At 36.1% G+C, this 107485-nt stretch overlaps 5 protein-coding genes across 19 annotated transcripts; 2 read left to right on the plus strand and 3 right to left on the minus strand.

Annotated features, from left to right (window-relative positions):
- Window positions 1-11152: 11152 nt before the first annotated feature.
- On the plus strand, window positions 11153-11995 carry LOC104881045 (uncharacterized). Its single transcript, XM_010659675.3, has one exon. It carries the CDS (start codon window positions 11340-11342, stop codon window positions 11829-11831), a length of 492 nt encoding a protein of 163 aa, XP_010657977.1. The 5' UTR covers window positions 11153-11339; the 3' UTR covers window positions 11832-11995.
- Window positions 11996-19049: 7054 nt separating this feature from the next.
- Window positions 19050-21722, plus strand: LOC100257434 (uncharacterized). 4 transcript variants are annotated; one of them, XR_787086.3, is made up of 4 exons: window positions 19050-19340; window positions 19414-19666; window positions 20608-21458; window positions 21536-21722. XR_787086.3 is itself a non-coding variant. In XM_010659670.3 (3 exons), exons 2-3 carry the CDS (start codon window positions 19435-19437, stop codon window positions 21387-21389), a joined length of 1014 nt encoding a protein of 337 aa, XP_010657972.1. In that variant the 5' UTR covers window positions 19050-19340; window positions 19414-19434; the 3' UTR covers window positions 21390-21722. The 4 variants fall into 4 exon arrangements, 2 of the variants coding, with proteins under 2 accessions (XP_010657972.1, XP_002263275.2); XR_009467142.1 differs by having other exon boundaries at window positions 19433-19666; XM_010659670.3 differs by having other exon boundaries at window positions 20608-21722.
- Window positions 21723-22124: 402 nt separating this feature from the next.
- LOC100252299 (shaggy-related protein kinase kappa) lies at window positions 22125-49662 on the minus strand. Of its 3 annotated transcripts, none has more exons than XM_010659673.3 (13): window positions 49340-49662; window positions 43625-43865; window positions 43347-43439; window positions 43161-43220; window positions 42794-43066; window positions 33178-33252; window positions 31722-31778; window positions 31492-31632; window positions 31341-31391; window positions 30544-30639; window positions 30134-30217; window positions 29929-30031; window positions 22125-22636 (listed from the first exon to the last, which is right to left on the minus strand). In XM_010659673.3, the coding sequence occupies exons 2-13, from the start codon at window positions 43769-43771 to the stop codon at window positions 22548-22550; spliced, it is 1269 nt and encodes a 422-aa protein (XP_010657975.1). In that variant the 5' UTR covers window positions 43772-43865; window positions 49340-49662; the 3' UTR covers window positions 22125-22547. The 3 variants fall into 3 exon arrangements, with proteins under 3 accessions (XP_010657975.1, XP_002263398.1, XP_010657976.1); XM_002263362.5 differs by having other exon boundaries at window positions 43625-43869; XM_010659674.3 differs by having other exon boundaries at window positions 43625-43888.
- A 5582-nt stretch (window positions 49663-55244) lies between these two features.
- On the minus strand, window positions 55245-60509 carry LOC100262553 (prolycopene isomerase, chloroplastic). 2 transcript variants are annotated; one of them, XM_010659668.3, is made up of 9 exons: window positions 60107-60509; window positions 59265-59488; window positions 58862-58972; window positions 58396-58449; window positions 57955-58242; window positions 57069-57260; window positions 56825-56983; window positions 56046-56282; window positions 55245-55731 (listed from the first exon to the last, which is right to left on the minus strand). In XM_010659668.3, exons 1-9 carry the CDS (start codon window positions 60237-60239, stop codon window positions 55417-55419), a joined length of 1713 nt encoding a protein of 570 aa, XP_010657970.1. In that variant the 5' UTR covers window positions 60240-60509; the 3' UTR covers window positions 55245-55416. The 2 variants fall into 2 exon arrangements, with proteins under 2 accessions (XP_010657970.1, XP_010657971.1); XM_010659669.3 differs by lacking the exon at window positions 60107-60509 and adding an exon at window positions 59583-60084.
- Window positions 60510-61111: 602 nt separating this feature from the next.
- LOC100852735 (regulator of nonsense transcripts UPF3) lies at window positions 61112-107120 on the minus strand. Of its 9 annotated transcripts, none has more exons than XR_009467165.1 (14): window positions 106632-107108; window positions 103841-103947; window positions 103497-103592; window positions 103292-103390; window positions 102995-103074; window positions 99380-99493; window positions 82807-82954; window positions 67924-67997; window positions 66488-66911; window positions 66118-66216; window positions 65896-66020; window positions 65737-65788; window positions 61838-61932; window positions 61112-61756 (listed from the first exon to the last, which is right to left on the minus strand). XR_009467165.1 is itself a non-coding variant. In XM_059741332.1 (13 exons), exons 1-12 carry the CDS (start codon window positions 106769-106771, stop codon window positions 65750-65752), a joined length of 1545 nt encoding a protein of 514 aa, XP_059597315.1. In that variant the 5' UTR covers window positions 106772-107120; the 3' UTR covers window positions 61112-61932; window positions 65737-65749. The 9 variants fall into 9 exon arrangements, 6 of the variants coding, with proteins under 6 accessions (XP_059597315.1, XP_059597314.1, XP_010657967.1 ...); XR_009467164.1 differs by having other exon boundaries at window positions 66488-66914; XR_009467163.1 differs by having other exon boundaries at window positions 66488-66926.
- Window positions 107121-107485: the final 365 nt, after the last annotated feature.

A 107485-nucleotide genomic window follows, 5' to 3' on the forward strand; every position in this document is an offset into this window, starting at 1 on the left:
ATACAAAAACTAAAAATGGCATATAAAAAATTATTCAATGATATGTATATGGTAAAATTAATTATTTTAAGTAATAATTAAAAAGATGAAAAATATTTAAAAAGCTTTTTTATTGTATGTAAATATTTTAGAACAAATGGAAAAAAATAGTGCATATGTTTGAATTTTTAAATAAAATTTAACTTTTGAAAATGATTTTAAAAAAAAATTCAAAAACTTTCCTCAATGGAAAAAACTAAAGTACCAAAGAGACAACCATTGAACTCCCAATCTCTAGTGTTGAAAATGCAGAAAAAATTTAGACCATTAGATGAAGATATAAACAATGGAATAAAGGTTCAAAAAATGAAAGTAAGTACAAAGAATGAATTTAAGATATAAATGATTTGGAGCAAGATAAAAATCAAAGGAAATAAAAAATTAACATCAAAATGTACATATGATACGATATGATTAGTCAAATTTTTCGACCGATACTTCTTGCACACTCTAGCAAGATTTGTTTTAACAAAAGCTTTTTAAAATATTGTTATAAAACGTAGAAGCATCTTTTTTCCCGCTCTATAATCATGCATTTGTGTTAGGTGACCGTCCCACGAAACAACACAAAAACTTATTAGGGTCTATTAAAGTTGACCAATGTACCTTTTGTCTCGTAAAGGTTTTGTCTCATGTGGCCCGCGATTTTGATTGAACCATATTCTCCTATATTCTAAAGTGTCATTAACATTGAGTCAATTCAATCATCCTAAACATTTTTTCACTTTCAAATAAAGAAACAAATTCCGACAAAATATACAATATAGATATTGTTATCTTATTCAATCTTTTTCAATATATAATTATTGGTACGAAATATCATGTGATAAAATACAACGACAGATAGTGTAAATATTCACTTTTCAATAAAATAAAATAATGGAAAAAAAAATGAAGCTTCTTTAATACTTGTTTGCTTGTGATTAAGAATGAAGAAATTATTTTATAGTCGCATATGTGAAGATACTATAAATCTTTGATCATAGTTTTTCCTTTATCATACATGTGAAGATATCAAAACTTCAATGTTAAAAAAACAAATTAAAAAAATAAAAAATAAAAATTAACAATGTTGATCGTTTCAATGATTAATCACCCGAATATGTCTCCATTGAGGTGGGTTGATCAACCTTTTTTCTCTATCTTTCTTTATTTCGAGAATGTCTATCATTTCAATAACTATCAAATATATATATATATATATTTAAATATATATATAAATACTAAATAATTCTTCCAAAAAACATTTTGAGTTAAAGTACTATCAATAAAAATATTGCAGATTAAATACATTTTCATTAATCACTCTCAAATGAATCCTTATAATAGTCTCAACTAATCGTGACGGTAACAATTCAATTGTTATTGTAAGTCGTTGACCATGATCCAACCAGCTCAATCATCATTGCAATTGCTTAACTATGTTAGTGACTAAAATATATGGTTGAAAATATAATAACTTTTAAAAAATATTTTAAAAATTAAGATATAAAAAAACGTTTATTTCCTAATGTACTTGTTATATAAATAATATTATGTTATATATAAAAATTATTTATTATTTTATGTTTTTTTTTTTAAAAAGAAGAAAAAATGCATCCAAACAAGCACTTAACAAATCATTTTAATCATGATATTGACATCTTCAATTTCTTTCGAATCATAATCAAAGCTTTCAAATCATCTAAATTTGGTAAAAATTAAAACAAATTTGAATGTTATTTATATTTTCCAACATCATGCATAAAAAAGTTCAAGAGCTATTTTCAAAGAATGAAATGTATTTTATAAATTAGATTATAATTTTCGTAATTAAATTGAATCGAGGCAAGTGTAATATTGTGCCAGGCCCAAAGTCCCAAGAACCCAGGCCCAGCCAAAAACTGGGCCTGGCCCAGCATAGTACCAACGGGCCATATCGACGACGAGCCCAAACCCACTTTTCCCATTACCAAAACGACGTCGTTTAATTCAAGTGTTCAAAGCTCCCTTCAGCCTTCACTATTCTTGCTGGCCTTTCTACCCCTCTGTTTGGCATCCGAGAAAATCAAGGAAAACGAAAGAGAAGTAAAGAAATAAGCTCAAAAACTTTCGACAATTCTTTTCTTTTCCTTGCCTTGTCCCAACAACCAAATAAAGTTATCCTCTTCCAAAATAAATAAAGACAAAAATAAAGAAAATGTTTTTAGATAACATTTTTAATTGTTTTAGTTATTGTTGTTGTTGTTTTTTTTTTCCGAGGGTTAGTTTAAAAAATAATTTATAAATATAAATAATGATGAAAAACTAAAATACTATATGGGTGCTTGATAAATCAATTTAATAATTTAAATTATTAAATAAATTAAGTATGTTTGGTAAAATAATTTAATGATATGATTTAAAATAAAAAATAACTTTAAATAATAAGTAAAACAATTAAATTATTCTTAAGTCAACATCTTTATTTTACATTTTTATCTCATTTGTCCTAATTACTTCTATGGTCTCTTTTATTATTCTACCACATCTATTATTATTTGACATTTTTTGTCCTATTTATAATTTATGAGACTAAATATATTAATTTGATGATTTAAAATAAATTTTAAATTAATTTTATTAAAAATAAAAATTTAAATAATAAATTTTTAAATCAATAATTTAAATATATTTTAACTTAAAATTAATTTAAATCATTAAATTATAAATACAATTATTTTTAAAATATATTTAAAAATAGAATTTTTACTTTACAAAACATTATCAAAACCTAACCTCAAAAACCGTTTTTTTTTATAACATTTCCCAAACAAAGCCTTAGTGTCCCACGAGACCCGATAAATATAGGAATCCGACACTTGTAGTCGACTCCACGTGGCATACATCTACAAATTTATCCTACCATTGGACTTTGTGCTTGGAGTTTATAAATCATTGAGCTTTATGGGATGGCTGGGCTTGCTGATACTTACAAATTACAATTCATAAGGGTAGTGTGTGAGCATCATGTGTTTGAATGGGGGAAGGAGGACTTGAGTTTTGTAGTTGCTCCGAAGAACTTGACCATAGTCCGTTTGATAATAATTTTAAAAAGCACTTTTAATATTTTTAATATTTAAAATTTTTTATCATTAAGTATTAAAAATACTAAAAATATTTTCTAAAATCGCTCTCAACGCACTCTTAACTGCTTAGTATGATTTTTTGCTAATTCGAAGGAAAGAGATAGTGCTCAAGGCAATAATATAACATTGGATTGGAGCTCGAATTTGGAAGTGTTGTAAAAGTTTTAGAGCCTCTAAGAAGATGTTTGTATTGTTGTGGTCTAAGTTTTATGGAATTGGGACCTTGGGTTAAATTACAGTAATTGTGTTACTCTCTAAAAATCGGAGTCTTAGGATTTGTTTGGGAACAATTTTTGAGAATAATTTTTTATTCTTTATTATAAATTAAAAACAAGAAAACACATTTAATAATTAGAAACTATTTTTTTTTGTTCTTAAAAAATAATTATGTTATTAAGTTGGTTTTAGAAAATAATTTAAATATTTTTTTTATTTCTGTTTTTAATCATTCTATTATCTTCATTTATGTTTTTATAGCTATTTTTGAAAATAATTATGCAAATATATAGAATAATTAAAAATACAACAAGAGATATAAAAATTATTTTAAAAATATTAAAGATAAAAAGGTTTCAAACAAATTTTTATTCTACAAAACAATAGAGAACAACTTTTAAAAACTATTTTTAAAAACTATTTTTTTATAATTGTTTTCAAAAACTATTTTTTTATAAGTATTTTCAAAAACAATTATCAAACACGGTCTTAATATGTTTGAATATATTCATTTTGTTCATTTTTTCTAATTTCAGATTCCTTGTTCTTTATTTTAAAAAGACAACATAGTTGGAAAATGAGTCAAAGAGAAGAAAAATAACATTGGTTAAACATGTTTTTAAAATTTATAACATTGGATTTTTGTTGTTTCAGAATAAAAAATATTTTTATAAAGAGTTCACAAAAAGGTTTAAAATGTGTTCGAGAGTGATTCTATTAAAATGCTTTTAGTGAAAGTATTTTTTAAAGAATCACTCATTAAACAATCTTTAAAAAACACTATAAATGATTTTTCAAATTTTTTAAAAATATTTTCTAAATTTTACAAAACACTTATTTTTCTTCAAAATAGTTTTTTATGCTTGAAGTACTTTTTAAAAGCACTACTAAATAAATTCTTATTGCACTCAAACTTTTTTTTTCCACCTTCCTTCCCTTTTGAGTTATCATCATAATTATTTTTTAAAATACTTTTCTAGATTTTGTTAAACATCTTATTTTTTATTAAAAACGTTTTGTATATTAGAAGTGTTTTCTAAAATTGCTTTCAAATAGAATCTTATACTTCTTACTGCAAACACATTTGGTCAAAGGTGGGGTTTGTAGTGGTTGGTCTGGGCCAACTTCCCTTGAATAACCTTGCTCCACCACATGCATGCCTTACACTACATATTTCTTGCTACTTCAAACTGAGATTTTGTCTTTTATTTTATTTTTCAACATTGCCCAAAACATGCCAACAAAGTAAAATGATCAAGAAATCAGTTTTCTCATATAAGGGCAGACTCAAGTCTCCTTTTACGACAGACTTTGGTTTTTCTAGTTGACAATGTGGACTCTTTTCCAATCTCCATAATTCAGCCCATAGAAAGCTGGTAATGCTCTTCAAAACCATCCTATTTGATGTAGATTATTTTGACAGGATAAGATAGGATAGTATATAAGCGCTTTCTAACCAGACAAGCTGGTCAAGATTCTTTGAAACGTGATCACAGCGTTTATATATATATTTTTTATATAAAAAATTTAGATCAACTTAGAATGCGTTTTTCAGTATTTTTACTTAAAATGTTTTTAGTAAAAATATTTTTAAAAAAAATTTAGGAGAATCACTTATCAAGTGTTTTTTTGAAAATAACTATTATTAATTTATTTTTAACCTTTTAAAAGTATTTTTAAATTTTTCCAAATACTTAATTTTTTTTTAAAAAACATTTTTATTTTAAAAGTATTCTCTAAAAGCACTGTCCAACGGTCTCTTATTTGTTGTTAACATTGACTACAGAGGAGCTATGTGGATCAATATTAGATTTAGCTCAAAGGTAATTGGATTTTCATGTATCGTCTTTTCTCGTAATGGCTTACCCATGATCAATAAAAACTATTGATTTGGTAACAAGTTTGTAGTGACATTGTATAGAAACTTTGATGTTGTTGTATTCTTAAGTCAAATTTCATGATAAGAATGATGACTCCTTCCTTTGGTTTCCTAGGGGAAATCTTCTAAGTTATTCAATGATTTTTTTAAATACCTAGAGGAGTTTGTAAACCCTTACTAGATATACTTCAAAGACAGGTTGGAGAAGAGTTATTAGTTCATCCTTGAATGCTTCTCATAGTTAAAAGCTTAATTTTGGAAGATCCATTTATGCCTATTTCCAAGTAAATCTTTGGGTAACCCAAATGTCTATGAAACATGGGCTTTTGTTTATCATGGATGTCAAGTGAACTCTCCTTCTCTATGTATTTGTAAAGGTGACATCATGTGCATCAAAGTGGTGTCATCTAAAAGACCTCATATTTTCTTCAAAATAGTTGTTTAAATAATTTCTTATATTTCCTTTCATTTTTGAAGATGACATCCTTGATATTTATGTTGCATTGGTTTAGATGTGAGTATTAGATACGGTATGTATTCAGATGTTTGATCCTTCATAACTCAAATTTTAATATATGGGGACTCAATTAAAAAAGGTAAAAAAAGAAAGAGACCTGACACTAGGATGCAACAAAATAAAAGAATAATTAATTAAAAATAAATGGAAGTAAAAAAATATCATTTTTAAAAGTTCTCATTTTTGTAATTTTTTTTCTTCCTTCTAAATATTTTTACAAAAATTTACCTTTCAACTAACTCTTCTTGTTTAATGTAATTATTATTAATAAAATTGAAAGAATAACATGATATAAATGAAAGAATCAAACAATCACACCCAAAAAGTAAATTTGGAATGTCTAACAAGGATATCATACCATTACTCATGTCATGTCGTTGTGTTGATATGGATATATTGGGTGAAATTTAAAGATTCAGAATAATCACTTGATATACCATGTTAATACTAATACTTTTGAAATTATGGAAATATAAATCATAGCCCTAAATCTTTGAGCAACTTAAGAATCTATGAAACAACTCTACCAAAAGAATTACAATATATGTAGGTAAATAGAACTCCCCCGTTAAGAAAGGTCTTTGTCTTGGACCTTGAAATTGAATAATAATATATTGAAAGGACACCTAATATTAGAGTTATTGCAAAATCACTTACGCTATGTTTGTTTAGTAGGATGGGTACGATAAGATTTAAAATTCCTATTCCCGCATTTGGATATAGATAGAATGGGAGAAAGGGTTGGAGAAGCCTCTTGACCAATGTTTCTAATCCCCCTTTAATAGGTTTTAAAAATCTCACTTGAACTAGTGGAATATACATATCCATGGGATTGCGATATCCAAATTCAAATCATCAAAGGTTTAAGGAATGAAATATGTTTTATAATCATACTTGAAAAATAATGTCCGATCTAGACTTCTTATCCAACATGTCAAACATGGCCTTAAAAACGATCCGGAGGAAGTAAATAGTAATCAAAAGTGGGATAATGCAACCTACATGAGATGGGATTAAAAAATCAAGTAGAGGAAGATGGAGACTCAAAATGGATCAATCAAAGGTCACTAGAAACTTAGAATTGTAGAGCAACACAACATGTCCTAATGGAGATTGATTGAAATAAGAGTGGGTTGGAGCTTTTGGAAGCATAGGCTAGCTGTCTCCTTGAAAGGCTAATTATATACTCCAACTAGAAGATTTTGGTAAAGAGATATGAAAATGAGCTCCTTGGTTATGTTTGGGCCATGTTACAAATCTTGAAGGGGCAGGAGATCTGAGCAAAATAATGTTGAAAAGGAGAGATGAGGGGGGGTGTTCTGAATGTGACATCAACATCTAAGTATGAACTGAACCTGCAGGACAGTGATGTTGCAGCCACTGGCATAGTGGAATTTCAATTTCTGTAGGACCAAAGCTGCTTCAGATGGGATACCAAATAGATCAGCAGAGTTCAATTGTGTCCTAGATGTGCCTACTCCTTTGTCTTCTATCTCACCTCTCTTTTTTCCTTGGCACCCCCTTTGAAAAGTGATCTTTGCAAGTTGCTTTGTTTCTTTATTTCATGTGTTGTGGGCAGCAAAATCTTCATAATTGTGGGCATGAGAGTTTCTTACCCCCATTTGCTTTATAGGTATAATTAGTGATATCTTGAAGGTTCGGAAAAAAAAAATGTTAAAGGAAAATTATTTTATGTATTTGATTTTATTATGAAAAATCTCAAAGAAAATTAAATATAATTCAAATTCATGTATTTTCAAATTATTTAATTTTTATATAAAAAAAATTAAAATAAATAAAATGAGTTTAAAATAGAATTAAGGTTAGTTTTTTTTTAATTTAAAATCTATTTTTATTTTTCTTTACTTTTTTTTTCACCTATTTTCTTTCTCTTGTATTTTCCTTTAATTTTTTTTATAATCCAACATGGCGAAGGAGATTTGGTTTTTCTATTAGGGTTTTTTTTTTTTTTTTAACTTGAAATCTTAAAAGCAGCTTATTTTAAGATTAAAAGGAAGACATTTTCTTTAACTTTATCACTTTTTTTTTAAAGTACTTTTATCTTAATGGAAAAAGTCACTTTTTCTCATTTCTCTTTTCTTAACCTTTAACTTTGTTATAATACTCAAATCTAATTTTTCACAAAACAATAAAACTATATTTATTTTTGAAAATTATAATAACTTTTAAAGAGTGTTTAGTAAAACTTAGGTGGTGTTTGTTTTTTTTGCTTTTTGTGAAAGCAATTTAGTTTTAGAATTTAGGTTGTTTGTTTTTCTATTTTTTCATGATTTATTATAAACTTTTTACTAAATAGAAAAAGCTAAAATATGTAACTTTTTCTAAATAGAAAAAATAACATATTGGTTTTTTTATTTTTTAATACTTAATAGAAATAAAATACTACAAAAACAAACAACCTAATATTTAACACTATTAAGCATTAATGTTCTATTTAGAATTAAGTAAAAAAACAAATACCACTTTAATGTTTGTTACTTAATAACTTAAGTTGACTTTAAGTTAAATTATGCCTAAGTAGTTGATTTATAACTTATTACTTAATTTTTATTTTAATTATTAAAGTTGTTTAATAAAATTAACTTAAAATTTATTCTAAATTATCATGTTGACATATTTATTCTCATAAATTTTGACTAGGGTAAAGGAGGTCAAGTAACAATAGAGGTCATGGAATAACAAAAAGGCTAGTAAAGGTAACTAGAGCAAATGAAGATAAAAATGTAAAATGAAGATATGAACTTAAAAATAAGTTGATTGTTTTAATTTATCTATAAAATTAAATTATATGTATTTTAAAAAATCCTTCATTCAAAAATAAAAATAAATGTTACTAAAAACGGTAAATTTTTATATTATAATTTTTTTTTTAAATTTAGCTTGTTACATACCATATAATAAAAACAAAATAAATTAATAATCATCATTCAAATGAAATTTTTTAATTAAAACTCTAAAACATAATTCAAATTCATCTAAATATCTGCTAAAATCAATAATTCAAATTAATTTAAAAGAATAAGAAGTTAATATCTTATACTTTTTCCCAAATTAAAAATCCAAAAATTAATGAATTAATCTTAACAATGGAGCATATATTTCAATTATAAACCCATAATTAAAATTTATGCATGGTTGCTAAAATAAATCCATATAATTAAAATTTTTAGTTATTATCTAATTATCAATTTTCTATTGATTACATAATTAATCATTATAAAAATTTTATTATGGTAATAAATTATGATATTTTAGGATATTTGAAAATATATTAAAATACTTTTTTTTTTCAAATTCTTAGTTCTTAAATTAAAATATGAAGAAATGTAAAAATTAATTTTATATATTTTTAATTTATAAAAATAAATAAATTTAACACTTCACAATATTCCGATATTAATAAAAATAAAAAAATTAATATTGGACAATATTCAAATATTAATAAAAACCAAATAGCCTAAATAATTAATGATATTTGGCTCTATCTAAATTTAAGTCAAATTCAGATTTATTTATATTTGATGGATATAAATTAAAAAAAAAAATTGTTTCAAAAGTATATTGATAATAAAATTTATGGCAAAAAAGTGATTCAAATTCTGTTTAACAATGTTTTTAGAAAATACTTTTAACGTAAAAAGTACTTTTGAAGAAAATTCACATATATAGTAAAATTTTAAAAATACTTGTAAAAAGTTCAAGATTCATTCATAGTGCTTTATAGAAAAGCTAACGAATCTTTCAAAAACACTTTTAGAAAAAAGTATTTCAAATAAAAATACTTTAAAATATACTTCAAATGATATCGAAAATTTTACCATCTAATTATTGCGCTGAATATGCTTCCAAGAATTACAAAACACTTTAATATATTAAAGAATCATTTCCAAACACAAGTTTATTCGAGTTCAAAAGCTTGAAATTACGTGGTTTCTCTCTCTCTCTTATTTCATATCTTTTATATCAATTCATACTCCTACAAAAATTTTATTAGATTGTGACTCAAGTGGGCATAGGTGGATGTTGGTCTCTATGCCTTGTATGACTTTGGTTTCCACCTCTAATTCCTTATCACATCCCTCTCAATAATGCACATGCAAATTCCCTCTTTGATCACTTTCAGCAATACACACAATTCTCATAGCATATCCATCAAATTTTGTTGTTTTTTATAATGTTTTCTTCTCTTCATGTCTCATTCATTGAATTAAAGTCCTTCCCCATCAAGCCATTAATGGGTTCTCCTCCTCCACAAACTTATATTCATTTTCAAGAGAAAATGAATGCTTGTGTGTGATGTTTTTCATGTTTGGACATTCGTAATCATGTCATTTGTTGTATATGCATGGCTAAATATCATGTGGTCACTTTTGATTATTTTTTAAGCTCCGTTTGGTTGATGGGAAATATGAAAAATATCAAATATAATGATTAATTTTTAAATTCTTTATTCCTTATTTAAAATGATAACAAAAGAAAAATAAATTTAGAAAAGAGGTAAGAAAAATTTATGGAATTCATTTTTTTTTTTTTATCCTTATCTTATATTAAATTTGTCGAGATCCAAAAAAAAATGGCACCATGATATAATCCCTAATTGTTTCTTAGTCAATACACTTTAGACTAAACCAGGAATTAAGGGCTCGTCTCTTCTATCATAAGCCACCAAGAAATAAATAAATGGAAGAAAACAAAAAAATCCATGATACAATGACCTCCACAGTTTGTTTACCAAAAGCTTTGAATGCCCTTTCTTTTCTTTTCTTCTTCTTTTTTTTTTTATTTTTGCTATATTTGTTACTCCCACTCCCACATATTTACTTCATCCAAATCTCTTTTAAAATTTTAGTTGCATCTCATTCAAAGCCAATTTCCAGATCACATTGTCACTATACTTTAGTCAAAGAAGATTCTTCAATAAGTTATTAAAAATAGGTAGCATTTGACACTTGTTCTAAATTAGTATATGTCACATAATTTAAAAAGCCTTGTCCATTTTCTTGTCTTATTTTAGATATATACTTCTTTAAATTTATTTTATTTATTTTAATTTTAGATATAAAGATTAAATAATTTAAAAATACATAAATTTTTAACTAATTTTAATTATATTTAAAAAATTTATATTTTTCATATTACAATCAAATATTAAAAAAAAAAATCATTTCTCTTAATTTTTTTTCTATTCTTAGTAATTCCCTTGACCAAACAAAACTTAAATTTTATATCAACTAAATTAAGAAAATATGTTAATATGAAGAGGCCAAAGAGTTACAAATCAAATAACAATTACCCACCAAAAGAGTCCATGTAGCAACTTTACAATCTCTCTCTCTCTCTCTCTAGTGACATTCCCAAAATTAACATTCATTCCACCTTTTTATCTTGTCTCCACACCTCCAAATCTACCCTTCAATTACTACAACTCTCATCCACATCTGTGCCCCATCCTTGGCTTTCATCACTTAGGCCCCATTACACAGCCTCCACTGTCTTGACATATATATTAACCTCTACCTCCTCTCCAACTCCTCTATACTCAAAGACCCACCTCCAAAAAATGAATGGGTATCCAAAGATGAAGTTCCTTAGATGTAGAAGCACCAAATCAAGATCCATGGATTTTGCAGATCTCCTGTCTTTCCCTCAAACCCCAAAAAATACCCAAAACCCCACCTCCAAAACCCCATATGCTAACAAACCCACCACTGCCCATGACTCAGTTTCTGACCCAGATGATGAAGATGGGATAAAGGGTGGGAGCTTTGGTGGGGTTTTGAGGAGAAACAGCTCTGTTACTTCTGCTGCTTCACTTCAGTCTGCTGTGAAAAGGGCCTTCTCTATGAGAAGATCTTCATCAGTCTCTGAAAGGTATTGTAGGATCCATGACCAGTCTGCAACTGCCTTCTTACAATCACCTCCCAATAATATTGATGATGAAGAATCCATGGATGGTGGTACAATGAAGACAAGATCCATGGAGAAGAAGATGAAGAAGAAGCAGAAGAATGGTAAGATCTTCAAAGCCTGTAAGCGCCTTTTTGGACTTTGAGGACCTATGTTTTTCTTTTCTTTTCTTTTCTTTTTTAATGTTTTTCTTTTTTTAACATGGAGTGAATGAAATGAATCTACTTTTGCTCTTTTTCTTCAAATTAAAAAGAGGAAAAAGTCAGCTGCTTTGTACTGTTTTCTTTTCATTTTTACACACTTCTACTATTGGGTGTGTTTGATCCTCTGTCAGCCGTAATATTATATATGACTTGCCTTTCAAGAATAGGATTAAATTAAATTAAATTAATATGATTAATATGTTTAATACCCCGAGAATGGGAATAAGATCGATGAGAATGAAGATAAATCATAATATCATAGAAAAATAAAGAATCTTTATAATGATGAAGTAAATTTTAGTTTTTGTTGATAAGATTTAAACATTACTAGTCTTATTCTAAAAAAATTCTATAGATTTCTCATTCTCATTTCTTATTTTATAGTTCAAAGCATACTCTTAATTCAAATAAAATCTTTTCCCATTCATTTATTTTGATGGGATGGGTTTAAAATGAAATAGAGTGATTATTTGTAATAATCAATCAACCATGATGGTTGATTGATATTTCCTCGGGACATGACATTCCTAGGTACATGGCACCTATGTAGCTATGGTGGGTGAGTGAGTTTCGCTTTTTCTTTTGACAACATGATTGCCTTTGAGTTACTTTCTATCATTCATCTTCTTTGTTTCTATCATGGAATTTAGGGTTTTAATTTGTGAGGAATGACTTCACACCTAATCCAATTTTAATCTAATTATTTGATGTGTTTAATGCAAAGTTTGTATTCATTAATGATGAGCTATTAGAATTAAATTCGGCTTAAATGGATTTAATCATCCTTAAATACTTGAAAATTTTTGTGTTTTCGTATAGCTGAGATTTGAAAATTTATTCGATGATAAAGTTTTTTGATCATGATATGTCCCCAAATAATTGAAACGAGGATGTGACTCATGCCGGTTTCGTTGAATTTACTTTATTGTAATTGTAGCATGCTATTTTACACATGTAAAGGAAAAAAAACCCTAATTTATTTGTTTAATTTATACTCGTGTTTGGCATTCGAGAAAAACCAAAAGGAAAAAAAAAAAAACAGTTTTCATATCATTGTGATCTATTGAATGCTTAGCGATCAGGGATATCGAAATATGGATGTTAGAAATAGGGGTGCAAAAATATCTAGTTGTGATGAATAATAAAAACAAATGAAAATGCCATGTAAATTAGATGATAAATTTGTTTGTTTTTGAGCTAGGTGTTTTTGTTTAGAAAATTATTTTATTTAGAAAAATAAATGGAGTAAAGGAAAAATAAGTTGTTAAATTTGCATTTCAATTTTTTTTTCTAACTCTTTTATGATTTATTTTGATCTTGTGATCCCAAAAAAAATAAAATGGAAGCACCATAAAAAGTTTACATAAATGAGAAGAACTAATGATATTTGATAAAGACAAAGAGGCTAATTTTAGGGTTTTGATTGTTTAATCTTCAATCATTTGGAAGGTATTGATTCACTGATTTAGCAACCAAAACTAAACCCTAGTTCCTCATCTACCCAACACACTTTTGCAAGCATGATGTGAAAATCAAGTAGCATGGGGCCAAACCAAAGATGAAAATGGAATGAATCCATGAACCCACCAACAGCCTAAGCTGATAAAAAATTTGGGGCAAAGCACCCCTATGGTCCACACTTTCTACACATCACTCATGAGTCATGACTCATTATAAGTATTTTTGAAAGAGAGGCATGTCCCATCACTTTTGTTATGAGTGATTCATTTCCCATGGACATGATAGGTTCTTTGATATGAGGTTTTAAGATTTATGTTAAAAATGAATTACTTTTCAAGTAAAAAAAAATGAGAGGCTAATGGAATGAACCCTAGATCCTCATTTACCCAACACACTTTTGTAAGCGTGTCAGTGAAAATCAAGTAGCATAGGGTCAAACCAAAGATGAAAATGGAATGAACCCATGAACCCACCAACAATCTAAGCTTATTAAAAATTTAGGGCAAAGAGCCACTACAGTCCACACTCTCTAACACATAGCTCATGAGTCATGACTCATTATGAGTATTCCATAAAAAAGAGGCATGTTTCACCACTTTTGTTGTGAGTGGTTCATTTCCCATGGACATGGTAAGCTCTTTGATACAGGGTTTTGGGATTTACATCAAATATGAATTATTTTTCAAGCAAAATATGAAAAAGTTTAAATTTACAAATTTTAGGATTATTTTATCATTTTTAACCAATTAACTCTTAAAAATTTAGGGAAAAGGGTCACTATGGTACATATTCTTCATACATGACTCAAAAATAAGTATTCCATGAGAGGAAGTTGGTCTGACTTTGTCATTTTAGACATTTTCCACCGTTTTTGTTATGAACTTTTGAGTGGTTCACTTCCCATGTTCATGGTAGGCTCCTTGAGATAAGGTTTTGAAATTTATCCAATCAGTGACCTCTTGGGGAAGGGGGATAGAACATGATGGAAATATATAATATATAGTGAAAAAAATGGCCAGTTCTAAGGTATATGATAATAACAAGTGATAATAAGTGTTGGTCCAAAAAAATGGTATACCTTGGCCTTCTACTTTAAGAAGGGTTTCGTCGCCTTTCATGTTGGGCTAATGATTTTAGTCAAGTTAGGTTTTTGGGCACATGCATAAAGGTCTTTGTGACATCCTACATTACCTAGAAAGTAAAAGTTTTGAGCAAGAGGAGTAATGCTTCTAAATTGTACGGAAGCATTTTAAAACTATATGAATTTTGGACTCAAGATAGTTATCATATGACAAGTAGTATCAGAATCAATTTTTAATCAAAAGTACATGAACTTAAGCATCTTTTGAGTTGTGGGTCCCCGAGAACATTGGATACACATGTAAAGGTAAGTTATGATATCCTAAAAGAAGTTCATGAAATTAATACTCAAGAACCATGTAAATTATGAATTGATGAAAACATCATACCTATATAAGAGGATGAATTGTAATATCTAATATAACTAAAATGGGAGAAGTTTTTGGCATTAAAATATGGGTGATACCTTTGAATTATTCGAAGAAAATTTGAATTACCCTATTTAGCTTTCCTTAGACATGACATAATGGATTTTCAAAATCAACCTTTAATTTTTCATGAATTTAATGTTGAAAATATATTTTTTACTTTGAATTTAATTTTTTTGGCACTTAATAACCATCAAAAAATAAATTCCCCCTTGCATTAGCATAAAATATTATAAATTTTATTTTAAAAAATAATAAAATATGATATATTTTTTATAAAAAATATTTATATAATTTAATGTTATCTATTCAAGAACTTAATCAATTAATATGGATTTAATTTCCCACCCAAAAGGTTAAAAAAATATTAAAATTGTTCATAAAACCCCAACAAAATTTTGAAAAAAATAAAAATAAAAATAAAAATAAGATTAAGATTAAAGAATAATAATAAAAGTCATCCATTGGCTGTGATTTAATACGTGCGTCCATGATGAAGAGCATGGTGCCATACGCAGAGGATCCGCGCCGCCACAATGACAATGACAGCTCGCATAGCTGCTGCGGGGCCCACCCAGAGATCCCAACAAATCCGCCGAATTTGTTATCCTGCGACTTCTGTACCACGTCACCAGAAACCAAGGGCCACTTAGGTGGCAAAGAGGATGCCACCTCACCCCGTAGGGCCCAGTAGATGTGAGCTGCAAAATGCCGTCGCCATCTCAAGATTGACACGTGGCAAGCTTCGATATAAATACAAGGGAGAATTGGGCTTTAGAACCATTTGGTTTTGATAATTAATAAAGAGTCCATCAAACACCCATAATTGATCATAAGGAAATGAGATGGGAATAGACAAAAATACCCACTTGACTCATTTTTGTCTTTATTCTACCACCCTTCACATGCCACTATTCTTTCTTATTTAACCATTTTTAGATTTTTCATTATTTTTTTAAACTCTTTTATAAATAATTGAAAAATCAATATTATTTTTTTATTTTTAAATTATAAATAAACAAAAATTATATTAAAGATTCAAAGACTATTTTGGAAAATACTTTCTAAAAAAATATTAATTTAAATAAATAAAAATTACATTTTACATTTATTTTTATCTTTTATATTTTAGAAGTAAATAATTTAATGATTAAAATACTATTTAAAATAAATATATTCACTATTTTATTTTTTTTATATTAAAAATTATTTTAAAGTTTTTTTTTTTACTATTATAAAATAAAAAGTTTAATTTTTTTAATCTTCTTTCTTCCTTATTTTAATAACTTTTAGAACTTGACTTTTAGTAATAAGTTATATGAAATGTTACAAATTTATTTATTAAGGATTTATTTTAATGATTTGAATTAATTGAAAATTTATTAAAATAAGAAAAAGAAAAAGAAAGAAAGAAAGAGAATGGATGAAAAGTTTTTATTTTAAGTACTCAATTAAAATGTTTTCATATGACCTAATTTTAGAAGTGGATTATATCAATACATAATAGAGATTGAATTTTTCTTATATAAAATGGTTGAAAGGTATATTTACTTATTTTAGATGAAAACAAGTAGTTCAAAATTATATAGATTATATTTGAGTTTGGTTTTAAAATATTTTTCTAGTTTTTATTTTTTATTTTTAAAAATAATTTTTATTTTCTATATTGTCTCTTTTTGAAAATATTTTTAATTAAAAAATAAAAAGTATTTTTTAAAATGAAAATTGAAAACCTTGTTTAGTACTATTTATTTATATGAAAATAAAAAAATAATAAATTTTATTTATTCATTTATTGCGTCACTGTACAATTGTATTGCACTAACTGTACAAGGGAAATATACTAAGTGTACAAAGGTGTACAAGGCTACCATTTATGAAATATTATAATCGATTATGAGTCATTCCTTTATTTTTTTTTATCACTCACAAATTGTACACATATGTCATGCATTTTATTTAATTCCCCTCATGGAAATTCCAATATTTTTCCTAATAATAATATTTGGAGAAAAAAAATTTTGACCTTAAATCATCTACCATTTTCTCAACTAAATCATTGAAAATATGGTTAAACACTTCTACGTGGACACATAACTTATGAGGGATATAAAATTTGTGTTATTGTACAAGGGTATTACACTAACTGTACAAGGGAAATGTACTAATTGTACAAAGGTGTACAATATTACCCTTTGTGAATTATTTTAATCAATCCTAAACCACTTTTTTATTTTTCTTGTCACCCAAGGATTGTACGCCTATGTCATGCATTTTATTTAACTCTCATATGAAAATTTTAATATTTTCCCTAATAATGATATTTGGGGAAAAAAAAATTGATCATAAGTCATCCATCATTTTCTTAACCAAACCATTGAAAATATTATTAATACACCTACATGAACATATAACTTATGAGAAATATGAAATTTGTGTCATTGTACAAGGGTATTACACTAACTGTACAAGGGAAATGTGCTAAGTGTACAAGGATGTACAAGACTCCTAATAGGTTTTGTACAATTTTTAAATAACTTGAATTTGACAATAAGACGATTATTGATAGTTTTTTTTTCTTTTTTTACTAAACTATGTCATTAAAATATTCCCTACAAAAATTAATACATAGGAAATAAAATTAAAATCAATCATGTTTGAATTGTTCATTATAAGTAAACTAAATGAAATATATATTTTTAATATTTTGCCTTTATAAACATAATTTCATTGTTATCAATAGAGATTAAAAAAAATCATATTTAAATGGAATTATAAATAAATAAAAATTATTTTTATAACATTTTTATTTTTTTAAATCATTAATTTAAATTATGAAATTAGTTTTAAAATTAAAAATATTTGTTGTAATTATAGTTTTGAAGATTTCATGATTTTTATCATATTACTTTGAAAAAATTGCTTTAATAAGAAAGTATTTATTTAATGGTTTTAAATATTTAAATCTTTATTAAAAAATATTTAGGATCAGTGTGGAGAGCAATTAGGTAATTTTGGAATGGAGAAATTTTGAATATTTTTGAAGACTTTAATTCGGCCAATTACCCTATTTACACTTTCAAAATTATTGGAAGGTTGGTAAATTAGTCTTAAAAATATTGTCTTCTTGATTAATATTATATATATGCATGAGTGTTTACATAATTTTTGAAAAAATAATAAACACCATGTGTCTAATTTGCAAGTTAGAAAAAAAAAATTAATAATATTTTATGAGGTATTTAAAAAGTATTTATTATATGTTCTATAAATTTTAAAAAATATAATATTTGATGATATCTAATTTATAAGTTGGAGTAAACAAATAATACTAATATTTTATGAGGTGTTTAAAAATTATTTAATATATATGAGAAATAATATAAGTTTGAAATAAAGAATGATATTTACTATATATTATGTAAGTTTTCAATATATTTAAAAAATATTTATTATATATTATGTAAGTTTGAAAAAAAAAAAATTTGATGAGGTATTTAAAAGTTATTCACTTCAAAAATATATTTGATAATAATAATTTTTAACCATCTTTCATATTTGAGGAAGAAAAATAATTCAAGTTGGTTCCACTATTAAATTGGTGAGAGAAGGGCAAAAGAGTCAAAGAGAGAATGAAAAAGGTGAGGTGAGTGGTTACTTTTTTCATTTAATAGTCAAGGGCGTTTTAGGGATTTTTTAAAGACAATATCCTCACTCTCAATTTTCACTCTTTCATTGGGTGTTGGGCTTAAATATGAAACTTATATGGACCATACATTAATTTTTGGGCCCAGCTGGGCCCAAAACACAATTTTCCCTAAATACAAAGCCCCAATTCATGGTGGGCGTCGAACCGAGGGTGGCCATTGACGTGTAAAGTTCAATTTTTTTTACTATTTTTGGCATACAATCAAGTTTACTGAAATACCCTTTCCTAATTTTTTTCAATTAGTTATTTGAAACGCTTTAAAAATACTAAAAATAGAAAAAAAATTTATTTCTTAAGAAAAAAGATAGGAATGCTGTAAATAATGTTCAAGTAGAAATTAGTTATTTTCCAAAAATAAATACAAAATACCAATTAAAATTTGTAGCCATTTTGTGATAGGCAAAAAAAGGGTAAAATGGTAATTTGGAATATTGGGTGGGGGTTGCCTCTGTTTTTTAAGGATGGTTTCTGTCGCCTCATATTTATAGCCAAAAACAAAACAAAACCCAAAAACCAGAGGAGGGATTGGAACCTGTGGTTGGCGGTGGCGGGTGGTGGTGCTGCGTCCAAAAAAAAACCCCCCCGAGAAAAAAAAAAAAAAAAAAAAAAACGGAAGAAACCCAAAAGAGTGAAAGGAAAAGCCATTTGGGTTCACTCCAAAGAAAACTCAAAAAAAGTAGAAAAATATTGAAAAAAAAAAAAAAGAAGCGGTTCTTCTTCTTCTTCTTCTTCTTCTTCTTCAATCTTCGCTTCATCACCTCATTCTTCCATTCGTAAGTTTTGTTTTTTTTTTTCGCTCTTTTGCGTGTTTGAATTCACAGGGGTTTTATTCTTTTAAAATTCTAGTTTGTTTGGTTGTCAGCAGTGATGGCGGCGGAAGGTGCTGGTGGTGGTGGAAGTGACGGCGGCGGATGCGGCGGAGGAAGAGGAGGAGGAGGAGGAGGGGGGAATGAGATGGCGGGGACGTCGCCGAAGAACAGGGTGAAGCTGCTCTGCAGCCACGGCGGGAAGATTCTGCCGCGGGCGACGGACGGCGTCCTCAAGTACGTCGGCGGCGAGACCAGAGTTGTCGCATTTTCTCGCGACATCAATTTCTCAGGTGATTTCTCTTTTTTTTTTCTTTTTCTTTTTCAAAACGCTGCGTTTTGATGGGCAAACACTTGTGCGCTAGCATTTTCAATAACATTGTATGATGTTTACCAAATTTCTATTATCAATACATAGCTTAAATTCATTCTCTTATATTATATTTGATTCCGGAAAGCACTAACGAAAGAAAAAAATACGATGAAAAATAATATTTAATTATAATATGCAAAAGGTTAAAGAAAATAATATATAATTAAAATTAATTAAAATTTTATGCACTTTTAAAATATTTAATATCTATTTTTCTTCTCTATTTTCTCTTTTTTCCATTTTCTTTTAAATTTTCCAAAGCCAAACATAGCCCTTAAGCGATAGAGTGCTAGAATTCAAAACCCTGATTAAAAATTTGAAATACAAACTCTTAAACAATTCAATTTCATGCATTTTTCTTACTTAAACTTCTTCTCCTTTTCCCATTTTTTTTCTTTTCCGCAAATATTGTTTGGTTCTTAAAATTATATTTAATTCCCATAAAATATTAAGAAAATAAATAAAAAATAACTTTAAATATCAAATAAAATCAAATATAATTAAAACTTATTAAAATCTTATATATTTTTAAATATTTAATCTTTATATTAAATGTATTTAAATATATTTTATATTTATTTCTTTTTATCCTCTTTAATTTTTTTTCTTACATTTTTTTTCCAATTTTTGTAGAAAATGGTTTAATTCCAAAAAAGTATATATATTAAAAAAATAATTTGTTTATGTTTGACTTACCATTATAACTAAAACTAATTAAATATTTATAAGTTTTAAAATTATTTAATCTTAAAATTGAGTGAAATAAAATTAAATCCATATTTCTTTTCCTTTCACTTTTTCTTTCCTACCAAACAATGGGTAAGGGAATGTTACGAACTAGTCTTTTATGGTTATTTGCAGAGCTCAAGCAAAAAGTTACTTCTCTATTTGATGGGGATTTGGTCCTCAAGTATCAGCTTAGCCCTGAAGATCTCGATGCCCTGGTGTCTGTAAAATCCGATGAAGATCTCCGCCATATGCTCGATGAATATGACCGACAGGAGGGCGAAGGAACCCCTAGGCTCCGAGCCTTCCTCTTCCCCTCCGCCCCCGTCGTTCTCGACGTCCAAATCACCTCCACAGACCCCCATGCGCTTGAGCAGCGCTATATTGACGCCATCAATGGAATCGTCCGGATCCGTCCCACCCTCAAAATCATTCCCCCGAAACCATCCCTCGCATCGTTTACCATTTCCTCCGCCTGCTCCTCCCCTAATTCCCTCTCCCCTGACCCTTTCTCCCATGATTCGACCACCAGCCATGAAAGCGTGGTCCCTAGAGGAGCTCTCATGCATAAGGTCCGAAGCTCTCCCAGTTTATACAGCCCGGACCAGCAGACGGCCGATACCCATCTTAGCAGCCCCTTGGTCTACCAGCACCCAAACCATTACCACCAGAACTACCAGCAGTACCACCACCCGGGCTTCCAATCCGCCAGGCCACCACAGGATCCCAGCAAGGGAGCTGCAGGGGAAAGATCGACTTCAGGTCTGTCAAAGGGCAGGACGGATTCTGGGAGAGGTCTTATGGGAAGCGGGCCGAGCTCCTACTACTCATCAGCAAGACAACACAAGGGTTTTGGGAGCAGCAACAAGTATGTTCACTTGGAGGAGGGGAGTAGCCATGGAGGTCAAAAGGCTTGACAGGGCAGATACGCTTCCCCGGAACCTGCAGCCGGCCATCTGGGAGTGAAGCCATGTGGAAGATATAGGGTGAGTTTTCATCATCTATTCTCATACAGAATCTCTTGGTCATGGTTTTTTGTAATAAGTTTGTGGCTGTTTGGAAGGGTGGAAAACGAGTGTGCCTGTTTCTGTTTGGAGCGTTGGAAAAGGTGTCTTGCGAATGAATCCTATACAAGTTTATACAAATAATATTTACGTAAGTGTATGAATGTTAATCTTAAGATCCTATTAGAGCGTGTAAAAATCAATCTCAATTATAATATTTCAATCATATGATTAGTTTTAGAAATACATAGAAATGCTCATGATTCGCTCGGTGACACTCCAGAGACTAGTGTTTAGTAGGACTCAATACACTCAAAGACACTACTTGGGTCGTATTCCACAGACTAGTGTTAGTATTCCACGACACCACTGGAAATGCTCAATCATATTCCACAGACTGCTTTGTCAGTAGCCTCAATACGCTCAACGACATGTCATAAGCTCAAAAATGAGTATTTTTTTGTCAAAAGGAAAGGAAAAACCAAAAGCCAAGACAAATATAACCAAGACTGATGTGATAGTTGCAGTGGTTTGTGAGTTAAACATGGTAACTAGTGTGAAGAACGGGGTAGTAGGCTTTACGACTGCCACTACCAGACACATCTGTGGCAACAGAGATGCATTTACCTCTTACACTACAGCAGGGGATGGTGAAGAACATGGATTCATACATTCAATACAGGATGTTTAAAAAAAAAAAAAATACATACATTCTCGCATCCTCGTATTTTTTTGGCACCGGGAACTGCCCCTGTGATAGGGTCGGGGTAAATATACATCATAGATTCTGGTTTCTGGTTCCCTTTCAGATTCGGAAACAACAACTGCAAAATGGGGGAGGGAAGGAAAAGGAAGAAAAGAACGATAACAGTATCTTCACCAATATTTCAAACTCAAAGCCTCAGCTCTCCCAAATTGTCCTAGGAACCACATTTGCAACACAATCTCACACTAAACAAGAGACAATAATTAAGAAGGGGAGCACAGGAACTTTACAGATATTGATGCAAGACAGGCCCAAGTGGTGTGTTGTGATAATTGCCAGAGGAGGGGAGAAACACAGGATTTTGCTTAGGTGTGCAGAGCCATGAATAAGTTTTGCTTTCGTGCATGTTCTGGAATAAGCCGTGTGCGGATATCAGATGGGATGCCAGAGAGCTCTGTTAGAAACAAGAAGAAAAAGAACATCAGATGGCATGAAAACTCAGGGTAAAGCCAGATTATAACAGTTTTGAGTGATGATGACAGTCAAATATTTGTCAAATGCTTGTATATCACCAAACATAATTCAGTTTATAGAAAGATCCATCGAACATTCTTTTTCCATGAATATACATATACACAAGGCATGCTTGGTAGGCAAGGCACCAAAGCTGGGGAATTGCATGCCTTGGCCATGAGTGCGCCTATGTCAAAGATCCTTAAGTATTTGTTCCTACAAACACTTAGCCCTGGGCTTGATCATTGTGTGAATCACTAGATTTTGAAGGATTACCACGACAATCCCAAATAATCATCAGCCTCTCAGGTTAAAGCCTGCATTACCTTTAAAACAACTATGCTAGTTTAGGTTAACTAATTGCCTAACACCGAAAACCAGCCAGATAATTACAGAGCCTGAAGGTGCTGAACTCACTCCAGCCCCTATATGAATGGCATATATAATGATAAATTGTCCAAGTCACTTGACATGAATTAGTACCATCCATGCAGAGCTTGGCGTGAATACATTTCATATAGTTTCTGTCCTCCATCATTTACCTATATTCAGCATATTTTATTAAGCCTCAATTTCATCATTTCACCAAGGTTTGGCTTTTACCAATGAAGTTTATATGGCAGAAGTTAGTTTGTTATATCATCTTTTAATCAATTAGATCCCATTGTATGGTGATGTAGGACAACCCTAGGATGGTTGTCTACACTCAAGGGTAGGTGGGCTAGGGTTTTATTTTTAGGATGTAAGGAGAGGAAAAAGGAATAAACTTTATGGTAGAGAAAATTATAAGATAAGAAATAGAGAGAAAGAAGAAACAATGAAGAAAAGATGGAAAACCTTAGAGTCTCACTAACGCCTTTTAGGAGTCTCACCTAGAAGAAAATCAATGGAGTCTCACCATTGAGGGTTGCAACCTTGCAATGAAAGAAAGTATAATATTATTCATCAAAATTCATCCCTTTGATTTACATTGATTAGCCTATTTATAGGCTTCTCTAAGAAATTCAAAGTCTACTAGGACTCTAATAACCTATTCTACTAGGACTCTAATAACCTAGTCTACTAGGACTCTAATAACCTATTCTACTAGGACTTTAATAACCTATCATGACTCAAATTCTAATTATATTAATCCTACTTAAAGTTTACTTAGGTCTTCCCTTTCTTCCTTGAATAAACTTTAAAAGGCTTTTCCCCATCAATTCTCCCCGGCTTGAAAGAACTCGACTCCGACGAGTTAGATGCTTGATACAATTCATAGAGATCGGGGTTAATCTTCTGAAAATCCGTTGTCGTAATCCATGTATTCTCGGAATGTGGTTTGCCTCGCCATTTCACCAAAAATTTTTGGTATCCACCTTGTCGAGTAGACACAAGTTGATCATCAAGAACATACTCGATCTCAGGACGTGGGCTAAGAGTAGGTGGTAATTGAAGATCCAACTCTTCACTTACATCGTTGTGATGGCCATGGTAGATATGTAAATCTTCCACATTAAATATTGGACTAAAATGCAAGTTTGAAGGGAGCTCTAACAAATAAGCATTCTCACCCAACCGCTTTAGTACCCGAAATGGACCCGCTTTCTTAGCTTGAAGCTTTTGATATGTGCTCGGATGAAATCTTTCTGGTCGTAAACGAACCATCACTAGATCACCTTCTTGAAACTGAATATATCTTCGATGTGCATCTGCTGCCTCTTTATAGTTCTCATTGCTGATTTTGATTTTTTCTCGTACCTTTTCATGTATATCTCGTATATGACGTGCAAATGCATCACCATCTTGGCTGGTGCGGACAGAAGTAGGTAATGGTATAAGATCAACAGGTTGCTTAGGTTTTAGCCCATATGCCACTTCAAAAGGTGAGTACCCAGTAGTACGATTAGTGGAGCTATTGAAAGCAAATTCGGCTTGTGGTAAGACATTATCCCACTTTCTCAACTGATCTCTCACAATGCATCTCAACAGATTACCAAGACTGCGATTGACAACTTCTGTTTGTCCATCAGTTTGAGGATGGAAAGAACTTGAAAATTTTAATTGAGTACCTAGCTTGGCCCACAAGGTTTTCCAAAAATAGCTCATAAACTTGACATCGCGATCAGAGACAATGGATTGTGGTAATCCATGCAATCGAACTACTTCTTTAAAGAATAAGGCAGCAACATAAGAAGCATCCGAAGCCTTCTTACATGGGATAAAATGTGCCATTTTGGAAAATCTATCAACCACAACAAATATAGAATCAAAGCCCCGTTGTGTCCTTGGTAATCCAAGTACAAAATCCATGCTCAAGTCTTCCCAAGGTTTGGAAGGAACTGGTAATGGCGTATATAACCCCGTATTTTGCTTTGAACCTTTTCCTACTTGACATGCTCGACATTGTTTGATAACCTTCCAAACATCCTTCTTTAAACTAGGCCAAAAGAAGCGATCTTCCACCAAAGCAATGGTCTTATCTCGTCCAAAATGTCCGCCCATTCCGCCTCCATGAAGTTCCCATATGACATGATCACGTAGAGAAGTCCTTGGTAAGCATAAACGATTTTTATAAAACAAGTACCCTTCTAAAATCTGGAAATCAATACATGTTACTTTTGAACCACTCAAAAGAGAGGAATAAACATCTCCAAAATCAGCATCATTGTCATAGCAATGCTTTAATTCTTCAAATCCAATTGTAGTGGTTGACATGTTTACTAAGAGAAGGGTCTTCCTGCTAAGGGCATCAGCTACTTTATTTTCAATCCCTGCACAATGCCTTAAATTAAAGGTAAACAGTTGAAGAAAACTACTCCATTTTGCATGTCGAGAGTTAAGCTTCTTTTGAGAATTAAGATATCGCAAGGCTTCATGATCTGAATACAAAACAAATTCCTTGTAACTGAGATAATGTTGCCAATGCCTAATTGCTTGCACCACTGCATAGAATTCAAGATCATATGTGGAGTATTTTTTCTTTGCCCCATTGAGCTTCTCACTAAAGAAAGCCACAGGATGTCCCTCTTGGCTAAGGACTGCTCCAATTCCCACATGGGAAGCATCACAGGCCACCTCAAATACTTTCTCAAAGTCTGGTAGGCGTAGGATAGGAGGGTTCACCATCTTGGATTTGATTTCTTCAAATGCCTTGTTGGCCGCCTTGGTCCAAATAAATAAACCAGGTTTCATGCATTCAGTAATTGGGGCCATAATAGAGCTGAAATTTCGAATAAATCGTCGATAGAATGTAGCCATTCCATGGAAGCTTCGCACCTCATGGATATTTGTTGGTACTGGCCAATCAACAATAGCTTTGATCTTCTCCGGATCTGTTTCAACACCCTTAGAAGAGACAACAAAGCCAAGAAATACAACACTAGGGCTCATGAAAGTACATTTTTTCAAATTAATGTAAAACTTTTCAGCCCTAAGAGTGCGCATTACTTGCTTCAAGTGTTCCTCATGATCTTCACAAGATCGACTATAGATAAGAATATCATCAAAATAGACAACAACAAACCGTCCAATAAAAGGTTTTAATACCTGCGTCATAATCCGCATGAAGGTACTTGGAGCATTGGTTAGTCCAAACGGCATGACTAACCACTCATACAATCCATCCTTAGTTTTGAAAGATGTCTTCCATTCATCCCCTGGTCTAATACGTATTTGATGATATCCACTTCTTAGATCAATCTTTGAGAAGATTACTGATCCAACCATCATATCTAGCATGTCATCAAGTCTTGGAATTGAAAATCGATACTTGATTGTGATTTTGTTGATTGCACGACTATCCACACACATCCGCCATGATCCATCCTTCTTTGGTGTTAGTAGGGCAGGAACTCCACAAGGACTTAGGCTTTCACGAATAAAGTCTTTAGTAAGTAATTCATCAACTTGCCTTTTCAATTTAGCATGCTCTGTTGGATTCATTCTGTAGGCTGGTAAATTTGGTAATGATGCACCGGGAATCAAATCAATGGCATGTTGTATGTCACGCATAGGAGGGAGTTCATTAGGTAACTCTGCAGGCCATAAGTCAGAAAAGTCATCAAGGATTTTACGTGCGTTTGCTGGATATTCCTTATCTTGTTCTTTAAATTCTTCCACTTTCCGAGCCATTAAAGCAAAAATAACTTTAGTTTCCTTGCTCTCATTTTCAAATTGACACATAGTAAGTACCTTTTTTGGTTGTGCATTCTCATCCGACTTCTTAATTGGAGGGACTTCTTTCATTGGACGAAGGATCTTCTTACGTCCGTTGTGTATGAGAGCATATGTATTTTCATAGCCATCATGTTGAACTTTTCTATCAAAGAGCCAAGGTCTTCCAAGTAAAATATGACTTACTTTAATGGGTAAGACCTCACACCATACAGACTCTTCAAAGTCCTTACCAAAAAGGAATGTTACTAAACAACGAAAACTTACCGGGATAGAGGTGTCATTAACCCATGCTACTCTGAATGGATTTGGATGTCTCTCTGTTTTAAGGTTTAGCTTCTCAACAAGTTCTTGTGAAGCTATGTTCAAACTGCTACCTCCATCAATGATCATGGTGCATAATCTCCCTTGGCAAGAAATACGTGTTTGGAAAATGCTAGTACGTCGCCAATCTTCTTCTCCTTTTACTTTTGGAACGGTTAATAAAGGTCGTACTACAAGACTATATCCTTCCGTCATACCATCATAGTAGTCACATTCTTCACTAACTTCATCTTCATTGTAGGTCTCTTCTTCCTTTGGGTAACTTTCCAATTCAGATTCTGGTTCTTCAACACAAAAGTGTAAACTTTTGGTTGGGCATACAACAGCATAATGACCATGCCCACCACACTTAAAGCATAAAGGAGTCACGTCTACTTTTCTATCTCCATTACTCATTGAATTTTTACCCTTATTACCATTCTTATAAGCCACATTCGAAGTTTGTTGAGTGTTGTCCCCACCATTCACATGATTAGGAGTTCTGAAGTTTGACGTGCTTAAAGGTTTGCTTGCTGTCCTGTTGGAGAAAGTGCTCCCAATTTGTGAACTTGGACGCCTGGAAACCCGGAATTTGAGGCCTTCTTCTATTTTGAGGGCTAGTTGATAAACGTCATCTACGGTATAAGTGTGTGCAGCTATCATCTCAAGTTGAATCTCCATTCGAAGTCCAGCTTTGTAGCGGGCTGCAAGTTGAGCATCACTTTCCCGCACTTGATTTCGAATGCTCAATTCATGGAATTCTTCTGTATATTCTTCAACAGACTTGGTACCTTGTTTAAGGGAAAACAATTTTGTATACATAAGTTGTTCATAATCAGTTGGGAGAAAGTGCTCCTTCATCTTCAACTTCATCTCGTCCCATGTGTCAATAGGCGGTTGGCCAGTTCTATGAGCTTGATTCTCGATATTATGCCACCATAGACGTGCTGCTCCTTTCAACTTTGCCTTCACAAAACGAACTTTTCTATTTTCGGGCATTGCATACCAATCAAAGTAATCTTCCATTGACATAATCCAATCAAGAAAAGCTGTTGGATTTAGTTTTCCATAAAATTCAGCAACTTCAAGACGTACCTTTTTTGTCACATCATCATCTAGCTCAAAAAGTTTGGCCCTTCTTTGATTCCCCATCATAAAATTGTCTTGTTCTTCGCGTGATCGATTTGGCGATTGTCTAAATCGATGACTTGCGATCTCCTCTTCAATTGGTCGTTTTTCTTGACTCTTTTCTAATAACTTCATGATCTCATCAAGTTTGCTATTTAGTTGTATTATAGCATCTTGATGGGATTGTTGTGTGGCTGAAATTTCCTCCAAGCGTATTGTATCGGCATCTTGATTGCTAGAAGTTTTTTTGGAACTCATGCTTGCATAAGTTGCTCCGCTCCTTAATTGCATATGCCTTCAAGCCAAGAATTTTGGCTCTGATACCAAAATTGATGTAGGACAACCCTAGGATGGTTGTCTACACTCAAGGGTAGGTGGGCTAGGGTTTTATTTTTAGGATGTAAGGAGAGGAAAAAGGAATAAACTTTATGGTAGAGAAAATTATAAGATAAGAAATAGAGAGAAAGAAGAAACAATGAAGAAAAGATGGAAAACCTTAGAGTCTCACTAAGGCCTTTTAGGAGTCTCACCTAGAAGAAAATCAATGGAGTCTCACCATTGAGGGTTGCAACCTTGGAATGAAAGAAAGTATAATATTATTCATCAAAATTCATCCCTTTGATTTACATTGATTAGCCTATTTATAGGCTTCTCTAAGAAATTCAAAGTCTACTAGGACTCTAATAACCTATTCTACTAGGACTCTAATAACCTAGTCTACTAGGACTCTAATAACCTATTCTACTAGGACTTTAATAACCTATCATGACTCAAATTCTAATTATATTAATCCTACTTAAAGTTTACTTAGGTCTTCCCTTTCTTCCTTGAATAAACTTTAAAAGGCTTTTCCCCATCTTAAGCCTCAATTTCATCATTTCACCAAGGTTTGGCTTTTACCAATGAAGTTTATATGGCAGAAGTTAGTTTGTTATATCATCTTTTAATCAATTAGATCCCATTGTATGGTTTCGACTACATAAAACTATTGCACAAAGAATATAAGTATAAAACCACTTGTATAAGGAAAAAGGATTATTATACAAAATGCATAAAGGCAAAGAATTCCTTTCGTTATGATCCAATGTACTGCAACTTGTGATCGCCTATTTCCTTATTGTCTAACTCAGACTGGACAATAGCCAGTTGCAACTCATGCCCATAATAGTTATAACCTGAAGCCTTTATCTTGGTGGACCGCCTAAAGTAGATTGGCGATCACAGATTATATTAGCCAATGCATAAAAGTTGGAATAAATGTTGAATTGCATAGTTCTATAGGAATTTAAAAAAAAAAATTCCATTGAAATTGTGTCTAATTTTCAAACTTCCATTATTGTAAATGACATTGTATTTACTCTTTATCCAAGTTATTTTCCACCTTCTTTTCAGGTATTTGCAGCTTCAAGGCTTATAGCTTATACTGTGATGCAAAGACTCAACTAAAATTTCTCCTTTTGAAAGTTAGGTTACCACATCACAACCAAGCCCCCTTTTGAAGCTCAATATCAATAGTTTCTTTTAAGTAAGAAATTCCAACAAAACTATCATAAAATTACTAAATTTCTGAAAATCATCATCACCTAAAGGACAATATTATTGTTCCTCAAAAGTAGATAAGGTGGATACAGATCAGATCAAACTTACCTTGAGGTTTGAAATTAAAGAGGGGAGGAAGAGGACGGCCATTAGGAAGACGAGTGCTAGGGTCCCTCAACTCATCAAAGAAAGGGTGGATGCAAGCTTCCAACTGCAATATCAATAGAGAAATGATCATTCATGCTTTACCATTAGATCACCTCCACTCAGGCAAATTTGTGAGAAGGAATGCTTAAAAAAGTATTAAACTTACAGCTGTGCATCGCAGATTGGGGGAGTACTGGAAAAACCTACAAACTAAATCCACAGCTTCTGGAGGTAAACGTTTTTGGAAGACCTGGTACACCAGAATAAGTTCATGATGAATCTCCTATGTAAAAGAATATCTTATCTAACCTCAAATGCTAATTGATACGAGTCAAAAACCAAGTCATATGCATAATCATTGATAGATATAATTTAAAGAATCTTTTACATTTGAAGTTCTGGTTTGAATGCATAGGAAAAAAAAAATTCATTTAATTTGAACATCTTCATATGAGCACTCGGGGGAGAGGAGGGGGGGTGGGTGGAGGGAGAGGGAGAGGGAGAGGGAGAAAGAGAGCACAAACATTGACAGATACATTTGAACTTATGGTTTCAAAGGAAAGGGAAAGAGCATACCTTGTGCCATGGATGAGGCTTTATTTGTGGGAATTTAAATTCGGTGTAGTTTGGATTCATACATTTTATCTCCTCCCTGGTAGGTGTTCCCAAGACCTGCACAGCAATTTAAACACATGGAATCTTATTCTGAGGCTTCCTTTGGGTTTAAATGACAGATTTGAGCTTTCAAAAATTCTGTAAATAGAAGTAGCATGTGATGGTGTATGAGAAGGACAAGAATTCTATTGAAATTGCAGGCTTAAGCCCTACCTTTTTCCCAATAAATCTCAAATCATTTCTTACATTCCAGTTTTCTTATTTTTGGTTTTAAAAACAGCATGCAATTTCAAGCTGAGATCCCAAAACTAAATGTTACTGCACAAGATCCAGATGTAATTTCTCTTTGAGAAAAGCACCTTATCCAAAGAATATAATAAACATCAGAAATCAATTTCATTTCAGAATTATGAAAGCTCAACAAAAATTCAAGTCTCGAATCTGATACCAAAACTTGGTTTCAGTTTCAAACTACTCCAGAATTTCACTGATTTTTTTTTTTTTTTAATAGATAAAGAAAAGTTGTATATAAAGAAAAGAGGAGACACTAAAAACAGCGCCCTCAGAGTATACAGAAAGTATACAAAGGAAGCCAAAAGGCTCAAACCAGAGGGGGAGGAATCAGAACTTCACTGATCATTTCCACTTCCAATAATAATCCAAAGTTCAACCCCATGTCCAACCAATACATTGAAACAGGATGAGTTTTTGTATAAGATATTTTTCAAGAATGTGCAATCATTGATAGATAATATCACCTTGATGATCTCAACTAGTTGATCAACTCCGCTTTCTCCAGGAAACAAAGGCTGTACCAGAAGATGGTTAGATAAAAGCCTAAATAACAGGACTTGGAAATGATGAAAAGCGAAGGCAAGTCAACTACATCTGAAATTAACAGTGTACTACCTGTCCCAGAAGCAATTCAGCCATCACACAGCCAGTAGACCAAATATCTATAGCAGTCGTATATTCAGTGGCACCAAATATGAGTTCTGGGGCACGGTAATATCTTGAGCAGATATAAGAAACATTGGGTTCTCCTTTTACCTGATAAAACGGAAAGCTGACCAACATCAAGCAATGAAACAAGATGACTTCATGACACCATTAATAACCAGTGCTGGATGAAAATTTACCAAAACTTTCGCACTCCCAAAATCACAAAGTTTCAGCTGATGCGTGTGTGGGTTCACCTGAACATAACAATTTAACAAATCAGTCTTACAAAGTAAGATAACAAGATCAAAATTTAAAAGTCGTCACCATGGAGTTAGCCTGATAAGTCTGTCCAAACACTCAATAAACAAAATAATAAACTCATTAATTCTGGTAACAAGGAACAACCCTAATTCTTTTAACCCATGGCAAACATTAAAGACAGTGGTCATCCAAGTTCTACTGAAAGTTACCAAGTTTAAACAAGAAGTTCAAATTGTTGTGCAAATATTCCAAGGTTTCATGATCATAAATGAGACCTTCAGTGGAAATGTTCTCAATTTTCTAAAGGAATTTTGATATCTAACTATAAGGGCCTGCAGGAACCCTGGAATGCAAGAAAGTCAAGTTAAAAACTGATGCAGCTAGCTGGTTTATGTTGAGCAATTTGATCTCATTTCCTTTCCCTACATAAGCTATTTATGTAAAATTAAATCACACACAACAGTTTCACAAGGTCCTCTGGTTAGTAGGAAAATCACATTACAAGTACAAGAAAGCGAGCAAAAAGTACAAATAATCCCAACAGAAAAACCCTTGACCCCACTCTTCTAATTATCGTCAGAGCAAGACCCCTACCACAATAATAAAATACAAAGGTGAAGGAGAAACCTTCAAAATGAAACAAGTGGATACTCATTAACACAGCACGAGAAACATGGATTTATAGCGAAAACCTTCAGGACTCAACAAGTGCACACCATTGATAAAAGAGAAAACAAGGGACATATAGCACTTATTGATGATTGGTTCCCATGGAACTCTCAGAAATGTAATTGCTTAAATTGTTTAGAAATGTGCAGTAAGCATAATAACAAATTCAATTCAACATCATAGGAATAAGCACATCATGCTAGATTATCATTTTAGAGCCAAAAAACTCAAGGCGTGGCATTTAGGCAATACTTTGCTGAAGTCATCCATTAAAGAAATTGTCAAGTCTTTCTTCCATGATATCTTGGGCAGATTGGGCATGAGTAAAATGATGTGCCAGCTCAAAGAGGGGTTGGAGAGCTCAGAAGTGAGTTTGGTTGGAAAAATACTCAATATTGTTGTCCCAGCATGGACAAATAAATAAATAAATAAATGTTACCTATCAAAACAATACTCAATATTATGAATAGACATTCTTGGAATATCTTGAAACCTTTTTCATAAAACAAATTTTAGGGCACAATATATGCAAATTTGGAACAAACTCCCTTCTTTCCTTTCGTTCATCCTTCATTCTCTTTCCTTTTTTTTTTGACATTCACACATCACAACCCTAGAACCGTTGGCAAAAAAATGGATACAACATGAATTCATGACCATAGAGTTACACTGAAAAGGTATGTAAGTAACAAATCCTCAACTCGTAAGAAGGGAGAATCTTACAAGTAAGTTCTGAGGCTTGATGTCACGGTGACAAATACCAATGCAATTATGTATATACGCAAGCGCTCTGCAGATCTACAACCAGAGTAAGAGAATAATTAGTAATGCATGATAAATCAATTATCAACTCCAGTACATAACCCTTACAGTGATAAAATAAGCTACATATGTTTTTTTTTTTTTTTTTTTGATAGACAAAGAGAACCAATAGATTAAAAAAACGCCAGAAAACAGGGGGCGCTCCCTAAGTACACAGGTTGTATACAAAGAAGGCCCAAAAACAAGGCAACAAGGGAAAAATAAAGACTAAAAAGGATTAGCTAAGCAACAACCCTATCACCCATCAAATTCCGAAAAGATAGATAGTCCAAGTCCAAGTCCACAAATTGTTGAGACCATTCAAGCAGGGACCGAAGAAAAAGTTTCCTCAAGTTCGTGTTTGTCATCTCTTCCTCTAGGAAGGTTCTTCGATTTCGCTCTCCCCAAATACACCAAAACAGACAAATAGGCGCCATTTTCCAAACTACACTCCTTTTCTTCCCCATGCCCTTCATTTTCCACTCAAGAAGCAAATTTCTTACGGAATCCGGGAGCACCCACACCACCCCAAACAAAGAAAACAATAAGTTCCAAAGATCCCTTGTCTTACCACAATGAATTAGGATGTGGTTTGCCGTTTCCTCATTTTCTTTGCACAGGTTGCATCTATTAGCCATAGACCAACCCCTCCTCATCAGCATATCTATAGTGGAAATTTTACCCCAAACTGCTTCCCAAGCAAAAAAACGAGTTCTTAAAGGGGCATACGAACCCCAAACCTCCTTTACTGGAAATAAAGGGCTATTGTCTTCCTTCAAAGACCTATAATAAGAGTTTACCTTAAACGTTCCTTTTCTCTCAATTTTCCAAACCAGAAAATCCTCCCCTTCTTGCACCCTTACTGCAGAAATGTAACTCAAAAAGCGGTTCACCTCCTCTAACTCCCAATCTTGAAAGGGTCTTCTAAAGTGCACCTCCCAACCCCCATCTCCACCTTCTTGTCTTCCCCACAGATCAGCCACTATTGCAGAATTATTAGCTGCAATTCTAAACAGCAAAGGGAAGAGATCCTTTAGCTTAGAATCTCCTACCCACATGTCCCACCAAAATCTGGTACGTCTCCCATTTCCAATATGAATCCTAGTTCTGAGAAAGAATTCCTCCCAGCCCTTCCTAATGTCTTTCCAAAGGCCCGTCCCATAAGACTCTCTCACCTCTCTAGTGGTCCACCCACCTTGTACCTCCCCAAATTTACCAACAATGACTTTTCTCCACAAACTCTCCCTTTCTATAGGAAATCTCCATAGCCATTTCCCGAGCAAAGCATGATTGAAATCCTTCAAATACCTTAACCCCAACCCTCCATGCCTCATATCTTTACAAGTAACCTCCCATCTCACCAAGTGGATCTTCCTTCTTTCCTCCATATCTCCCCACAAGAACTCCCTTTGAATTTTTTCCAATCTAAGTCTCACTTTCCTTGGGATGACAAAAAGCGACATGAAGTAGATAGGGAGATTTGAGAGTGTGCTCTTTATGAGGGTAAGACGACCTCCCTTAGAGAGATATTGTTTTTTCCACATAGCCAACTTTCTCTTGAATCTTTCTTCTACCCCATCCCAAACTCTACACGACTTGTGGGATGCTCCAAGAGGTAGGCCTAGATAATTCGTAGGGAGATTCCCCACTTTACACCTGAAAACTGCAGCAGCTCTATCCACCTCTTCCACTCCCCCAATTGGAATAATTTCGCTTTTCTGCAAATTAATTTTAAGACCTGAAACTACTTCAAAGCAGATAACAACCCACTTCCAAAAAATCAGCTGATCCCTATCATCCTCACAAAAAAGGAGAGTATCATCAGCAAACAATAGGTGGGAGACTGACACCCCTTCTCCCCGTCTTCCCGTTGCCTTGAAGCCCCTAATAAAACCATTCTCTTCAGCTCTTGAAATTAAACTACTGAGCGCTTGCATGATCAGCACAAACAAATAAGGTGAGAGTGGATCACCTTGCCTTAGGCCCCTAAACGTTGAGAAGAAATCTGTGGGAGTACCATTCACTAACACTGCCATTCTCACAGTGGATATGCAACAAAAAATCCATTTACGCCATTTTGGACCAAAACCCATCTTCTCCAAGACTGACATGAGGAACCTCCAGTTTACGTGGTCATAAGCCTTCTCAATGTCCAGTTTGCACACTAAGCCTGTCCCAACACTTCTCTTCCTTGAGTCTATCGCCTCATTAGCCACCAAAACAGCGTCTAAAATCTACCTCCCTTCTACAAAAGCATTCTGACTATTCGAAACCAATTTTCCCATTACTCCTTTCAATCTATTTGCTAGAACTTTAGCAATAATTTTATAAAGACTCCCCACTAGACTGATTGGTCTATAATCCTGCACATCACTAGCCCCCTCTTTCTTCGGGATCAGCACTAAGAAAGTTGCATTATGGCTTCGAAAAATCACATTCTGCGAGTGGAGCTCCTCAAAGACCTGCATCACTTCCCCCCCAACAACAGGCCAGCAAGTTTTCCAGAAAGCCAGTGTAAAGCCATCCGGCCCTGGCGCCTTGTCTCCCCCCAGATCAGAGAGAGCTCTGAGCACCTCCTCGTTCGAGAATTGCCTCTCCAAAATATCATTATCCAAGGAATCAAGAGTATTAAATAGACCAGACTCCACTTCTGGTCTTCTCACTATGGGGTCCTCAAACATTGACTTAAAGTAAGACCCAATCCCTTCTTTAAGCTCCTCCTCTTTATTCAGCCTAATACCCCTAACTGTTAGGCTACTGATAAAGTTTCCCCTTCTCCTAGCATTAGCCATCCGGTGGAAAAACTTGGTGTTGCTATCTCCCTCCTTCAGCCAAAGGACCCTTGACTTCTGCCTCCAAGAGATTTCTTCGAGGATGGCACAGTGATTAAATTCATCTCTGGCTGCCCCTTGACTCCTCCTATCTTCCTCAGAGAGAGAGCCAAGACTTTCTAAATTGTCCCAATATTTTAACTTCTCCCAGGCTGCATTCTTCTTAACTGACACATCGCCAAGGGATTCTTTATTCCACAACTTCAGGTCTTGTTTCAGAGCCTGAAGCTTCTTCGCTATCACAAAGCTTGGACTCCCCCTAAAAATGTAAGACTGCCACCACTCTTTAACCTTATCCGTAAATCCTTCCACCCTTAGCCACATGTTCTCAAACCTAAACGGGCTTTTACCTTTTCTCACCCCTCCACAGTCCAACAGAATTGGACAATGGTCAGAAACAGGTCTAGTTATAAGACATTGCATTGCCCCGGTCACTCGTTCCTCCCAGTCTCCTGAGAACAAAAAACGATCTAAACGAGCCTTAAGGGCCCCTCCTTCCCCTCCTATCCAAGTGAAAGCTCCACCCCCCAGAGGTGGGTCAACTAGTTCAAACTCATCGATAAAGCTTGAAAACTCTCTCATCGCAGTTGACATCTGCCTTCCATTGCTCGTTTCAGCTGGGAACCGCACCACATTAAAATCCCCTGCAATGCACCAGGGATCATTCCACAGCCCCTTGATTGCGGCTAACTCCTCCCACAACTCCCTCCTCTCCCTTCCTTTGCTCGGACCATATAACCCAGAGAAGACCCACACAAAGCCCTCTTCACAATTTCTAAAACGACAAGAGATAGAAAAAGACCCCACTTCGAACTCCAACCCTTCCAAAACTCTTTTATCCCACATTACTAGCACCCCACCTGCAGCACCCCTCGCATCTAAAGACACCCAACCTAAATTCCTCCCAATTCCCACACTCTTGACAACCCTATCAGACATTTCCTTCATCTTTGTCTCCTGAAGACAAACCAGATCTGGCTTGTGTTTTCTCACCATCGACTTGATGACCATCCTTTTATCTGGGTCATGCATGCCTCTAACATTCCAGGACAATACTCTAAGCTTCATAAGGAACCACGGTCATTTGCCTTCTCAGCTCCCCTTCCTCTGTCTCTCTTCCAGCCACTCCATCATAGTTAATGGTACTGACGAGCTTCTTCAGCTCTCTTTCCTTCCTTGAATCCGACAAGGTGCCTCTTTTTTTCTCATTAAACTTCCTGATGAAGCATCTCCTATTCTCAATCTCCTTGAGAATTCTCAAAATATCCTCCTCAAAACCTTCAATCGAGACCCCCACCGACTTGCAGAAGCCTAGGAATTTCTTATTTATCCAAGGGGATTTATCGTTTTCCTTTTCTCCTACTCCAATGATCTGAAGATGTGACGTCTGGACCTCACCTTCTTGAGACCGAGGGGATACCGCCCCTATCCCTCCCTCTTGGCAACTAGCCCCTTCATTATCTGGCAGAGAGAAGGAACGTCCATCCTTGAGGATCATGCAAAGCGGCAGTTCGGTCTCCAAGGGGTCTTCAATCGTCTCCTCAAGCTGCCTTGACTGCGAGATCCCTATGGTATCCCCCATCTCGGGAGGAGAAGGAGAAGAAGAAGAAGGGCCAGACGATTCCCCTGAGACCCCCCCAAGAATAGTCGAGATGGGGTACATACCTGATGTACAGCTCTTCCACGGCGGGGCGTTTCGATCTTGACCCAGCGCCGACGCCTCCTGCATCGAGAAATCCCTGGTACACCTTGGCAGCGTCGGGAGCTCCTCCTTGTTCTCCCCAGCAGCAGAGGAAGGGAGCCCTAGGACTGATACCTGGGCTGACCCTTTTATACCTTCTTTTGATCTATTGGGCCTAGTTGACCCAGCCCATCTCCCCTCCTTATTAAAGCAGCCCATACCCATTCTCTTAAAAAGACTTTGGGCCCTGTGGGTGCTGGGCTCCCAAGAACTATTGGGCTTAAATGACCCAGCCCATCTCCCCTCCCTTTTAAGGCGGCCCAAGACCACTTTCTTCAAAGGATTTTTGGCCCTGTGGGAGCTGGGCAACCTAGAGCAGGCAGGCCCTCCCAGCTGGTTCTCCAATTCAGCCCGATTGGAGCTTGGCCCATCCTTTCCAGCCTTTCCTGCCACAACAGCTCTACCTTTTTCAAAAAGCTTCATTTTGTCCTTCCTAATCACTTCAGCCGCCCCACCTTTTGCTGCGTCAGGCGCCTCCTTCACCAGCCCGGTCACCTCTTGCAGGGAAACAAGACCTCCCCCTTCTTTTTTCCCAGCTTTATCCTCGGGAATCTGGATCTCCCAGCCTGTCACTCTATCGCCAACACCAGCAGCGGGATTTCCTCCTCCATAGTGCATCTCATTCACTCGCTCCTTAGAACGTGGGTCACACCCTCCTTCTCCCTGTTCAGATGGATCGATACTCGTCTTGCTCACTGGTTCATCTGCACCCTGAAGTGCCGAGAACCAAACCGAGTCCTCCCACCACAACGGAATAGAGAATGAGGCGAGTCCAGCTATCACCTCTAATCTTCCAGGCACCTCCTTCCCATTGTTTTTAACTAAAATTCTAGCACCCCTTCTGTAGCAAGACTTTTTGGTCTCCTCATCCACATCAACAAAACCCCCACAGGCATCCCCCACTCTTCTGAAGAACTCCATGCACCAAAACTGAAGAGGCAGCCCTGGGATTCTCACCCAGGAAACATCCCTCTGAAACTCCACTCTTGAACACCCCATAGTTGGAACCCACCAGTCTAGGGATAAACGAACCCCTTTGAGCAGGCGACTCCCCTCCTGTAGCACTCTTTGAGCATCACCCCTATTGGAAAATTCAAAAAGGAACAATGCATCTCTTAATGCAGCTACCCTCACTTTACCACAGAAGCTCCACTGGGTGTTAGCCCAAATCTCCACCACTCTTAATTCGGGTCCCTTCTCATCCTCCGCATCCCATCTTCCCACCAAAAAACGGCTGAGATCTTTCAGCTTCGAGGTATAGGCCTCATTTCCAACTTCAATCCACACTTCTTCACTCCTGTTTCTTTCCCCTGTTGCCAATCTCTTAGTTGCATTCACATAGCTTAAATCAGGTCTAACAAGAGAAAGTGCATGCCCTCCATACCCTCCTCCCAAAGGCCGAGAAGCCTCTGTTTCATTCTTAGAGACCTCACCAATTTTAGCTAACTTCTTCAACTTACATCTCATGAATTCCCAACCCAACAGGTCAAAACCCTCTGGAATAAAAATGAAGTATCTCCTATCATCCTCTGAAAGAACAGAGAGCATAAGGAAACGACCAGCTTCATTTTGACGCATTTCTATCTTGTATCTCCTCCCTCGGTCAATCGCATCTTCCTTGAACGGCTTCTTCCCCCTCCAATTGCAGCATACTTCCAACGCCTTCAGAAACCATACCACTACCCCCCTCCTCGCTTTGATCCATCTCCGAAAGCCTCTGCCTTTCTCTACTATCTGAACCTCACCCCCATCCTTTGTCCAATCAATCCTCAACTCAAAGGACTTGGAATCAATGCGGAAGAAGCATAAGCTATCCCCCATTTGGGTTGCAAAAGTTAAGCTACATATGTTAAAACAAATCATATTAACATCTCAAAATTTATAGAGAATGCCTCTATCTTGCACGGGAAAAGACACAAGAAGCTGGAAAGGAGCATCAGAATATGTTTGTCACTATGCATAGGACTAACATGACAGCTTCTAGCGTGACAAACACACTATGGTGTGCTAACATGTTAGCATCTTTGAGCATATAAGTCACAATATCTGCACAAAGTTCAACTTCCTTATTTGCCCACGTCACTTTCAAAATTTCACCAATTCTCCTGAATCCTGACAAAAAAACACCATATATCCTCGAATAAAAAGAACCATGACATACCCCTAATTAAATCGAAATTTAATTGTGAATATGCTTTCAACTTAAGCATAGCTATGAGAACTGAAATATATTGTTTGAACCTTTTTTTTTCTGATGGGCATATTGGTCGAACAGGGAATAAACTAGACATTTTTTTTGATAGGTAAGAAAAGATCTATTAAAAAGAGCGCCAAAAGAGCGACTCAAGGTATACAATACCTATACACCCACCGCCAAACCGGCCAAAAAAGTACAAATAAACAAGCACCCAGCTGGGCCAAAAAACAACCTTAGCTAGAGCCCAATCAATCAATAAAACTAACTAAAGTTAGAGGGCGATCAGCTATAAACAACTTGACCTCTGACCAAAGGGAAAAAAACAAAAAACTATTTGAGTCTCTAGATTGACAGCACATCATCATTAAAGGTCAATTTATTTCTCACCTTCCAAACCATCCAAAATATGTAAAGAGGAGCTACTCTCCACACCTTCTTGCGCTTTTTGCCCACAAATGAACCATGTCAACTAAGGAGAGTCTTTCTAACTAAAGAAGGCAGCACCCATGACACCCCAAACAAAGAAAAGAGCAAATCTCATAAGACCCTTGTTGTCCGATGAAGAAGAAGATGGTCTATAGTCTCTTCCTTCTCATGGCACAAAAAAAAAATCTATTTTCCAAGGCCCATCCTCTTTTTGAATTAAATCCAAGGTTAAAGCTTTGCCTCACATAGCCTCCCAAGCAAAGAAGCTAATCTTGGGCTGCACCCACACATTCCAAATACAACTTGAAAAAAAATAAGGGTTGTCGCCTTTAGAGCATAGTAGAGGGATTTGACCGAGAACTTTCCACTCTTTGTTTCGGTCCAAAGCACCATGTCTTCCACATCTCTGCGCACTCTCTTCCCATGCAGTTGCTCCAAGAAGCTTTCCGCCTTCTCCACCTCTCAATCATTGAAGGCTCTTGAGAAACAAGGGTTCCACCCCCACCAACCCCCCTTAGCCAAGGGGTCCCAAATATCCACCACCCATCCTGCCTTATCATCAATTAAAGCAATCAAGGAAGGGAAGGACACACACAAAGGAGAATCCCTGCACCACCTGTCCCTCCAAAATCTCACCCTCCGCCCGTTACCTACAAGGAAGAAAATCCTAGAACCCACAAAGTCCCAGTCCATCCTTATTCCTTTCCATAGCCTAACACCATGCGCCTCCCTCACTTCCCGAGAACACCATCCCCCTCCTTCTTCCCCGTACTTCCCTCTAATCACTTGATTCCACAAGGCCTCTCTCTCATTTGCGAAACACCAATTCCATTTACAAAGAAGAGCCTTATTGAGATGGAAAAGACATTTGACCCCCAAACCCCCTTTCTTCTTACTTAAGCACACCAACCCCCATCTTACTAAATGAGGTTTTTGCTCCATATTTCCATCTCCCCAAAGGAAATCCCTTTCAATTTGCTCTAGTCTCTGTCTAATTGAGCTTGGCATGTGCAGCAAGAACATGAAATAAATGGGTAAATTCGATAATGTGCTTCGAATTAGGGTCACCCTCCCTCCTTTGGATATGTATTGTCTCTTCCACATAGCCAACCTTCTATGAAACCGCTCTTCCACTCCATCCCAAACTGTCACTGACTTAAATGGTGCACCCAAAGGAAGGCCCAACTAAGTGAACGGTAGATTACCCACTCTACAACCAAAATCCATAGCAAGATCATCAATATCCTCCACCCTACCTACTAGAATTAGTTCACTCTTTTCCAAGTTTATTCTCAACCCCGACACGACCTCAAACCATATAAGCAACTACTAGAACAAATAAGTCAAAAACCACTAGAAGAAAACCTTCCAACATTACATACGTCAGATAGACAAGCATCAAACCACAAAGCATAGTTGTCAACAGCATAAATAAATGCCACAAAGAATACACCATACATAGTATTGTTGCATTATCATCACCTAATTGGTAACTGGTAAATGGTATTGTGTTTCTAAGAGCTTCATCTTTTTTATGTAAAGGGAAAATATATTTAGGTGCCCATAAACGGCGAATGAGTTCCCGCAAAAGAGCCAAAACCGTGTTTATTGTGATAATCTTTGTATTCATGATTAAATCCCCAACAGGAGTACACTAGTTCAACCAAGAACTATAATTTAGAAGATTATCACTTAATAAAAAGGAGGATTTTTATGATAATATTTGAGAATCGTTCAACATTACCTCAAGCTAAGCAACTTGAGGGAAAATTAAGGTGTTTAAAGTGTGGAATAGTTTTTTTTTTTTTTTGTTTTCTGATAAGTAAAGAAATTTACAGTGTGGAATAGTTGTACCCTTTTCTATTACTATTTTCTTGATCTTTAATGATTGGGCAGCATGGGGTACTTCTGTCATTTGAATTCCTTTTAATACAAATCTAAGTTGGAGGAAGAACCTAATCTCTCTTAACCTTCTCTTCCTCTTCTCTCTTCCAGACTATTTCACAAGAAAACCTGACAGACTCAACTTTACCAACTCCCAGTCCAAGTTACTTCATCACTAACCCAGAGTTAAACTAACACGGTGCTCTAATGATTAGTAAAGCAGTCACTTCACTTGGAAGTGGAGAAGTTACTTCTCTCCAAGCTAATTCATATAACATGTTCTCTTAGGAGGCAAATTTACACCAGACAAAAGTTGTCTTTCTTTAGTATACCAGCCAGAATTGACGAAGACCCTTTGCTTTCTCTTTTAATAAGGACAATGGAACTGTAATTTGTGTTAATTTTCAAATCAAAAGGACTGATGAAAAAAGGTAGCATAGAGGAAAAACTTTTACAAACCTGATAGGTATAGAGTTTCACATATATTAAGGGCATTCGCTGGTTGATCCTGCTGTAGTTCCTTGCAATACGATTAACAGTCTCCGGAACAAATTCAAGTACAAGATTCAGGTACAGCTCTTCCTTGTCGGTTGTAGAAAAGAAACAATGCTTAAGGGCAACAATATTAGGATGGTCCAACATTTGCATAATCTGTAACTCCCTATTCTTGTAGCGCTTGTCTTGGAGAACCTTCTTGATGGCGACAATCTCTCCAGTCTCTCTACATTTTGCCTGAACAAAGCAGTTAAAAACTATCTCACTGTAAAATAACTGCAAAAGGTTTAGAAAGTAAATTCAAAAGAAAAACCAAAGAAGTTCTGCTTACTTGGAAAACAACACCAAAAGAACCAGTTCCAACCACATGTTCTGCTATGTAACTAACAGTCTGCAAATCCAAACATGACATGTTCCAAAATATATATATTCTTATGTAAGATGTTTACCTTGACATTAATGATTTATGTTAATTGACGTCAAATATTGTAATCTTACAAACTAATTTGCTTCCTACCTGCTTAGATTGACCATTTCGACCACCAAAAGTTGTTCTTATTACATGACCTGCTTCAGCACCCACACCATCAATAATATCAGGTTCGCTATCCTGCAAGGGTTATATAGGAAGAATTACCATTATGTTTGCCGAAATTCAGAAAGCTTCCATGGTTCTGTCCAAGCTTATAAATTCAACCAAATGCTTGCCAATTGGGCCAAGAGCCCATATATAGCTCCAGAACCACAAGAAGTTCAACCAACAAACATACAGAAATTTCAGATGCAGCAGCTTACTCTGTCATCATCTTGGTCCACCCTGTCTCTCAATCTCATCTCAAGCATCTCTCTCCCCAGCCAGTCAACTGAACTTGATGACCCCTTAAAGCCATTTGCAGTCCTGGAACTGCCTACTCCCCCATGTCCTAGGCTGGCAGATGCCATGTGTAAGTTCCTGATGAGTATAATAGACACTAATATTTGCAACCCTCTTTATAACTGTTTGTGATTCTGCCTTCCATCCCATCCAAGCACCTATCTTCCTGATAGAACAACAAAATCCTTAAGCCAAAAACAGAGTACAAAAGTAAGCAAGAGACATAAAGAAACAACTTGTCTTTGTCTGTCTTACATGTGAAGGAAATGAGTATCATGATGATTACAAATAAAGAAGATGAAAGCAAAAGAAGGGGAAAAAAAAAGGATCAATTATGAATGAGCAAATACAAGTGCTAGCAAAAAGGACAACAGAGTACACACAAAGTAAACAAAAAATGCTAAAAGGCTAGCAAGAGAGGAAAGGGAGAAGCGAAAACCAACCATCCGAACAACAACCAAACCACAACCCCCTAAAATCAGGGCTCTCCTTGGCAGGAAAGACCAGAGCACAAACAAAACCAACACTAAAGGACAAAACTAAAGCATAGTAAGGAGTAGACACCACTCCTGAGCCCTTTTAAAATCAAACACCCCCAACCAAACTAGGAGTGAATAAAGCGATCTCAAATTAAGGGAGCTGAAACCCCAAACCTCTGCCCCTCCCCCTTCCCCTGACTAAGAGATGAGCCTAATTGTAATTGACCAAGCTTTCTAATTTTTGAATTCCCATCTCCAACCAAGTACATAAGAAGGTTTTCCTCTTTCCCCCTGAGACCTTAACACTACGTCCTTTTCTTGACACCATCTTCCTCAAAAGGGAACTAATTTCTTTTTTCAAAACCCACCATAGGCAATCCTAAAAAGCTACTGAAAGTGACTTACTAGGAAGACTAACAAAACCAAGCTCCTCCCCCTCTGAAACACAACAATCCTCCAAGGCTTTAATGACCTCCACCTCTTCAGCCCTAACCACCAACCCTTACCCGAAGAGCCCTTCATTGCACTCTCCATAAGATCCATGATCCTCCCATCTTGGAGCAACATTCTTAGTGGTTGAAAAATAGAACCCAGAGTCCTTAAGGGAGGCCCCACCCTTGCCTAACATACTGGCCCAATGTGGATATGACGGGTGAACCATCCGAAAAAGGAGAAAGGGAGGAGGATAACCTACCTTCAAACCTACTGCTTCTACCACGACGACTTCATCGACTCCTAACACCCACTCCATTGGACCTTGAGACATCACTTTTATGAGGGGGTCAATGAAATGCTCCAAGAGTTTGTCAAAAAACTCCTTTGACAAGAGGTCTCAAAAGCCCTTCTTGGGCATTCTCAACCACGGGCCCATGGCCAATGGGTTGGCTCATTAACGTACTCAAGAGACACAATCCAAAGTTGGGAAGCCCACTCTAGCTCCCTCCAAGCAGGCTTAAGGAATAGACTAAGGGCTAGCCCAAGGAGTTGTAAGGGCTCCCTTCACCCCAAGCCTTGTCTTTTGAAGACCTACGGCCCAACATCACATAAGGGGGCCTAAAAAGCTCCCCATCTAAGCTACTAACAATGCCTCGTGATGTTGCTTGCAACAAAAGACTAGGCTCAAGTTCCAAAGCCTGCAAACTTTCAAACTCAAGTCTACCTTTGTCCCCTTCCACTATCCTTGTCACACATGGGCCTCTCTCCCTTCCATCTCTAACTTCTGGTCTTCTGAAACTCTCCTTAGAAGTCACCCTCAACAACTATGGTGGAACTTCTCGCCACAATTATGGCAAAGACATCTTTTCTATCCACAACAAGAAACCAGCACGATGAATTTCTCCCATTAGATTTAATGAGTAATCTAGCCCATTTCAGGTGACACCTCTCCTCAGTCTTTACATCCATAGTCACATAACCTCCACAGGCATCGCCCAACCTCTTAAAAAATTCTTTTCCCCACAGATGCATCGGTAAACCCAGCACCCTCACCCACACTCCCCGCCACGAGCTTCTTCCCTGAAGGAACCAACATCTATCCCTCACCAATCCAACTGCAATCTTCTTCCCTCCAACAAACTAGGCCTAAGAAGCAAATCCCTGTTGGTCTCAAAAACATCTTCAAACTCAAATAAAATGAGAGTCTCCCAACAAAAGCAAATTCAAATCACCCTTCACACCCCACAAATGTTGAGCCCAAGATTTCAGCACATCCAAAATTGGCAAATGGTTTGAAGGACCATCCCATCTCCCCACCAAACACTTCTTGAGAAACACCAAGTTGTTTACAACCTCCTCCGTCTAACTCTCGACCCACACAACATCGCCTAAAACCCTCTTGCTTTTGTTCAACACCTTTGCATAGGAAGCATGCTTTAACAAATGGCCACCTCCCTTTTCTTCCCATCGCCTAACCAGCTCCTTAAACTCCTCTAAAGGCCTAGACTCAGGGACAACCTCAATGCTCCTAAGTTTGGAGGCAAGGATCTACCAACCCCCTTAGGAAACTTTTCCCTCTAGGAAAACCCAAGAGAACCTTTTTTCTTCTATGCACACTGTTGAACACGGCAGAAATCTTCAAGCTTTGTTGTTGTGCAACAGCATCTTGTAGCCCCTTCCACCTTCGTTCCACACACTTCTAAAAGGCTCCCTAAACTTCCCTACAATGCAATCTTCCATCCCCTCAAGGAGCCAAGCAAGACTTCTCTCCCCAAATCTGATCCACAAGGAACACCCCCGACCCCTTTCTGCAATCTTCCCTGCCACCTTACCATTCACCGACTCCAACAAAAGTTCAAAAGATTTTGATTCCACTCCAAACCAGCATCTACCACCAGGAGAGATCTTCTTTACCTTTGCTTCTTCCATCACATTCAAGGAAGCACATGCTTTTCCTCCATCCTAGATCTAACCTTTTCTCTCAAATAAGAGACACTTGCAAGGAGACGATCCAACCCCAAATGCAATTTAATTGCAAGTGTTGCGAGACATATTCTTGTAACCCCTAAAGTTTGAGCCTAGGTGCTCTTAAAGCGCGTCTTTTAAAACTATGTACAAGCATACTGCCTATGTACATAGGTCAGGCCCCACTTTCTTGCACCTCTATATATTTCCTTCTACCTATGCAAAAGAAAGTTAAAGGAAGAAAACTTAAAAGAACAAATTACTATTTTAGACAATTTATTAGACAAAGGTACTTTTGTAAGTTGATTTACCTACACCTACGCTAAAAGTACTTCATCATCATCTTCCGGATGTTAACCTTGAAAATTCAACCATTAAGTAACATCATTTAAAAAATTATGTAGACTCGCAGCCTTTTATATCATAAATTAAATGAAAAGAATATTGTGGCTTAGTGCTTTGTACCATACACTAGTGATGAGATTCCATGAGCCTAAGGTCAAACAACTCAACCTACCTTCTTTCCTCTTTCTCTTTCTTTGTCTTATCTTATACCATCGTAAATTAGACTAACTGCAAATGATTGTCAGTTTCAATGCTAATGCCTATTCCAAACAAAATATAAAGTTTGAACAAAGAAGCAATGAAGAAATTCTTCATAATAGAGTAATTTTCACATCTACATCCATCAATTATACAACCATACCTCCTCCATGAGTTCTAAACTTCTTAATGTTTCTTTCCTCTTTTTATTTTTTATTTAGTATACGGGAAGAATATAGAGATAGGAGGGGATCTTTTCATTATTTTAATTCTCATTATAGAGAGAGGACTGTGCACCTCTACCACACATCCTGGCATTCATCCTAACCAACTAGGCACCAGATGGGCTTTGGAACAAGTATTACACATTTCCTTCCACCATCACCAACCCTTATGTTCTATCTCCAATAAATTAAAATTCCAAAATTTTTCTAGAATAATATGATTACTTGACAAGCTAGTATTCAATCTGAAAGAAAGTGCTAGACCACTTTCTTAACATCAATGTTTAAACTAATAGTAGAACGTTCATTTTACTTTGCTCCATGTGCTCTAGGTTATAGCCTTTTTATGAGGAATAAAAATAAAAATAAAATCAAGCTTTACATATGTAATCTAAATTACATGAATTAATGGATAGTTCCAACTACCGAGACAGAACCTATGTCAGATATAACAGAAAAAATTTCATATACGACACAAAAAGTATGGGGCTAGGATGTGTGTTTGACGCCTTTCCCAATAGGTGTGTCTAACAAAGAACGTGAACAGAGTATTTCTAATTCAACAACGGTTCCTTGGAATTCTCATATGGTTCATTTATTATATTATTATTTAAAATGAAGACAGCATGTTAGATAAACAATTCATTTTACCCTAGGGTACAAAAGTAGAAACAAGACACATGAAATGAAACACTCCCATGTTTCAGTTTCCTAAGATTTGCATTAGATGACTCCACATCTGGATAAAACACTTGTTCCCAACACAATTATTTGAGTCCATGTGACACAGAATTTGACTAAATATTTTATGAATAACACGTAGTTATTATCTACTTGCAAACTACATATATAGAGTCTTGGGTCTTATCCAGTACAAGAAAACAACAAAAGTGCTTACATAGTCATCGATACCCATGATTTTTTTGTTAACTTCTGTCAAACATCAACTTGCAACATTGTTGTTTTTTGGTGCATACATGGATTTTAGTCAGGTTCATCCAAGCTACAGATTCAGTACCTCTCATTCAAAATATAATTTTAAAAATAAAAAGAAAGAAACAAAGGAAGAAATGTGGGTAGATTATGACAGGGTGGTCGAATTTTTTATACCATCTCCAATATGTGGGTCAATTAGGCAGCATTTGATATGATCAAAAATCAAGTACTGCAAATCTTTAGTGCTAAAATTGCTGTTCAGAAAAACTTAAGCTGCAGAAAGTATGGGGATGATAAAAACTAAAACAATTTCTTTTACTTTGATTGGATAAGTTAATATTGCATACTGGAAGTGTATTCGATGTTCATCAATAACCTAAATTCTCAATCCTAAATTCAGGGGAAAAATTGAAATCTCATGGATTGCTATAACAAGTTATGAAATGCATTTACGACAGAGAAGTTCAGTGAATCAATCTTTTGAACATCACATAAATATCCAAAGAACCAGAGGAATTTCAGAAAGGATTTATAACAACTCCAGTTCTTCCACATATGGTAGATTTAAAATAGAACATCATGCTTTTCTTCTTGTAAAATTTATAAGACCAATAGGTTATCCCATTTCTATTCTTCCTCCAAGATAGTGTTTTATATCTCTGCTTTACCAATTTAACTTCCAAACAAATAAAATAAAATAAATAAATTAAGGAGAAAAAAAAATTTCTTAAAGAAATTAAAACAACACCGGAAACAAAAATAACAAAAAATCCAAATCGTAATTTTCAAAACTTCATTTTCTTTTCTTTTCCTCAGTTTTCTCCGCAACCAAACAGAGCCTACTCCCGATCAAAATCACATAATCAGATCAGATCCAAGTTTCCGCAAAAAAGCTCTCCAAAATCCCAAAACCCGCAAACCCTAAAATTTCCCATTCGAATCGCATCAAACAAAGACCATACGTTCCAACCCCAAAAAACAAAACCCGCCACTCCAACTTCAAAAAATGATCCCACAAACCCTAGAAACCCCAAACATCACCAAACCGACTCACCTCGAAGCGTTTCAACGCCGATTCGAAGCAGAGTTTGCGCATCTGTACGCTGAGCTTAATCCTCCAAATTTTGTATCGGTTTCACTCCAGATGTTTGCGTATATGCGATGAGACTCGACTTATAGACCGATGGAAGAGATTCTCAATCGTCGAATTTGAGCAATTTCTTCAGATTCCTCTGGTTTTTCCCTTTTTTTTCTGGGTTTTTTATTTTTTTTTCCCTTCGATATTTGAGTTTTGTTTTCTCGGTTTTTGGAGTGTGGAGTGTTTTGGGTGTGTAGCTCCAAGAAATTCTGATGCTGCTTTGGTTACCCGCGGGTGATGCATTAACCGATCGCATTCTCCCTCTAGTCTTCTAAAAACCATTTGAGTTTGATTTGGTCACCCGCAGGTGATGGATTAACCAATCGAGTTCTGCCTCTGGTCTTCTAAAACCATTGGAGCTTGCTTTGTCCACCCGCGGGTGATGGATTAACCAATCGAGTTCTGCCCATGGTCTTCTAAAACCATTTGAGTTTGCTTTGTTCACCCGCGGGTGATGGATTAACCAATCGAGTTCTTATGGTATCACTTAATTAACAATGCATTTTCGATAAATATCTAAAATTATCATTTTCTTTAGTCAAAATATTTTTTATGAATTTCCCTTCAAAATATTCATAGTTGTAAGAGAGGTAAAATTTTGATAAAATTTATTGTTGAAAACTTCTTTATAACACTTTGAAACCTAATCTAATCTCACTTCGACACGTGTAAATAAATATCACTATCACGTTAAAAACCCGATCAAATATAAATAATGTAATTAAAATACGAGAAAAATATAGTTAATATATGAAAAATGTGATCGAGATATAACACAACAATGAGATATCGAATTTTTCAAATAATTTTATATGACTTAACTTACCATTTTGCAGTGTTTTTAAAAAATATTTTTAAACTAAAAAAAAAATTTGTGTTTTGTAAAAATGATCAATAGTATTTTTTTTTTTTTTTTTTGAAGAAACACTTTATTGATAATTATTGAAGCACTTTAAGATAAAATACTTCTAAATATATATTCAGAATTATTAAGAGTATTTTAGAATCTCGTAGTAAATATATTAATGGTAAAAAAAAATGTTGAACTTGGTGGTAAAATGAGAATTAATTTTTATATAAAAAATGTAAAAATAAATAAATTAAATTAAAACATAATTGTACTAAAATTGTTTTTGAAGGTGGTGCTTATGATAATTTTCCAAAAATATAATCAATTTAACAACGAAATTGCTTCAAAAGGAAACATTCTAATCATTTTTTCTTTGAAATAATGCAATCATTTCAAAAGCAATTATTATTTAAATTCTATTTAGAAAAAAAAGTCAATAACAAGATTTATTTTTATTTTCATTTTTATTTTTTTTTGGCTTTAAGCCTAATTTGGAAACTAACTGAGATATAAAGAACATGAAATTATAAGAATTTGAAAAGAAAAAAAAAGAATTTTTTTTTGCCCATGTATTATATAATATTTTTTTCCAAATATAAAAAATCAAAATTAAAATAATACTCTACCAACCCATAAAAATTTGGAAAAGAGGGAATCTATGCAATTTTTTTTTTAATATTATAAATAAAAATTTATGGATTTAATTGAATTTTATATTCAATATTTAGAGAGAAAAAAACACAAGAAATTATTTAAAAAATTATGAAATTATGGAAAATGTACATTCATTGATTAATTAGGTCTACCAACTTTGGGAATTAAGTGAAATTATTGAGTGTGGGCTACTACTATGTACATTGAATCAAATATCATCAATCATCCTATTGGGGTCCAATTCAATAGATTAAAAAAAAAAAGAATATTAATCATTAAAAAAAGAGAGTTTAAAGTGAAGACTATATAATAAAATTGATTAAAAAAATTATTTTGACAATATTTGATAAGTAACATCGATAAAAAAATATTATCGAGTTACGAATTATTTGAATTATATCATATAAAAAAAATTTGAATTATTAAAATTAAGCATTTATTTTCGATTGTTTACCAAATACTTTATAAAAAATACCTTAAAATTATTCTAAAAAATATTCTATTTTTATAACATTTTCTAAAAAAAATTAAGTCAAAGGTTTATTAAGTATATTTTTATAAGTTGGAAAAATCTATCTATTCTAATTTTCTTTCTTCATGCTAAGGAAAAGTTTGGTACCATGGAAAACCCTAAAGAAAAATTGGATGTGGAAATGATTGAGAAGAAGAAGATAAGGAGAGAGAGGGGTAAGATTCAACTGCTTTCTCCTAACTTGTGTTCTCTTTTGTCCACTCTCCTCTCCCCACCTGTCACCTAATGAATCACTTTCTTAGGAATCAAACACTACATAAAACACTTTTTTATTAATATTTTTAATAAAAAATTGTTATTTTCAACTTTTTGCAATTTATGTTGAAAACCCATATTTTAAAAGCATTTTTATTAAATAATAATGATAATAATAATTTTAAAATTTTGTAATTAAAAATTATATATTTAATAAAAATAAATATAAATTAATCCCGATGAAAAGATTGATTTTATGATAATATGTTGTATACCATAAATCTTTTTAATTTTTAATTAATTTATTTTTATGATTTATCCTTAACACGTGGCAGCTAAATACTATTGCCGGAGCACGCCAGTGGGTCCCAGGGGACTAGATTCGTTAGACTAAGGTCAGCATCAAAATGATGTGGAGATCTTGGACCACACAATTTGTTGACTTTTTTGTCACCTTTGTTTTTTTGTAAAGAAGATCTCACTCTCACCATAAATCTTTTGCTTTTTTTTTTTTTTTTTCCTAAACCTACACTTTGGCATCATTATTATCCAAGAGGAATATCTATTTTCACTTCTTTTATAAAAATTATTTTATTTTTTAATATAAAAAATATTTATTTTTGAATTTTATTTTTAAATCCACATCACATGCAAGTAAAAAGCATTTTTCATCTTGAAAAATCATTCATATTATTTAGATTATATAAAAAATAAGAGAATATATATATATATATGATATAAAGACATCTTATAGGAAACATTTGATTCGTCAAAATAGCATAGTTGATTAAGATGAATACTAAAAAGTATGATGGTAATAAGTGACATATAGTGCTGAGTATGAATATCGTAATTGATAATACCCTAAATTTACTCTGTTGTGAGGTGATCAGTATCATGAGGTTTTGGTCCCATAGAAAGAGTCTTTAGGTCATAAAAAATATAAAAAGGAAAATTACAAGAGTCATTTGAGAGGGTTAAAAGTTATTTCTAATAATTTAAAAAAAAAATCAAATCACTTAAAAATTTATATATTTTCAAATGATTTAATTTTCATATATTACAAGAAAAATAAATAAAATGAATTTTAAAAAATATATAAAATATAACTTATTTACTTTAAATCTATTTTTATTTTTTTCTTGGTTTTTCTTTTCTTATATATATATATATATATATATATATACCTCTTATCTCTCCTCAATGAAAGCATTATTGACAAAAGTATAATAGACTAAAAACAATTTTATTAAAATCACTCTTAAATTAGCTTTATAAAATTTAAAAGATAAGTTTCAAATATTTTCTAAGTAATAGATTCATCTTAGTTATAGTTATTTAGAATATACTTAACAATGATTTTAAGAAACGTTACTAGTAATTTTAATACTTGAAAAGTAAAATTTTTCAAATTTTAAAAATAGTAGAAATACTTTCTAAAATTATTGTTAAACATACTTTTAGACACATTTTAAATCTATATGATATTAGACCTAAAACAGATAATATCCATAGATTGAGATATAATTCGATAATAGTATTTAATACGATGTTTGTGAATCGATGTTGAATTTGTTACATGATGACTATATGTCCTAGGGTTAGGGGGGTTCTCCACAAAAAGGGCCATCAATTTTGAGTTTGATGAATTGCACCATGTAGTAGGGTAGTGGCTACAAATGTGGGCAAATACATTGGTGGTCCAAAGAAAAAAATATGAATTGAAAGCCCTAAAAGTGAGATGTGTGACACATTGAAAAACTTCACCTAATGCCACTACATGTAGAGGGCCTCCTCCTTTTTTCCTTTGGATGGTGACATGTTAATTGTTGTGTGACACCCTTTTGAGATGACTTTTCCATTTATTTATTTTTATTAAATTAAGTATTGTTTTAAAATAAAGTTTTTAATATGTACTACAATCATAGTTTAAACCACAATTTTAAGATGTGACTTCAAATTAATTTTTCTTTATAAAAAATTTAAAAGATAAGTACAATAGAAAATAGAAAAAAAACTATTTTGAAAAATTATTATAAAATGGAAAAAAGGACCAATTAGTAACCTACCATTGTCAATACTCATTGTTAGTGATTGAAGTTCTAATGTAGGGTAGAAGGAAGTGATTTTTTGGGTCATAAAAATCAAACCCATGATGAGAAAAATGGTCAAATGAGAATTATTTGGATACCCAAAAAGGAAAAAAGAAAAGGAAAAGAAAAAAAGACCATTTCCATGTGCCAATTATTGAACAGCCTCTTCCCCACTCCACCAACCCAATTGACAAAAGGGGAAACAAAATGGCCACTTGTTCAACAAAATTGAATAAATACCCATCATCAAGTGCAAGTGGCCATCTCACTCAATCAAGTTCTATGAAAACCCTAATTTCAAAATACCATTATGAAAAATTCAATTTTGTAAATTTTGTACTTGATCATATCGTTCGTATTTGATCACATTCTTTTGTATCTAATCACTTTTTTCATCTATACGATAACCATCTTATCACATTCTTTTGTATCCAATCACTTTTGTCATCTATACAATAACTATTTTTTTCTTACCTTCTTCATATTTTTCGTACGTCTGATTATATTCTTCATACACATGATTATATTTTTAGAACCTAATTGTGACTAAGCTTAGTATTAGAAAAGAATCTTTCGTTTAGTTTTAAGTTTTAACCTCAGGATATAAGATGTGATGATCAAGAGGCAATTAGGGTTAAGAGTAAGCAATGTGTTATTAAAAGAAATGGACCTAGAACTTGTACAAAAGGGAAACAGGAAAAAGCACTTCCTGGGAGTACCTATCATCCTGAACAATTCCATTACCTTTTTGTCTACATATTTTGTTTATGAGTCAAACATCATTTCTGGTTCTTGTCTTCATAACCAGCACCTGAGTTTCAAGAAAATTCAAACTGAATTTTTGGGTTATCGATCATATTTCACTAGGACCTTTCTCAAACAACTCTAATAGTATCTAAAGTACAACTATAACCATGATTTTGGCAATGGAAAGCCACCTAGAAACTGTTATCATAATCAGACAACATCCCCCTCAAGTATTTTCTTCTAAATGACAACCTGTCCTTGCATAGAAACCCATCATACTTGTTAGAACATGATATACATTATGGATCTAAATCCTAACAGGTTAAGCTTCTAAGATCATTGATAACTAAACCACGCAAGCTTTTACTCTGCCTAAGAAGAGTCAAGCCGCCAGTGCCCACCACCAGAAATAGGTGAACTCATCTCTCCTGGATCAGTTTGGCAGCTTGTAAGACCCTATCTACATCTATCGATCACTAAAGCCCCACTCTTTCAGAAAAACCGAAGGGGGAAACAAGACACATGCAATATCAATAATGAAGCAGCACACATTATTACCCAAAAAATACGCATATAATTTATATTGTATTCATAAATCATTAAATAATACAGATTAGTCTGTTGATGACCCAAAAAAAGGACATGCTTCAAGAACAAACAAGTAGACGAGTGTCTTGATCAATAGAGACAACGGGAAAGGGTTGTGGGAATGTTCTAGTATGGCTTCAGGGGACAATGGTAGAAAGAATTGCAACCAAATACTCTCATCAAACATGTAATGTTATGATTTACATTATCTGATGCTATACAATTGTTGTACATGGAAAGAATCCAAAGTTTGAGAGGGTATGCTAAAAGCCGGAGAAAGTAACCAACATGAATGAATATTCCAGAAAAAGATAAACTGAACTCACCAGGGCAGTCAAATTCCAATGGCATCAAGAAGCTGGGAATGTTGAGAGACAGAAACCAGGGAGTTAGCAACGATGGCACCGCTGGCAGCTACTGCAGGGACTCCAATTCCGGGAAATGTAGAATCTCCACAGCAATAGAGATGTGAGATTGGAGTTGAATGTCCTGGGAAGGTGTCTTTGCCAGCTTGCATGGCTGGCCCATAGGTTCCCCTGTTCCTTCGGAGAAACCTTTGATGTGTTAATGGCGTTCCTACCAACTTCACTTCACACTTCTCCTGTTTAAAACCTGGACCAAGTACACGCTCCACCGCTCTCCACATTACCTGGTTTACATACAAATCACATAAACACTCCACTTAACAAAAATTAGCTATCTGATATACTTTGTCTTCTCATTAAAACATGTCAAGTTGCTCAAGTTAACATAACCAGGGCCGCTCTTTTCAGTCAGCTCAGTAAGGTTCAAAGAAATCTAAGTGAATAGCTCCATTTTCTTGTTCTTCTAAATCCACTTGTATGATTATCATGTGTTGAATCGGATCAATTCTTTTAAGTTTTTGAATTATGAGTTGTCATAAATTGTTAACAGTATGAGAAAAACCAACAACAATTAAAGCCAGTAAATTCTTTTAATCACCTCTGATCTTTCAGCTTTGAGCTTTCTGTATTCACCACTTCTACGATCAAGTCCTTCCCAGAGTTCAAATGGTTCAGTTCCTGGTGTATAAGCATGCAACACATGTTTCCCAGGAGGTGCAAGATTGGGACTAAGTACGCTAGGTACAGATATCAAAACAACATTCTGATCAGCGTCAACTCCTCTATCCCAATTGTTTACGACTATATGATGAATTCCCAAGTCCTCTGGTATGCCCTGGTTAATAAGACAAACATTGGAACAAAGTTATTTAGATGTGGGGAGTTTCTATCCAAAGCAGAGGCCTGTAAGAGCTTGTCATGAAGCTACCTAACAATAAGAAAAATCTTCATACCACAGAGGAAGAAGATTGCATGGCGTATTCCATCGAACAGTGATATCATACACATAATACAAAATACGATTCATGTACCACGTAACACACACATACACATCCATGTGCATGTTTTTTTGGTGTTTATCAATGCACATGAATATTATAAATATAGACCCTAAAGATGTTCCTGGAGGAGATGCTCTGATATTAGAAGTGTCTCTGATATGGATGAATATGTGCTTTAGTATCCTGTACAGGCATTTGTGCCCATGCTTTGTAGATTTGAATTCATGCAGGAAACATTTGGCATGAACACAGATCTTCCACAAGTTTAGAGTTGCCCACCAATAGATTTGACAAGAACATCCAATAGTAGGAGTGATAAAATGAAGATTTTCTTTAAATGAATAATTAACCAGTTTTGGCTGCTGTGACCGCTCACCTCTGCATCAAAACCCAAATGGAGATGCATGAATGACTCACATTGAGGGGTTGTCTTAATCCTGTCTTGATATGATTTAGGAACTACTTCCTTAGGTAACAGATTCAAAGTGTCCCACATAGATGCATTGCTGACAACAGCCTTCTTAGCACGTATGAACTGCAACATAGATTAGTTTTTAATTATGACAAGATAAGTAACGTAGAATTAAACATAGATCAGTTCTAGGTTCTTGATTTATTACCTGACCACTTCTTAGCTTCACTCCTATGGCTTGATCATTTTCAACAACAATTTTTTCAACATGGCTTTCAAGAGATAGCCGCCCTCCAAACTTCTGCATCCCCCGGACAAGTGCATCAACCACTGCCCCGGTTCCTTGAAGAGGATACTCAAGAGTGCAACCTGGCTTGTACCATTCTGCAAACATGTAAACCTGAAAATATTGCAGAATAAAGATATCATATCACCAGTTAGATCCATAGCAAGAGTTGTTTAATACGATCTTACTTAAAAAAAAAAATCAAACTCATGTGTAATAACAGGGAAATGTAAAGTAGAAGTGCATGAAATGAGATTAGGTCATGAAATTTAAGTGGCAATGCATGAACTATATTACTTTGTGATATGAAGATGGAGACATAAAAATAAAAAATGTCCTGCATCAGTTTCTGAAGTTTAATTCAACAGACCAGGTAAGGACACCAAACCTATTTAGCAGCATAGATTTGCATTTAATAGTAAGACTTATCTCTCAAATGTGAAACCAAACGTGCATAGATTAATAATTATAACTAAATATTTAATCCTCGATGCAATCAAGTATTGACATGTTTACTGATGCACAGTTACAATTTTCACGAGAAAAGCGCTAATATATCTCTTAACAAGACCATGAGAATGAGTGGTTAAAGCATCATATAAGTGAACGTCCAGCAAGTAACCTTACATGGTAAAGTATGTTGTTCTACATATTGTGTATGCCAAAAACTCACGTACAAGAATTTCAGTAATTAATTAGCACTTTCTTTTCCGTTTGCACATGTAATTAGTTCTAGATTAAAATGCAAAACTCAAAACAAACCAGAGGAACAGATGCTAAGAGTGTATATTATAGTCATAATAGTTACCATCTCTGCTGAGAGTATACCATTAGATTTCACCCCTGCTAGCAGGAAAGCCAGGAGATCCACCCAGTTTCGTATAAAGGGGTCTTTCAGGTCCAGTGAATCCATGATTTCCGAGAAGGGTCTGAGAAGTTTAGTAGCACCAAGAGCTCCCTGAGGTCCCATTTGAACAAATGATTTCAAGAGCGAGGGGGCATATCTAGTTGCAGCAGTGGAAATAACGCCCAAATCACCCCGGATTGATAGAGGAGGCAGAGCCATTGCAGCTGCAGACATCGGAAGTACTGCATCCTATGGAAGAATTGCAGTTCTTATTCAAGAGATAAAGAGGCAACAGAAGAGAAACATGAAAGCAAAAACTTGTTTTACGAATTATCAAGAGATTCCACAATCCTATCTGCTAATTAATTTTTTGAACTTCCAAAAACGTTTCTTGGAACTTACAAGAAGTTTTTGCCATTCTCGCACAGCATCCCGACTTGCATACTTCTCAAGATCCTGAGTAATCACAAAAAAGGGGGCAAATAGACAAAGAAAAAGCAGTTAGGAACAACCTAAACTTCAGAGCCCAAAACAATATAATGAAAGCAATCACATTGAAACAATATGATCATATTGAAGAGGTTAGAAGGTACTATGTTGAACACTATGCAAGTTGATATGCTCAAATGCAAGTCGTTAGATTTCACAGTTTCTTTACTGTTCTTTGTCACTCAAGTATCTATATATCCTTGAGGTTTATTTTCTTTTTCTTTCTTTTCTTTTGTTAAATATGTTTAAGAATGATGAGATTGACCGCATAACGTTCCAATGAATTTAGAACTCTGCCCTACGAAAAACATCCCAAATTAGTTCTTATGCTAACAATATGGATCAAAAACAAGAAAAAGAAAGAACAATGAGAATCCACCTTGAAAAATTCTGTGGCGCCAATGCGAGATAAGAATTCACCTTCAGGTATGTAAACCATCCATGAATCGTAGTTGGCACATGGAACTGACTCACCTAATGCATCAAGAACCTGCAAATCATACAAACATGGTGATTTGAGTCATCAGATATAGATCCACAAGTAAAATTTTCTAAGACCTTTAATTTGTAGCACTGTCTAATTATAACAATTCTGTGAAATGTCCTTCTAGGGTAAACAATGGACCAATACTATTACAAGTTAGACAAAGATATAGTTCGATACAAGTAGCATACTGCTTTCTTACCCTTTTTCTTTCCTTCTATTTTTCTTCTTTATTTTCTTTCTCTCAAAAACTTTTCAGAACCAAACATAGTGGAAAAACTGGAATGGAACAAATTACTTGTGCTAGGGGATTGGCCTGAGGGCCTCTTGACTGGAACCCAGAGAATAGAGATGGACCCGAGTCGAATTCATAGTCTCTGATCTTAAAGGAATGAGCAGCACCTCCAGGTCGATCATGGCTTTCTAACACCAAAACATCTTGCTGGTACCTAGCTAAAAGACCCGCGCAACACAGTCCACCTATACCGCTCCCAATCACAACAACATCGGCCTCTGGCTTACCTGCACATCAATCACGATTGGATTATCATGTCTCCTTTCAATCTAACCTAAAATTTAGGAACACCAGCTATCTAATTGTTGTAAAGTATACAACCTTGCTTCTGTTTCATTCCCAAGTGCTTCAAAAACCCTAATTTTCTTTCCCTTTTGAGAAATTTGGGGTGATGGAAGAAAAATCCTTGAATTTCACGCAATAGAATCCATTTTCTGTCTTCTAGAGATGGTTATGTTTCTAGGAATCAAATAAAAACTGATCCATCGACCCCATAGACGATGAATTCATAGCTTCAAATAGCTGCTAAGCTGCATTTTTAGGGTTATGCAGAATCTGCCATCTTCTCCAGGCATTATTCATCATCATCTAGCAAAACTAAATTTGTGGTTTGAAACTGAGCAGACATTTCTTATCCCAAGAAAAATTAAGTTGTCCCATTTTTGCTTGAATTCTGCAGAAACTAAAACTCATTCTAAGATCTGCCGTCAACAAAATTGAAACCCCTGCTCACATATTCAATGTTTTAATTCTGAAAATACTAGCTTTCAATCCGACAGCCAAACAAAGAACAAAACCCAACATTGTATTCTAAAAACCCATATGCATATGAGAGAGAGAGAGACCTTGAAAGGGTTTGTATTGTTTGGGAGATGGAGAGGCAGTCGCGGGGACTGAGCCGTTGGAAATTCGCGCCAAAATGGGTTTGGTGTTGGATTTCAAATTGATACTGAAATTTGGGAAAATGGGCAAAGCCATAGAAGATTAAAGAGGTGAAAACAATTCTAAAATATACACATTTGTATGATTTCACAGAGAGAGAGAGAGAGAGAGAGAGAGAGATTGGAAGGCAAAGATGGGTCTGAGGGAGGGACTTGGATGTGGGTTTTGTAGTTTGAAATTAGCCACGTTACTTCACACTTCCACTCACATTAGTCATCCATGTGTATGGATTGGACTCTTCGGTCCGTTTGGTTGCTGAGAAACTAGAAAGAACCAAGATCAGCCTTATTTTGACAATTCTTTATTGCTGCTTTTCCTTCGAAAAAATGTGATTTAAAATGCACATAATTCTTCCCTTTTAGCTTTTCACTTCAAACAAGATTTTGAAACTGAGAATGTTGGGCCAAAACAGGACCCGGATCATCCGGTTCAATCATCAAATAACCGGTTTAATTTGGATGACGGCCCAAACGGGTCCATACGATCAGCTGGTTCAACCTGCGAATAACTGGTTTAATTGGGATAGCATCTGGTTGGAATCCACTAGTCCGGTTTTTAAAACATTAGTAGGGTTTTCAAAACATTGGTCAAAAGTCCCAAAATAAGCCTTATTTTGCCAATTTTTAGATTTCTTTTTCTTCAAATAAATGGGGATTAAATGCAAGTAGTTCTCCCCTCCACCAATTCATTAGGGTTTAGGGTTTATGATTTAACATAGTTCAATCTAAAGCCAAAGCAGAACCTTTCTTCTGTTATCTGTTACAGTTGGGGCAAAGGATAAACCATACTGCATCCAAGCTTCTCACATGACAAACCAAATAAGCAGGCTAGCGTGGAAAAATCTAACCATAAACTAAATGAAATAAGCCACATATCTACAAAGGGAGAGATTTAGTGTAGCACAACTATTGATAAATGCAGCACCATGAGAAGGGTTACAGGTTATATATAGCATTAAAGCAGAGTCTGCAATGTCTCATTCCATCCAAAAACACCATAAAGCACACACCCAAAAGTTAAAAGATACCAATGAGATTCTTTTGGTGCCCTAACATTTTCCTCCAAGCCTCTCCTAAAGTCACTGCACCGTGATCAGTCAAAAACATTCAAAGAAAAACATACTGACAACTTCCAGCTTTCCTCCTCAACACAGGCATAATTACAGAGGAGCGCTAATATTTACCCGAGGCTATAGACAAAATGCACTCCAAACCCAAATGGCAGCCTGCTCAACAAGACAGCATATAGGGACTAAAAGAAACCAAGCAGTACATATCTCTCTGGTATCATATTTACAGTTTTAACTAAAGGAAGAAACCCATCTATAAACCCAGAGTTTTGTGATACCCAGCTGAGTCATGGCAAGATTGAGGACACCCATAGCTCCTTTGGCAAGCAGAACCCAATCAAAGGGACACCCTGATGAAAATTGAGGGTTATATATCATTATAACAATGATCTTTTTCTTTCTTTTTTTTTTTCCTTCCTATTCCGAGCCATCCTTGATGAACACCAGAGTTTCTTCAATCAGCATGTAGTAGATACATCAATATCTGCATCATCCAGAACAACTTAATTTTCCTCTAGGGTTTTCCAAGAGGAACCTCTTACCCTGCCGTTGAAAATTTGCTTACATTTGATCATCTGCCTAGCAAAAAGAGAGTCTCCACTCACTAGCAGATGCATGCTCCAAAACGGTAAAGGACCCAAGTATTTCACTGCATAGAAACTGATAAGACAAGAAACCAAAATCAATTATTTCCACAAAAAGCCATACAGGATTAGTCAGGAACATTGGCCAAGTCAGCAAAAAGATACGGAGGGCATGAGTGAAACAGCATAGTAGAAAGCCTCAATTATCATGACAGAGCTCCAGTAATTTTATCATGCAGCAGTTCCAGTGAAATTATTTCTAAAATTCTGGAAGGAATGAAACTTTGCTTGTAAATTGATATCAGCATAGGAACCCCACACCCTTGGCTGATGACCGTCAGCATAGTTTTGGAATAGCCTTTTTTTCTTGCTTGTCCATATTAGAATCCTAGGAAGCCAATAAGCTCACCAAGATGGAACAGTATAAGGTATACCTCCAATTGTTTGGGGATCATCCTCCTCCTTTGAGTTCATTGTGCCATAATTTTGCTAAGTGCATTGTTTTTGGTGGGTTTTTTTATTTCTTTTCTCTTTTTTCTGTCTCTGTTTTGAAGGATCCCTTGTCCCTTTTTGCAATTCTTCTCTTCTATACACAATACTTTCTTGTTTCTTAACAAAATAAAAGAAAGAAAAAGAAGAAGAAAGCCCAAAAAAAGACATTTCCTAATACAAGTCACCAACCCATTTATCATTGTATGGTATTAAAAAAAAAAATTGCGTTCTCATCAGAAAAAAAATAAAAAATAAAAAATGCATTGATAATAAAAGATATTTTGTTTAATGCTATTAACTTGAACATCCAAACAAAAGTCTCCTTTGCGGAAAAAAGAGTTTGGAGGCAAATTATATTGATAAAGAGTCAAAACACAGCATGTGGCTTCATATGCGAAGTATCAAGTCCCTTCTTCACTTTCACTAAATGCAATGCTCTTTTCTCTGTGAAAACCCATACAACAATCCAAAAAATCTAAGGTTCAAAAATTTCAATTTCCTTTTCATGCATTTCTCACAACAACCAAACAAGATAATAAGGAACTTTCTTGCAGATTTCCACTTTAATGGTGGCTATTTCCTCTGATGATGGCATTTTCCACTACAACAGTACTCTTTTACGAGAAGGAAGGCATTGCACTGACCAAGGAACACAAAAAGGACATGGAGCAATGTAGTGAAACATATGAATGCATAAATTTGAAAAAGAAAAGGATGATGCTGAAATTAAATTGAACAAAATTCATCTAACTAACCCAAAACAGCTTGATCTCTCTCTTGAGATGATCCTTCAATATATTTCAAATTCCTACTAGTCTGTCCCCCTTCTCTTGCTTATTCCTTTGCATATCATCTCTACAATATAAGCCCCTGTTTCATCCATACAATGCAGGATCACTTGGCTCCTAAAGACCTTATGGAGAAACTGATTCTGAGTATTAGCCACCAGGCCCCCAGTCTCGGCCAATCAACTAGGCACAGAGCTTCCAATTTGAAAATGTTTGGTCAGTTCATAAGGAGAGGACTAAAGTTTAATAGGACTAAGTCACAGGCTGAGGCGATAGAAAGTTGTGTATGGTGACTACTAGTTGCATTTGTTTCTATGTTGTTCTCTCAGATTTTCAGAGAGAGGGAACTGGGAAATTGTTAGTTTGTGTCAATTTGATGTCTCTTTACACCCAGCTTGGATCCTGTTGTCTTCATGTATACTCTTATTTTTGATAAGTTTGTCTTCATGTCTACTTGACACTCAGTTCAAACTCATTGACATTTCAGCAAGACTCCCTGATTAGTACTCAGTGCAGAAAATTTTGCAACTTCAGGTCATTTTTGAAGAATTAATTATGTCATCCACCAAATCAGATAGACCTAACACAACCTATTTGGGGACTCCAAAGGAAACAAATTAACCAACCGTTTGTTTTTGTAAGGATAAGTTGGGCAGCTCCCTCTGAAATACCCAACTTCCTGGACATCACTTTCAGAGAATTTAGAAAAGAGGACAAAAAATAAGTACTCTCATTTAGTGCCATTTTAGCTACTCTTTCGGTTACATGACTGATAGAATCACTCCAGCTTAGGACCTTATGAGATAGGATTCTTCAAAAGCTCTCTACAGTTTAGTCACCAAGGAGTATGAGAGAAAATTTGAGCAGTAGCAATAAATTCTCTGTACTTCAGTAAAATCACCATCTTGTTCTTTTCTTCATTCTGTATCTCTCCCCAATTTCAAATTACAAGAAGTTGGAGCGGATCTTTGATCTTTTATTGGTATCCCCTTTTCTTGACGAATACATACATCAAGAATTTAGTGTGCAATTCATTTTCATAAGATAGATCATCTTTACAAGTAATTGGTTCTCTGAATGCTCATGGTTGTGTTCTAGAAACTCCAGGTCAGTTAAATGGAGGATCATGAAGGAACACAAGTTGGGATTCTCCAAGCCAGTCATACCAGTTTCATTATCAAATAGAAAGTTTTTGCACTTGTGGAAGGTTCAAGAAGGCCCTTTCTATTTTGCTGAGCATAATCCTTGAATGCTATTGCCTAGGGATAGAAACCTATAAGAGGGACAAACTACAAAATCCAAAGCAGTAAAAAGAAAGAAAAACAGAGAAAAGAAAGACGAAGCACTCAAAATTACTAAATACAAATACTAGGGAATAAATTTATGGTCATAAAAACAGACAAAGCAGCCGGTCCAACAACTGAACTGTCACCTCGTAAAAACCACTGTGATCTGCTCAATCCAGTTGCTTTTAGCAGACCAAGTGTTAACCAGCTGGGTGAACAGGTGATTGGATGTAATAGCTTTTGGCTTTTTAATAGAGTGAAAATTCGTAAATTGCTCATGAAGTTCCAGGGCACTAAACTCCTAATAATCACATCTCACAGATGCAGTTAGAACATGTGGTGCTACATATGTTAGTCTGACATGTGTCTAATGTATAAGATTCACTTTGCAGCAAAAGGAAATACCTCGGAAACTATCCTTCCACCAAGGACTAATCAAACAGTCTATCATATAACATTTGACCACAGATATTTTGCCTCATATTTTGATTTCTAAGAAAAAGCTATGTAAGACCTCATTTTATATCAACCTTTTGACGTGCAAATCAAGAATATATTAACAGGTGCCTAGCAAAAGAACAGGGGACTAACCCAAGTAGACAGTATGTAAATAAAGTGCTTCAAAAGGCAGAAAAAGGAAAAACAATGAGCAATAAAGATAATGTAATAACAAGCAAGGACTTTTTTCACCTACCATTACCAATCATGCCAGATACTTTTCCTGAAAACTCCAATAAGGATCAAACATATTTGAAATTCTAAGGAATTTTTTTCCATCCAATTATCAGTAAATTTGATTTTTTTTTTTTTCCTTTCTGATAGGAAAACAAAAAAATATATATCAACAGCACCTAACAAAGAGTGCACCAAAGAACATGGGTCATGTACAAAGAATGCCAAAAGGCAAAGCAAAAAAAGAAGGGGCAACAAGACAAAAAATGCCCCTTCACAAAGACCACAACAAATCTATAAAATTTATTAGGCTTAGGGAACCCCCATCTATATACATATTAACCCATGATAAAAGATTAAAAAGAGCCATGAATTTTAGTGCTTGATCAAACATTTCTTTGCTTTCAAATGATCTTTGGCTCCTCTTCTTCCACATGACCAAAACATGCACAATGGGATAGGAAATTGGAAACTTTTTTGAAAGTTTGATATTTGCTCTGAGAAATGAAAATTTTAATATGACGGCAATTAAGTCATTTGTTCAGTATTTCTTGATCAATTTAATTTGGAAATTAACATCTATGTTTTTGTATCACATATATGACATAAAAACACAGATTATTCTTAAGAATAAAAGCTCACCTTTTAAGGAAGTCTAAGGACCTGAACTTGACTTCTGAACCCACACTTGTTTCTGACATATACATTTGAAAGGACTCAAAATTTATTAGCACAAAATATATGGGCATAACATAGAAAATATGGTGCATGTTTAACAGGCAAAAGATTAAATCCAAGCACCTCATGGGAACCATATCCAGGAGCACTTCCTCTTTTTGAATGCTTCCCCTCACTTACAATTGAAGAGCCATCAGCATCCTTTACACTGTGTGTTGGTCCACGGCGACCACTGTGTTTATGGGATCCTACATAGGGTATGCAAATAACAAGAACCGTGAATATATATGTATGCCAAGAGTAAGTAGAATTTGTAGCTAAAAATATTGCAGCGAAAAAACTCACCATTATCTAATGCAGAATGGCCACCACGTCCACTTCCAAGTGCTTTGACTTCACCACTCCTTGCATTTGACATGTCAGATCTCATTTCTCCATGACTTCCTGAAATATATTATGGAGAAGAAAAGTTACAATGATTGACTAATTCACGATTGCTTAAGGCAACAGAAGGGTTTATAGAATTTGAAAGTATAACATTTCTGTTTTGTCTTTTTCTCTTATGTGTGCTCATGTGTATTATGTGTGCTTGCAGAGGAATTTGATAGTGATAGTGACGGAGGATGATTACTTCAATTTATTTGTTTAGTCACACTATGCACTACAATGTCCCCAGTCTTACAAACCCCATGAGATCTATGTTGAATGGTCAGACCTTCAGGAAAATCTGAAGATGTAGGTTGAGAAGCAGAGGATGACAAAGACTCATCACTTGCATGTGATCCATCTGAACGGCGAAGAGGAGTCCATACACCACGGTCAGGTCTATCCTTATTTCTTGTACGTTTGTCCTGCTTCTCACTGACAAAACTATGCACATCATTCCCAACAACCTTGTCATCTTGAGCTCCATTTGTCTCCTTTGAAGCCAATTGAATGTGTGGAGGGCGAGGAGGTCGTTTCTCCTTCTCTAAGTTAGAGGCTTGGGACTGTTGCTCCGTCTGGAACATAGAAGATTGACTTTGACGTGCATCCTTGTTTAAAAGTATGCTTCTGATTATCCTTCCACTACCTTCACGTCTCTGATTCTGCTTGGGAGCATTTGCACCAAGTATATTCTTTACTGGTGATGTTACATTCTGCTGCAGTAAATGCTATATAATTAAACAATGCATATAGTTAGAAACTCCATACTGAAACTATGATGGAGATCAATTGAAATGTGAAGAGTCAAAAGTTTACATATACTACAAATGGCATATATGACTTTAACGTTCAAACATATTTACAATACACAACACACTCAATTCTTCTCATGAAAAACAAAATGTGGCCCTGGCTTCTTTTCTTTCTTGTTTCAAGCTTCCTTGAATCCTTCCTACATCTACATTGCACCACCTTTTGGTAGGCACCAGTTATATAAACTTCTCATTTGCACATGAGAACATAACTTTGTGAATGCAAGTTATCTGTAATATGATTATGCAGTAGATACTGATGCCCAAGAATTATTCTCAGAAAGAAAACAATAAGAAATTCTCTAAGAACACCAAAAATGATGTTTTCAACATATATAAACTTCTAAAGGAAAAGAGGAATATATAGTTTAGCTTGTAAGTCGGTAATATAAGTCAGTAAATGACAACTACAATAGGATTGGATATTTCTAATATGAAAAGGTAAGGATATGAAAGCCATCAAACAGCACCAACATAAAAGGAAAAAGCACTTCAACAACTAGGACTGGTGCAGTGATAAACAAATAGGAGAGCTTTTTCACTATAGTAACTATCTAGTGAACTGTAAATTATATCCATGTCATTTCATACAGATATCTATGTTCCTTTTTCCAAAAAAGATTCAATCTAAATTCATTTCCATCAAATCTCATAATGAGATGTCTATAATCATCCATAAATCCAGAAACCTCTCTATCGATTTGCATTCCCAATTAGTTCAGCAGTTATAATGAATTCATTAATGTTTGATCCACCAAACAGACCTAGATAATCTTGTTTACAGGGCTCTTAAACTTCTATTACAGATATTAAGCAATAAACCATAATTCATTACTGTTTTTAAAAAATCTTAATTTTTTAAATTTCTATTATATGAAAAACATAAATCTTAATTTTTTTTAAAAATGCTTACATGAGAAATTTCTCTCTCTTTTCCTTTCAGGAGGAGGACTTTCTTCTTCCCAGCATCAACAGCTCCAGAAACTCCTGAAACAAGCAGAACCATCAGTGGTGAACAAACAAATAGAACATTATGAATAAGAAATCATACATTGGAAGAGGAACAAAGTTGTTACACAACAAATATATATATAATAATCAATCTATATGGTATTTACCAATAAATTCTAAAGATGTGAATTGGGAGAAATATAAAATTTTTACCAATTACTTGTCAACAGAAGGGGAAAAGAAGATTGGGTGTCACAAAATCTTGCATTAAAGGCAATACTGATCATTAATGATTTTTTTTTTCCCAAAATCTTGCATTAAAGGCTATACTGATCATTAATGATTTTTTTTTTTTCTTTTGTTTTCACAAATTTTGATGTGCAGACATATTTTTCATGACAACTAGAAGAAGGGTTCATTTGGTAGTGATTCTGGTAAAAGTGATTTTAGTGTGTAATGATTTAGCAGTGCTTTTATGAGAAACACTTTCCTGAAGAATCAGTTAGTGTTTACATATAAACCATAAAGTGTTTTTCATAATGTTTTCGGCAATGTTTTACATAACAGAAAGCACTTTTCAGAAGAAGCACCTATCAAGTACTAATCTAAGAATCAGTTCAAGTGATTCTCTGCTCTCTAGATTTTTAGAACTATGCAAAAAGCCTAATTTTTGTAAGGAAAGTGCTCCCATGCATTAGGAAGCGCTACTAACCCTCTAGAATCACTTCCAAACAGGCTAGAAGTCAACTGCAACAAGAAGGATGTTTTACTCTAAAGAATTCTATTTTTTTTTTTTCCTTTTGATGGATAAATAAGAATATTATTAACAACAATTCACAGAAAAAAAAAAAAGAGCATGCACCAAAGTACACATGGGGTTTACAAAAGGCGCCAAACTGGCAAAGAAAATGAGAGAGTTGCAAAAAGCATCTTTCTCCCATCAAAAAAGTGTCCAACCAATTAATAAAATCTAATAAAGACAGAGGCTCCATTTACTAACGATTCTATCAAACTTTACTAGGTTAAATCTGGTTTTAATTGGGCTAAAAAATGCAATGTTTCAGAACCCGTAAAGAAAAGAGAACCATAAATAACCCTAGTTAGGTACAATTTTTCATTTTATTATTCATTTTTATACCTTGATATGCACAAATATTAGGCTCTAGTGAAATTATACATTTACTATTCCAACTTTCAGAAGCACTTGTCCTCTTGAAAAACAAGAACATCGCTTCATTACAAACAATTCATTGAATTATACTGCACAAGAAATATGTCATTTGTTCACTCATTATCAGAACTTCTATAACCAACTGTCAGCTTGTCCTTGCTTATGCATCACAATAGATCCTCCCTGTCTTCTTTGGGAGGCTCATTTCTCCTAGGGCTTCCTCAGAGACCTTCATGGAAGCAATGGGGAAGGAGCCGGAGGTGTTGGCCGATGAAGCTTTGACTGTCGAGGGGTCGCTTTCAGGCTGACCGACGCTCACCAATGAGGTGCTGCTACGAAAGCCTCCAAGTACCCTGTTTCTCACTCCTGCTCACTCTTTTCTTTGGGGTTTTAGGCTTTCTCTTCTACTCCTTTCTTGAGTCCCAACGAAGCTTTGATGGTGAGAGAAGGGGCTTTCGGTGGGTCGGATGGTTCTGAGGCAGTGGCAGTGGACTGTGACCCTCTGCGATTAGCGTCAACAGAAGCTGCTTTAGTCCTTGAGGGCCGGAAGGAGCTTTCTTGTGGCTCGGTGGACAGTGATGTATAGGCTGAGCTTGCAATTGTTCCGTTTGGGTTGGATTCCTCTAGGCCCTTGGCGACGTTGACTGATTTTCAAGCGAAAGTGGGGGAGCAGGATGAAAGGCGGAACACTAGTTGCCTCGCTAAGTTCAGTCAGTGTCTTGGCATGCCGAAGAAAGGTTTCGAAGAGGAAATTTTGTACCTTTTGAGGTGGATGAAGGGGATAATTGACCAAAAGGGGCAGGACAAGACTTCTAGAAAGGCGAAGTCACTGTCTTCAAAATCTGATAGGTAGCTTAAAAAATTGGAGTGGACAGTGAGCTATAAAAAAGCTAGAATTGATATTGGATTTGGCAAATCCGATGGGGTTTCTGTGTCGAGGTGTAAATGAAGATAAGAATGTGATCCTGGAATGTTAAAGGGACAAACGACAGGGATAAAAGGAAGATAATAAAGTCAATAATTAAATCACAGAGGGTGGATGTGGTGTGTTTGTAGGAAACCAAAATTAAAGAAATGACTACTGGGCTTGTACATAGCCTTGGGATGGGTAGGTGTTTAGGTTGGAGTGCAATTAATTCAAGGGGAGCAGCTGGTAGCATTCTTGTGTTCTGGGATAAAAGGGTGTTCGAATTAGTTGGCTTGGAAATAAGGGAGTACTCAATTTCATGTGGCTTCAAGTACTGTGAAGATGGTGTTGTGGGTGTTTACTGGTGTGTATGGCCCGGTTTGCAGTAGGGAAAGGGAGAACTTTTGGATGAGCTTGGGGCAATATGAGGTTTATGGAGTGACCTTTGGTGTGTAAGTGGGGATTTCAACATGGTAAGATTTCTTGGGGAGCGAAGTAGGGGAGGAGGGTTAACTTCAACAATGAGAAGATTTTCAGAGGTGTTAAGAGGAGCTGGAGTTGAAGGACAATTCCTCTGTAGGGGGGTCCTTTCACTTGGGAGGGGTGAGATGAATAACCAATCCCATTCTTGACTTGACCGGTTTTTAGTGATAGATAATTGGGACAACCTGTTTAATGGGTCTATGCAAGTTGTTTTACCCAAACCGGTTTCTTACCATTTTCCCATTTTGCTTGATGGAGGTCTAAGGAGGGGACCTCTCCTTTCAGATTTGAGAACATATGGTCGGAGGAGGGGTTCAAAGAACTGGTTAAGAATTGGTGGGTGTGCTTTAATTTTAATGGGACTTTCAGCTTTGTTTTAGATGCAGAATAGAGAGCCTTAAAAGCAGTATTGAAGACTTGGAATAAAAAAGTGTTTGGTTTAATTGAGGCTAGAAAGGGAGAAGCTCTTAGGCAAGTTGTGTATTGGGACGAGAAGGAGAAAGGTTCAGTCTTAAACCTGGAAGAGTCTGAAGCCAAAAAGGAGGCAAGAGAGTCTTATAAGAAATGGGTTATGAGAGAGGAAATCTCTTGGAGACAAAAATCAAGAAAAATGTGGTTGAAAGAGGGGGATAGCAACACCAGATTCTTCCACAGGATGGCGAATGCACACAGTAGAACAAATTGATTATCCAAGGTGAAAGTGGTTGTTGGCATACTGAGGAGAACGAAATAAAAGCTAGTGTGGTTGGGGCATTTCATAACATCTTTTCAAAAGAAGAGAGGTGGAGACCCAGTATTGACGGGTTGTCCTTTGAGGGGTTAGATAGTAGTGAGGTTGAGAGGTTGGAGCTTCCTTTTTCGAAAGAAGAAGTGTTCGTTGCTCTCTCTGATTTGGGTAAGGACAAAGCTCCAGGTCCGAACGGTTACACCATATCGTTTTGGCTTTTTTGTTGGGATGTTGTGAAGATATAGGTTTTGGGTTTTTTTAGGGACTTCCATGAGAGGGGTAGATTTGTCAAGTCTTTGAATGCTACTTTCCTAACTCTTGTTCCAAAGAAGGGAGGTGCAGAAGACTTGAAAGATTTTAGGCCGATCAGCCTTGTGGGTAGCCTATATAAGTTGTTGGCTAACGTGTTGGCCAATAGGCTTAAAAAGGTCTTGCGCAAAGTGATTACAGAGTCCCAAAATGCTTTTCTGGAGGGTAGACAGATTTTGATTACAAATGAGGTTGTGGACTCAAGGTAGAAAAGCAAAGAAGGTGGTGTTTTGTGCAAGTTGAATATTGAGAAGGCGTATGATCATGTGAATTGGAAGTTCTTACTTGCAGTGCTAAGAAAGATGGGCTTTAGAGAGAGATGGATTAAATGAGAAGATTGGTGCAAATCTACTATGAAGTTTTATGTTTTAGTAAATGGTTCCCCTTCTTGTTTTTTCCCAAGTTCGAGGGGTTTGAGACAAGGAGATCCCCTCTCCCCTTTATTCGTGATTGTCATGGAGGTGTTTAGTTGTCTCTTGAGGAGGGCAAATAGTGAGGGCTACTTATCTGGTTGGCAGGTGAGAGATAGGAGTGGTGATGAGATTTTGATCTCGCATTTGCTATTTGTTGATGATACTTTGGTGTTTTGTGAGGCGTCGCAAGACCAGATGACTTATCTGAGTTGGCTTCTTATGTGGTTTAAGGCTTGTTCGGGTTTGAAAATCAATTTGGAGAAAAGTGAGCTAATTTCGGTGGGTAGGGTGCATAATATAGGTGACTTGGCCTTGGAGTTGGGCTGTAAAGTGGGCAATCTCCGTTCTCGCTATTTGGGTCTTCCTTTAGGGGCTCCCTTCAAATTTGTGGAGGTTTGGGATGGTGTTGGAGAGAGATTTCAAAAAAGGCTAGCCCTGTGAAAAAGTAAGTACACCTCAAAGAGAGAGAGACTCACTTTATTCGAAGCACTATATCTAGCATATCAATCTATTTCATGTCTCTCTTTTGCATGTCAAAACAAGTGAGGTTGAGATTAGAGAAGATTCAAAGGGATTTTCTTTGGGGTGGTAAGGCTCTTGTGCATAAACCGCATCTAGTAAGGTGGAAATCGGTTTGCTTGGAGAAAAGGAAAGGTTGTTTGGGTGTGAGAAATCTCTCTTTGATGAATATAGCCCTCTTATGCAAGTGGAGTTGGTGGTATATCAATGAAAGAGAGGCCCTTTGGAGGCAAGTCATCAATCAAAAGTATGGTGAAGATGATGGGGGCGGCATTCCCATGAGGTGAGTGAGAGGTTTGATGTGGGGTTGTGGAAATCTATTAGGAAGGAGTGGGATATTTTGAGTAGAAGGTTGGCATTCCAAGTGGGCAATGGGCAAAGAGTGAGATTCTAGAGGGTGGTGAGGAAATGAGTCACTATGTGTGTCCTTCCCTTATTTACTCTTTCTTTGACTAGGGAAGCTTGGATGGCTAATGTTTGGTACCCTAAAGGTGAAGGGGGTGGATGGACCCCTCTTTCTCTAAGGCCTTTAATGATTGGCAGTTAGATTTGGTGGAGCGTTTTTTGTAAAAAATTCAAGCAAATAGGATTAAGAGGGATGTGGGTGATAGAGTGATTTAGACAACTGCAAGGTGTGAGGCCTTTTTGGTCAATTCTCTCTACTCTATTTTGGAGCTCGGAAATTCTCTTTTGTTTCCTTGTGGGAGCATTAAGAGATCAAACACGACACCTAAGGTGGCTTTCTGCGCTTGGGAGGCATGTTGGGGGAAAGTCTTAACTCTGGACTAACTTCAAAGGAGGGGGCACTATTTGGCAAATAGGTGTTTCCTTTGCCTCTTTGAAGTAGAGGCGGTTGATTACCTTCTTATTCACTGTGCAAAGGCTTAGGTTATTTGAAATCTTCTTTTCTCCCTCTTTGGTTTGTCTTGGGGTCTCTCCTGTTTAGTGAAGGAAACTCTTCCTGGGTGGCATTCTTCTTTTGTGGGTAAAGCTCATAAAAAGGCTTGGTAAACGACCCCTTTATGTATATTTTGGATAGTGTGGAAGGAAAAGAACATGTTAGCATTTGACAATAAGAAGTTATCGATTCAAAGATTGAAAAATCCGTTTGTATGTAATATGTAATCTAGGTCTAGGGTGTCTGTGGATACAAGCCCTATTTCTCTTGTTAGCTTCATTGATTGGTTAGGCTCTAAGTAAGGGCAGGTGATGTTTTTTGCTTCTTTCCCTTCCCCGTTGGGCTATGCCTCTAGGCTTTTACTGTATACTTCCTCTATACTATGAGGGCACTGTTTTTTAAGTTTCCTCTATTCATTATATACGTCTTTTCTTTACCTATCAAATATATATATATATAGGAAAAATGAGTTATCCTTCCCAAAAAGCAAAATCTGATTGAAGAAAAAACCCACTAGAAAAGATAGTAAAAAAAAAAAGAGGAGATAGAAGAAAAATCCACGAAAACAAAATAACAGCGAAACATGCACAAAAACCAGTGCTTATGAAGGTGAAGGATCCCTTATAAAAATGTCAAAATTGAAGTTAGCTAGATAATCTGATATCTGATAAGCTGAAAAATAATCTAGGTGAAAGAATATCAACTCTAGCTATGTCAAAGATTTGACACAACCAACCCCAATACCATCATTGACCTTGCTTTGCATTTGATTCCAAAGACACAACAATAGTAAAATCCCCCCCTGAACTATGGGATTGGACAGTCCCAAAGATCTAGTGAAAAGCATTACCCACAAAATGTATTAATTTCCACCTCAATAGTTGATTCTAAAAAGGAAAATCTAGAGAATCCTCTCAATGCATTACATATGCTCTGTAACCAATCCTCCAATCCAGCCCCAGTCACCCAATGAGTAACCAGTAAGATTAAGTTCGAGTATGTAGCCTAGAGGAGTTTTTTGTCCAGCAAGCAACTTCAACCCTCCCTTTCTAAACAAACCTCCAAGGCTACAATCTAGCAAGATCAAGCTCGATAAGGTTCCACCAAAAGCATCCATGACTGAAGCACAGAGAGGCGAAATAAAACGCATAACCTCCCATAGAGCCTTCATGGACTTTCATTCATGCCCAAATATTTCATCATGTTTATCAAGTTAAATTACCCAAAGCAAAGCAATACAAAACACTGCCAGATGCCTCTGCCATTACTCCAACATATGAGGGCTGCCCAAAGTTCCAATATCTTACCAATATTCACACAGGTCAAATTCATGCAGTTCACAAAATGATATTAGAAAGATTTGTCAAAAATTCTGAAGAAACAGAACCACCATAGAAGATAATCTAGAGTCCTTGACTTATCCAAGTTCCAACAACTGAATCAGCATCAATCAGAAACCAAAACACAGCCAAAATCAAAGAATAATATTAATCTGCACCAAAGAGTTGGCTCAGGTGGTAAAAGGTGGGTGGAGCACATTGTTTTGCTCCTAAACAGTTTTACTTCTCCACTCCTCTAAAATGATGAAACGGCAATTAAGACCATTCTACAATGTCCAAAATGATTTAATGCAAACAACAGGTGAGTGACAACATTGGCTGCTCTGCACAAGGATGATTTTGCCGGATAAATATGTATTGAACATGAAGATAAGTACTAAATTCCCTAACAAAGTAGGCGTATAGATTTTATTGACATATTTGGTGGTAATTAAGGTGTGAATGATCTTTTTCTTTTCCTTTTATTTGTATACATCCTGTGTACATGGGCTAAGCCCCCCTTTCTAGAACTATCCAAAACAAAAAAAAATTTAAGAATTAGATATTTCAAAAAAAAGCAAGATAGGAATAGAATAAGTAACAAGATGCTTTAATAATCAAAAGTTTCAAACCAAGTAAGATTAGAATCGAATGTATGCACTATTATTTTCAATTTACAAAATCTAGAAGTAGAAATGGGGAAATGGTGAGATCAAGCTCATTTACAATTTTTTTTTCTTCTTTGATAGGTAAAGATAGGTATGTATAACTTAACAATAGGAAAAAGCACACCAGAGTACACATGACATATACAAGGAGCACCTAAAGGAAGGCGTCAAAAGAGAGGACACAATAAACCACCCTAACTCTCAACAAAACCCCCTCAATCTACAAAATCAAACAAAAGCATTGAGCCTTCACTTGTACATGTTAACCTTAAGCTGAAAGAGTACAAAGAAACAAAAATTTTAGGCCCTGTTTGACAAATATTTTGAAAACAGTTTTCTATTTCTCTCCCCCCCCCCCCCCCACACCAAAAAAAAAGAAAAAAAAAAAAGGAAAGCATATAAAACAGGAAACAGGGACCTATTTGGCAACTATTTTTTAAAATAGTTTTTTGTTCTCTGCAACAAAAAAAAACAGATAAACACATTTCACAACCAAAAAACATAAAACAGTTTTCTATTTTTAAGAACAAAAATACATTGTTTTCAAAGAACATCTTTTAGTTGTTTTCTAAGGGCTAATCCAAAAGATAATTATACAAATATAGAAAATGATTAAAAATAAAACACTACAAATAAAAATTATTTTTAAAACATATTTAAAAACATAGAAATTGTGTAAAGAACATTTCAAATTCCCAAATACACTTTTGTTGTACAAAACATCTTATCTTTTGTTGTACACTTTCGTTATAAAAACTGTTTTTCATAACTGTTTTCAAAAAGACTTCCCAACCAGCACCTTATCTTTTGACCAATCATTCCACCAAATTGTCCAAAACATGCAAAAGGGGACAGCTTTCCACACCTTTTTCTTTTCCTTCCATATGAAGGAACCATGCCAACTTAATAGGTTATCTTCCACCAAAGAAGGGACACCCAAACTACACTAATAAGGAGAACAAGAGATGTCATAGAATCCTTGTTTTGGTGCAATAAGTAGAATATGATCAATAGACCCCCTCAAGTTTACAAGGAAAACAAATATTCACTAGTGGTCACCCTCTCTTCCGAAGATTATCTAAAATCAAAACTTTTCCTCAACTAGCTTTCCATGCAAAAAAACTCACTTTGGACGAGACCCACGAATTCCAAATAATGTTTGTTGCAAAGTGGACTGCCCTCCCTATTTCCAAGACAAAATAGAAAGATTTGACTGAAAACATACTCTTTTCAGCATCCTTCCAAAACACCTTGTTGTTTTCTTCCCTTCTAATTGTCTTTCCTAGCAACGTGGAGAAAAAGGTCTCAACAACATCCAACTCTCAATCATTAAAGTGCCTAGTGAAGCACAAAATCTAATGACCACCGGCTCCTAAGTCTTCCCATAAATCCCCCACCTAAGCCTCCTTTGACAAAGCCAACGCATACCCAAGCTCATTTACATATTATATTATGGTCATTAACTCATAAAATCTATCGTGTATCATTTTTTATTTTTCCATATCCTACATCACATCGAATCTTGCATTGTACGTTTTATTTAAATAATGAAAAATAAATTAAAAAAATAAGCATGCATATATGAAATACATATATATTGGAAGCATTAATATACTAATAAAAAATCATTTTTTTATGAAAAATAATAGGATTTAAAAAGTTAAATTGCGTTATATCATACAAAAACATTGGGCACTAGAGCTTTGAGAAGTTCAATTTATCAAAATATGAGTTTAATGTTGAGATTGGAGGAAATTCAAAGAGAGTTTCTATGGGGTGGTGGTGGGTAGATGAAAAAGTTAAATCTTGTGAAGTGGTTGACAATGTGTTTGGAGAAGAGCAAGGGGGTTAAGGATTAGGCGTCTTTCTTTGTTGAATAAGACACTTTTGTGCAAATGGAACTGGAGGTATGCAGTTGAAAGAGGTGCCTTTTGGACACAAGTAATTAGTGGAAAATATGAATAGGAAGAGGATGGGTGGTAGTCCCATGAAGTTAGATATGGGTATGATGTCGGACTTTGGAAATCCATTAGGAAGGAATGGAACACTTTCTTGGGTAATTCTTTTTCTATGGTGAGAAATGGGAGCAGGGTGAAGTTTTGAAAGAACAAATGGTATGAGGATGAACTATTGTATCTTTTCTTCCCTTCTTTATATGCCTTATTTGTTTCAAAAGGGGCATGGGTGTCAGATCTTTGCGTTTAGACAGGGGAGAGGGGTCATTGGAACTCTTGTTTCTCAAGACCCTTGAATGATTGGGAAGTAGATAAAGTCAAGGATTTATTTTTAGGGTTGTAAGGAAAGGTAGTTGATAGTGCAAGGGATGACAAAATGGTGTGGATGAACTTGTACAATAATAAGTTCTTTATTAAGCAATTATATGCCACTTTGCAATCGAGGGTTTTGGTTTTATTTTCAAAGCAAGTAGTCTAGAATTCGTGGATTCCTTCTAAAGTTAACTTTTTTGCGTGGGAGGCTACTGGAGAAAGTTTAGACTTTAGATCAGCTTTAGGAAAGAGGGTGGTCTTTGGTCAATAGATGTTTTCTTTGCAAAGAAGAAGAAAAATCCATAGATCACATTCTCCTCAATTGTTCAATGGTTCAGATCCTTTGCCAGTTGTTGTTTGATCTTTTCGATATCCACTGGGTGTAAGTTGCTACCATTAAGGAGGCCCTATTAGGGTGGCACGATTCGTTTATGGGAAAAAAACGAAAAGAAGTTTGGAGAGTAGTTCCTTTATGTATCTTTTGGACAGTTTGGAAGGAAAGAAATTTCATGTCGTTTGATAACAAGGAGCATTCAACTCATTTTTTGAAGATGTTCTTTCCTAGAAATTATTAACCTTAAAGTATATTTTAAACTATTAATATAATAATTCTTTTAAGGAAAAAAAATTCTAATTCAATTTTTTTTCTTTAGAAACCATGAAAAATAGTTAGTAGTGTAGGAATCATATTATTCCATCATGCATTGTAAGTTCCTATCAACTATAATTATATTAGCTTATAGAAAAATGGGGAGGTACTTCATAAAAACCAATTCCACAACCTTGTTTAATGACTCGCAAAGAGGGATACTAAAAAGGATATTTGCTTGAGGAACATAGCCCTTCCAGGTAAGTGGTTATACAGGTTTCCTAGAGACTGCAACACTTTTTGGTATCATCCTAAGCATTTGTGGGTTGCACTCCAATGACTACAATGCTAACATTGCTATTAAGTGGTCACATTTTGCCCTTGGCAAGCCATATCACAGGTCTTCAATGATTTTTCAAATTTGATTCGGTACTTGATGGCAAATAGCATAAAAATTCATTTTTGAGAGGATTCTTGGTTGGGTGAGCTTCCTCTCAAGATTCAATTTCCAAATCTTTTACAAGATACGAGAACTACGAATGTGTTTGTTTCCTCAATTGTAGATTCATCCTCTTTAAATTCATCTTGAAATTTCAATTCTCATCAAAACCTTTCTAATCCAAAGATTGAGGATCTACCTAGCCTCCTATCATCCCTACATCATGTGTACATATTACCTTCCTTTCTAAATAAAAGAGTTTGGTTATTGACACCCTCAAAACTTTTCTGTACCTCTTTCTATAAAGCACTTGTAGACTTTCCTCACTCTACTATTACGACCTCTTTTGCTTGCTCCTACTAAGTTAATCTAGAACACAAAAGCTCCAGCTAAGGTTCAGGCTTTTACTTAGCTTGTGGCTAATAAGAATGTTAATACTGACAACTTCTTTCAAATGAGGAGGCCCTACAAAGCTCTTAAGACCAAACCAGTGTGCTATGTGCTTAAAGAGTAGTGAATTAGTCGACTATCTTTTTCTTCAATGTCCCATTGCACTAGAACATTAAAATAGATCGTTTGGCATAGCCAATCTCAAATGGGTTCCTCCCAAAGGCATGGTAGAGATTTTGGAATCTCCTTTAAAGGCTTTGAAAGCCTACCAAAAGGGAAGATTCTTTGGCAAGTAGCTATTTTTACCTTGATTTGGTTTATTTGGCTAGAGAGGAATCTAAGGATCTTTTAGGATAGATGGAAATGTGTGGATGCCATGCAGGACTTGAGTTACTTTTTCTCCCCCCCTATAGGCCTCAATCACCAAGCTTATCGTTGATATTCCTTTGTATCATTTAATACTTGATCGGAAGAGTGTTAGCCACTCAATCAGATCGAAGAAGAAAGTTATGATCAAGAATGAAAATATCGGTTTAATTTTACAGATATATTGATATATATTGGTGGGAAGTTTGACAAAAAATATCAGTGAGATAGAAATCGATGAAAACTTATAGAAATGTCGATGAAAACTTCAAGAAATGATAAAATATGAAATAATATACATATTTAAATTGTTATATATATTTTGTGACATTATATAATGATATATCGAATTTAAAAACATATTGATATTAAAATTATAATATATTTAGTCTAGCTATATTAAAGGATATAAAAAAATGATAATATATGTATAAATATTTTTTTATTTAAAAATATTCATATTTTTATTTATAAATTTATATTTATCTTATATTTAATTATTATAAAAAATTAAGCTAATTAAAATTAATAATGTTATTTTAATTAATTTATAATATTTTTAAATTATTTATTTATAACATGGTCCAATGGTAGGAGCCACTTCTTTTCATGTCCTTTAATTAGGTTTGAACCTTGCCTATGAAGTTGGCCTTTTATGAATTTTTTGTTGGGTTTAAGTGTGGGCAATCCCACATCGAAAGTTTAAAAGGAAAAAAGGCTACATTTAATAAGAATCGCCACAATGTCAACTCACACATTGGACATGGGCCTAGGATGGAGTTGGGCTTGGATTGGGTCCGATTACTCATGATTCTTTGTAGGCCCAATTACTTAAAAAATTTGAGAGAAGAGAAGCACGGGTGACGAAATTTCCAGAAAATCGGTCAAATATAAAAAATTATCGGCAAAATGTCAAAATATCTCCGATTTATCGACAAAACAATGAAACTTAGAAAAATCAAAGGATCAAGATTTCTCCTCCATATGCCGTATCTAGCCCTTCTGATACCTGAAATTTTACCGATATTTCGACAAAATATCCTGACATTTTCAACACTGGTTATGATTAATTTGTTACCCCCTCCAATAGGTTCAGCAAAGTTAAACTTTGACAAATGTTCTTTGAGTAACCTTGGTCGAATAGGTATTGGAGGTGTGATTAGAAATCACTCTCATAAAGTATCAAGAGCTTATTCTAAGAATGCAGAAGCAAGATTGGCTATCAAAGAAGGGATATCGACATGATTGGAGGGTTTGCTGCAGACTAAAGCTTTATGCTTATCCAATCTAGTTGTAGAGGATATTCTGGCACTTTAATATCTTTGGTGACTAATAGAGAAAGAGGCCCATAGAAATTTGTCAACAAGACGCACAAAATCATAAATATTGCAAGCGAGTTGGTTTGTTCTTTCTTTTAGGTTACTCACTCAGCCAACCAAGTCATAGATCGGTTAGCCAAACAAGGAGCTAAGCATTTTGCCTCCTTTGTTGAGGACTTTCTTCCCCCTTCAGTGTCTATTGTTTTTATCTACTGTACATAAGTTGGTTTTTTCCATTTTGAGGTTGGGCTAGTTTTTGTGGATCCAGTTTCTTGGTTACTTTCTAACAAATCTTTGTACGTCCTTGAAGGATTGTTCATCCTTTTTGTATTTATCAATTGATTGATGAATGAAGATTTTCTGACCAAAAAAAGGGGATATTTGCTCATCAAATTATACGTGACTGATTAAGAGAAGAGAATGCATCTGCAGTGTTTGAATGGCCACAAGGATGTTGTGTCAAGCACTCAGTTAGTCATGCTTCATGCGAGACAATGTAAGGCAGGAAGGAAAGCAATAAACATCGAGTACATAAAATTTTGAAGAAAAAAAAACCTTAATATTTTTTACCAGAAACAACAAGATCCTGCAAACCATAAATACGTGGAGATGTGAAAAGATACCCTTAATGAAGCCTGAAAGTAAAAGCAATATAATAAAACATACAACAAACATTATAACAACTCAAAGAGGCATGTGATTGCCCTGCAAAAATCTATTACCTAATTGCACCATGAGCCAAATAAGTTACCAAATGGTTATTTTTGGAATGTGGACCAAAAAGAACAACCAACCTCCAAAGACAGATCCAAAATATTGTGCAGCAAAGAATGATCTCTCTTTCTCTAAGACATCCGGGCTACAATTGTCGCTTAATTTCCCCCCACAAACAAATTACTGATATCCAAAATCTTTACCAGGTCAACCCTTCCAACAAGGTTAGCACATTGGCCAATGAAAAAAGTCTAACTACCCCTCCCTCATGATTTTGTTAAATCCACCAATGCCTAACTGTCCTAGATCACCTAGAGAACTATCATCGAAGCAGAGGTTCAGGCAGCCTACTGGAGAAGAAACACAAAACACTACCATTAGCCAATATGTAGCTTCTCATCAATCAAACATAATTGCATTTAATGGGATGCCCAACAACTTTGGGGAAAAGATATAACCCAATTCCCAAACTGAATCCATAGGTTTCCATCAATCCTTGAAAATCTCAGCATTCTTCTCAACCAGCTCAACCAACATAAAGTGTAGCTATGGGCCAGCATACCCTACCCCTGTGGTTGCCTCCAAACCCAAGAAAAGCAAGCCTAAAAGTTCTATTCCAAAGCTCCCTCTCCATATGACAACAAAGAAAAAGCGGATCTTCTATCCCATTCCTACCGAATCACAAACATTCTTCTTGTTTTTCTTAATTGCCTTCTAAAATAAAAGTGAGGTTGAAATGCAAAAATCAACTAGGTGATATTTCCACAGAAGGGCATATTTTAAAAGAATTCAATTGAAAAATCAGAAATAAAAGTTTTGTCCATAGGCAAAACAGAATCTTTAAAATTAAATTAAGCAGGTAATTACAGTTCTAGCAGAGTATCATTTGAACATTAATTCTAGTTTCTACTATAATTGAACAACAACAGCAGGTTGAGGTTAAACCTTCACAATGAAATGCAGGAAAAAAAGAAAAGTGATGCACGCAATCAAGATGATTAGATTTTTAATAAATAACAATACAACAAGCCTTTGAGGCCTGGCTCAAGTGGTTAAGGGTTGAGAAGGGTTTGTGAGAGGTTCCAAGTTCAAGTCCCAGTGAAGACAACAATTTACTCATCAGAACAAAAACAACAAAAATAATAATAATAGTACACTAATAACATGCATTAATGACCCAAAATTATAGTTGATCCAGATTCCAGCAGTGTCACCAGCAAGAGTATGTGCATGTGAAACATAATTATAACCTCAAGAGAATGTGTGTGCACAAATATTTATAATGTTCAATGATATAAAGTACAACACATCATCACTGAGCAATTAGAATTCATTTCCCAGCCATACCACTTTCCTCTTCCAATGCTTCAGCTCCACCTCCAGCAGCTAGATTAACAGACTTATCAGACAGCAGCTGGTCATCTCGCTTTGGAACCAGAATGAACGTTGACTTGTCTTTTGCACTTGTGCTCTTTGCAGTATCCCGTAAAACATACTGCTCATCAGACAAGAGAAGCATTACTTACCACTATACTTCTGTTATCTCACCTTGCAATCAACCATTGATATCTAGATGGGCAAACACAACTAAAAATTGAACATACAATAAACATTGCTAAAATGAGGATGAGGGTCAAAGCACAGGCCACACACACAACAAAATGATACAAGACTATAAAAACCATTTCCACCTGGAAAAGAATCATGCATGGAGTTTACTGGTGGCAAAGCATCCTTCCACTTACATGTTCAATCTATAAGCCAAACAGATACAATTTGATTTTCTCCAATTTTTATACATTCTGTACCATTTTTCCTTTTCTTTTTTTTGGGCTTCTGAAGTGTTGGTCACTCACTTCACATAAGATATTACATATGAATAAGATATTACATATGAAAGGTCAAATGGATCACATATGCAATCTGCAAAATTTTGATGACTTTGATAATAGCGGCAAGGAGAACCACCCTAGATAAAGAGAGAATGAGAATAACCTCTCTACAATTTGTGGAAATACATCTGGGGCATAGTGAATGTCTTTGTGCCAATATTACTATAACTGATCCCAGGTTAACAGCTCTGATGCAACTCTGGACCAATATTTCAGTCAAAAATTGGGGACAAGGGGGATAGGTGTGGAAGGAAGGAAATAGGATAACTTTGGACAATGAAGAGTTTTCAATACATAGGATGAAGAATTCTTTTGTGTGTAGTTTTTGGTCTTGGATTAAGTTTTATATAGACGATGGACCTTTACCTTTAATCGACATTTTTCATTGGTTGGGTTCTAGGTGAGGGCGGGTAAGGTTTTTTGTATCCCCTCTTATTTTTTGTTAATTTTTGCCTTTTGGCGCCTGCTGTATACTTCTTATATGCTTTGGGCCTCTTTTTTCTTCATTTATAAAATTTTCTTCTGCTTTTATCTATAAAAAAATAAAAAATAAAAAAAAATAAAAGATAGGTGTGCATTCGTAGCAATCAAAGTGTACACTCTATGCACTACCAATTAATCCCATAATTAGAAGTTTACATTAGAGGAATGTTTGCCCATCTTGCTTCCCTATCTTGGAAGAGTAGAGTAAGCTATCCCCCATATAAAGAGAGTGGCAGAAAATGGATGAATGAAAGATCCAAGAACAAGGGGTCACTCCTTGGGGGAATAGTGTTAGTCTCTACAAACCATTATTTTTTATAGGAGAATATCTATTATATTAATAGTGCCTAACAAAAAGTGCACTTAATACACAGTATAAAAAAGGCACCAAAAGGTCATACCTAATGGTAGAATACACAAAAGCACACTTAATAGTGGTAGAATACACAAAAAACAATTCCCACCCACTACATAGAGCTCTGTCCATCAACAAAATCCAGCATGGACAAAGAAAGTCCTCCCATTTACACTCTAACTCACTCCAAAAAATTATACATAAATGACTGTTTGATTGATTGGTCAACTTTTGCAATATTACTGAATCCTCACCTATTTCTCTTCTACCAATTGGTCCATAATGATGAGTCTAACAACAAAAATTAAAAACAAAAAACAAAAAAATAAAAGAAAAAAGGAGGTCCAAGATTGTTTTATATGAGTCAACTGAATTCACCAAAGATCCTATATTTTGGGCAAGGAAACCACTTATTTATATATACATCAGCTATCAGCCATTTTCTCAATCTCTAGGACCACATTCTTTTTAGCTGTCCTCCAGATCATATAACTCATTCAACTGGAAGCAGATAGGTTCTTCATGGTCCATCACCAGTCCTTATATACCATGCATTCCTGAAATCAAAGAGGATCACAAACTCCTATCGGCTTTGTTGGGTGACAAAATCGTCATAGAGAACTTTCCTTCATTTCATCCTCAGTGCTACCTCTCACTTCTCAAAAGATGCATTCATTTACCGCCAATCATGCATCTCAACATCCTTACTTTAGTTAGGCTCATTGAACAGTTGTTTCTCGATTGCCAGCATGCCATGCTGTAAAGCATGGCCAACAAGTATAGCTACATTACAAAACCCACATTTGTAAATCCCAACCTTGATGCTTAGTAAACAATCAAGTAACTCTTCGGAATTTGTTCATCCTGAATTACATATGCGGAAACATCCTTTTCAGTCTCACCCTCATCCCTCAACTCTGCTCCTAGTTTTGATAAACTTACTTCCATACATTAGGTCTTAATCTTGTTTATCCTAGAACTCCCAAATCATTCAGGAACTCTCCATTTCAAATTCATAGTTAACCAATGCTCCAGTTTCATCAACCAAAATCATATTCCATATAGACAACAGAATCCTTGGATTCCTCCATAATATACCACTAAATTCATCCATAACCATTCCAAAAAAGGATGTAGCCAAATGCCATGTCATTCACTATTTTTATTCTGTTTCTAGTACACAGTATACTTCCAGTGTACACAGAAGCACCCCACCCCCCCAACCTCTTTTTTTTATATGTAAATTTTTGTCCCCATTTGGACTTGAACCTAGAACCTCCTACAAACCCTCCCCATCCCTTTACCACTTGAGTTAAGTGTTGATTACCATATCTCTATTTGCCAATCAAAAAACAAAATTCTCATTCACTAGATTAGCATACAATGATAGACCCTCTTTCAAAAACTCACATCTTCTCAAGAGACCTACTTTTTTATTTTATTTTTTCAAAAAGATGCATATCATCTTGTCAGAGGCATAATTATGCCTTTACAAACTCAATGCATGAGTACCATAAGAAGGATTTTCTTTCTAAATGGTTATATCAATCTTATAAATTTGAAAATAATTTCCAAGGTTAATCTCCTAGACTAAGAAACTCAATTGAAATTCTTTATACCTCCATTTCATGTCTTGCACTTTGATTGACCACTCCCAAATTCCATTATGCTACTCATAATTTAGTAGCACTATAGTCTGCACACCTTTAATTAACACTTCTATTTCTATCCTTAGTACAAAGTGTATTCATTTCTGTCATGTTGTTAGTTTCTATTCAAAAACCCAAAAAATAGGAAAAATCAACCTAAAAAACCATTATGTATAGGTTAATGAAGTCCAAAATACTGTAACATTCTTCTTATAGCAAGAATAATGACCAATGTGAACAGTAAGTCCTCTTAATTTAAGTCTCAAAGAGTTTTTACATTTTAGCTCTCTTTCTATCCCTTCCATGTCCGTTGCCGTAATGATCCCATGTGCATAGTTGCACCCATCTAATGTTTCATGAAGATAAATGATGGTTTCCCCATTGATTGAGTAATTTGAGTTTGTAGTTGTCAAGATGGGTTGGATTGTGAACATATCTGGAAACACATTACTTTTGGAATTATGGTTTCAAATAAGCTGGAACAGAAAAAATGGTTCAAAATCACCAACACCATAGTCAGGTAGTTACATTGTTGCTCATGGAAGGCTATTGTACAGGTTATCTAAAGAAGAATCTTTCAGAAGATGGCGAAGTTTTTTGAAGTGGAGAAAAAGGCTCTCTAGGTAAAGTTTGAAGGTTCCAATGGGGGAACTTGGATCTCAATAACAGAGAGGAGTCGAGGGTTTGTTGTCTCAGTAGGATTTGGAAAGGAGGAGTTGGAATGGTTGTCGAGGCATTTGGAGAAATCTGTGGAGTTGGAGGCTTCCAGGGGTTTTATTCGAAAGATTAGGGGCAAGACTAAGACTCACTTGATGGAGATTTGTTACAATAATAGAGGGCGATTCATGAAAATTACAGAAATTGTTACAAAAAGGAAACCACTAATGCCCTTAGGAAGGCGATTTCTTCAGTGCAAGATTTTTTTGATCAAGCTAAAAGAGTTTCAAAGGAGACGTTTGAAGATTTTCAGGCGAGTAAGGGCATTTACAGAGGATGTCGGTCCTACACAAACGTGGTTGCAAAGGGAGGACCTAGGAATGGAGCTCTGTTGCCAGTTGGAAAATGGGCCAGAGCTGTAATTTGTGAATGCATAGAAAAAGTTCAAGATTGGGTTCATGTAGGAAAAGTTATTGCGAGGATGATGGATACAAAAGGAATGGTGTCTGTAACCCCTATTTCCGCTTACAAGGGGTGTTTCTTTGTGGATTCTGTAAGGAGAGCCGAATGGTACCAAGAGCAAGGAAGTTTATTAGTGGGAGGAAGGTCTATTCTTCTGAGGAGATGGTCACCAAGAGAAAATATCGTTGTATTTGGAAAATTCAGAAGGGGTTGGTTAGAACTAAAAGGTCTTCCTTTTCATTTGTGGGATGAAGTTCAGTTGAAATACATTCTGAAAAAGTGGGAGAGGGTAACAAAGGTGGCACGGGACTCCTTGAAGCTTATAGACTTGTCGAAGGTGAAATTGTGGGTGGAGATGCTTCCAAATGTCGTGCTACCTACATTGCTAGAGGTGGAAGATGGGGCTTGGTCATTCACAATCACAGTTTCAGTCACCAGAGAAGATGAAGAAGACAACCTTTTCAGGTCTGAGTCAACCCGTAGCAGGGACAAGTTGATGCCAGCGGGAGGTTGCATCTCTCAGAGGCCAAAAAATGCAGAGGGGCTATGCGGTAACACTAGGGATAATGAGTGTTGTAGTAGGAGGCTTCTCCCCCGATCACATTATCGTTATTCAAGTTCAAACTTGGCTTCCAAAAGGGAGAATGGCTGGGGAGGGAGTCTCCTAGGCCCAGTGGAAGGAAACAATAACGGCCCCACTATGCCTGAGACCTTGGTTAAAGCCCGACCTGTTAAGGCCCAGATTGGGACGAAAAACCGTGGGCTTCCTACTGGTCCAATTGGTATTCAAGCCCACGAGATTGTAGCGTTGTCATCCTCAACGTTCTAGCGCACAGGATCTTCTGCTGTTTGCACACTCTCAAGATCCAGTTGAAGTTAGGGCCAATGAGGACGAGGCTTTCTCTGATGAGGATGGTCAAGCCTTTGAGAGAAAGGCCCAGTCTCTTCCCAACCATAGCCCACCATCAACCCCAATAGTGGGTTGTAACTTAAAAGGCCCGTCGTGGTTGGGCCAAAGAATAGGAGGAATGAATCCCTCTGTTAAGACGGATTTGTTACGAAGGGGAGAAGATTCTGCAATGAGAAAGGGGAAAGCTTCTGAGGTTCAAACGAGAGGCTTTGCGCAGAAGGAAGAGAAGGTCATTTCAAAGAAGTTGTGGACTACCCTTTTGCCTCCAAGTTTTGATCGCCGTCAAGGACTTCGAAGTCACAGTAAGCCTCTTTTGCTCAAGAAGTCATCGTCAGTTAGCGAAGAGTGTCTAATGGAAGAGGATTTCGGGGCAGGATCTCAAATGGAACGAGGACTAAGAGCGAGTCCTCTCTTTCACTGTCAATCAACAAGGAATCGAAAGTGGTGTTCAGGGGAAGGGGCCTCGTCGTCAAGAGGCGAAGCGGCTTTGCGCAATCCCCATTTTGAAGAAGACAAAGAAGGTTTTTTGGGTCGAGTGGGGTCGTATCTCCATGGTTCATCAATCACGGATTTACCTTCTAATCCATAAATCAGGGGTAAAGGGCTCAGCTTTAAGGGGAATTGTGAAATGCCGATAGTTGAAAACTTGGAGGTATGCCTGTCTTCTCCTTCTCAATCACCCGAGTCTTCTTCTACCCCTTCTTGTGGTTTGGCACTTCCTTTGCTGAGTCCCTCTGGTCCAGATCTTCCTAGTTCAGTCTCTCATTCTCAGTCTCCTATGAAAAATCGAGCAATTTCTGAAATTTTTTCTACAAAAGACGTTGTTGGCACTTTTTATCAAAAATATGATGGCAATCATGTCCGTGATGAGGTGGAGGCCCAGTTTGCTTCTTCAAACCAGATGTCCGAGAGTGTTAACCCCAATAAGTCTAAACCCATTTTGCCTAAGGAGGTCTCCAATCTGGTTATAGTTAGCCAGGGTGGCGAGTTCCAAATAGATGGTCTATCCCCCATGAAAATGGATAAAGTGCGTGAGGTTTTAAGTTCTCTGGATATTAAGGTTTATTCCAAGAGGAAGAGCAAATGCTCCACAAGTATATGAGACCTATTGGAACTAGTTTGGTGGTTTAGGGTCTGTAAGGTTTCTCCGTGAAAATAATCAATTGGAATATCAAAGGTTTGGGATCAAGGAATAAGCGAAGGGTGGTTAAAGATTTTTTGAGGTCAGAGAATCCGAACGTTGTGATGATTCAGGTAATAAAAAGGGTAGAGTGTGACAGAAGGTTTGTGGGTAGTGTTTGGACGGGTCAGGAATAAGGAATGGGCTGCTCTTCCGACATGCGGGGCTTCAGGTGGGATTTTGATTATTTGGGACTCTAAAAAACTGCGCAATGAGGAGGTGGTAATAGGATCCTTCTCGGTCTCAGTCAAGTTTGTTTTGGATGGATACAGACCTCTTTGGCTATTCGCAGTTTATGGTCCAAACAACCCCTTACTTAGGAAGGATTTGTGGGTGGAGCATTTAGACATTTTTAGCCTATCTTTCCCATTATGGTGTGTGGACGGTGATTTTAATGTCATAAGGAGAAGTTTAGAAAAATTGGGTGGTTCTAGTTTAACTTCAAGCATGAAGGACTTTGATGGTTTTATAAGAGAATGTGAATTGCTTGATCCACCTTTACGGAACGCATCTTTCACTTGGTCAAACATGCAAGAGTCTCTCGTGTGTAAGAGATTTGGATCGTTTTCTTTACTCAAATGAGTGGGGGCAATTCTTTCCTCAAAGCCTTCAAGAAGCCCTTCCTAGAAGGACATCGGATCATTGGCCGATTGTTTTGGATACCAACCCGTTCAAGTGGGGCCCAACACCTTTTAAGTTTGAGAATATGTGGTTGCAACATCCTAGTTTCAAGGAGAGCTTTAAAAGTTGGTGGAGAGGTTTTCAAGGAAATGGGTGGGAAGGTCACAAGTTCAAGAGGAGATTACAATTTGTTAAAGCTAATTTGAAAGAGTGGAATAAGGTTTCTTTTAGAGAGTTAAATGAAAGGAAAAAAAGCATGCTCAATGATTTAGCTAACTTTGATGCCATTGAGCAAGTAGGGGGTCTCACTTCTGAAATTTTAGTTCAAAGAGCCTTAAGAAAAGGGGAGCTAGAGGAATTAATTTTAAGGGAAGAAATTCATTGGAGACAAAAAGCTAGGGTGAAATGGGTTAAGGAAGGGGATTGTAACTCAAAGTTTTTTCATAAAGTGGCTGATGGCAGGCGAAATAGGAAATTTATCAAGGTGTTGGAGAATAAAAGTTGCTTAGTGTTGAATAATTCTGAGAGTATCACAGAGGAGATTTTACTTTACTTTGAAAAGCTCTACGCGAGTCCTACTGGAGAGTCTTGGAGTGTTGAAGGTTTAGATTGGTCCCCTGTATCGAAAGAGATTGCGTCTAGGTTAGACTCCTCTTTCATTGAAGAAGAGATTTCTAAGGCCATTTTTCAATTGGATAAGGATAAGGCGCCAGGGTCTAATGGCTTTACCATTGCAGTATTTCAAGATTGTTGGGATGTGATCAAGGATGATTTAGTGAGAGTGTTTGCAGAGTTTCACAGAAGCGGGATTATCAATCAAAGCACTAACGCCTCCTTCATAGTTCTATTACCCAAAAAAAGCTTGACAAAGAAAATTTCAGACTTTAGACCTATTAGCTTGATCACTAGTCTCTACAAGATAATAGCCAAAGTGCTTTCAGGGCGTCTAAGAGGGGTACTACATGAAACCATCCATTCTACTCAAGGCACTTTTGTTCAAGGGAGACAAATATTGGATGTAGTTCTCATAGTCAATGAGATAGTGGATGAGAAAAGGCGATCGGGGGAGGAAGGAGTCGTCTTCAAAATTGACTTTGAAAAGGCTTACGACCATGTGAGTTGGGATTTTTTGGATCACGTGTTGGAGAAGAAGGGGTTTAGTCTTAGATGGAGGAAATGGATGAGTGGTTGTTTGTCCACGGTATCTTATGCAGTCTTGGTGAATAGAAACGCTAAAGGGTGGGTCAAGGCTTCTAGAGGCTTAAGACAAGGCAACCCTTTATCTCCTTTTTTGTTTACTTTAGTCGTAGATGTATTGAGTAAGATGTTACTGAGAGCAGAGGAAAGAAATTTGTTGGAGGGCTTCAGGATGGGTAGGAACAGAACTAAGGTGTCCCATTTGCAATTTGCAGATGATACCATTTTCTTTTCTAACACAAGGGAGGAAGAATTGCAGACTCTCAAGAGTCTTTTGTTAGTGTTTAGGCATATTTCTAGGCTCAAGGTCAACCTTGAAAAGAGTAATATTTATGGCATCAATCTTGCTCAGAATCATATTTCTAGGTTGGCTGAATTGCTTGATTGCAAGGCTTCTGGTTGGCCTATACTCTATTTGGGTCTTCCTTTGGGAGGGAATCCCAAGGCTTGTGGCTTTTGGGATCTAGTGATTGAGAGGATATCGAGAAGATTAGATGGGTGGCAAAAGGCTTATTTATCTTTTGGAGGAAGGATAACTCTTATTCAATCTTGCCTCACCCATGTGCCCTGTTACTTCCTTTCCTTGTTTAAGATACCCGCTTCAATGGTTGCAAAAATTGAGAGGTTGCAAAGAGATTTTTTATGGTCAAGGATTGGGAAGGTAAAAGAGATTATCTAGTTATAGTTGGGATGTAGTGTGTAATCCGAAGGTAAAAGGGGGATTAGGATTTGGGAATATTTCTCTAAGGAATCTCGCTCTCTTAGGGAAATGGTTGTAGAGGTACCCTAAAGAGGGTTCAGCTCTATGGCATCAGGTCATCTTAAGCATTTATGGATCACACTCTAATGGTTGGGATGTTAATACTATAGTCAGATGGTCACATTGTTGCCCTTGGAAGGCCATTACACAAGTCTTTCAGAAGTTTTCCAAGTTTACTCGGTTTGTAGTAGGAAATGGGGAAAGAATTCGGTTCTGGGAAGATTTGTGGTTGGGGGACCAACCTTTGAAATCCCAATATCCAAGACTATTTAGAGTAGTCTCGAATAAAAATATTTATATTTCTTCAATTCTCGGTTCTACTCATCCTTTCTCTTGAAACTTTAATTTCCGTTGTAACCTTTCAGATTTTGAGATAGAAGATTTAGAAGGCCTTATACGGTCACTTGATGGTTTGCATCTATCACCTTCGGTTTCAAATGCCAGATCCTGACCTTTATCTTCTTCAAGGCTTTTTTCAGTCAAATCTTTCTTTCTAGCCCCATCCCAATTTTCTAGTTCTCCTTCGATCTTTCTTACTAAGTTCATTTGGAATTCTCAAGTACCTTTCAAAGTCAAGTCCTTTGTCTGGTTAGTGGCACACAAAAAGGTAAATACTAATGACTTGCTATAATTGAGAAGACCCTACAAAGTTCTTAGTCCTGATATTTGTATTCTGTGCATGAAGTATGGGGAATCAGCAGATCATCTTTTCTTACATTACTCTTTGACGATGGGGTTGTGGCACAAATTATTTCAATTAGCCAAGATGGATTGGGTCCCCCCGAGGAATCAATTATAATGGTTTTGGTTTATCTAAGAGACGGATAGTGTTGTGGCAAGCTGCGAGCATCGCTTTAATTTGGGTTGTGTGGCGGGAAAGAAACGCGATGATTTTTTAGGATAAAATAAGGAATTTAGAGTATCTTTTTTTTTTTTTTTTGATAAGTAAATCAGAAATTCATTAAAGAAGAGGCAAAAAGCCACATAGTATACAGGTGATATACAAGGCGGCTAAGGCCTCAAAACAAAAAAAACCAAGAGAGACTCACCACCCCTTAAGTGGATGTTAACCACTCCAAAAAGCCTATAAGGGATGGAGACTCCTCACCTATATACAATCTAGCCCAGCTCCATAAATTACAAACAAAAAAATTCTTTAAATTTTGAATATTCAACACACCCCCCCAAAAGTTAATCTATTTCTCTCCTTCCAAACCGTCCAAAAAATACACAACGGGATGGATTTCCAAACCTTTTTCCACCCCATCCCACACAAAGATGGCCCTACTAGGAGCCCCTAAGGGCAGCCCCAAGTACTGAGAGGGCAAGGATCCCACCCTGCAACCCAACTCCACTGCCAGCTCTTCAACCTCATCCACCTCACCAATTGGGATGATTTCACTTTTTGCCAAATTAATCCTTAGACCTGAAGCAACTTCAAACCAGAATAGGATCCAATTTGAATGAGTTAAATGCTCTTTGCTAGCCTCACAGAACACAATTGTATCATCAGCAAAGAATAAATAGGAGATGTTCATAGGAGATCTTCTACCACCCCGAATGCTACATCATGAAAGGAATCCCCCCTCAACAGCTCTCCTAATGAGAACATCTAGCACTTCCATTCCCATCACAAAAAGGTAAGGAGATAGCGGGTCTCCTTGTCTAAGCCCCTTAGAACTTGGGAAAAAGCCAGCTGGAACCCCATTAACCAATACTAAAAATTTGGCTAATGATAAGCAACTCCACATCCACCCTAACCACTTTGACCCAAAACCCATTTTTTGCAAAACCTTCAACAAAAACTGCCAGTTAATGCTGTCATAGGCTTTCTCTATATCCAATTTGCAAATGAGCCCCTTCTCTTTTCTTTTCTGCCACGAGTCTATCACCTCATTTGCAATTAAGGAAGCATCAAGAATCTGTCTTCCCATTACAAAGGCATTCTGGGCAGGGGAGACCACCTTTCCGACCACTTTCTTGAGCCTATTAGCTAACACTTTAGCCAACAGCTTATAGAGCCCCCCCAAAAGGCTAATAGGTCTAAAGTCTCCCAGATCCTCAACCCCACCTTTCTTAGGAATCAGGACCAGGAAAGTGTTATTGAGACTCTTAGGAAAAGAACCATGGTCGTGAAATTCCTTAAACACTTCCATAATCTCCTCCTTAGCAAAGTCCCAACAGCTTTGCCAAAAGGCCACAATAAAGTCATCCGACCCAGGGGCTTTGTCCCCATTCATCTCCATCAAGGCCAAATGAACCTCATCCTCTGAAAATGAAGCTCCAGATTCTCCGCTTCTTGCTAATTGATCTGGTCTAGCTGAAGCCTCCCAATATCCGCCTTCCATCTCGTATCTTCTGAAAGCGACTGCTGAAAAGCATTAGCAATTCCTTCCCTCACTTCCTGCTCCTCTGAGAGCCACTCCCCATTAATCTTAACTCTGTCCAGGGAGTTGTTTCTACAATGGGCATTTGCCATACGATGGAAGTTTCTGTCCCCTTCCCTTAGCCAGACCTCCCTTGAAAGTTGTCTCCAATGAATTTCTTCTAGGAGCACCCACTTTTTATAGCTATCTTTTGCTTCCTTTTTAAACTCCGTTTCCTCCACTGTCAGACTTCTCTCACTTTCCACTCGGTCCCAGAAATCCACTTGCTGTAGGGCTGAAGATTTGTTACAATCCAACCTCCCAAACACCTCTCTATTCCATACTTTCAAATTTTGTTTGATTCCCTACATCTTAACAACCAGTCTAAAGCTAGCACTACCCCTGACCTCCATCTCGCGCCACCAGCTTCGAATAAGGTCTTTGAATCCCTCAACCTTGAGCCACATATTTTCGAACCTGAAAGGAAAGGGACCTCTTCTTATCCCACCCCCCACAAGAAGAACTGGGAAGTGATCAGAAACAAGCCGGGGCAGCCTACTTTGGAACACTCCACTGAAATGATCTAACCAGCTAGAGGACAGGAGAAACCTGTCCAATCTAGCCCAGGACTGGTTATTAGGACCCCCACTCCAGGTGAACTCCCCCCCCCCCCCCCCCCCCCCCCCCCTTTTCCCTGTAACAGAAGGTCTACCAGCCCTAACTCATCAACAATCTCAGCAAATCTCCTCATCTCTGAAGTTATTCTCCTCTGACTGCTCCTTTCCCTTTGGAGGAGAGTTATGTTAAAATCCCTCCCCCCTCCCCCCCAAAGGCACCAGGAGTCTTTCCGAAGACCTTTAATCGCCTCAAATTCTTCCCAAAGACATTCCCTTTCCACTTTTGTGAACGGACCATAAACTCCCGTGAACACCCAGACAACCTCATCTTCTACATTCCTGAACCTGCAGGATAAGGAGAATTGGCCCTCCTCCCAGTCCAAAATGTCAAGCAACCTTTTGTCCCAATAGATCAAGATACCTCCCGCAGTCCCCTCCGCATCCAGAGCTCTCCAGTCTAAAAATCTCCCCGAGCCTAAGCTTCTCACAACACCCTCCGACATAGGTTGAATTTTTGTCTCCTGGATACATAGTAAATCAACCTTCTAGTTCCTTATGAAATTCTTGATAATTTTCCTTTTGGAACTATCGTTTACTCCCCTCACATTCCAACTCAAAACCTTTAGCTTAATTGGATTACTACGATTTGACTCCCTTTGCCCTGTGAGAGGCATTTCTGCTTATTTCCCCCCTCGTAATTCACAGAGCACTCCAACCTCTTTAATTCCCTTTCGAACTTTGACCTCTCCAGAAGTTCTTTGCTGTGTATCCTCTCCCGTCTCTTTCTGATTTTAATCAAGAAGCTCAAAATTTCCTTTTCCAATCCCTCCGTCGGGTATCCCAGAAAGTGGATGAACTTTGCCAGGCTACTTTCCTTCCATTTTTCCTCATTCTCGTTTCTCACAACTTGGGTCTTGAGCATGCCAGAATCCCCCTCCGCACCCCTGGCCTTATCGTTGATTCTATTATCTTCTTCCAAGACCCAGTAGCCATTGCCATCCTCATTAGGTCCCTCCTCCGCTGTCAACCACATTGTGTTCTCACTCCAGAATTCCTCCCCTATAATCTCAGAACAATCGTAAAACTCCCCCTCCAGAGCCCAATCAAAAGAAAGAGAATTAAGATGAGAAACCCCCAAAACCCTTTTTCCCCTAGAATAAGAAACTGACCCATACCTCAGAGCTTCCTCTTCGAGAGCCCGATCTGTCTCTAAGTAGCTAACTTTCAATTGTTGCTTCCTGAAGTCCTCAGTTTCCCAAGCATCAAAGGGCTCCGTCTCTAAAAAGTTCACACTCCTGGAAATGTTGCATTCTAGAAGACAGGCCTTCTCCTGCGAGCCTCTACTTAAAGCCTAGGCTAGGGGCGTGACTAGGCTGACCCTTTCCAGCCCATCAAACCCAACTCGCTTTGAGCAATCCACCACTTCAGCCTGCCACCTAGTCGATAGGCTTGCCTCTGGCCCATTTGCGACAACCACCACTTCTTTTAACTTTAAGCCCAAAGATTTACTTTGCAAGATAGGCCCACCAACCCTCCTCACATCTTTTGAGCCCATGATCGAGCCTGATGCAGGAGGCCCATGCGCCACCACATCGGCCCAGTTCCGGGTCGTCGAGTCTTGGGCCCGGTTTTCAAACTCCCGGCCCAACCCACTCTCTTGCTCACCCATCACTTCAACTGACAGAGTCAGCGTCTCGAGCCTCGCGCTCCCTGACTCTTCCTCCACACGCAACCCCGTGCTTGAAACAGCTTCACCCCTAACCTCACCACTTTTTCGCCCAGACGCTTCACCACCATCCACCAATTCCTTCCTCAGCTTCGGTCTTAGCTCCCACCAAAGCATAAGGTAGTAGACAAACTCCTCAACTTCGATCTCCACCCCACTCGGCATAAAATCTTCATTCGTTTTTTCAAAGATTCGAGCCCACTGAAGATCCCCCAACTTCTCCGTCTGTGGATCAATTGCGACGAAACCCCCACACTCGTCCTCCACTCTTCTCAAAATCGTCAAGTTCCACAACGAGATTGGGAGTCCGACAATTTTGACCCAGACTTCCTTTCTTAACTCTTCCTCTACCCAGCAACCAGTCCTAGGGTTCCAGTGTTCCAGTCCCAACTGAAGCCCTCCCAACAAACGTTTCCCTGAGGATAGAACACGTCTTGCTTCTTCCAAGGCATCAAACTCCAGCAAAACCCTATTCTTCTCCAGTCTTGCCAGCCCTAAATTTCCTTTTAGCCCCCAAGAGTTTGCCATTAATCTCCCCAATTTCTCCAGGTCCTCTCCTCCTTCTGCACTAGATTTCCAGCTCGCAACAATGCAATGTTCCAATTTCTGCAAATTTCCGAGTGTTTCCTCCCTTCTAACCTTCACTCTGACTAAGTTATTAACCCTCCAACTTGGTCTCTTCGCTACTTTTGCAAACGATCTCTCCAAGGCAAATTTCCCCACTACCCTTGCTTCCTACTTATTTGCTTTTCTGCCCATAGCTCCTTCCATTTGTTGAATTTTCTCCGCCATGGTCACCCATCCACCTTTGTTCCCTCCACCTTTCGGAATGAATATGCTAAAACTCTTCCTTTCCGCATCAACAACCCCTAACCGAATAAACCCCCCTGCTCTATTGGTTCCTCGCATCAAGGAGTACAATCTCCCCTTTTCCTTCCATCCACTTCCCCATTTTCCCTCTTTCTTGTCTTTAATGCAATGGTTTAAGCCCTCCACGAAAAACCCTAGGCTCTCCAATCCCAGTCGGACCCATGACGAAATCCCTCTCTTCTTTTCCATAATGATTACTTGGAGTTTTCCTTTTCTTTCTTCTAATACGATCTCAAACACCTTAGACTCCACTGCAAAACTGCTCTCCTTCCTTCTTCTTCAATTCGCTGCACTATCTTCTCCCTCCTTACCGCCTCGCTCCCTCTCACTCTCTCCCATCCGCTCTCCCATCCATACACTAATATTTTTGCAATTCTAATTTTATTAGTGAGGCATGCTTCAAGGCTGACCCTAGAGCGTTCCAAAAACACATTTAAGCATTCAATAAATAAATAAATAAATAAATCTAGAGTCACAAAAGGCATATGTGAATTCAGAGTATCTTTGGGATTCTATTTATTTCCTTGCATCTCTTTGGGCTTTCTATTCCAAGGTTTTTAAGGGGACTCCCCTTAATGTGTTACAACTTGACTGGTTAGCGGTATGTAATTCCAAAGGGTTGGTCTAATCTAGAGGGTTTGTTTGTTTTTACTGTGTACTTTCTTGTTTTTGTATTCTTGTAGTTTAGTTTTCTTTAGTGGGAGGATTTCTCATCCTTCTCTTGTACTTTTTTTTTTTTCTATCAATATATCCCTTTGTCGTTTCCTATCAAAAAATAAATAAAAAAATACAAGTCCTCTTAATTTTGTGGCAACTAGTTTTCTCATTGTTCGCAGAACAATGGGTGGTGTCAACTTCAATCAAAGACATATCAAAAAAATGAAAAGATTAAAAAAAAAAAAAAACTTCAGCAAAGGGGTCCTCTTAAGCTAGCAGGGATCCTTCATCAGGAAGAGAAGAAAGAAAGCATGGAGGACTGCCCCTTTGTGCATTTTTTGGACTGTTTCGAATGACATAAATAATAGGTCCTTCAAGGACCAGGAACAAACGGATCAAGTGCTAAAATTTTCTCCTATATGTTTATTTTTGAAGTAGGTGAGGGTGGGCCTAAATGAAGCAACAATGTCCATTGTAGACTTAGTCCATTGGTTGGGTGTTACGTAAGGGGAGGGAGGTTATTGTTTTTTGCTTTTTGTTTCGCCATTTTGATCTTGCTGTTGGTGCCCTTGTATACAACCCATGTACTCTGATGTGCAATTTTTAAAGGCGCTGTTAGTATATCCTTTTTAGCTTGCTTATCAAAAAACCAAAAAAATGAGGAACTGATAGGTAAAATCAAAAGTGTATAGATAAAAAGAAAGGGGCGTCCCAAAGCATACAAGAAGTATACAATAGTCGCCTAAGGGTAGAACCAAAAGCAAAGAAGGCTACAGAAAACAACACCTGCCCCAACCTAGAGCCCAACCAATCAAAGAAATTGCAAGATAGAGGCCCGTCATCTATAAACAGCTTAGTCCAAGACCACAAATTACAAACAAAAGAATTTTTCATCCTTTGGATCGAAAGCTCCTCATTTTCAAAAGGACTGTTTCTTTCCTTCAAAAAACAATAATCATCATGAATAATGCCAACACTGATGACAACAATGAAATAGTAAGTATGTTGGGTGGGTTCACCAAATTTAAGATGTTGCCTGTGTCTTAGGCTCCTTTCATGAACACAAGCCAATTGTAAGAATGATTTAATAGCAGAACAAGTATCAACCAATTTTTTTCTAATAGGCAACAAGTATCCACCGATTTTGCCTCCATGTATGATTTCAAGGGTGAAAAATAGGTAGTCCAAGATTTGATTTTGGGTGGATAAAAATGTATGCTACTAAAACTTCAAACATGAAAACATAAAAGACAGATTGAAAGAGATTCATGAAACTGAAAAATAAAAGCGAAAGCAGCCAATAAATCTATACAAAAAGGCAAGCAAACCTAAGCAACAAATCACATAAAGGTAGCAACATATGTTATAAGTACTTCAAATAAGATCACAGAGAGGTTGATGCCACCCAAGCTACCAAACTACAACCTCTTTTAGGGAAATAACAATATCTAACACCATCATCAATATAACTACTTTTTCCTTCATGACTGAATCAAACTAATGGAGAAAAATACATACCATTGTGGTGGAGAGTCTTCTCTTTTCAGAACCCCGTTTTGATGAGCCCAGACTTGGATTTCCAGATGATGACCCACTGGCCCTTCTGCTTAGTTTTCCATTAGATAATGATCTCTGTCACCAATTATAGAATATACTTAGGCGATATCACACTAAAAAATAAATAAGCAAAAGATCTCTCCTCAATCATAGAATATACTCAGAAGATATAAGATTAGAGAAGAAGAAGAAGAAGAACTCATCAATCACAGAATACACTCTGGAGATATCACACTTGAGAAAGAGAAGAAGATCTCTGTCAGAGATCATAGAATACTTGGGAGATATCACACTAGAAAAGTAGTCAGAAATCATAGACACACTGAGGAGATATTATCATAGAGGAAGAAGAAGAGTTGCTAGATATCACATTAGAAGAGGAGGACAAAGAAGAAGATGATAAAAGACACTAGGACTCCAAAAAAATAAAGTTCGACTGTCAATATCATAAAACCTATGGATTCAAACTACCACAACAATCACTGATGAATACAAAATTCATTCCTTGCTTGTTACCATACAGAAGACATTTCAGAACAAAATATCATCTATAAGTAATGCAATTATTCCTTTCCCTGTCAATTAAAGCTCCAGCAGTGGAAATATCCTCTTCCAATATAAGCACTCCCATTTTTTTTAAGATCAGAAGCTAACATGGAACTGCTTCCAATCACAAAGGTAAATGGATACAAGGAAGAAGGCTAGTGCATTTATGGCAAACTAGAAAAAAGAAAAAATAGAAACCAGGGAACCGAAAAAGGGATTTGAAAAACCCAACACACCCTACAAGCATTCAGGGAAAGGTAGTTCCCAACAAACTAATAATTGCACTTTGCAGAAATAGGCATCTAGTAGAATGAGAAACCCATCAACCAAAAGAAATCCCTGATTTTGAGATTCCATGCCCCTCTCTTCCTCTAAGATGCTTGCAAAAAAAAAAAATTAGTTAAATCCACCTCCAGTTTAAGACTATTAATCCCTAATGTCTTCACCTCAAACAAGTCTTCTAGAAAGGCAAGAATTTCTATCTCAATGGTCAACCCATAAGCAATAGGCTTTGCAAAAGCCCCAGTCATTTTTTGATAGATAAACACACAACGATATATTAGATAAAGGGAGCTTGAAAGGCGACCCAGAGCATACAGGGAGTATACAATTGCCACCTAAAAACAGAAAAAACAAAAGGGAAAAAACCTCACCATCCCTTAACAAGAACCCAACCAATCCACAAAGTTAAACAAAGTTAAGGGGCCTACAGCTATAAAAGATTTAGCCCAAGAAAAGAGATTACGAATAAAGGAATTTTTCAATCTTTGAACCACCAGGACCTCATTATCAAAAACTATCCTATTTCTTTCCTTCCAAACCGTCCAAAATAAGCAAAGAGGAGCTGCCCGCCAAACCTTTCTATGCTTCTTGTCCTTAAAAGTAATATGTCAACCTAAAAGCGTGTCTCTAGCCGTGAGAGGAAGGACCCAATTAACACCAAAAAGAGAAAACACGAGATCCCACAAAATCTTCGCCTTAGAGCAATGAATAAGAATGTGCAAAAGCCCCAATCATTTTGTAACTAACATTCTCCAAAAACACCTCCAATTACCATCTGAATGAAATTTCTTAACAGACAACCCAACAAAGTTAAGCTCAGGAATCCCCGAAGGCTCCCCCATCTGCCAGAACCCTAACTCGAATCCTGTGGCCTTTGTACCCCCTCCCAAATATGGCAGAATTATGTCCACATGATGCCCCTTAAGTTAATGAGAACAGAAAAGGTAAGAGAGATGCAAGATACCGTAAACTTCCCATGACTTGAGGGGCCTCCACTTATGCCTAAAAATCTTGATGTTTCTATTAAACCAAATCACCCAGAAAATAGCAAGCACGGCCCCTTTCAAAACCACAATACCTCTATCGCTCTAAATGCAATGAGCATCAAATCCGCAACAACTCTAGGAGGAACCCAGGTCAAGCCCTCTACCCAAAGTTATATGGCAATGAATGAGAGAAAAATGGTCACCCCTCATCACAGCACAAGCAAAAAATGTGAAACTGACGGCCCTGAAGGGCCTCCTATTCTGTAACAAATCATTTGTGTTAAACCCTTTCAAAAGCAACCAATGATGAGGGAGAACTTTAGACTTTCGAATAAAATTAACCTGAGGAGAGGCACCAAGAAAAATACTCTTAAAAGGGACATAAAGAAAAAGAGGCCTAAAGAGAACCAAATCCATACCTCTAATTAAAATAGAGGAAGGATATTAAATTCTCATTCAACTAACAATGTCACTGATTACCCCCCTTGAAGAGTGTAAAGTTGTTTTACCTTATACAAGTTCATGCGGTATTCTTGTGATGTATAGCTGTACTCCTAATTATATTGGAGAAATTTTTTGTATTTCTTCTTTTGATCAGATTTTGCATATTTTGGAGGGATATCACTTCCTTCATTTGTACTTAAAAACTGATATCAATGAATTGATTTGCTTCTGATACAAAATTATGAGAGACAGAGAGAGAGAGAGGAAGGGAGAGAAATGGAGGGAAATACACATGATGCAAATAAAGCAAGAAAGGGGGAAAAAACCAATTTCAGCATCTGCTAATTAATGCAGCAAATCAAAATTCCATGACTGAGAAGGCCAAGACTGGTCAAGGATATTAGGTATGAGAAAATACTGACAACTAGGTAGAGATAGAAAATACTGAGAGGTCACTGCTCCCAACAAAGGTCCTCTCATAGTAAAATTTTGAGCCATCAACCACTAATGCAATGTTTGGATCACCTTTTGGAGGCCAAAGTAAGTTTTTAAGCTCAATAAGTGCTGAATACAGCTTAATGTGGAAACAAGGAAAGGATTGCTTCTTTTGACAGTCCTGTTTCAGCTTATAAAAGTAGAAGTTCTGTGTTTAAGGAACTTCAACAATTCCAATGTTCCCCTATCAAACTAATGGCTTTAGCTTTTACTTTTGCCTCTAACTAAAAGCAGAAGGAAAAGACCATCCCCAATAATTCCTGAGAAACAAACAAACTTAGATAAGTCTACTAAGCTCCATATGATGATTTTCTAGAAAACTGGTGACCACCTAATCACAATGTCGGTATCTCACCTGTTTGAGCGCATGCCACAGATACTTGTAATTTGCCTATTCCATAACAAGCCACTCCACTAGGAAATATCCAAAGCCATTATCTAAATAAGCTCTCTTCCCAACACCATATCAAAGAAAAAATTTCTGGATTCTCCCAACTTTAGAAGCATTCCGAATGGGGATTTCACATGAAAATTTTAGAAATTGCTTTGTATCTTTAATCTTTTATTGCCTTATAATAAAATTTCATAAATCTTTCTGGATTCTTCCAAAACAAGAGAGCAAAATGACAGCCAAATCATTGCCTTGGAAATCCACAACACCCATGTTAACAGGATGCTTTAAGTAAACTCCCAAAGAATATCTTAAAATATAATAGAACCACTTTTCTCTCCCAGGCTTGGGGTTGAGGTTCTCAAATTTGCTTGCTTCTCCAAATCTTATGATATAATAGTAATTCATGAGATAACTGAAATTTTGACGAACCCGGGATACACCCTTGGCAGCTCTTTTCTGACGGACAAAATCCATTAGAGGCGTAACTATAGGAGTGTCCTTCACAGCACCTAGAAAAGCAGAAGAACGAAAAATATTAATAATAATTCAAAAAAAAAAAAAAACCCTTATTCTTTCCTCATTCTATTTGCTCTCTTCTGTGTTTATCAAGTTGATACTTTTTCCTAACATAATTTCAGTTTGATGCACGTGGATGCAATTTTCATTTTGATAAGAAACAAGAATATCACGCATGTGCATGACATCCTGGGAACATTTTCTACTGACCAGCTCGTTCTGCTTCTCTTCTCTCCAATTGTATTTCTGCACTGGGAAGATTCTCAACAGGCTTCGCAAGAAGTTCAACAAACTCCATGTACTCAGGATCTAGATATCAAGTGTTACTTTGTGAGCACAAAAAGAAAATTGATCACATCTGCGAGTCTGTGCAATGAATGTATGAGTTAGATTTTACAAACAAGTGAATAATTACCTTTAAATATTGTCCCTTCACGGCCATCCTTTTTAGGCCAATGTTTTGGAATGCGTTGTGAAGGAGCATACTCAACAATAGTTTTAAACTGAGTACCTGAAAAGGACAAGTTTGTTTGAATTCAATATCAAAATCATCAGAAACCCCATTTTAGTTTTGTCCAAAATTACCCTACATCTCATAAATTTCTTCAGCTGTTAGTAGCAGAAGGAAGGAATACTCTTCATTAAACCATCCAAATACAAAAGCTTAACTTGAATAGAAAGATATTGTCACATTAATTCAGGAAACAAAAAATGAGAGGAATAATCAATCTCTCTTCAGAATATGTGCTCCATTATTACCTTTCTCATTAACAAAAACATGCCCATCAAAGAACTCAGCAAACTCAATAACATCCTCTGGCCTCTTGAAGTCAAGGTATGCTCTCGAATAGGACTGTCGCTTCTGGCTGCAAAATGATTTTAACACAAGTATAAATGCAAGAAAGCTTTCAGCTACATATGAAATCCATCCAGTGGATGATAATTCCATTGAAAATTTCAATTAACTAAAAGGGAAAAAGAGTTTTGCCCCTATAAAGATCAACATTGAATTGTGGAAAGTGATCAGCAAAAAACAACACCACAAACCCCTACAAGACTAGGATGCTAGCAATCTGCAATACGGTTCATACAACCCAAACATGTCTTATGCTTCTCTGGCAAAATGTTAAATGCAACCACAATATGTTCTTCCTTGTGGGAATAAGTGTCCCGCTAATTAGCACTTTTTTATTTTTTTTGATAGGGAAAAAATATAAAGAGGGCACACAAAAATACATTGTGAGTATAGAGAATTTCTTTTTTCTGTAAGTAAATATAGCACCTAACAAAAGAGTGCACTGCAGTATACATGGTGCATACAAAGGCACCACAAGGCCATACCATGTGTATACAAAGGTGCCACGAGGCCATACCATGTTCGTACAAAGGCGCTATGAGGCCATACCATGTGTGTACAAAGGCACCATGAGGCCATACCAAGTAGAGGAGTACACCAAAAACAACCTCTCTACATTAGACAGAGAGATTGACAAAAGACAAGCCTTTTACATTAACAAGAATCCAACTAATCAACAAAATCTAAAATGGACATAGAGGCCCCCTCTAAAGACTTTCTTGCCCAAAGCTAGAGAAAGCATAAGAAAATAATTTTTTAGAGTTTGGACCAAATGTTCTTCATTGACAAAGAGACTACAATTTCTCTCCTTCTAGATCATCCAAATAAGCATAAAAGAGCTACCCTCCGCACCTTCATGCGCTTCTGCGCCTAATCATCCATGGTCAACTTGATAACGTTTCTCTAACCGTAAGGCATCACCCACTCTACTTTAAACAATGAGAATAATAAATGTCATAATATTCTCATTTCAATTGGTTAATTCCTCATCCACTTTACAAAGATTACATTTATTCACCAAAGGTCATCCCCTTCTTTTTAACTGATCTAGAGTCAAAATTCTCCCCCGGACTGCTTCTAAAGCAAAGAATCCTACTTTCACTGGCACCCACAGGTTCCATACTACTTTTACTGGAAAGACAACTTCTCTTTTTGGCACCAAGCAAGGGTAGAAGGTTTTGACAGAGAAACATCCACCCTTTGAATCCCTAAACCTCACTTCACTGAATACTTTCGCAAAATTTGCTAGAAAGGCCTCAACACTTTCTAACTCCTTCATTAAACTATCTTGAGAAACATGGACTCCATTGTCCACACACCCCTGTCTACTCCAAATATGTACAACCCATGCATCCTTTGATTAGCACTTCTTTATGTTCTTCCAAACAGATGTTAAGTAGGAGTTTACGCCATAGAGGAAAGGCAGTTTGTGAGCTACTAGAGAGTTGGAAAAGGTAAAACCTTCAATGATCTGTCACACATGACTGAGTTGAAAAAATCTAGAACTTTATTTCCATCCTTCCTTGCATATTTCTAAGTTCTACAAGGAATAGCACCTCAGAGAATAAAATCAAATAAAACCAAGCAAGAATGTTGCCGTTGAAACTAACTTATCAGGATCCAATTGGAGTAATGAAAACGGACTGATCCTGTTGCACCACATTGCAGCTAAAGTGAGATACAAAATAACAGTTCCCAATTCATGTGGCATATCAGTCCGTGTTTCAAGTAACATCGTTACTAAAAACAAAATGTTAATTGCCAAAACTAAATCACATAATTATTTGCAATACAAGTAAAAGGTATTTCCAGCGGTAAGAGCCAACAATCACCATGGTAATACATATATGCACTCACACATGTATCATAAATAAACTAGCATCAATTTCCTCCCATGTTCTCACTGTGCTCTTCATCATCCCCAAAAATTCCATAAAATTGCCACATGCGTTCACTATATCCATAAAACTTCCACCATCTTCTCACCGTCCCCAAAAAGCTTCCCCTATCTTCTCACTGTTCCATGAAACTTCTACCATCCCAAAAAATTTCCACTGTCCTCTCACCTTTCCTGTAAAATTTCCACCATCCTCTCACCAGGCCCCTAATTCACCTCCTCCTCACACTGGCGTAAGGTTGAACCATCCTCTCACCAGCCCATAAGCCCTGCCAATTTCCCCCAAACCGATTGAACATTTCCCACATCGTAGCTATCAATAAAACTGATTATTTCAGGAATGTATTTTCCATACCATTTCTAACACTTGTCAAACCTTCTCCCAGTGACAATAGAAACATGCATGCAGAATTTAAGCTGTATAACATGTATATAAACCCTCAACCATGGATTACTTCAAACATTTTGAGTACCAACGGTTTAGAAGCCACAAGCCAGACATGCATTCAGATATCCAAAACCCTTGCTCACTCTAGGGTTTGCAGAAACAACAATGACCAAAATGTTACTTTTCCCCCTGAAACAACCCCAATAAACCCTAACTCTTACAGATTACAATAAACGTAAAGCAAAAAAAGGAATTCTACAGCCAATCAAACCAAACAATCTGAATTTCATAATGAGTCAAACCACGTAATCTAAACACTACACGGAAAATTAAAGCAAACCCATCATCAAAAACACCGTTCCGATTAAATGCCAAAATAAATAAATAAAACACAAAACCTAACCCTAACCTGTTTTTCCCGGGACGAAACTTGACCAAGGTGTAGCGCCCCTTGAAGACGGTATCGATTTGTTCCAAAAACGCGGCCTCCGAAATCGTCGGCGGCAAGTGCCGGACCACGACCTTGGTTCGATCCAACGGACCCTTCATGTGCGAAATTCCCAACCCAGAACCCCTATCAGAATTGACGAAAACAAGGCGACGCTTCGCAGATTCGATGCCCCAAACGGTAGAAAGATTCGAAAAACTCCTAGAAATCACATCTCTTTAGGCATCGATCAAGGTGGGTTCGGTGCCCCAGCTTCGAATTTGATCCACAATCGACATGCATGCGGAAGCAAGAGAGAGAAAATCAAACGAACGTAGAAAGAGAACAAAAGGGCCTTTGCGTTTCACTTATACGGTGGTGTGGTGTTGAGACTTGGAGAGTTGAGAGAGCCTCTTTCTCTCTCTACTTTCTCTCTCCCCCTATTCAGCATCCATACATATTGTTTGATTTGTAGGCTTGCTTATTTGCCCTATTTATTTTTTAAAATTTATTATATAAAAATTAATACTTAAAAAAGTTAAAATTATAATTTTTTTTCTTAATTTTTGGTTTTGGTATTTATTTCTTATTTTACTTATTTTATTTGAAATTTTATTCCATAAAAAAGTTGAACTTTCGGGTTATCTTGTTAATAAGTTTGTATTGAAAAATAACATAAATTTAAAAAAATAATGATTTGATATTATCACAATCGTAACACATCGATGAAAGTGATTACAAAATTATACTAGATATATTATTAATTATATTAAATTACGAGTCTACATCATCGATATATTTGAAGTAATTTTAAGACTATTCACGATATCTTATTA

This window comes from Vitis vinifera, chromosome 12 (genome assembly GCF_030704535.1).
Source record: "Vitis vinifera cultivar Pinot Noir 40024 chromosome 12, ASM3070453v1".
Taxonomy (NCBI): Eukaryota; Viridiplantae; Streptophyta; class Magnoliopsida; order Vitales; family Vitaceae; genus Vitis; species Vitis vinifera.

Coding starts and splice junctions, on each gene's coding strand:
- LOC100257434 (XM_010659670.3), top strand. CDS start 19,435: ATGGCGGCGGAAGGTGCTGGTGGTGGTGGAAGTGACGGCGGCGGATGC. Junction 19,667..20,607: donor TCGCGACATCAATTTCTCAG/GTGATTTCTCTT, acceptor GGTTATTTGCAG/AGCTCAAGCAAAAAGTTACT.
- LOC100252299 (XM_010659673.3), bottom strand. CDS start 43,771: ATGGCATCTGCCAGCCTAGGACATGGGGGAGTAGGCAGTTCCAGGACT. Junction 31,779..33,177: donor TCAAGCCTCAGAACTTACTT/GTAAGATTCTCC, acceptor TGTTATGTTCAG/GTGAACCCACACACGCATCA. Junction 31,633..31,721: donor TTGGGAGTGCGAAAGTTTTG/GTAAATTTTCAT, acceptor CCGTTTTATCAG/GTAAAAGGAGAACCCAATGT.
- LOC100852735 (XM_059741328.1), bottom strand. CDS start 106,771: ATGAAGGGTCCGTTGGATCGAACCAAGGTCGTGGTCCGGCACTTGCCG. Junction 99,494..102,994: donor CTGCCAAGGGTGTATCCCGG/GTTCGTCAAAAT, acceptor AATTGGTGACAG/AGATCATTATCTAATGGAAA. Junction 66,217..66,487: donor ATCTTCAGATTTTCCTGAAG/GTCTGACCATTC, acceptor AATATATTTCAG/GAAGTCATGGAGAAATGAGA.
- LOC100262553 (XM_010659668.3), bottom strand. CDS start 60,239: ATGGCTTTGCCCATTTTCCCAAATTTCAGTATCAATTTGAAATCCAAC. Junction 58,450..58,861: donor GCGCCACAGAATTTTTCAAG/GTGGATTCTCAT, acceptor GTGATTACTCAG/GATCTTGAGAAGTATGCAAG. Junction 55,732..56,045: donor TCAAAGCTGAAAGATCAGAG/GTGATTAAAAGA, acceptor TATGTAAACCAG/GTAATGTGGAGAGCGGTGGA.
- LOC104881045 (XM_010659675.3), top strand. CDS start 11,340: ATGAATGGGTATCCAAAGATGAAGTTCCTTAGATGTAGAAGCACCAAA.